At 39.9% G+C, this 141,592-nt stretch overlaps 8 protein-coding genes across 16 annotated transcripts; 3 read left to right on the top strand and 5 right to left on the bottom strand.

The window, feature by feature from the left end:
• Window positions 1-396: 396 nt before the first annotated feature.
• RHOT1 (ras homolog family member T1) lies at window positions 397-26,094 on the bottom strand. Of its 6 annotated transcripts, none has more exons than XM_015645935.2 (21): window positions 25,952-26,094; window positions 22,295-22,353; window positions 20,406-20,487; window positions 19,441-19,484; window positions 18,613-18,666; window positions 18,199-18,251; window positions 17,559-17,667; window positions 16,886-16,987; window positions 15,420-15,518; window positions 14,905-15,013; window positions 14,232-14,352; window positions 13,456-13,540; window positions 12,945-13,090; window positions 12,233-12,333; window positions 11,891-12,021; window positions 11,456-11,539; window positions 10,606-10,725; window positions 10,060-10,259; window positions 8,559-8,681; window positions 3,015-3,158; window positions 397-1,562 (listed from the first exon to the last, which is right to left on the bottom strand). In XM_015645935.2, exons 1-21 carry the CDS (start codon window positions 25,986-25,988, stop codon window positions 1,445-1,447), a joined length of 2,121 nt encoding a protein of 706 aa, XP_015501421.1. In that variant the 5' UTR covers window positions 25,989-26,094; the 3' UTR covers window positions 397-1,444. The 6 variants fall into 6 exon arrangements, with proteins under 6 accessions (XP_015501421.1, XP_015501420.1, XP_015501425.1 ...); XM_015645934.2 differs by having other exon boundaries at window positions 10,060-10,262; XM_015645939.3 differs by having other exon boundaries at window positions 10,060-10,262; window positions 18,056-18,251; window positions 25,952-26,066.
• Window positions 26,095-26,817: 723 nt separating this feature from the next.
• On the bottom strand, window positions 26,818-34,148 carry RNF135 (ring finger protein 135). Its single transcript, XM_015645902.3, has 6 exons — window positions 32,658-34,148; window positions 31,670-31,756; window positions 30,962-31,132; window positions 29,618-29,777; window positions 29,073-29,174; window positions 26,818-28,368 (listed from the first exon to the last, which is right to left on the bottom strand). Exons 1-6 carry the CDS (start codon window positions 32,991-32,993, stop codon window positions 27,803-27,805), a joined length of 1,422 nt encoding a protein of 473 aa, XP_015501388.1. The 5' UTR covers window positions 32,994-34,148; the 3' UTR covers window positions 26,818-27,802.
• Window positions 34,149-34,364: 216 nt separating this feature from the next.
• On the bottom strand, window positions 34,365-41,443 carry ADAP2 (ArfGAP with dual PH domains 2). 3 transcript variants are annotated; one of them, XM_015645903.3, is made up of 10 exons: window positions 41,239-41,434; window positions 40,079-40,209; window positions 39,319-39,410; window positions 39,111-39,196; window positions 38,681-38,790; window positions 37,839-37,985; window positions 37,051-37,134; window positions 36,592-36,654; window positions 35,330-35,407; window positions 34,365-34,724 (listed from the first exon to the last, which is right to left on the bottom strand). In XM_015645903.3, the coding sequence occupies exons 1-10, from the start codon at window positions 41,327-41,329 to the stop codon at window positions 34,515-34,517; spliced, it is 1,092 nt and encodes a 363-aa protein (XP_015501389.1). In that variant the 5' UTR covers window positions 41,330-41,434; the 3' UTR covers window positions 34,365-34,514. The 3 variants fall into 3 exon arrangements, 2 of the variants coding, with proteins under 2 accessions (XP_015501389.1, XP_033374543.1); XM_033518652.1 differs by lacking the exon at window positions 41,239-41,434 and adding an exon at window positions 40,371-40,472; XR_001524482.3 differs by lacking the exon at window positions 34,365-34,724 and having other exon boundaries at window positions 35,809-36,654; window positions 41,239-41,443.
• A 1,178-nt stretch (window positions 41,444-42,621) lies between these two features.
• On the bottom strand, window positions 42,622-57,812 carry ATAD5 (ATPase family AAA domain containing 5). Its single transcript, XM_015645901.3, has 23 exons — window positions 57,655-57,812; window positions 55,048-56,825; window positions 54,641-54,728; window positions 53,786-53,950; window positions 53,466-53,604; window positions 52,911-52,995; window positions 52,260-52,441; window positions 51,684-51,841; window positions 51,253-51,406; window positions 50,737-51,030; window positions 50,467-50,563; window positions 49,880-49,962; window positions 49,645-49,790; window positions 49,362-49,512; window positions 48,734-48,901; window positions 48,434-48,546; window positions 48,256-48,349; window positions 47,971-48,035; window positions 46,924-47,104; window positions 46,083-46,273; window positions 44,954-45,786; window positions 43,696-43,860; window positions 42,622-43,505 (listed from the first exon to the last, which is right to left on the bottom strand). The coding sequence occupies exons 1-23, from the start codon at window positions 57,724-57,726 to the stop codon at window positions 43,427-43,429; spliced, it is 5,481 nt and encodes a 1,826-aa protein (XP_015501387.1). The 5' UTR covers window positions 57,727-57,812; the 3' UTR covers window positions 42,622-43,426.
• Window positions 57,813-58,266: 454 nt separating this feature from the next.
• Window positions 58,267-71,611, top strand: CRLF3 (cytokine receptor like factor 3). Its single transcript, XM_015645762.3, has 8 exons — window positions 58,267-58,448; window positions 60,880-61,087; window positions 62,869-62,956; window positions 63,421-63,598; window positions 64,652-64,874; window positions 65,479-65,611; window positions 68,213-68,325; window positions 68,625-71,611. The coding sequence occupies exons 1-8, from the start codon at window positions 58,314-58,316 to the stop codon at window positions 68,876-68,878; spliced, it is 1,332 nt and encodes a 443-aa protein (XP_015501248.1). The 5' UTR covers window positions 58,267-58,313; the 3' UTR covers window positions 68,879-71,611.
• A 1,880-nt stretch (window positions 71,612-73,491) lies between these two features.
• Window positions 73,492-97,542, bottom strand: SUZ12 (SUZ12 polycomb repressive complex 2 subunit). The gene is made up of 16 exons (XM_015645761.2): window positions 97,099-97,542; window positions 94,273-94,319; window positions 94,115-94,179; window positions 89,324-89,392; window positions 87,738-87,787; window positions 86,421-86,506; window positions 84,829-85,060; window positions 83,953-84,055; window positions 82,553-82,658; window positions 81,601-81,778; window positions 78,665-78,756; window positions 78,065-78,208; window positions 77,210-77,367; window positions 76,727-76,925; window positions 76,150-76,229; window positions 73,492-75,824 (listed from the first exon to the last, which is right to left on the bottom strand). The coding sequence occupies exons 1-16, from the start codon at window positions 97,403-97,405 to the stop codon at window positions 75,479-75,481; spliced, it is 2,262 nt and encodes a 753-aa protein (XP_015501247.1). The 5' UTR covers window positions 97,406-97,542; the 3' UTR covers window positions 73,492-75,478.
• A 9,340-nt stretch (window positions 97,543-106,882) lies between these two features.
• UTP6 (UTP6 small subunit processome component) lies at window positions 106,883-117,277 on the top strand. Its single transcript, XM_015646115.3, has 19 exons — window positions 106,883-107,065; window positions 107,143-107,227; window positions 107,869-107,910; window positions 107,994-108,086; window positions 108,232-108,279; window positions 109,070-109,133; window positions 109,569-109,687; window positions 110,168-110,245; window positions 110,659-110,740; window positions 111,545-111,626; window positions 112,286-112,467; window positions 113,103-113,182; window positions 113,907-113,984; window positions 114,133-114,312; window positions 115,029-115,109; window positions 115,828-115,937; window positions 116,026-116,092; window positions 116,376-116,448; window positions 117,013-117,277. The coding sequence occupies exons 1-19, from the start codon at window positions 106,974-106,976 to the stop codon at window positions 117,168-117,170; spliced, it is 1,794 nt and encodes a 597-aa protein (XP_015501601.1). The 5' UTR covers window positions 106,883-106,973; the 3' UTR covers window positions 117,171-117,277.
• A 1,824-nt stretch (window positions 117,278-119,101) lies between these two features.
• Window positions 119,102-133,918, top strand: COPRS (coordinator of PRMT5 and differentiation stimulator). Of its 2 annotated transcripts, XR_004499755.1 has the most exons (5): window positions 119,102-119,186; window positions 119,505-119,577; window positions 120,150-120,401; window positions 129,903-130,148; window positions 132,145-133,918. XR_004499755.1 is itself a non-coding variant. In XM_015645850.2 (4 exons), the coding sequence occupies exons 1-4, from the start codon at window positions 119,169-119,171 to the stop codon at window positions 122,565-122,567; spliced, it is 513 nt and encodes a 170-aa protein (XP_015501336.1). In that variant the 5' UTR covers window positions 119,102-119,168; the 3' UTR covers window positions 122,568-128,485. The 2 variants fall into 2 exon arrangements, 1 of the variants encoding a protein (XP_015501336.1); XM_015645850.2 differs by lacking the exons at window positions 129,903-130,148; window positions 132,145-133,918 and adding an exon at window positions 122,398-128,485.
• The last annotated feature ends 7,674 nt before the right edge of the window (window positions 133,919-141,592 follow it).

Consider the following 141,592-nt stretch of genomic DNA (forward strand, 5'->3'; position numbering starts at 1 on the left):
CCCGGGACTGAGCTCACAGCTCCCCGGGAACTGCTGGAAACTCCTGGAGACTGTTTAATCAGCACGAAAATACCCATCAATTCACTGCCCACAGAATCTGAAACCCCACTGAACTATTTGGTCTTTTCTCCCACTCTTTTACCCAACAGTAAATATAAAATTCATGGTTGACTATTTGCATTTTAGCTTTAAAGTATCATAGAAGGCACTTTGGCTTCTGATTTAAATCAGAAATAAACTTCTAATGGATGCATGAGAGAAACTACAGTGCTGAGACATGTAACCTCCAAGTTACAATTGTTGCACCGGCAGCAACAATTCACATAAAAGGTGAAGTTCTGTTAAACTCCACCTTTTGGGGCACAGAAAGGTAAAGAAAAGTAAGAAAAACACAGACACAGTACACAGTTATTTTATTGAAATACTTGAAAAGGCCAGCAATGGAAAAATAGGTTTGTCACGAGGAATTTAATGTTTGGTTTACTTGATCGTTAAAAAAGCTGTGTCTATAGCTTTCTAGCCCATTACAGAATGCACTGTGATCCATGCAACTAATATACTACAGTAGAATAGGCACTGTGTACTATTGTAGTTTTCTCTTATACACAGCTTCCAATGAGTATGACTGACAGATGTGAGAAATTAAACTGCAACACTTTCCAAATTATAACAGTTTATAACATACAAAATCTGCTCATCTTGATTCATGAGGGCTGTAAAACACAACATAGTGAAAAATGAAAAACACGGGTTACATACAGTGTATGAAGTTGACCTGGCAGTTTTTAAAGTTTACTTTTTTTTTTCCTTTTAAAAGGAAAACCAGACTCTATATATGTCACTGGTCATGTAAAATACAAAATCATAGGCCAGGACAGCAAAGGTAACTCATTCCTGAAATACATGATTAGAGGGGCAAATTTGTTCATCAGTTAAAAATATGAATGAAAATCACAAATTCTGCCTGGTATAGCTTATAGTCCAAAAAGATGAAGTCACTTCAGATGAAAGTGAAATAAATAAGCAATCCTTGAGGAAATATGATCCTTGAGCTGAGTCTACTCTACTGAAAATGAATTTCACCTATACACTAGAATGTCACCATAGTGAACATCTAAGAACGGTATTTTGAATAGGTTTTTGAGAAGCAATGTCTCACTTGCTTTAATATGTACAAGTTATTTACAACAAATTCCCTTTTGGCCTCACAAGTTAAGCCATTTTAGCTGGCAGTTAAGATGCAATTCCTTTTTTTCCACACATTACACAATACTGTAGTTAGAGCTATAATTTAAAATAATCTTATGCATGAATTACAAATATTAATAAAGTAACTCTGCATATATAAATATTTCTAGCAGAATTTAAAGCATTCAGAATGTACATAAAAGTGGTTATTTATTTATTTATTTATTTGGTAGGGCCAGATGTGCTTCTTCTCAGATCATCGCTGCTTTAGTAGTGCTTTGTACATGGCAAAACCCAAAACTGCAAACACAGTAGCACCAAAACTTGCTCGGAGCCAGAACGTTGAGCTCTTGAGGTCTGCTTGCGTCACATGCCTGAAATTTAACACACATACAGAACCAGGTTAATTCCATGACAGGAACTCCAGACAGCTTGTGCAAAACTACTCTGCTTTTGGAAATTCATCACTACACTTGTCACAGGCAAACAGCTCACAATTCAGCCTTATTAGCATTTAACAGTCATTTTGCTTTTCTTAAAGCTCGGGATTTCATCTTCAGCCCTGACCACATCCAATCTCCCTGAAGCCAGAGCGCTCACACGGCTGAGGAGAAATGCAGAAGCAGATAATGACTCATGGATGTGGGGAGGGCAGGGTGTCTCCTTTCCGAGTACAAGCAAGCATTCAGGAAAATGAAACAAAAATAGCTACAAATAATTAATAACTCATAGTGAGAACAACTCTGTCTAGCAAAATCCTTTTTTTCTTTCTTTCTTTTCTAAATGTTGACTTTATTGTTTCTGCTTTTCCATGAAAAACTTCCCAGTCCTGTTGAATATATACTTTTTCTATCCCCCCAAAAAAGTTTACTGACAAGTAGCAAGTAATATTTTTCCAAAAGCTAGAATCAAACCATTTTTTAATCCCTTTCTTCCCAGCAGTCACAAGAACAGCAACAGAAACAGTCATCCAACACCAAGCTGAAAGCTAAGAGAGAGTGCAAGTGAAACAAGCAGTGATGATGACACCAACAGAAAAAGACAGTATGGAGTGACTGTATGACAGAAAAAGCCACATCTCACATGACAGTAGAGACAGGCAATGACCCAACTCTCCCAAATATTGCAAGAAGTCTGTGAACATGCTCAGTTAAACACCCTCGACAGCAGTCTGAAGTATGACAGCTTACCAGAAAGCAGGAGCTACCATTTAAAACAAGTTATTGTAAATGCCATAATTCAAAGCACAGAAAGTTCCTAAACCATAGTAAAGTTTATTTTTTTGTTTGTTTACTTTAGAGATATAACTCAGAATAGAACTTCACTAGCCTACATATTTTATATTTGTTAATCACCACGGGCTACTCAGTGAAGCTGCAGGAGGGTTAAGTAAAGGAGCACAGAGATCCTAAGCACACATAGGAGTTCATAGAGTGAGAACTGCAGAGCCGTAGCTCACAAGCTGTTTAACAGAGCAGGAATTGCTACTTGCTATCAAAACACACAAAACCAGTTTTGGATATACTTTAGTAGACATTTGCAGGAGCCATATCAGCCAGATAATTAATCAGTGTTCTGCCATACCACATGCTGAAGAACAGGCTCTTTGATGCACACACAGCTGCTCTTTAGTCTAAAAAATCCTGATCTTATGTAAGAATGTCTTGCTGGGTTATAGAACAGACCAAATCCAAGAATTCCTGCAAGCATTAGTTTTTCTACAGCTAGTTTTGACAAAGTCTCTGCAAACTGGATGTCAAGTGGCTTGCTGAGGGATAGAAAGGGAAAATGCAATGGCAAAGTCACCTGGGTTTGGCTGTTGTTACCTGTCTTCAAGCAAACGTGGACCAAGAGATGACTCCATGAAGATGGAATCTTCTACAGAGTGGACGGCGTGCACCTGCTGCATAATCCTGCTCTCCTCGTCTGCTAACAGCATGGCCCCCACCTCAGCTAGGTAGGCTCTTAACCTTTTCACACACATGCACAGTGCAGTTCATTGCATGGCTCAACAACAGCAACCCTCTCAAATCAAAAAAGCTCAGAGAATTTCTGATTTATAGCCACCTAGCCCCTGATTCTTGCGCAGTTGTTAAAAACTTAGTGCTCGGGGAAAACCAGAAACAAATAGAGTTTGTGCTTTTAATAAGCTATGTATGTTTTCATGTAGCTAAATGCCATTGCTTTAAGGACAAAGAAACCTGTTTAAGAAACTGGATTTCTCTTCCCACTCCATCTCCACAGCCTCAACTTCCATGTGTCCCACAGGATCCTGCAATACCCCTGCACCATATATGCACATCAGCTGTAAAACTGATGAGATCTCACTACTGTTGAGAACTCAAAGACTATTTTATCACTACAGTGGTAGTTTGGGGTCATTTCTAAGTAAAAGCTGTAAAATCCTTGTCTTCAGATCTGTAAATTATAAAACTAATCTGTGTATGTAAAATGAATCACTTGTAGGTAATATGATTTTACTTGATTATATTACAAGTTCTCTTGGATAGTACACAGTACCTATTCTACTGCTGGATGAGTATTTGTCTAAGTAACAAGTCTCCAGTTTAATTTGGTAAATTCAAATGCCCAACTATTTTAAAACCCCATCCCCTTAAAAATGCAAATTTAAACAATTGCAAATTAATACTTTTACTTGCTTCATAAAGCACTATCTCTCACATCTAGATTTTCTGATTCCTATCTATAGTTTGCCCTGTTTTGCATATGTCCATATTTAATAGAATGCAAGAAAATTGCTGAGCACGCTTCATCCTTCTAAAAACAATTAACATGTTCTCAGTCATGATTAAATCCTCTTGTAATGTCTAAAGGGAGACTAAATTGGCTTTGATCCCTTTTCTAAGCCTAACAATAGCAGACTCTTTCATTTAAATAAGGAACTAATTCGAGACAGGGACTTGTTCTACAACCTCAAGGAAATCTACTCCAAATGTCTCAGCCTGAAAATCCAATGTTCTAAATGTTAACTGAAATTCAGAACATTATGGATGTCTAACTGCTTTACAACTTCATAAACATCCAATTTTTCTTCTTTCAATGTTCCTTATGCTGTCATAAAATCCATTTTTACAACTTTAATCTCTAATATTGTTTAGGTGCTATTAAAGGAACAACAACAAAAAATCTGAGATAATAAAAAAGGATCAATATTTGTTTCTAGTGCAGGTTCCTTGACATGAAGGTGGCTACAATGCACAAAATCCTTTTTCAATACACACTGAAAAATTCCACCTTTTCAAAAAATAACATTCAAACTTTTTTTCAGCCTAGCTGTGTTTATGAAACTAATTTTCACCAGTGGTAGAAATTTTCACTGCCTTGTTAGAAAGAGAGTAACCCTGAATTAGAAAAAATATTCTCTCCAAGGGTAAAACATCTAAATAGATGGGCACTTTTACACACAGAGAGTAGTCAGGACTCCATAAATTAAGCTATACTTGAAACTCTTGCTTATTGATAATAAGACAGGCTGCTGTGTGTACTTAATCATACAATTAGTTCCACACATACAAAAGTCTAGAAATCTTGCATTTGGCACAAAATTTGGATTTTAATGTACATTTTGGAAATAAATAAAGAAAAAATGGTGGTTTTTTATTCAACCTACTCTTAAGAGTGAGCCAAATATCTTGTCACTTGTTGAATAAGATCTTTGAAATCTGAACAGTTGTTTTTTTTCAAGAGATTTTAACAACTCACAAGAAGTTTTTCACATGCACTTGCTAAGAAGTTAACTGAGCATGCCTGCCATGGCTACACACAGAAAACTGCTGAGTTATGGGTTGATGCTGACACTTTTCCCTAGGTCAGAGCGGAATAATTCCCATGTCTGGGAAGGTTTATCCTTAAATAGAGAAGTTCAAAAACATTCCTATAGTAACTTCCAAAGCATTTTAAAAGCAGACTGCTGAGCCCAACAGGCTGCTCACATGGCTACTCACAGCAGAACTCGAAACAAGTTCATGCAGCAGCCTGCTCTGACAAAGGTTCTTAGCATTAAATATAAGCAAATGAATTCCAAAAGCATCATGTAACCTGCACGAGCTCCTGCAGCTTCCCTTCAAGGCACATGTTTTCCTAGGATGCAAACTAAGTCCAGCAGTTAGAATTTTCCCCCATGCATTAGTCATCCAAAATGCGAAAAGCTCCAAATACATCTTGTTATCCACAGAACCTCAAAATAGATATAAAATGCCAATTCATTACATTCTGTTTAGAAGGAAATCAGGGAACATAGCTTTGCAAATTTCTATGCAGTCTAGGGCATCAAACAGCTTAGAGAAGGAGAAAAATAAATTATCAATTTCTAATGTCCTAATATAATTTTGGGAGTGTCATTGAGCAACGTCCTATTTTGGGGGACACCTAAATGTAGAGATAGATTTCTGCAGTTAGATCTAATGGCAATATACAAGTTTTGAAAAAAAAACCAAAAAACAACTCTGTACACTGCACATAGTGAAAGGTAAATCCTGGATTATACTCTTAGAACTTTACCATTATTACAGGAAAATACTACAAAAATGTATTGTGTTAACTTTAATTTCACAGAAGGAAGGTTGTCACAGAAAGCAAAACCTTACTAATAATTCTTGAAACAACCAGGTTTCATATGAAAGTATAATTTCACTTAAATTCCTCAATGTTTTAAAAACTTTAGAAAGAAAATATCCTCTGAGAAGTCTCCTTGCAGAACAACACAATTCTCATGCATTAGGATCATCATATTTTGAAATGAACTTAGCTGACAGAAAAAAAATACCACTACTATACAAGCAAAAGGCATCATGAATGATTTGAAACCAAGGGGAAAAAAAGTCAAAAATCCAAGCTCATCATTCAAGAAAAGGTTAGAACAACAAAAGCAAAAATCCTGCTTTTGGTAAAACAATGTAGTAAAAAGAGATTAGGTGCCAGCCAGCCAAATATAAGTGAACACCTAAAGGAAAGAAGAAATTAAAACTATAAAAATGCTACAGGATATGAACATGTCTCATACATGCATGTCCAGTGCTTTGAATGCTGTGCTTCCTTCCTCAATGAAACGTGACCCTGGGTAGTTCAAACCAACACAGCAGTCTCCAAGCTGAACTTGCCTTTCTGACAGCCTGTAACTCTCAGGTGAGCCCCTGACGTTTATCCACAGATGAGGAACTGAGTGGGGCATGAACAAGTTTCTCAGTTCAACAGAGGCAATGTTTTTCCTTTAGTTACTACGGTGGGAATATTCAAATAGGATTTTATATTGTGCCTTGGTAACAGTGTTTAGGGGTTACTTAGCAACAAAGGGCACAAGAATGGGTCCAGTGTGAAAAATTTCGTTTACCTGAAAAGCTTCCACAGCCTAAGGGAATAGGAGGGGGATCACGAGAATCAAGTATTTGCCAGAAACCTCCTTTCCCCATCAGTTATCTAACTTTTGCCCAACTATCTGACCTAACAGTAAGTACTTATAAAGGCAAAATAAGAGAACTTATAGAAACTAACTGAATCAGAAAGGCCTTCTTGATCCAAATACTTTCTCTAATCTAATCACACATCATTAAATGAATAGAAATCCATCTCCAGCCTCCTGTGCCTACAATGGCCCCTCTTGTTTAAAGGTATTCCAGCTCTATCACATGTGGTTATGCAGCAGCTCACGTGCTGAATGGTAAATAACCTGCAGCAAGGTGTTTGGTTAGGGAGTTGGTGAGATGAAGTGAGCATGCTGGAAACCTGGAACAAACCCTAGTGACTGAGAGACAAGGGGATTCTAGCAAATCTTTCTTCTTTCTGAAGGGAAGTATTTATGTAGAATTCTCCTCATTTGAATTAGGCAGTAATGGATTCCTATGTTTGTTTCAGTCTCCCTAGTGATAAGGTGTGGAAGCATCCCAAACCTCAAAAAAAGATTTCAGTACCCTGAGATCCTGACAGCACTTCAGAGGAATGAAGTTCAATGTCTAATGCAGGACTCAAAAAAACCCATACAATAGAGAAACAAACCACAACAGCAAATGGAGCAACCCATACCAGTTCCAAAACATGAAGATGTGTTAGAGGTGATTTCAGCCTCAAGAATGAAGAGCTGGAATTTTCTAGTAGTGACTGCTCAGTGAAGTTTTAGAGTGACAACATGCAAAGATTGCTGTTTCAAGGGATTTCTGTCTATGGAATGACTGCTGTAGAAGAGATGCAGCATGAAGAGCCTCACTCATTCAGTCTTATCCTAAGCTACTGAGTTTTTCACCCTTCCTTGAATTCTCACTCTGCAGTTAACACTTGTATCTTGGATAAAAGTGATATTTGACAAGGCAAATACTCAGTCCTATAGGTGGGTGTTATCAGCAGACCTCCTGCATGTGTCATTTGCATTTAAAGCATACAGACACTCTTACGTGGAGCAGCTACATCTGAAATCTTGCAACAAGTAGCAACATCCATGGACCAACAGTATGTCAGGATACTCCAACCATGGCCTTCAAATAAACACATTTACCATCTAAGCCTCCAAGCAAGCCATGGAGCATGGAACCACTGCACTGCAATCGTTGTTTGGTTTGAACTCCCATTTGCTTGGGTGAGATGACAAGTGCTGAGGTTTTAGTAAATCCTGTGTGTCAAAAACTGCCTGCAGTACACACAGGATAAGCTATAGCACTGTTTTCAACGCTGAAAACCAGTTATCTCTCTTTACCAATTGTTTTTCCAAAAGTATCTGGAAATGCAAATGTTTAAGCATTTACTACTTCTTACATGTTGCATTTCATTCTGAGAGGAACTGGATGTTAAAAGATCTGGATTATTTTTTAACACAAAATACCCACTCTTTGTGTAAACCAAGCATAACACACACACACACACACAGAAATTCTATGAACTCCCAAATATCAAATTAGCAACAATAAATATGTAATATGTTACATGATGCTGCTTCAAGTCTAGCTGTGCCTTTATGAAAATATCTGTGTAACTGGGATCTAAAAGGCACTACCTCTAATCAATACTAAACAAACCTGTAATGTCTCAAGTGAGAAACATTACACAGACTTGTAGACACTACTTAATGTCTATTAGCAGTTCCCTAAAAACACAGTCCTAATTCCTGCACAGTATTTCTGCAATCACAAAGTGCCTGAATCAACAACCAAATTGGTAATGTTTCAGAAAAAATGACTGAACTAAGCTCCAAAGAACCCCCAAGTTAAACTGAGTTTGATAATTCTATGACAATTATGGAAGAATTGGCCTATTTAGTGGATATGGAGTGAAAAATCTGCAGTATATAAGGTTACCAATTGCTTTTTCAAAGACACCCTTTATTTTAAAAGCACACCTGGTACCTAGTAAATAAAGTTAAGGACCTGTTAAGAACTGCAGTGAAGAGTTTGTTCTTTACAGATTGCAGCAAGTCTGAGTTGAGGAAGTTCTGACAGATGCAAAATGTACACCTGTTGCAGGCGCACATACAGCGTAACCGGGCATGGCTGCGAAAACACACAGAAGGACAGGAGTTGAAATCTTGCTCATTAAATCAGGTGCACATTAGGACTGTGCCACAACCAAGAGAGAGATTTAGGAATAAAAGGTACATTTGAATGAGTAAGGAGAGGAGGAAAAAAAATACACCGGGAAAGAAAGGGTACGACTACAGCTGTGCAGAATTTAAAGGTTAGAGTTTCTACGTCTTGGACATTTTAGTGTCACCACTGTATACAGATCTTAACAGCAAAACATAAACATCAATGAAAATGTTTGTTGAATTTATAAAAGTTTCCATAAAAGGGAAGCATTTAAAGGCTTCTGAGTACATCTGCACAGCAATAGGTAACACCCCTTTTTCAAAGGAAAGGAAGCCACATTTTCTACCACTTCTAATGCACTCTTTACAGGGTGAGCGTTGCCTCTATTTTTCCCACCCTACCAAACACACATGCTTGAAAACTAAGGGAGAAGCAGGAATATTGATATGACAGACATTTGGTCAGTGCTATACTTCAGTGGTTTCCCAGTATTCCAGTGCTACAAAATGAACACAAGAGAAAAAAAAAACCAAAACAACCCAAAAACAAAACTAAAGCTTTACAGATGTAAATCAGTAAATTCAGTTTCAAATAATTAAAAATACCCTATTATTTTGGGTGAAAGTGACATTAGTTCTATTTATTTTAAAACAAATGTCAGCTGTCATACTAGACTCCATCTGCTGTAATATTTATGTAGTTCATCACCATATTAAAAGCTTCACCCACCAAAAAAAAGAGATGCAAAATGAGTTTAGCAACAGTGAGGTGTAGTGAAGGAGAATCTCAGTTTAAGTGTCTTGTACCTGAAGTCCAAGGATGTTTATAAAAAAATTGTATTAAATTTGTAAGATTTATTAAATTAATGAACTGAAGCACATAGTAATAAACACCCTGAAAACAAAAAGTACTTTAAGCAGTGCATTGGGGAAACCGTTGTGCACGACGGTGCCGTTGCTTGTTATCAGCTGTCAAGTTGAGCTACCAACAAGGATTACAGTAAAACTCACTCTCAAAAATATCAAGGTATGAAAAATGATATACTTTTTGTATCTCCAATACAGACCAAACAGAGCCCTGATTGTTGGAATTTGCATCATGAGCTGGATGAACTAAGGTATTCTTCAAAAACACCTTAGCACCAATTGCTGAGACTGATTTCTGTGTTGGATATATGCCAAGTTCCTCAATTTGCAATAGTTTAAATATTCTATTCAAGCCATTCATGTCTCTCTGTTGCTAAAGCTCAGTGAGGCAGTTCCATCCTGTGGCTAACGATGGCATGCAGTGAGTGGTGCTGTGTGACCATGCACATGGAAAACAGAACAGCTCCAGTACTTACGGATACATTGCCATTGTTGTCAGCTTAACAAAGATATCCTTACTCGGCACATCAGCAGTATTACAAGTAAAGGCTTGGGGTGGAGGCATTTTGTGTTTTTTGCAGAATTCAACAGGAGAAATACTATATTCCTGTCTAACTTCATGCAAGTCGGACTTGGCAGCTACCACTAAACATGGTATTCTGCTGTCCATGAAGTGCTGCTGCAAATTTAAAGAAAAAAAGTGAAAGAAACAGTGTATTACACATTAAACCTGTAACAGGCTGTATTCCACTGGTTGCAGCAGCATTAAGATATATTCATGGCACTGAAGTCAGGCATTTCTTTCTAGAAGCAGAGCAGTTCACATAGAAAAGTAGATGTTTGCTTTGTATGAGTAACAGAACTGCACCACTGCTAAAGTACTCTGATACATAACCACCACTTAGAAATAAAATGTCTTTTAAGCACTAGAACCAGTGTATAGGTCAGGTAACTGATAATGAATATTTGGTCAGTGAGAAGAAATATAAATATAGAGGTTTGTAAATATAAACTCTACAAACCTTAAAAATCCTGGCACAATACTCAAAGGATTTAGGATTACTGACATCATATACCAGGCACACAGCATCGCATATGGTCTCAGCATCAGTTAAAAAGTCTGAGTCACTGACATCGTGTAGCTGGAAAAAAAGATGGTTGCAGAGGGAGAAAAGCTTGTCATTATACAGTTAAAGGAATTCTGTAACTCATCTCATAATTTTTATGGCTTATTTTTATGTATCCTTCAAACTAATGGACTGACAATGGGCAGATTTAATGAAAAAGAACAGTAGGAATTTACCATGTAGCCAGCATATGTGAGTTGTTAACATTACATCTGCAGGCAATCACCACCTCAACAAAAAAAGTGATGGTTACTTTAAAACAAAGTCTTAAACACCCACAGAAATGGGCATTCATCCTACAGAGAAAACCACAGAGCAGGACTGGATCTCAGAAAACAAAGAAAGAGATCTTATTATCATAAAGAAAAACTAGAATGGAACAAGCCTTAAAGAACTGATTTCTCCCACTGAACACTAATTTTAGCTATTCTAATCACTCTATGTGACAGATGCTTCTTACTGAATAGGTAGACTGACTTCTGATCATTTATGACAATGTATTTGATATGCTGCAGTGGGTTCATAAATGGACTAGGTTTTGTACAACTAAGATCAAGGTTTCAAAAATAACAGGTCTGACCAGGTTCAGCTGAATTATCAACAAAAAACCCCAGAAGTTATTTGGGATAACTGGGGGAAATCCATGTTAAGAAGAGAGAATTAAAATGAATTTAGAAGGCTCTGAGTAATTCACTGAATTTTAACATTAACCAGTCTTAGGCAAACAAGAATGAGGCAACCTTACCAGCAAGTATTTTTCCTGTCCATATACATAGACTGTATTAATGGCATAGTAAGATTTGTGTTCTGCACGTATTTGCCTCTGTCTCTGAAAAGGCAGAATTTCATGTTAGACCATAGTAACTTTTCCCTTCAAGTTAGATTTGAACAGCTGGTTTACCCCATTTATTAATTAATTAAAATTATAGTAATCTTTGGTTTATTTGCAAGGAAAGACACAGCTATAATCTATGATGCACATGTCATTATTGCATGCAATAGCCACTGCCAAAATAGAACAAAACCAAAAAACCCCAAACTCCTCCTTAGTAATTCTGTATTTCCTCAAAGAAGTCTGCAAACTGAGTAATAACCCTTAAAGCTCTAAGATAAATCACTTCTGCTCTCTAATCTAAACTCAAGAGCATATATAGGTGAATATAGGCAATATGTTTCTTACTATTAGATTTCTTCCAAGAAGAGCTTGAAGAACTCCACTTTTCCCACAGCCTTTCATTCCAACAACATTACATCGGAAGACATTTCGCTGAGTCTGTTTTTTCTGGAGGTCTATCTTTTTATCCCTTGTCACTTTTGGAAAAACACAAATATTTTTCACAAGATATAAATGCTTGTGAAAACATGAAAATGCACACAAAACAGTCTCTCAAAAATATTAAATCAAAGGTTTCACTTGAGCAGAAAGCAAAAGAAAGTAAATGAAAATAGATGAACCATTAAAAATTTACTCTTTAGCGTATTTCCAAATTTAAATTGCTGTATTGTATCAAATTTTTATTACCTGTAATTGCTGATGCTTGAGATTCTTGTTCTGAAAGTATGGAGTACCCTAAATAACCCAGGTACTCCAGGCAACGCTGCACATCCAGATATGTGGTTAGTCTGGCAGAGGAGACAAAAGAACTTTCAATTGTCACCATCTGGGGTATTAATTACTTATAATACTGAAACAAACCTTATCTCCTATCTCCAGACTGACATGATAGAAACATTCCTGGCACTATGCAGTACTGAAGGACAGAAGACTCTGAGAATAAATGGTGATAATTTCACCAGTCTTACTGGTCACCAAACTCTATGAAGGCAGAACTTGCTGAGGCCTATCAGCCCACACTGTATTTTCTCATCTCCCCAAATAATGTTTTTCTCATTTTCTGTATTTTAAATTTGGAAAAAAAACCACTCATTATCAAGCACCATTTTTCAAACCATCTCTAAGAGGCAGAACAACAGCAATAACATTTCAACAGGGATCAAAGGAATTTCCACATTTTGAAGAGACACTTCTTCACTGTTAGCACTAAATATTGGCCAAATCCTGAACAGGTTATAACAACAGTCTGAAGATCAAGCCACTGGATGGCTAAAAAATCTTGACTGTTTGGATATTTTCAACTATACAACTTCTCTTTCCAACAGCTTTTAGAGGAATCTACAAAGACATGATCATATCCAAAATTCACAACTACTAAAATGTCCCGTATCACACTTACGTCCACTGTGAAAGAAACCCTTGGTATGTGATCCATCCTCTTTCATTTGTACAAACTGTGTTGTTCACATCAGGTCCCCATGGCATGTAAGGGAAAACTTTGAACAAGTCTTTCAGTTCATCAGGAGATAAAGCACAATCTCTATCCTGAAACAAAATATGGTATCAGACATAATATAATTTGTGTCTATTCTAACTGGTATTTTCTTGCTGTACACTTGCAAAATTCAAGAAACTAAGCTTATTTCTTTTTAATCATTGTTCTCTCCTTGCTTTTAAATAAGATTAAATGTATGAGCTAGTTAAAAACAATTTGGTACTACAGCTGTAACTGCCAAGTCTACTTGTAGACAATCATAAGCTGCAGGTCAGCTCTGGCTCCACAGACTGAGCTAACGCCAGTTTCTGAATAAAATTGCATCATGATAAAAACACGTTTTTGTTAGCAAAACTCCTGACAAACCAAGGCTTGTAAATATAAAGACACACACACACTCAAATGAAACGCTTACCAAATCATGTTTATCAAAAATACTTTGAAGAAACAAGTATGCATGATGATTTAGTTCTGTTGTGCAGTCAGGGGGAATTTTTAAGCTGTTTATTGAAAACAAAAACAAATACAAGAAGCATTAATTGTTTATGAAATACAGAATATTAAAACTCAAAATACATACTTTATGAATTGTAACATTTAGTATCTGACCTTGGCACTTAACTTGAATAATTTATCTTCACACAGATCAAAGCACATACTTTTTATTAGGAATTATAAAATGATGAGTGAGTGCCTTTATATTATATAATATATAGCTCTACAGTAATCACATTTTTGTTGGTTTGATTTGTTTTTTGAGGATTGGGTTTTTTTAATAAAAAATTATGCAGTTACATTTTTTAACACAAGCCACATAATTGGTCAATCTCTTAACTTTGTCATTTGGGGCTTTTCAATAGGTCTCAAATGCTATGAAAATACTGACAAGTCTTTTAGAATTTAATGCCACATACAATAAACCACTGCTCAGATTTATGTTCCAGTTTTGTATTTAGAATATCTTCTGCCACCTTTCTTACCAAGAAAGAGAACAGAACATGATCTGGCACAAGGGGATTCTTCCCTCGTGGTGTTCAGTCACATGAAGGTTTTGGCTGGATGGTCATTAAGTAAGGGAGGTACTTGACATAACAATGTGTTAAATTAACACACTGCCATAACCCTCTCCTCCTGCCAAAGCAGGAGCAGCACAGCCTAAACTCAAGTTTAGAAAGCTGAAGTGGTACATACGGAGGGAACAGGTACTCTGGTGTAAGCTCTAAGTCATCATCGTAGCCAAAGCGACGCAAAACAGTCCAAGTTGTCTCATGCCTTCCTCGCTGAATGAAAAGTGTGTGTAGAAAAAGAAAACCTAAAAATCAAAAACAGTGAAATCTTAAGGCCCTGAAGTGCTTTACCTGCCACAAGTGTTTTCAATAGAATCAGTATCAGACTTGGAAACAAAAAAAGTTTGAAATACACATTAGGATTTTAATGGGTAATATCTATCTATAATGGGCATTATCTACACAGACTGAGCATTCAGAAATCATGGTATTTGTAAAATAATCCCCTTGGTTTTCTGTTGTTGTTTGATTTTTCCAGTAGTAGCATTTCAGAGCTACTACTCTAAAAAAACCAATATTTTCAATAGTTTAAAACAAAAAGCTTTAGCCTGGAGGAATCTGGAGAGGGGTCTCATGGAAGACTGCTTTTAGTTTTCCTGTATCAAAACAACTGGGTAGGAGTTTTGTTTGGCACTTCCCAGGGCTCAAAGAACACTGAGATATCACTGTTTAGTATGCTCAGCTCTTGCAGTCTGAAAATCAACATGGAGATCATATTCCAAAAGACCACTTTTTTCAAGTAAGAGTGATTATCAACTGTGTAAAGACACATATTTTAGGAGTTAAATAAGACTCACCTTTTAATGTCAATCCATTATCTGCAACTCCATCACTTAGGTTTTTCCTGACTACATTCTTTACATCTTCCAAAGCCTGAGGTGCCAGTGGTGTATTGAAACAAATTCTCTAACACAAAACCCAAAAGCAGCATGTTAGGACAACTGGCTACTGAGGTGGACAAACAGCATGTCCTGTATGAAATACAGCCTTATACATTCTGATAAGCTAGTTAAGGACAATCCAATTTTTTTAGTGGAAATAAAGGTGTACAAATTGCATTTTATTTTTAAGTACATTGATAGATTTTTTAAATTTTACTCTTGAACTCAAATTTGAACAATGGTAAGAAATAAAAATAATTTCATTTCTGTTTTTACAAATCCATTCTTCTATGCTACACTTAAGACCTAGTATTTAGGCCTGATTCCCTTACAGTTCACCTTCCTATTATTTATTCAAAACCAATCACTTGTTTTTCTAGAATTATACAATTCACCCTTAAGCATGGTGGAAAGATAAGCTAGAGAGGTACCTGAAAGAAGTTGAGTTCTGCATCGTTGAGAGTACCATCATTATCTTGATCAGAAATTCTAAAAATGCGAGTCAATGCTTTAATACAGGCAGGTTTCATCTAAGGAATAAAAGGAAGTTCAGTATCTTTCTAAGCTTGAATATGAAAAGATTACACTGAATGACACCAGGCAGCTCAATCACATGGAAACACACACTAGTCTTCATTTACAGTTTCAGAACAGAAACACTCATTCACAGGTACACATAAGTAAAAAGCAAGAGGAAATAAAAAAAAAAATTAATAAATTCATCTCCATAAATTTAAAGAAATTACACATTAAATGTTTTTCTATTCAATTATTAGAAGAAGCTCAAGCTCTTCACAAGCTGAAGGTTGCACTACTAAATTATTTTAAAAAAATAAAACTCAGTTCTTTAAATTCAGTCTTATTGCCATAGAAAACTAAGAAACAACTAAATATTTTTTCCCCCAAAACATTTTTTGGTGGGAGAAAAAAAAACCCTTAAGATCCCAGTGCTTTGCAAAACTAAACAGGTCTACAACTACAGCCAGCTCGCTTCAAACATCAAATACTGAAAACCTTCACAGGGCTCATTCATCTACCAGGCAAAGCATTGAGCATATGGACTATCTCTAGGACAAAAGAACTGCTAGGATACCTTCCAAGTGAAGGAAAACAGACACTGGTAATTCTCTCCCAACAACTACTGTGATGATGGACTCTTCTCTTCACAGAGGTCACATAGATTGCATAGTGATTGGTTTTGGAAAACCAAAAAGATTTCAGCACAACAATTTTATCACAACATTACTAACTCATATAGATGATTCTGATGGAAGAAATCAAAACAGGGTTATTCTCTGATTCTCTACTTAACAAAGTATTTACAGCTGAAGCAACTTTCCTACTTCCCAATACTAAATGGATAGAATTAGAGATTCTATTTGTATTTGCCCAGGAAATTATTTTTAAAAAAATATTCATAATACACTCAGCTAACCACCTGATACCTAAAAACCAGACTCATCACCTGTTTCTTATCCATTTTGCCAAAGTTTCACAAGATTCTCAGGAAAAAAAATTGTATCAGGCCAAGTCTAGAGTGCTTGCCCTGAAAGAAATGGAGTTCCTGTGAAATGTACATCTAAAGAAGAACTGAAGACATAATTTGGGTCACATTACATTGGCTCAAAGCCATTAGCAAAGCTTCTCGTTTTACCTAGCAGCTCACATGGGCAACAAAAACTGTCTTCACTGCTTTAAACGGAAAGACAGGTCAGGTTCATACATCAGAAAACAACCCCCATGGCTCTGGGATGCAATGCCTGACATTTGGGGGTGAGGTGCTGGTAACAGAACACACTAAAGGATGCAAAATCCACTGAAAAGGAAAGAACAGGAAAGTGATTCATCCCCCCATCCCCCCGCAAATTATTTGCTCTGAGAATCTATGGATAAATACCTCTTTCTCCTCTGGACAATAAAGAGGACCTGTAGGATGTAGAACAGCTTTCTGTGCATAATAAAATAGTTCAGATATATTCTTCAAGTTTTTGGCTGAACACTGAAAGAGAAATCCTCACATTGATGACCCAGTTTCTTGACTATTTGGCAATTTCTTCTGAAATTCAAGTAGGCATCAAATCTTTAAAGACTTAGTCCCCTCCTGTCGGTAAAGGGCTGGTTTGGAAAAAAGACATTCAGCCCCTGTACCCATTCAATTAATTAACAAATGAGGTTTCACTACAATTTGCTGTCATACCAAGAACAGAAATAAAAAAGCTGTATCTCCTTTGGGAAAAGAACCAAAGAGACATATCCACATATCCATATTAAATCAATTTTGAATACTTTGCAGACATCTGTCTGGCTTAATATTAAATTGAAAACCCTTGTTAATAGGAAGTATGCGAGGAGGCTCTAAATATTAGAATTTGACAGTAACATTTCATTATACAATAGTGTTATCTTCCCTAAAGGAAGATAACATATAAATTCACTATTATAATTACTCATGTTTGAAATATTTCGTTTGGAAAAAATAAGAATCCCTTTTTCTACTATAAAGTTGCTATACATGCTTGGGAAGAATGTATTTTTTGTTACTTGCTTTAACTTCAGAAAGTTTTGCATACCTCTACACATGTTTCTATCTCTGTATATTGATTCATAATGGGAAGGATAGTTTCCATACTGCTGTACTCCACTAGATCAGACTTGTTTCCAACTAATATAAGAGGCAGCCTAAAAACAAAGGAATATTAAGAGCTTTAAAGACAGATGGATAAAAATATGTATCTTAATTTAGCATTTTATGTCCCATCAGAAACCACTGTATTATTTTCAAGATGCAATTAAATGCCACTGGAGGCAATGGGCAAAACTAAATGACAGCAGTTTAAATAAAGTTTTGATATACACTTAGACAAAAATGTACTGCTTGTTGATTCCACACATTTAAATACAACAGTAACTAATCAGATTGTTATTACCCAAACCAGAATCAATAGAAAAGCTATACAGATAATAGAAAAGCCAGTTATACCACAGCAAATATAAACACACCTGGTAAAAGCTGCCCATAAAATTCAAAATAAATAACATTGCTGGCACATATAACAGACCTACATACTTCAAATCTCTTGCTGCTTGGACTTCTTATATAAACTTTAAGTTTAGTATTTGATTTTCTTAAACAATTAACATCCTCAACACTGTTCATTGACACCCATCGATGTGCAGCCTAATTCACACTTCTCATCTTTACTTAAGCACCTGCTATCTTTGTCTGTCCTTTCATTGATGAGAGGAATCCATCGACTTGTTACCTAAAGTGGGATTAAAAACAGACATTAAAAATACATATTCAAATTAAATATGACTAAACTGTGCACAAGTTTCACTACAACTGCTACTGCTTCTTTCCCAAAAAGGCACATACTGACCCACAAAGGAGGAAACAAAAATTGGAGCTCATTAATGAGCAACTTTCTCAGACAAGTGAAATGATTGAATACTCGTAGGTTGAAATGGAACAAAAGCAAACCCGTATCTCTTCATTCTCTTAACAGCTGATCTCAAACTCCATCTCAAACATTTGAAATGTCTAATCCAGATTTCAGCTTGACATCAATTACAAGTCAGTGCACAAGTTACATCTCAATAACGGGATAAAAAGTGTTACTATACCTTATCAATAGAATTCTTGTTGTTGACAGCATAGACTATACAAATCACATTTGCCTGTAATGAAAAGAAAGGAAAGGCATGGAATTCCAGTGTTCAGAAACCCCTGAGCAACACAGACAATTAAAAACCATACAAAACAACATCAGAGTAAACTCACTATAGAACTCTGTTCCTGGCTTGTTTAAGCTACTTGGAGCCTGAACAGCAAGGTTAAAACAAAGAACTTATATGGTGAGAAGTGCCCAAAAGCCTGTTTTGCAGTGTGAGAGTCACAGCTTGTGCCTGCAGAGACCTGTGCCATCAGGAAATCCAAACTGAAGAGTCATAATGTGCAGCCTCCACTGAAGCACCAAACTAAATGCCAGAAATGGAACACAACACCATGACAGACTGTGCAGAAAATGTGCAAAGGTGCTCAGAAAGAACTGAAAATAGGAATCAGAAGGGATGACAAAGTCACCAAGAAGCCTGTGCTATTCATAAATGCAATAGTACTGTGTGATAGAAGCAAAATGAATCTTCTCAAGGTAGAATTATTTATACAGAACTGGCTTGCTGATTAAAGGATATTTAGGTTCTGTCCTTTCACTTGGAAGGACAAAGCTCAATTCACCAACACAGTGTCAGTACCTACCTACTTTATTTAAGGTTTCTTAAATAGATACATCTTTCCTATAGCACAGGTCACAAAACAAAATAGAAAATGCCAAGCAAGAAAGGTTTTTTTCCTTCAATTCAAACTGAAGCCCATCTAATGAAGAGAACTTCAAAGGAAAAACTTCTCCTAAACTAGGAAATATTTTCTAGCAAACACTAAAATACACTTACCTGTGATATTTCATGGTAAAGCTGCTCATCACTTTGCTCTGCTTCTGCATTTGATAGAAGAAATTATTAATTGATACTAAAACTTCTACAAACATAATCAAAATAAACTCTGAAACTGAACTACTGTATTTCAAAATGTTCATCAGACAGGTATGTCAAAGCCTTGTTATTTAAACTTCTTTTTGTAAAATATTCTAATGGGTGCTCCTTCCAAAACAGCAATTATATTGGTCCACTAATTCATAAGATAGAAACAGGCTGTTGCACATCAATTTTTTACAGCTATTTTGAAGAGGAATAATTATATTTGTAGACAGGTTCTCTCTGGAACAAGTCATAGTTAGCATCCTTCTACATTTCTCAACAGTCCCTTCCTTCTACAATGCAACCTTTTATATCAGAATATGACATATGTTGATTTTACTACAGTGGTGATGATTTTTATAATGATACCAAGCTTCTGTTAACTGAATCTATGAAAAATGCACTCAATAGAAAGAAAAACTCACTCCACATAAAATTTAAGATCAAGTCCAACAATAACAACAGCAATAAAACACTATTTCTTTTCCCAGGTGGTTAAATACATCAAAGATTCCTCAGCAGTGATGGGAGAGAAGACAGAAAGGTACCTGCTAACATGGCCTGACTCTTGGCTTGCACTGTAAATGGTAGAAGGGTTTTTCTAGCTGTGCAACAGTTGCACAGATTTATGACAGAACATGAACCTTCAGAGTGCATCTAGTTATCTATTCAGTAATAAGATTAAAATACAAAAAAAAACCACAAAAGAGTAAACTGACACAAAATCATGACGTGTCCTAACTCAGAAATTCAGGAAGTTTCTACTTTACACCAAGCTTCTGCCACCTGTAGCTCTGGTCCCAGACCTGTCTGACTGTGACAGGGACTGTTGAGTCAAACAATTCCACAGCAAATCAGTGATGGTACTGAGCAGTCCCTACCTGAATAATCCACTATGTGGGTTGGCACTCTTTCAGGAGTGACATCGGCTGGAATGGTGATTTCTTCAGCTCGGGGTGGAACCTGGGGTTGAAAGGAACAGCAAGAAAGAACCTTTCAAGATAATCCAGATGGTGAAAAAAGTCATATACTATAACACAGCTGCCATTTAGTCAGCTTTAAGCAGAGCAACTAATATTAGTTGTTCAAGTTGTTTAGCTCTTTGAGTATTTTTGGGTTTTTGTTTGGTTTTCTTTTTTTAAAGTACTAAAAGTCACTGCTACCTTCTCATTTTTTACCTGTCTAGTTGCTACATATACTATTCTAGGTCTATATACTATATAACAATGGAACTTCCTGCATGCTTCGCAGAAAAACAATGCTGTTAAGGATACATTCAATGAATACTTCTGTAAAACAAAAACCCACTCTATCCAATATCTAAACAAGCATGACAGACAAAATACAAGTCTCAATTATTACACAATTGTAACCTGACAACGTCTTTGCTTCCGACAGTGCTAAACATTAAATTCAGAAAAACCTGCAAAGCAAAACATGATGGTAAAAAAAGCTAATTCTGAAAAACGCTGTAAACTCTGACAGCCCTTTCTTCAAAAGAACACTAATCAATATTCAGGAACAATCAACATTAACCTGATTTTAATGAGAATCTCCTATCTATTTATTGCCTTTCACCTGTTGACACTGAACTTTCATGATACTTTACTTTTAGCAAAACAAGGGAAAAAGAAAAGTCAATCACCCAAGTATGTCTCCTTGTAAAGCTTCATGCTCTGCTCAGATCTTCCTCAAGAGTGGTTACTGATAACACCCTGTACATTAAACACTTATTTCCAAGCCTGAAGTGCCTGTTAGACTCCATAATGTTGCTCTGATCTTCCTGACTAGCCTGAGGAACTGCGCAGGTCTCTTTCAGCAGCTTTTATAGGATGCAGTGTTTTTACAAAAGTTTTTTCTGTAATTTCAGTGAGATCTTGTGTTATAAATTATGCTTTTTCTCTACATGTGAATATAGATAAATACTCTAGGTTATATTGCAGGAAGAAGCTGAGAAGTAAACAGAGGACTACAACTCACTAAATACAGTGAGAAACTACCTGCCAAAGGAACTGGATCTCCTTTTTACCTGCAAGGTTAGGAACTAAATTCAATTATGTTAACAAAATTCAGTTCTGTTTACAATCCAGTCTTGACTCCTGAACTGTGGTAACCTACTGATTTGCATTAAACCCAGAGCAGAGTAGATTCAAAGAGCAGCACATGATGTCTATTTTAAGACCTGTGATCAGAAGAAATAAACATTCATGTTTATGTGTAAAAAGCTTAACTATTTGCAGCAGCTGTGGTTCTTTATATGCAGCAAAGAAAACTATGTGCTGCTTCTTAAAGGAATAATATATAGAAGTAGTTTCTTCTGCAGTTTTTACTTCAAGAGTCAATAAAACATTCTTCAAAGACAGAAGTAAAGGCAATGTCTTGCTTAGTTACAAAAGATGGCAAAGTTATACCCCCACAAATAATTCATGGTCCAGTCTCTTTCAGCACCTTCCCATTTATGTGTCTCTCATTGAAATATGCTGCCAATACATGGACCAATTGCAGCTCTTTAAAGAGACTACCATTCATCACATATAAAACCACTAGACTAATTAACAATATGAAAAATAAGAAAGACACTTAGATAAAACTTGAATTTCTAATCTTCATGCAGAGATACATTTGAACTTTCCTACCTCACTCTTCCTTAAGTCACTTTTGCCAATTTAAACTTTATTTTGTTTTTAAACATTACTTTAGAGCAGAGTCTATTAAATTATTATATGACAGGATAGAAATAAAACTTAGAAAACAAATAAAAGTGCTCTACCTCTTCTGGGAATTCCTCACTGACAAGAGACATAATTAGTGATGTCTTCCCAACTCTGGCTGCAAAAGCATTAAAAACAGATATTAGATAATTTATTTTGTTAAACTTAACAGTTGTACCCTATCTTAAAATGGGAAGATTTTAAAAACATTTCCCAATTCACCACATAAAAAGTTTTTATGTTGTTTAATCATATTAAATATGGATGATAGCAATTTTCTCATAATTCCTTTATTGCAAAAACTTGGCCTCCATCTCCCACTTCTGCATTTCCTCCAGAAGGGAAGTGAATTCTGCTCTGCCTTACACAGAAGAATTGCCAGTTTTAAACTTAACATAGAACACTGAAACAAACAAATAATCAAAACAAATTAGAAATACTTCAATATAACTTCAGAAATAGAAACAAAGAAAACACACAGAAAAGCATGTAGAAATTAACTGTTTTTATAGAATTCTTGATACGATGATTGCACTTTAGTCCTAAAATACCAAGGATGAGAGATGGACAAGAGCGCAGAAACAAAGTCTCCACTACTTTGACTATTTTTAAAGTTCAAGAGCTTAATCCCTTACATACAAATGAGCTGCCTCCCACTGAAAGTGAAAAATACCCCAAGCCACCAACCCTTCTAAAATCATAGTTTTCTTAATCCAAGATGATAATTTCAGCTTCAGTACCCACCCAACACCATTCAATCAAATAAATGACTTTGTTTACCTCCAAAGTTCAGACTTCTGACAACCCAACTTAGTTGCCTGGTTTTGAGAAGCTCTAGTGTGACCACTCAAAAGCAAGAATTGGTAACCTCTCTCAGGGTTTCACTCTCTCTAAAGCCCTTCATCTGTCAATTTTCTGGTCCTCTGGTAGCCTTGTAAGACTATTACTGCTTTATTTGGTTTTGAGGCATTTCTTAAAAACCAAAATGTTCATATTCAAATATCCTCTGGGAGTGTCTATTTGCAACAGCTCTCAATTCAAGCAAAACTCAAGTTCACCCTGGATGTACCAGCACCTCTGCCAGCAGGAATGTGCTACCAACCAAGGCACTGCTCACCATCAGTCAGAGCCTGGGTCACTGTTCCTACTGAAACCAACAGAAAATGTCACCAGATGGCAGAAGTTGTTCTGCTGATATCACTGCATTTACACTTTTCCATGTAACTGTATAGAATTCTGAATATGGAAGACAAAGAGATGTGATTGTACCACTGGTTGATTTTGTGCAGGAACTGGTGTTACTGATGATCCAGTCGGTGTATATTCAACTTATCTAGGTCTATTTTTGGCACAGTAACATGTTCTGACATCCAGAAATAAAACCTTCTCTTTAACTTACCATGATGAAGAGTAGTTGTAATAAAATTATGAAAAGCAAAGAAAAGCTGTTCTGAGGAGGAAGATTTCTGTTTTCCTTACAGAGAAGAGCTGTAAACTTTTCCCTGGTGGTACTCCCTGCAGTGAACCAGGTTGCAGGTTTCCCAATAGCAATGCAGTTGTGTTTCCATCACAGATACTCAAATGAGCTAAAATCCTAACTTAAACTGCCAGGCATCCTCCTGCATCAACTCCATCTTAATTTTCATCCTGACAGAATTGAAGGAGCTTCAGAAGCTCTCCTATTTCCATATGGAAAAAAGATGAGTACTTTCCTTACAGGTTAGTAAAGTTATTCATTTTAGTGAAAATAGTGATGTGTATTTTGCACCTGACCAAGGCAGTTCTAACTTGAAACAGTGGCAAAACTGGCTTTGCAGATATAGAAACCCATTTCTTTTGTCTAAAAATAGAAAATTTTGTGTTACTGGTGAATAAATGTTCAGTATTTAGAAGTGCTAGAACTTTCTAGAGTTCCTTGAGTTTTATGAAAATCCATAGGTTCTAGTATAGAGATTTGGGTTATTTTGTTCAAATCTAGGTCAACCCTCTCTTTCCCAATCTGTTTATAGTCTTAGAAATAACAGCCTAAACAGTATCAGCTGACTGGAATGAAGGAAAGCAGCACAGCACTTTATGATAGTTAATTTGTCTTTTTTCTCATATATAAGTCTTTTCTATCATGCTGCATAACATGCTGAAATATTCTGAAAATTACTGATTATTAAAAATTGATGTTTGTACCCTGCGTACGAGGACTAAACCAACTTAAACCTAAACTGTGGACAACTGGGGATGAAAAAGGCTGAGTTTTGGAACAGGCTTACAATATAGAATTGTTGGCATATTTCAGATTCTGAACCTGATGGTCTGCTGTTACCATCTAACAAGTTTTATATGGTCTGGACTAACTTGTGGTTTCAGACCAATAAATATACATAACACACACACAAGTCAGGACTGGCACTATAACTGACAAGTTTTACCAATTTGTAAAACAAATTTCTCCCTCCTCCTCACTACAAGTCAAACAAAAGTGTAACACAGAGATCCTCACAATCTCTGATGTGTGCCATTTACTACACATTGCTGTATTTAAGAAACCTGTATCTTTAACATTCCCATTTGGACACACAGTGAACCTTGTAGCCAAAACAAAGTACCTGTTACACCTGTGCTGAAACTGCACAGAGCCAGCCCAGAACACAGCCTTGCAGTGAGGTAAATTGGGCATATATTCTAAAGAGGAATTAAACTGTGTATTCAATGGCACCAATTCCTAAACACAGTCACGCAAAACTAGGCAAATACAATCTTAATGGGTTAGCTCTTTCTGTACAGTGACAGTTCCCTCAAGATTCCTCCCTAGAAAAGTCACAGAGAGCCTTTCTATGCAGTACAGACAGAACCAACCTGCACGATAAAACAACAGCATAAACTGCACTATAAATACATATGGGGCATTCAATCCTCAGGAAATTTTTGTTAGTAGTACCACATTCGTAGTATAACTAGGTAATTTTACTAATAACACTTTGTAATTACTCTGCATTCTTTCCCCTCGAGGAACTTAAGCTCACTTTGCAAACTAACAGAACCTCCTTGCTGCTATTTATACTGATGAGAAGGCTGAGCCTCTGCAAGCCTTGTCAATTATTCTGGTACCTAAGCGTGAATTTCAGGACACAATTTTAGGAACACATGAAAAAATCCAGACCAACAGTAGCTCTGGCATGCACGTATGTGTGTGCTATTTATCCAAGGTCACGCAAAAAGATAAAAGCAAAAAAAGGGATCGGGAGTCCCTGGCCCTAAATCCACAATACCCGACCTATAACCACTAGAAGCACATCAGGCCACTCATTTCCAAAGTAAATGGGAAACATGCAAGTGTGATTTTCACATGGGTACAAAATAAAAAAAAAAAAAAAAAAAAAAAAAAAAAAAAAAAAAAAAAAAAAAAAAAAAAGGAAACTAAAAGTTTAAACAGGCCGTGGCCAAATACGGGGCTAGAATTTCACCCCGGTGTCATCTCCAGGGACGTCCAAGCAGCACAATTCCATCAAGTGCCAGCCGTGCTGGTGCCCAGAGCAGGGAGCGGAGGGGCTCCAGGCCGCGCTCCAAGAGGTCACAGCGAGCCCACCGCAACCTCTGCTCGTCCCGCGGGGCCGGCGCTGCCCCAGGCTCCCCGCCCGGGCCGGGCTGAGCCTCACGGAACCGGGGCGATGTGACAGCCGGCGGCCCGCGCCTTTCCCCGGCCCTCCTGCCTCGGCACTCACGTTCTCCCACCAGCAAGATCCGCACGTCCTTCTTCATGGCCGCGCTCGCTGCCCCCGGCCCGGGGCCGCTCACATCAGGCGGGGCGGCGGCGGCGGCACCGCTGCGGCCTGGGCTGCCCGGGCTCCCCTCACGGAGCGGGGCGGGCGCGCTACGGCGGCTCGCGAGGGACCGGCCGCGAGCGGCGGCTGCGCGGGGCGGCTGCCGCCCCTGAGGGCGCGGGCGGAAGGCGGCGGCTCCTCGGGCTGGCAGTGACCGCTGCGAGCGCTGAGGGACAGCCCGCGGCACTCGGAGCACACCGGGGATCACCGAATCAGTGAAGCTGGGAAAGACCTGAGAGATCATCCCGTCCAACCTATGAGCCAACACCACCGTATCAACCAGACCGTAGCACTGAGTGCCATGTCCAGTCTTTCCTTAAACACCCCCAAGGATGGTGGCTCCAACCGGGGCAGCCCGTTCAAACGTTTCTTCACCTAATCAGGAAATTCTTCCCACTGTTCAAGTAGTGACACAGCGGGGTTCCATCTTCACTGCGTGTTGTTAATGTGTGCTGTTGCCGCGATCCAACCCAAGACAAATTTCTGCCCCTGGGCTACGGCACAATTAGTACGCGGGAAGATGAGAGATGTCCAGTGAGTTCATGCTGTTTCCAGAAGAACCAGCAAAGGACACCTCAATACTAACAGTAGCTTTGGCTATCCCAGGAAAGCTACCCCAGCCTTGGAGATGCTAAAAGACACCCCTGGTATCAAACAAATGAGCATGTGGTCCATCAGCATCCAGAGACAGCAGAGAGTAACTGAAGGTGAGCAGCAGTTCTGTTAATTATTTTAAAAGCCAAGGAGCTCCATTCTACTAAATGAGATAGTTGAATCCCACATGCTTTATTCAGAATAAACTACTTATTTTGTCAATTCTGAAATGTCACAGTCTTCCTGAAAAAGCTTTTGCTTCTTGGGCTGTTTACAGTTTGCTTGCATGAAGCAGTGGATCTCTCAGAAATCAAGCTGTCTGTAAGTTTTGTGGGACCTCAGCTCTGGTCCCTTCACCCCCCCACAGGCAACCGAGGACCTCTTGCTTTGTCTCAGGCTTGCAGCAAGACCAGATGATCTTTCCCATGACAGAGTCCTGTTTGCAGGCCCTTTAAAAGGGCAGTAAAGTGACCACATGATTTATTAGCTGGTATAAACACACCCAATCATCTGCTTCCACAACTATGCCTGTGGTCACACCACCACCAGGACTGACCCTTTGGCCTGGGAAAGATTAAAATATGGTTCCAGGGAGACAGTGTTCTTCTGGAATACATCCCTGAAATGTCAGCTCCTCAAATCCAAAGCCTATTTCTGAGTTAGTGCCTACCCTAAAGGGAAAGATTTTCATACCTAAGATCAGTAACATTCTTGACCTCTGAGTATTCCTTAATCAATCAGATTTGTCTAAAGAAAACTCAGTTGACAGGAAGTAATGTAATAATCTGTTTTCCTGTATTTTTTAATATCAATGTAGGAAAAATTAAGTCCATGAGAAAGGCTTATCCCCAGCATTAGAGCTTCCTTAGCACATTCTTTCCTAGGAATATCCTGAACTACTTAAAGCTGCTAGAGAAACCCACCAGATTCCCACAGGGGTGGTTACTGCCTTCAGCATAGGCTGAAATTGCTTTAGTGAAGTATGGCTAGACCAGAGCACAGTGTGAAGCGGAGAGCAGACAGAAGTATCAGTTGCTGATTCCCAGGAATGCCTGAGTAGTTACATATTTGTTCCATGGTACACTCCTGTGCTAAACACTGAGGCTTTTATAGAAACTCTGCAGTCATTGGCAAAATTGCCCCTGTTCTCAATAGACTTTATCTCCTGTTTGGCTGACTTATAGTTAAAGATCCATTTCTTTCTAGGGTGTACAGCCAGAAAGCAGGGTAGAGAGGATTTGAAGTACTAATTTCAAAGGTGTGCAAAAGTGTTTCTTTGTCAGTGATGGAGTAAAATGACACTTTTGTAGCAGTGTCTTCTACACTTTTGACAGTCTTCTTTTGTAGCTCCAGGAAAACTCCAACCTTCAGTGGTTTGTCCTTGTGTAATAATGTTTCTTGATCCTTATGCCATGCTGACAGCTGTTTTTTAGGACCCAGCCATTCTATGCACCAGGAATGCTCAGTTCTTCCCAATTTGTCCCTTTTACCAATCATTTCGTGAGCAACTCCAACAGCCCATCCATCACTGTCCTTGGTAATTACTTCCCAGTAGTGGCACCCAGTAGAGAAGCCCTGTGAACACATCACTTGGCTGATGGAGAATCTCTTGGGTGATGGTTGATAAGTGGTCAGGTGGCTGGAAACCATCACTCTCCTGTTCTGGGCTGTGAGTGCCAAGCGCTCGTGTACTCTTGTGGGGTCCAAAGTCACATCATCTGCCCCTGCAGGACAGAAAGGAAAATATTCTCACATGCAGGCAACAAAAAGGCAGGTGCATCCCTGCTCCAGAAGAGAAATGAAACCCAATGACATACCATAAACCTGAATCAAAGTTCAAGAATCTCAACCAAGCACTATCAACCACCCTGGACATACTGAAATATTTAGCAGGCACAACTGTGTAAATATCCATGACAGACTCATATGCACCCCAGTGGAAAGGTGAAAGTACCTTGCACCCTACAAGATGGATTTTATTCCTAGCCACAATCTTTTTAAAATAAAAATAGTTCTTACATACTTTATCAGCAAAAACATTTGTTTTCTGTGTTACGCTACAGCTGTAATAGTGTGTTGATTGTAAAAATGTTTCTGTCAAAATGATGAATTCAACTAACAACTAGAGTAATTACAGCTTAACAGCAAAGATCAGTGAGGTGCAGTAACTGCCTGTACACCAGCACAAGCTACCACACAGCTTACATCAAACAGGTTTCTTATCTCCTTTTCATCCTACATCTGCAGTAGGGTACAGTGTTACATTATGTGTCAGCAACTGATCCATTCACGGCAACTCCACTGTGTTTCCATGCTTGAGTAAACAGCCACATCTCCTGCTTATGGTGGCAAGGACAGTTTTCTTCAGCAAATCCATTCGTAGGGTCACCTGGATGTTGTTAAGAGTCCTGCTGGCTTGGATACTTACACTGAGAAAACTGGCTGGAAATGGTTGGTTCAGGACTTTTAGCTGCAGACTCTGGAGATGATGAGCTGACACTTGGCTCCTGGTATGAGTCTGAAGGCTGCACTAAATACAAAAATAGGTGAAGTGTTAAGGTATTTCAGCAAAATGTACACAGAAAGTACATTTTGCACAGAAAGCTTCTAAAGGAAAATAACCTTGAATAAAGCCAGCTACTGGCTCAAGTACAAAACAAGGAGTTGCTTTTTATGATTGTATAAATTACAAAGGACGTGTAGGCAAACATTTTTACCCAAAATTAACAAAACACTCTATGCTGGTGTGGTCAGAAGGGAACTGTCAGAAGAGTAAGATGGGTAAAGAAGTTCGATTGTTCTATGCAGATAAAGCAGTTTCTGTCTTAAAAATTTTTACAGTGTTCTTTATTTTTTTGCTGAGTATTGTGTTTCTTATTTGCACATGCATTTCATAAGCACAAAGTAATTTTTTACTCTATTTGCTAGATCCATTGCCTTTAAGAAAAATATTTCAAAATAAGGGAAACTCACCTGCTGGGAGTTGCTGAGCATAATTCTCCAAGAGTAAAATTTCCAACTTTCTCTTAAGATCTTCTACAGCACTTTTGACAACATTAAGTTTCTCATCAAGTGTAATTTTATTTATTGTTGAAGGTAAGCCTTCATATGTCTGCCCCTCAGATAAGTCACTCTAATAATGACAAAGTATCAAGGGAAAGATGTCAACAACAGCAGTTACTTCACTGCACAGATCAAATATAAAGCCCCAGTGGAAAAAGAGCAGTGATCTCTCCAAGAATCTTATTCTTTGTATCAAAAGTTTTCTTTATAGGACAGTTACCTGAGCAACCCAACATGAAATCTTACAGAAAATAGTGAAGGATATTCTTATTAAAAAATAAAAAGACTGTGTTTTCCCTAAGAAAACTGAAAATGTGAGTAATTTTTCTTTATATATATATATACACAATTTCTGTAAACAGTCATATGAATATACAAAGTTACTCTTTTTAAACTTCCTTCTTCTTCTAGAACTGAAACCAAAAGTTTGAAAATGTAGTGCAAGGAAAGGGTAAACTTAGTTTCCCTAAATTTAGAAATTGTGGAAATCTACATCTGAAGTTCCTCTCTTAGAATGTGAGTGCAGTCTGTAGGAGGAAACAGCCTTTTCGAGGCTGGATTAATCTCCTTTGCAAGTGGATATCTCAAGTAGGCCAGATAACTCTTAAAGTACCCATCTGCCCTCACTGCCTGCAACAGGAGCCTGGATCAGGTGAATTCCAATGTGGGCACCTGTGCCTGGATCCTGGAGGTCCAATTCTGTCTCATGGCACTGCCACATCCAGTGAGCCTCACTCCTAATTCCTGCTGGCTAACTTGCATCACTTGGCACTGTTATTCTCAACATCAAAACAGGCTCTGCACAATCTGAAGTGCTTTAACTGCGTCTTTTGAGGGCCCTTGACATGTTTTCCCCAAGAAAGTTGTTTAAAAATATTTCATAACTCTGTGAGTTCTTTAACTTGCATACCTATGTGTAAATACAAATTCTGGAAAATAAAAAGAACATGAAAGATCTTGACTTTAGAGTTGACTGAGGACTGGATTTCAGCACTGCAGCTCCCATTTCATTCCAGCTCACCAATATCCTTGGAAACAAAGATAGTTCTGAATTGCATTCCCAGCCTGGGCCTCTTATAGTACTTTATTTTCTCTGAATTTCTCACTCCAAACTCTCCCTGCTGACAGCAGTGTCCATGGATTGGCACCATTGTCTCAATGGGACCTCAAAGGTGCTCTGTACATATTCAGCTATCCCAGACATTGAGCTTGAGATTTTCTACTCATATTCTGCCACTTCATTTCATCACTTACAGTTAGGGCTTTGATGTCTGTGAGCTGGCAAATAGTCTCTTCAATTTTCTGCTGAGCAGCTTTTTGCTCTTGTTCAATGACCATCAGTGTGTTTCTCTCCTGTCTTTCAACATATTCCTTCATGCAACAGAAATCTTTAATAATCTGGCTTTTGATCTGAGATGTATATTCCTGAAAGGCAGAAAATATGGAGTTCATTGTATGGTTAGAAAAGATGAATGGAATATGAGAATTTCTGCCCCATCTAATGTGCTCTTTTACTGACCCCTGCAGACCAGAAAATCTTCTTCAAAGGAATAAAATACATTTGATGCTACCCTGTATTACATGCGATGAGATTTGGGGCACGTTAAGTATCATGACTATTTTATGGCCAGTGCACTCTGCTTGAAAACTCAGAAAGTTCAATATTCCCTCTTATGATTTATAATTTTCATCTAAGTGTATCAGAAACATTCAGGCTATTCCTGGGATAAGCAGAAAAATGCAACAATGCACAACTCCAGTGACCTTTGTGCCAGCCAAGACACAAATTAGCGCAGCTGATGCTGTATATTCATCCTCATCAGTATAAACAGAATTGTGACAGAAAAGAAGGAAACAAGATTCCTGCTCTGAACTGGAAGGCAACCCTGCAGTCAATCACATCTCCAGTCCAGAACAGTGGAAACAGAAAGTTACTGTAGGTGATGAATGTACAGAGTGTACCTTTGTTTTACTGAGATCTTTCCTCAACAGGTGGATGGTCTCTGCAGTTACTTCTGCTTGCTTGGAGCTCTCCCATATCTCTTCCTCCTTTAAAGTGACACATTGGACTATTTATCTATATAACCCTCAGAAGAAGCATTACTAGGTTAAGCAGCAGGATAATAAAAACTCCCTACATCACTGACATTAGTTAAGCAATGGACTGGTTGAAGAGGTGCCTGAAATTCTAAGTAGGAATAATCACAATGAAGTCCACATCACCAGTCACCAATTAATTACATGTTCAACTATAACTGTGAGCTTCAATACAGTCTTAGCTTGACTGAAGAACATACATTTGTGCCAAAATAATAAAGGTAAACATATCTTTCTCATCTCGTCCTCTGGGAGTTGTTTTAAGCGGAGACCTAGATCATGAACCTGTCCCATTTTGTGCCATGAAGCTGGGTGGAGCTGTAGCACTGTCTAATAATGTTATTTGTGCTTCCAGCAGTCTCCAATGCAATGCTGATGCAATAAATAACACCCAGCACAAAGAAGTCAGTTATTACTATTGTGCATCAGCTGAATATGTACAGCTATTAGTTCTTCTAATTCAGCTGTGCAGCTCTCAATGTGTCAGACACCACCAGTGAGCCCCAAACACTGTGCTAGCCGAACCCATCAGCTCAATGTGTTTCTGTGCCCTGGGATGGACTGTGATGGAGCCCCGGGACACGCTGGGGATGACGTGGGATGGAAACCCGGGCTGTCCCAAGGGTGCCGCTGGGTGCTGTCCCAGAATGTCGTGGGCAGGAGTCCCTGGGTATCGGGGGATGTCGCCCGGGAATGTCCCGGGGGAGTCGGGGGTATCACCTCGGGATGTCATCCCGGAATGTCCCGGGGTGCCGCAGAGGAGCCCCGGGCTGTCGGGGGGTGAAGCTCCGGGTGTCGGGAGATGGAACTCAGGGATATCGTGGATGGAGACCCGGGCTGCCTCCGGCCGTACCTTCTCCCCAGGCCCCCGCCCTGCCGAGCTCCGGTCGTTGCAGGCAGCAGCTCCATAGCGATCGTGTGTTTCCAATTCTTCCTTCAGCTCCCGCGGGATGAGGCTGAGCAGCGCGGCCAGCTCGCGGTTGGGCCGCAGGTGCCGGAGCTCGAAGGCGCGGCGGCAGAGCGGGCAGGCGGCGCGGGGCCGCCCCGCGCAGTAGAGGAGGATGCAGCCCCGGCAGAAGCTGTGGCCGCAGCCCGTGAGCCGCACCGGCTCCGCGAAGAGCTGCAGGCAGCAGGAGCAATGCAGCTCCAGGACGCGCTGCAGCCGCTCGAGCTCGATGACGGCGGCCATGGCCCGGCCCGGGGCACAGTTTCGATTTCCCCGGGCGCCTCCTCCGATGCCGAGAACGCCCCGGGCCGCGCCGGTTCCGCCCCGCTCTGCTCTGTTCTCTGCTCTTCTCACGTGCCTTGGTCGCAGGATTTGAGTTGCCGGTGGAAATAGACTGTGACGCAGAACTCTCTAGGGCCTGGCCTTGACTTTAACTGACTGTCCAAAAAAGTCCCCGTTATCTGCACTATTTCATTTCCACCCTGAATTTCCCGATTTTGTAACAGTGAGAATTGCTGATACGGGCAGTCTGCTGACCCAGCCGGGAGAGCAATGGCACAGCTCAGCACAGTGCAGACCCTGTCTGATTAAGTCCAGGCTACTGGAATGACCAAACCCTTCTGAGGTCATCCCGAACTACTCAGGTCATCTCAAAATAACAATTTACAAATGAAGACTGACATTGTTCCTTGTACAAGTCAAGAGCTGCTTTCTGTTGATTTCAGGAGCTGCAGGATTAGGCTGTTTAACAGGATTGCTGAAACCACCATTTGAGTTAGAGCAAATGGGATTGTGTGGGGACAGAGCCTGGAACACAGGGAAATTGATGGGAGCATATCAACAAGTAAAACTGCTGCACATTGCTCAGAGCTGGACAATGAGCTGGCTGAGAAAGGCAGAATAATGAGCCAACTCTAACAATTTCTTCGCAGTATTGGGCGAGTGGAGGTGGGGAAAAAGAAGAATTAGTGTCACTAATTCCTGCAAGTATTGGCACTTCTCATTTCTGCAAAAAAAGAACTATTTTTAGTATCTCAAGACCAGCTGGCAATTGTCAGCAGAAGGTGGAAGCCTCACCAGAAACTTGGTCTGCAAGACTTCCTCTTGATTTGCAAACTAAAGCTATCTGTAAAGAAGAATTAAATGTGTGAATGACTTGCTGCTTGGTAGAACCAGATCTCAGACTTTGTCTTGAGGCATGGAAACACTCAGTGCTCTGTGTCAGCCAGTGCAATCTCCATCAGTTCCTGCACACACTGGTATCTGATGAGAAGGCTTCCCTCCAACACTGAACACCGGTGTTCATCCATGGAGTGTTTGCAAGCAAATCACAGAAGAAAATACTTTTAAAACTTGTTTCTGCCTTTAAGTGTTCAGTCTAATCAAGCTCATTAAGCTTCATCTGTTCACTGAGACAGATCAGTATCTGTTCATCCTGTAATCTTGATGTGTTCCCTGGGGCACCATGTGGGATTGTGCTTTGGAAAAAATTCATTGGATGTAGGATTTGCCACTCACATAAAAGCCAAACAGTAGAGACTGTTGAAAGCAAGGAGCTAGGAACATCTGTGTGATTCCATTACAGAAGTGATTCCATTACAGTATTCTCCACAATTTAAACTTGGCTCATTTTTTTTATTGTGCCAGAAATGTAGTGCTGTAAAAAACATTCACCCCACTCCGTTGAAAACAACCCTGTCCCTATGTGGCCAGAAGCTGCAGCCAGGTGGAATGTAGCTGCCTGCCTGCTCCTCCCTGTGGACATCAGGGCTGGGTGATGACTCTATTCAAGGCATCCATCCACTCCCTCTGCTTGCTGTCATTCTCACAGAGAAACACAAACTCTCTCGCTGGCGTGACCAGAGTGATCACTGGTTTTTTCTTCTTCACACAGACCTTCTGGGGCAAGTCATCTCGTACTTCATATCCCTCATCCCTCCTTCCAATGAAAACCTGGCCCTGTGCAAATGCATCCTGAAAAGAAGGAAGCAGAAGACAGCAATTAGCCAGCAGACAGTGGAGCTCCAGCAGACACTGCTCTATCCAGGCATGGAACAGGATCTGTGGACGCAGGGAGAGGAACCAATCACATGGACTTGTGACACCAGCAGGGAACACACAAAAGGGTTATTTTGCACTCACAGGTATTCTCAGGAGGAGAAGGTAGGGGCCCACCCTTACAGAATTGGTTGGTACTTGTTCAGAAGGGGCAGGGAAGGACATTCCCATGGCTAAAGCAGTGCTAGGAAGCAGGACTCTGAGGCTGTCAAGCCCCTGATACTGGAATATTGCTCATCTTGGCTAAGGTTACAGACACAGAGGCACTTGGGCTGGGGCAGAGGGGGCATGAACACCACAGGCAGTAGCAGTTACTTTTAAAAGATCTTCCTCACACCCACTGTACAGGCCATACTTCCTAACCAGTTCAGCTTCAGAGACATATTGTGGCAAGGGAGATGAGCTCTTGAGGCTGGGCCTCCTCCACTCTGGCACAGCCACTGGAAAAGGTGGATGAGAACAGACCCTTCCTCCCCACCTAGTTCATGAAAGGGCTGTGGAACAGAGAACACTCCTCTTACCAGTGGATTTTTAAAGTACATCAGGTTCCTTTCTTGAGAATCCAAGGAGAACCAGCGTACCTTAAAGGCCTCCTTCTGCTGCAAGGAAATGGTAGAAATTCTTTAAAGACCCAAGTCTCAAAGTGGACTTTGGTCTATTCAAATCCAAGGACCACGTAAATGACTTGGAGCTGGAGTTCAGTTTCCTTCATCCCTGCAACTGGGGATGCTGTGTGCAGCCCTCAGCCCTCTTTTTCCCCTGGGCTCAATTGACATGCAATGACAATCCTTTGGGCAGGGAAGTAATCAAATTAACAGGATTAAGGAAGTTGCATGAAATGGACTGAAAGCACTGCAGAGAACAACCCCTGAGCCAGTGGTGATAGGGAAGAGAGTGAACAATCAATTTCAGCAATCTGATCAGGGAGGTTGTCCCTGGAATTTTGGGTGTATAATACTAGTTGGTTTTTTTAAGTACTAATTCCACCAGCTACACTTACCTGACCATTCCTGGCTGACCAGCTCCAGGCTGAACTGAAGAGGCCTCTTCTGGGACTCACCTCAGTTTAAGCAGAATTTAAGCCTCAGGAAAAAAAACCCCACAAAATCTTTCATGCTCTGTGCAAGTACCTGCAGAAGAGGTGCTGGAACGCTGGCACAAGCTGGGCCAAAACCCAGCATAATCAGCATTGCACCACTGAACTTTATAATGGCACTTGGCTCATGGTTCACTCAGAGGCAAGAAGTGGCTGTGTTCAAACAAGACCTCAGATCTTTATCTCCTCTTTCAGCAGTGCCCAAAACCTCATTCTTCTGTTCCAAGAGTACTGGCCCAAACACTTCCCACAATAAAACAAACCAAACTACTGGCTTCACTGCAGAGAAATTTGTTCAAATGACACTTTGCTGCTCTAAGTAGAAGTGACTTAAGTGCAACTGACTCCAAGTGAAACAGAGAAGTAGGGGCAGCACGTCATGTTCTGCTGTAGCAGGAGCTGCAGTTAGCAGATACAGCAATCCATGGGGTGTTGTGTAACAGCACTTTGCACGTCCATTGACAGCTAATTCACCTTGCTTACTCTTTGATGAGTCTTTTCCCCAATCCATTTTTCACACAAAATAAAACATGGTCCCAAATAACATGACAGGCTTGAATAAAATGTCTTTTATCAACCCAGGAAGCAGAGAGTCACTGAGTGAATCTTCTGAGTCAGCATCATTGAACTACCAAATATTCTCGATCTGGAATGGTCCTGTTTGTGTAATGCCACATATGCACTTACTTTTGGTCCTGTTTTCTCCATATATCCTTCTTTGACAAAATTTCTTGTGATCCTGGGTATGAGCTAGGAGAAGACAAACACAAAAAAGTCTGTGTCTGTCCCAACCGAAACCAGGACAGGCTGTCTCATTCAAGATTACATTTCTGTTCTGTTTTTGTCAAAGTTAATCACCATCAATTGTGGCTTTTGGGGTCTGGGATTTTTTTGGCTGCTTGGTAAAGGGAAGACTGAAGTGAGAAGAAACATAACATTTTTGACAGACTACACTGTGTAAGGATCACATGGAGACTTTAAGGCCTTAAATGCTGTTATTCAGTGTGGCCCTCCCTTCTACCTCCTCTGTCCATTCCCTGGACCTAAGTGCTGCTTTTTGAGCACCTGACTCTGTCAGAAGAAGTGAGAAAATGTTCTCCCATGCTGTATTTGGCTAGACTGCTTCAAGCTCTGTTCAGTTCTCACCTCAGGCTCAGGGACATTTGGGAAGGTGGTTCTGAGATAATGGTAACGTGCTGCCCGAATAGCATTGAACCAATCAACAATCTCCTGGGAAAACAGCAAACACAAAGATTAACAAGGAGAATAAGAGCACTGCTTCTCCAAAATACCCTTCTCCTTTCTTGTGACCTCTTTGTGAAGAACTACTTTCTCCCCAAGGGGCAGAGAGAGTCAGTGATTTGTCCCAGACACCTGAAAAACATTGATCCTTGAAAATAATTTAAGAATGCCCCTCCTGGGAGGTCCAAGACATTCTCAACATGGACAGTCACCCAAGTCTGTATACACAAGTTTTTTTCAGTTGATTCAGTTATGGGTTGTTTAAAAACCTCTGTACCTGGAAAGACACAAGAACTCTGTTGAAGGAAGAAACAGAAATCTAACAATATTTACAGAGATACTAAAAGAAATTATTTTAAAATTATCATTATTGGCTTGGAAGTAATGTAGAACAATATTCTGTATGCATGTGAAGAATTTAATGGAATTGTGTAAAACAATGAGGCAGATACCTTACACAGATTTACATCCATGCACCACTTAAGATTATCCAAAGGCTGAGGTTGAATATCTGCCCCAACAGAAAAGGAGCAAGATGCTACAGTTAGGAGTATCGAATTCTGCAACCTCCTATATTCTACAAGTCTTAGTGATGCCAAGTAAAACCAGATCTTGCAGACACAGTAACTCTTCCAAAATACAGATCCAACATCTAAGCAACTTGCTTCCTCCAGAATCTCCATTATATTCACCTTTGCACTTTCATGATAGACGAACAGGTTCCTTGTTTGACCATCTGTGATGTATGTGATCTGCAGCCCATGACTGTGGCCTATTTTCTCCACCTGGAACATTGCATTCAGAGTCTCAACGCTGATAACAGCTTTTGGACCTTTGGACTGTGAAATGAAAAGCATCACTGTATTAAAGTGCTCTCAGGGAATGCACTGCAGGACAGATCAGCTGTAGGAGACCTAGACCACTACTGAATAGAAAGCAGACATCCTAAAATATCTGAATATTGGATATACCTGAAACATAAAGCCTTGATTACATGCAACATAAAACCACTTACAAAGATTCCTTGACCAATGCTGGGTCACTATTAAAAAGGGCTGGGTCTGCATTGCAAGGGATGGGTCTATCTCCAGCCTCCAAGTTAGAGAACAATTAGCTACAGTCTCTCACAGAAAGGAGTTGTGTTGAGGACCCTGCTGCAGGAGCTGATGAGAGGATATTTTGGTAATGTAAGAGGTAACAACTTCCAGCAGATCTCGTCTTAGTCTTGCTATTCAAGTATTGGCTATTCTGCCAGTTGAACAACATTTCCTTTGTTCACTAAGGAATCCATTTCCTTTGTTCACTAAGCAAAAGGAGGCTGCAGGGTTGAGATAAGGGATGAGCAAAAGAACTAAATCCAAAATTGCCCAATATACCACTTAAGTTAACAGGGAAACATGTGGACTCCTCAAAGTACAGGCTGGCTGTAGAACTAGAGATAAAGCTACTTGTGCTGGGTTTTACCCACAAAGAGCAAGGTCTGAGGGTGGGTGTTGACCTGCTACCTATGGTCAGCTCTGGCTGAAGAACTCACTTCTTTGCCATAGTACTTCATCACCCCTTCCTTTGCTGACAGGAGAAACTGCCTCTTCTGGAACTGTCTGCGTCCCTTCCCAAGCTTCCAGAGGCATCCTTCACGGCTGCCTGCAGACCAGACAGATAAGTGTCAGAGAAGGGTGGCATAAGCACAGAACTATTGAGCTAAGGGTGATGTGGCAAGTCTCTTCTCCATCTGAGAATTTTTCCCTCATCATATGAAAAATTCAGTGGAGAAATAGAGAAGAGTAAGATCTGAATACACCCTTACACTTTGTAAGTGCCTTTTCTTAGAAGTTTCTTCTCAAAGCAGTGACTGCACATCCAGCAGTTCAAATGTGACAAGCCCACCTTAGAGATCGCCAAACTGCCAACAGAACATTGTGCTGTTGGCCTTGAGGCTGAGACCTCCCTGACAATCCTTTTACCTGCAGAACAGGGATCTTGGCAGACTTGGGTGTCAAGAAATTCCCCACGCTCATATTTAGCACTAATCCACTGCTGTCTTAAAACCCTGAAAGAGGAAAACATGGATAAAGCTGATCTGTGTCTACTCCAGTTTCACCAGCCAGCCAGGGAGACCTGTAAAGGAAGCAGATTTAAAGGTCTGCAGCAGTGAATACACCATCAACTTACATGCAGTCACGGGACTTGGGGATGTAATAGTAAGGAGGGACCTTTGCCTCATATTTAGCTTTGGCCCAGAGATTCCCATGGTTCTTCATAAACTGAAATACAAAATAAATTGCAGTTACGTGTGCCACTGCAAACCAACACCATGTCATGAACATAAAATGGGACTTGTATCAAAGGGAGCACTTTTTTGCTGAGTTTTGCAGTTACTCTCAGTGTCTATTTATATAAATTTATAAATTCCCTTTGGCATTACAGTTTGCTATTTTTAGGTGGATACACCTTTTTCAGTATTTACAGTTGTGAGCCATGTGTGAAGGAATACAAAACTGTGGTTGTTGATGAAAAGAACAAAAGAAAATTAGGAGAAAATTTGTTTGTGATCTCCCTATTCCTTCATCTTCTCCCAGATGTTAACTGTGATTGTATTATTAACACAATTCAACTGAATTCTGAGAGGCTGAATCAATATTTAAGATTATGTTGCTTTCTTAATTTAACATACTACTGGGAAGTATTTGTGGGTTTCTAAACCACAGTGAAAAGTTACTGTGTATATAAAAATACACACTACAGACAGTTAGGAATATAGTCACCTAACAGTGTAATTTGATTGAGCAGGTCATAAAAAAACCCCTAAAGTTGCCCATGCAGTTAACTTGGCTCTGTGTGTCTCTGTTGCACTGTCCATGGTGGATGGCATAGGAATTGCATGGCAGAGGAGGTTATGAAATGTGGAGAATTACTGCTTTTTCCTCTGTACCTCTATTAAACTGCTCTCCCAGAAGTCAAGCCGAAGGGATTTGACCCTGCTGATTTCAGGAAGATTGCGATGAATCCCGGAGCAATTCAAACAAATGAATATTCCAAGTTTGTAAGAAGCCCACTCTGGATCTAGATAAAAACATAAATAATCAATTAATACACAAGAAAAGGCATAACCACTGGCAAGGGTGAAAACCTGCATCTGATGCCCAGCCCAGGCTTCACACCTGGGCTCGAATCCCACCCCGTTGTTTATGGCTGTCACTTCACTGCGTTCAGAGAAGCAATACCTGCTTTCCCCAGTGAACAATGTAGCTCCTGCGTTTGTACATCCCGCAACTGCCAATTTGCTTCAAAATTAAGGTGACTATGCAGGCAGGTGAGTGGTGATGGAAAAGCCCAGCTAATTATTAGTTCTGCATGAAAAGCTGCTGTCACTGAATTAACAATGGAAGGAAGGTGCCGGCAGTGTGCACTATTGAGAGTACAACCACCTACAGACAGCGAGGACTGTCCGCTGCCCGTGAAGGCTCCTGCTCTTCCCTGCTGCTACATCCCCTGAAGCAACTTTGACAGGTGCATCCCTACAGGCATTGAGTGTTCTAGAAAGACCATTTCCTTGGATTGCACCACCATCCACTTCTCCCTACCACGCTAAACAGAAGCAACTCGACGCCTTCTTCAGCTGCTGCTGGCGCCCGCCCGACCCACCGGAACGGGCACTGGCGCCAGCCCGGCGCGGGGGCGACGCCGGGTTTCCCGTGTTTTCTCTGTCCCAGCCCTTGCGCAGAAATATTCCCCGAGCTGGAAATCCACCCCACGCACCCTCCTCCTCCTGCAGCCTCATGCCCTGTCCACAAATAACCCGGGGAAGCGCCTGGTGCTGAGGTCGTTTCCTGCCCTCGGCTGCGGTTCCCCGGCCCCACGGGGAGAGCCGTGTCCCGGAGCGGGCAGCGCCGCGGGACCGTCCCACAGCCGCCCTGCGGGACACGGGGCGAGGGTCCCCGCACGGACAGAGCGGACACAGCTGCTGACCGGGACGAGCAGCGCCCAGACGGCGCCACAACCCGAGGGGGCGGCCGGTCCCTCGTTACGGCCGCTGTCCGCTGTGAACCGGGTCCTGGGACCGAGGGGCGCTGCCCGGCGGAGCCGCCTTACCTGGGTCCCCGCAGTCAGCGCAGCGATCGTTACCGGTCCCGGCCGCCCTCTGCAGCGCCAGCAGCAGCGCCTTGTTGCGCTCGTAGTCCATCGCCCCCGTGCCCGGCGCGCTGTCCGCGGAAGGCTCAGCCCAGCCGGGAAATGAGGAACCGGAGCGGCCCCGGCGCCCGGGACGCCCCGTCCCCTCCCGTGTCCCCGGGCACCTCCTCCTACAGGCGGTTCGGGCCGCGCTGCTCCCCCGGCCCGGCCCGGCCCGCGCCCCGCGGGCACCCGCCCACCGTCCCCGGCCCGGTCCCCGTCAGCTTTCCCGCAACGACAGCTCATGGCTAAGGAGCCCGTGTCCAGGAGAGCTCCTCCGCACCTCCAGGTTTGTCTGAACCCCACCTCTCTAACAGAGTCACTTTACAAAGCTTGCTGGCTAACAGAACGGCAGTCGCGCCCCAGACATCGACCAAAGCATCGGGACCGCTGGGGCAGGCGAGTCCCGTTCTCCCAGCGCAGCTCTGCCCCACCACGAGTGCTCAGCACAGGCTCTGAGGGAGCTCGGTGACCCCAAACAGTGCCAGAAAAACCCTGCCCACATAATGCAGTGCAGGGACAATAAAGCATTTCAATCCTACTGGAAATGTTCCTCTGCCATGATAAATACCGAAAAAGTCTGTGACTTAATACTCTCATTATCCAAGACGAGAAAAATTTGAGACAAAGATTTTCAAGAAAGTTAATTAATTCCGGGAAATATTAAGAGGTATTCAAATATTTTTCTAGTTTCAGGTTAAGTTTAATTTGCATTGCTAACTTGCATTGCTGTAATGCAGTATAATACACGTGTCTTATGTAGGTCCTCACTGTAATCTACTTAAGATAGATAGTGCCTTTAGAAAGCAGTGAACAGATACACTTTTACTTTATTATTTAAAAAAATTTAAAAATGTGTATTTATTTATTTTTACAAATCATACAGGAGAAGCATAGACCGTTGATACAAAAAATCAAGCCATTAAGATTTTAACAGCCACCACTTTAATTTTTTAATAATTCTGGACTATGAAAAGAGTAAACTATAAAAATTATCTATAATGCAGAAACTTAAAATAATTTACTGGTTCCATAAATAATTCTAATTCCTGAATATCTTTAAAACATGAAACATAAGATGAGATCAGAACTAGCAAATGGCCTTCCTTATTTTTACAGAGATACTGAGGTAAATGGAGCACCACTGCATGGCAGCAGCCTGAATCAGTTTGAGGAACAGGAACAGTCTAACTGCAAAGGAAAGGCAGAAAAGTACATGGTTGAACTAATTCCAGTTTTAAAATTCTTTAAAAAATATGTTTCTGGAGTTTTACCTTTCATGCAACAGAAACATTGAGATTGTAGCAAAGTCTCACAAATTTATTGTCGTATAAAAATGGATTCAATCACAAATAATCAGGCTGAAGTTTTGTCAAATACAAAAAAAGATGCTTAAGAACAGAACACAATATACAAGACTAGAAGTAGTTAAATATTCCTGAACCCAAAGTAATACTGGGATAATGGTTATTTACAAAGTCTTGCCTAAATCTCTTGAGACCATGTTGAGCTACAGTAATAATTTCTCTACTTTTTTAGGAGATTAACATGCAGATCAGACAGCTGTAAACAATGAAAGAAATGTATACAAATATATGTACATTGAGGCATAGTGCTTTGTAATGACTTTGTTCCCTGTGGTCAAAGAGTTGGTTTTAGTCATTTAGACTTCAGAGGACTTGTTGCATCCTCTCTGTGCCACCTTATTTATCACTTTAACTGCAAATTCAGAAACAAACTTACTTGAACAAAATGGTCTCCTCAGAAAACAGCAACTTTGCTGTGGAAGCTGTGACAGTTAGTTGTTACAAATGGGCTTCTTGCTATGTGATCCACAAACTAGAGAGAAAGAGAGCAAGAACAACTCCCCACTGAATAGTCTGTGCATTTAATATTATGAATGCCTTACTGGACAAGCACCAAACAAACCCACATTTCAGCTGTGGAGAGAAGTATAATGACAATAGATATATACATTATTTTAAATACTTATAAAAATTTAATATAGAAATGGCTCTAATATACAATAACGTGGTAATTAAAAAAAAAACCAAACAAACTATGGTGAAGTACCACCATTAGGCACAAATCATTTCTGGTGTTGGAAATTTTAAGGGAAGTCCAAAGACAGACCATTTATAATTTTTCTGGGTATTTCAAGATGAATCCCTTCAAGATAATGCAAGAACCTATTAAAAAAAAAGTAAGAAAGATTGTTAAGGGAACAAAGTTATTTCCAATCATAAGGCAACACTTTTATTATTTTGAGAGACAAATGTCCACCTTCCTTGCCTAGAATTATTTGACAAATTATTTTATTGAAGTCCTTAACTACCTTTTATAATTAAATGTAGCAAGATCTAGGAAAACCCAGCTTACCTTCTTTTAGTCTTCCCTTGCTCTTTAAGCTTCTCAGACCTACAGATACTGCGGAGAGTGGGGAGGTATTCAAGGGTACTGGCTTGCTTATTGCCCAGGCTTAAAGGACTTCTGGAAAATACAGTTTTGATGACAGCCAGCCTCTTCTGTGCTTTTTTGTGAGTGCTAAAACAGAGAATGAAGCTTTATTGTTTCCTGTTCATGAATGTGCAGTGATGATTTTATTTATTTAGGATCAAAGCCACTGGTTTAAAACTCCATTAAATTGATGTCCAGAAATGCATCCCAATAGATCAGATGTTTGCAGCTTCTAATTGTGTGCTGCTTACACAGCATCACAAAGCTGCACTTGGACAGAAACATCAGGGCCAGCAGTTTGTTTGGCCAATGCTCTTGTCTTAATCAGGAGTCTGATCTGGGGACCTCTTCGGTCAGATGCGAGGTTCAGTACAACCACAACTGAAAACATCTGTGGTTTTCAAAAATAAAAAGCATTATGCAACTGTTATTTGCCAGAATATCAGTGTCATGTCCAGTGTATAACCCATGATACAAACCTGGTCACAGGATGCATGCTAAGTTCCATTCTGACATTGCTTCTCTGGGTACTGACTTACAGAAGAAAGGCTCTAAGCCATTTTCCTGTTCAGACCCCTGAATGGGCTTTAAGTGCCTATTGTGCCAATTTTACCTAAGATGACTTGTTTGTGTTAAAAAACAATGTTTCATGCCCACACTTGATAGTATTCATTGGTCTTTTATAATGTATTAAAGGTTATTCTTTGTTAGCATAAGTTACTACAAATAATTTACTTTGGATTTTGTTAGGTCTTCATCAAGCAGCACCTACCAACACACACTGGTTCAGTATGAACTGGCACTGAGTGACCAATTTGCATGTTTGGTACTTGCAGAATCCCATCTGTCTTGAAAAAGCCATTCCTTTAGAGTTCTGTTATTCTTTTGGGGGTGGTGGTGGTGTTTGTACATTTTTAAAGTGACTAGACTTAAGGCCACCATTCTTTAACAACATTAGTCAGGCTGTTCAAGAAAAGTCACTTTTTGCAAATTGACAAGAAGTTAATTTAAGGTTGCAAAAGCACAGTGAACAATATATTGCAGTGTTTTGAGGCACACTGACAACAGTCATAGTGGTATGAATGTGTATACATCAAATCTGAAACAGTCCTACACCTTGTGAAATGCTCTTCTTGACAAATAACTGCATTATGCTCCAGAAATATTAACAAAGTCTTACCTTGGATTAGCTGCCTGACTGAAGGATATGTAATTCCTTGTGTCTGAGACAGGCAGAGTAAGTCCTCTCAGCTGATCACTTTCAGATGTTTTACTGGTACTCAAAAAAGATTCCAAGTTCTGTGAAATATTAACAGAACTTTTGGTGAAGCTGAGTGCTTCAATAGCTGCCTTTATTTCACTACAGCTCTGGGAACTCCACCAATCAGTATTTTCTATACTGAACTCATCACAAAGACCATTTCTGATTTTGGCATTTGTCCAATGAAATTCTTCACTTTCAGAAAACTCCAGTGGTTCCCTGGTGTTAGTGTTTACACAGCAATCCAGGAAGGACATGTTTTCCACAAACTCAGTCAGTGAATTCAGACACTGAAAAACAACTGCAGACCTTTTTTCATTTGCTGAGGTTTTAGTTCTAACTTCTTTTTGTTCTTTATGCACCAACAATTTTGATTCCTTTTTATCAATTTCAGTACATGATTTAGGACTGTCTGATGGCAAAGTTATGAATTCAGCTGAATAGTTCAGCTCAGAATCAAATAAGTCACTATCATCCAATAGCTCAAGCCTTTTCTGAGCCTTTGTCTTTTTAGACCTTTTTCCAGGGCTACTCTTCCCAGAGGAAGAACTCTTTGTAGATCTGTCTTTTGAAGAAACTATAGTAGTCCTTTCAAGCATAGACTTTGAGGCTTCAGACTGGTTTGACCCAACTTGCACTGGTAAGGGAAGAATAAGTTCAAGATTACTGTATACAAAATCCACATGGTTCATCTGGAATTCTGTGAGAAGCTGGATCAATTTATTCCATTCCTCCATGGTTGTGATTTTGTGCTGCAAAATAATAATCATGAAATCTTTATCAATATATTAAAATACATTTTTTTAAAAAATAAAAATGTTATTACAGAAAATCTCACACTCCTTGCTTTGTGCTTATGAGGTGAGGGGCTGTTTTGCTTGCAGGAGACCACCCCAGTTCAGATTGTCCTTAATAACCATTGAATTCTCTAATTTCTACAACAAACCTTTTCAGGGATTTGCTTCTAAGATTATGCTATTCCTGGTGATGCTTACACTCAGTTATCTGGCAATCATTCAAAGTACTATCAAGTCAACTACCAAAATACCTTAAGAAATGTAAACAAATCTTCTGAAGGCAACAGGATGTTCTTAAGGCCAAGCAACGTCTCTACACAGCCTGTATCACATTTTGGAAACTCCTGAAGACGTGCATCATCAGCTTGAGAAAAATCCACCTTGGAATCATTGGACTTTGCAGGATGAATGACACTATCTGCCTTCCTTGTCTCTTCTCCTCCTGCACAGAGATAACAGGCTTTACTTGAAAGGGAACAACTGCACCAATAAACTGATTTTCCACCTCTTTGCCTGAATTCCTGTCACAAAGGATGCTGTAACTGTCACTTCTTGCTGTGGTGCTGAAGGAACAGAGCAGCTGAAATGAGACATCCCCATGGCCACATCACTGCTGTCAGTGTTACCAAGCTGTTCTCCTGCTTCCCAAGTAATCTTTGAAGTAGGTTGTGCCTCACTTGTCTCTCCCTGTTACACCCTCACACCCCTAAACTTTTCCTGAATCCTTTGGGGTCAGGTACTTCAGCACTGCTTCTTCTAGGTGAATTGCCCACAACCCAGATACATGGATAAAGAACTGCAAACTCTGAGGAAAATTACTACTCCTTCCCTTCTTTGCCCAGTTTTGCTACTCAGAACATGAAACGGAGATAGTAAGTACTGTAATGACAGGCAATAAAATCCTCAAAATTTAGCTCCTTATGCATTAATACAAGGCTTTGAGGTAGCTAAAAACAGCAGAACCTCCCCCCTCCCTGCTTTGTAAGCAGTCTTACAAATTACCATTTATTCATACATGTCTAAGAATGCTTCTATTTAGTCAAATTCATATTTAGATGGATATTTTTTTAAGATTAAATGAAATCAACATACCATGAGGTACCAAACACTTCTCTTTCAAGCATCCACCTCCACTTCTAACCCAGAACTGTAAGTACAGAACACTTTGTCTGATATCACAGTTATTTGTGGTGAGGAGAGCAGCCAAGTCTTTCACATCTGTCCGTAGGTTCTCAGCCAGGCACAGAGCTTGGAGGTAGCTCACAGAGTTTATCTAAACAGGAGTTACACACAGACCACTGAAACATCTCCTGCCAATCACACTGCAGGAAGTCATACAAGAGCAAATTATTCTATTTATGCCTGCAATACATTTTGCCTTTTCATACAGAAGATTAGTTTATTAAATTAGATTACAGTTAGATTAAAACCTGTAAGGAAAAGCAAACTACCCAATCTATGTAGCCTATGTCAGAGCATTAAGTTCAGTTTAGAAATTCAGCTGATTAAAAACAAACACGCAAACATATTCTGCTCATGGTCCTGAAGCTACCTACACCTTGCTTCTCATCACCAGTGATCAGCTTTTACTGAATTACATTAATTTTAAAGGTTTTCTGCAATTGCCTGGAAGTTCAACAGGTTTTCAGTTTCCCATTAAGAAATTTCCCCTTCTCAATAATTAAGTCCTTCTGATTCTCATTTAGTTAGGTTTTTCACCTAATACATAGCTGCAAATAAAACTATTTGCTACACAGGACAGTAGTGTTTACATTAAAGGAATAACCCATAATAGTTCTAAAATAACTCCTGTACTTTTTAATTAAATTAATATTTAACGAATATTTATATAACTACCTTCTAAAAACTAAATTGAGTAAGTGATGTTCTTATTTTAATTCTCAGTACCACTAAATTGTTTGGAAAATAAATCTTCCATGCTAGTAAAACAGCTTCTACAAGTAACCATAAATATGTCCTACACATCCTTACATAAACCCCAAAGACATGAGTGTCTCTGATCAAACAATTATGTTACAACAGAAATATATAAACCTACCCCAACATTTAAATTGCAAACTGAAATCAGCTGACAATTATTTGCTTAGGATGTACCTGCATTTCCAGATAAAGACTTACCAAGGAAGGGGTTTTAAAGTTGATTTCTTCAAAATAGCCATCAAACATTAAGCTGAATGTTGGATCTATAAAGAGAGATCAGTGAACTGTCATGACATCATGTTCAAACCTAGTTATTTTCTTAATCCATTAGACCAGCCAATACCTTTACTCAAACACTCAAATCCTTGCTTTACAGTCTCCACTCATGTAATTTTGCATTTAGGAGCAATATTCACCCATGACCATTTACAGCCTTTAATTAAAAGCGTCTCTTCTGTAATTACTGTCATAAGCTCTACTCACCATTGGTGGTAAGAATTACAGGTCTTTTTGCAGTTGCCATGAATGTCTTTATTGCACTTAGAAATCCTACATCTTCATCAAATATTATATCCACCTGCAGAAAACAAACATAGTATCAATACCTTGAGCAGCAGTTACAAGCTGTGAACAGTCCCAATACATCTAATGTGAATTTTACCTCTTCAAAAAGAATGAGAGACGTTGCACTTTTCCTGTTGTGTTCTCCTCCCTCTTCATTAACTGACTTAATTTGAGCATCTTTCTTTACTTCCAGTGAATTCTGAGTATTTCCTGCAGGTGGATGAATAATTGAGCAGGAAGGAGGAATAAAACAATTTAATGCTTTAGGTACTGGCTTCAAAAATCCCCCATGTATCAAATGCTTAAGAGAATCTGTTCTTTTCTCCACACAGCTCCACATACACGGTGTAGCATTTCCATCTCCAAAGGTAATTCATTATTAAAAAAGAATACCTACCCCCATTTTTTTCTCCAGATGTTGCTTCTCCATCTCCTTTACGTTTGGCAGAAATTTTGAAGTAGTTTGCAAGTGTTTTAGGGGGCAAACTTCGTTTTAATCCTGCTCCTTTTGGTGACAGTGGTGGTTTTCTTGGAGAAATAACTTTCTTTGGAGAACACATTTTTTCTGCAAGGTATGTTTTATATTAAACTTCATCTGGAGATATAATGCCAAACTGGTATTTCTTAGACAAATTTAAAGTAAAACCCATTTTTTATCTATGGTAAATGACATGTTTACTGTGCTGATTTTTGCTTGCTTTCCTTTTCTCTTGTTATAGGAAAAGCTTTCTGTTCAACTTTCTATTCAAATGCCACAGCACTTGCTCCACCACTGCAGAAATAATGTAATCAAGAGTCAGTATTTTAATAAAGTCGTTATTTAATTTGGTCTGTAGTTGTGTTAAACAACAGACCAGTTCTTACTATTATGGCCAGGTAAGCTAAATCTGCTATCTTTTTAAAAACAACTGATACCTAAAACTTGTTTTTTGGAATTCAGTCTTTAAGAACCTCCTCCCCTCCATAAAACCCACCCTATAATTCAGACCAAACAAAGAACCCCAGATAAAAACCATGACACTTACTTGGTGACTTGACAGTGCTACAACTGTTAAAAAAGCAAGGCTTGTGTGCATTCACACCTTTTTTATCCACTTGATGAGACTGAGTAGCTTCTTTCAGCTGGGACAGAATCTGTCTCCCACTACGCTGGCAAGAGGCATTGACTTCAAATATCTGCAATGGCATTTAATTTACAAAAAAAAACCAAAAGAAAATTAAATTGTACACATCTTGTATTACAAATGTTTTTGTATCATTAGCTATAAATAAGAAAAAAGCACTGAGGAGAGAAAGGTCTCCACAAACCTTAAACCCAAGCTCCTGAGCACAAGCATACACTGCAGCAGTTTTCCCCACTCCTGGTGGGCCAGTTATCAAAACTGTATTGCAAAGCGTTGTCTCTTCCTCAGTATCAGATTTACTATCTTTAAAGTCAAGGCTGCTTAAAGAATCTGTAGAATTATTAAAAAGAAAAGAAAGGATTACTGTTATTTTTTACCAGCTTTTAACAAAAGAGAAGCTATATTAATTCTATCAGTACCTTCTTGCTCTTTGTTCTCTCTTTCTCTTTTCTGATTTCGTTTTTCTTCCAAATCAGCTCTCTTTTTCCATTCTTTTAACCAACTATAAAAGGAAGGAACAAACAATAATAATTGCTGGTGAATTAAGTGAACCAAATTAAGATGGAGCAGAATATAAAACTAGGGGACATCAACCACTTGTTACCCCATAGGAACTTATGAAGTCCTTTCAAATAAAAGCAAAAAAATGATCAGGATTTAACTGTTTCCTTTTTCATTTTCCATTCTGTTAGCTGATTGGTATAAAAACAAGTCATATGGTGAACTACTTATTCACTCATAATTCAGTGTTGTTTAGTCAGATGGATCTTTAAATTCTTTGTAAGAGCTACACCAGTAACTTAAGCCCACACAGAAAATTTAACTGATAGCACAATGTGTTAGGTGGATTTCAGTGCTGAATTCCTGTCAGAAGCAGACAGTACAGCAAGGTCAGGATCAGGATGCTTGTAGGGAAGTAAAGATAAGTACTGCTCTCTCAGTACTTTATCAGGTAACATGAGGTTTTGACTTATTTTAGGAATGGATCCATGCTCCAACTTCTGACCTGTGTAGCCTTTCAATTTCTTTCTTGTTCCCTACAAGTTCACTGGAATCTTGAGGCTGATATTTTTCTGTCCAGAGCATGTCTTCCTTTTCCAAACCTACAGAAAAAAATATTGTCCCTTTTTAAACAGTTCTTCATGCAACAGAATTGATCAAATCTAGCAGAGAATTAGGACTAGATACGATTTTTTCATCACAGTGGAAAGCTGACATACATCACACATACACCTCCTCAATGCAAAGATTAAAATGAGATGGGAAATGCAGTTACCTGGAAGTGCACTTGGAGCTGATAAACACCCAGTGTCTTCTGTCACACCATCTGGTTTCTGGGTCTTGTCTTTTCCCAAGTGTGGGGCTTGTCCTGTCTCTGCCTGTTTGTCTCCAGATGTGGGAGGAATAAGGTTCCTGGAAACTCTTGACTTCATTTCAGTCTCTGTACCTTCAAGTCGTTTTCTTCTTTTTGATTTGCGGTCTTCTGTTTCCTTCCTTTTCCTCTTTGTTTCCTTCCAGTTGTCAGGAAGTTTCTCTATTACATCAAGACTTGCACTGCCATCTCTATTTTCTAAGAAGAAAAAAATTCCATCCATTTAACATTTCTGGCTATGTCCATTACTACTGTACATTTGATACATATTTGAAGAATTTGGTCCAAATAGCTTAAAATTTGAGGATCAATTTATTTCTAACAACAGTATTCCTTCAGTAACGTATTTTTAAAAATTCCCAGTTGTATTTCAATGCCAGAGAGAGCAAAGGTGGTTTTCTCCCTACATAGATTCCTAACCTTGTGTACTGTTTTCCAAAGCCAACCGTTCTGTTTGCTTTTTCAGGAACCTGGAGTAGTATTTTCTCACTGGAAACTGAGAATTAGAAGCCACAATCTCATCTAGCAAATCCTTCTTGAATGTATCAGGAAAAGCTGGTCGGTGACCTGAAAGCTGGAATACACACACACAGAGAATTACTGAAAATCTTTACACACAATGCTTTGCATAATTTTAATTGGTAGTATCTTGTTAAATTCAGAGATTAACAAAAACTGTTAAGAACTGATGAGAACTGTCTAATAGTAAGATGCAAAATGGGTAACTCATACACAGAGAAATTAAAAATAATTAAACAAATTTCAGGACTGAAACAAATTCAAACAACAGGATTTATTAAAAACATAACTCCAAACAAATATCAGGACAATTTGAATTTTAAAGTACTAACCACAGCTGCAGAACAATTTCCAGTTTGTTTTGAATTCACAGTGGAAAATTCACCAAGTGAGAGAGTGATTTTTGTGATGTTGGTGACTTGAGTACTCAGTTCTCTCAGCTTAGTTAATAGAGGACATGATGGTGATTCCAATTTCCACATTGGAGAACCTACAGAAGAACCCCCACCAAAAACAAAACAAGAGTTAGCTTCTATTCTAGAGAAAATAAATGGGCTGGTCTTCTCTCTTTTGGGAAGTCTTTTGACTTTGTTAGCAGGAAATGGTTTGTGCCCAAATCAATCCAACACAATCTTTATTCTCCAAATTGGAACTTAACAGACCAACCTTTTTGACTAAATATTAAGAATTTTGCATCCTTACCCATGCATGTATAGACTACTTTTGCATCAATTTAATTTGTTAATTTTGTATTCAAGAACATCTCACAGGAAGCTTCTAAGTTTCATTCTCTTACTGAGACACAAAACAAGAGGAAACTCCCACCTATTCCAGTCCTAAGCTGTTCAAATTCTCCAGAAATTATTATGTACATTTAAGCAAAACCCAAAAGCTTAAGCAAATCTTACAGTCATCCTTCTGCTGTACGTGGACAACAGTCTTAAAACAGGAACTTGCAAGAGAGTATGCTTCCATTGCTGCTGCCTTCTTTGCAATCTGCCTTTTCAGTGACTCTGGCAATCCACTCATCAGGAATTCACGTTTTGCTCTGAATGGATCATCATCTTGAGAATTTTCAGATGCATCTTGGCTTTAATGAAAACAGGAAAGAAAAAGAAAGGAAAGAAAGATATAATTAGTAGAACTTCAAGCTATGCAAGGCTGAATTTAATCACATTCTCTTCCAAATGTGTTAAAAACAGTCTGACAGAACTGCTAAAATTAATTTTAATGTAGTTAGGTTGAAATTAATTCTGTGTTAAAAATTTCAATCTAAAATAAATTCTCTTTGGTTTTGTATTTTTATATGCAATTTGGGATTTATTTTTAATCAGCCATCAACTACATTTTCAGACATTTAATATTGTTCTAAAATAGCTGAGGAACTCTCCAAGACACCCCTAAAATTTTGCAAGCAGATTGAAGTATTAATCATATAGAAGTCATGAATATTGATAGCACATTTCAGTAAGTGTATTTAAATCTGTAACACAAGAGAATGCTAAAGTAACCTTGAAATGTGTTTTGATTTTTAAGCATCTGCACTCTTGACAACTGACCTGCTTTCATCAAAGATCACAATTGGTTCACCTGCAGAGTTTTGAGTGTTTTTGCCTAGGCAGGAAGGTGGACATCCCAGTTTCCCTTTAAAAAGATAAAAAACCCATTATTAAATTAGCACTGATACAAGATTCTAACCTTGCTTCTGTATTCACTACCTGTATGTTCCATTAATCATCAGGGAAACTCTTTTTCTTAAGGGAAAGTTGAGTATTTTAACAAAACTCATTATAGCTTTATTTCTAATTATTTCCTCAGTATAGATGCTATTTCCTAACATTATGAAAAAAAAGGAGATGCAGCAAAACATGGTATATGATTGACAATTTTTTAAACAGTTTTCCCTGAATAAAGAAAAAGCAAAATAACATATGTAAAAAATGTCTGCACTATTAATTCATATAAAAAGGAAAGGTATATATTGGAATATTAAACAAGATAAACCACAAGAAAAAATTAATATACTGCAAAGGCAGCTTTATGAAATAAATTTACAATAGTCAATAATATGTTTCTGTAATAAAAAATAAACACATTCAGTAAAACCCAATTACCATTGGAGTTCTTTGCAACCTTCAAGTTTTTAGACTTCTTCCCCAAAACATCATTTAAGCTCCGAAGTTTCTTTTCCTTCACACTCTGCTCCGTTGTAGTGACACAATCCATGCTTGAATCTAGAATTATTACCGATTCCTAGAGGGAAAGCAAATCAAGTAAGAAAGGAAACCGAATTTTTCCTCCTTTATTAACGATACATTGCAGGTATCTACCTTAGTTTGCAAACACTTCTTATAAAGAATCAAGTAAGAATCATCTGTATTGTTTATATCAATCACAAATATATAAAAATTTCCCCCTCAAAGTACAGCCTTACATCATTTTCTTCTAATTTCTTCTTCTCAGCAAGAGCTTGCTGTCGAGATGAGCGCCTCACAGGAGCTGCTGAGTCTTCATTCACTTTTGATCTCTTCTGCTGTATAGCCTTTGCTTTTTCAATCAGCTGCTTTGCTTTGGATATGTTTTTAGAAGTGGAGTTTATCTGTTAACAGAGAACAAAAAATCCTAGATAGTAATTAATAGCACTCTATTCACTAAGTACTGTGCATATAAATATATTTTTTCACTTTCATAGAAGTATGTAATTGTTGCAAAGTTTCATTGGTATCAAAAAGAAAATTAAGTAATTGAAAGGACAAGCACACCAAGATTATATCAACAGCTTTCAAAAGGGAGTGAGAGCCCTGCGAGGAGATCCCAAATTTTTTCATGGAACAAATAAAACATGGGTAGTGACATTCTTAAGCCTCAGCTGTTCTGCCCTGCCCAAACACTATCACAAACCACTGGATCATTTAAGTTAGAAAAGACCTCTGAGATCATCAAATACAAGCTCTGGCCAATCACCACCTTGTCAAATAAAACCACGGCACTAAGTGACATGTCCTGTGGTTTCTATACCCCATTCTGAGAACCTGCAGCACAGAAGCATACTATTTTATGGGATTTTTCTCTTATGAACGGTGGATTTTTACTAATAAAACATGTTTTAAGATCTATGGTATAAGAAAGTATCTCAGATTTCATCATAAATCAGAGTATATTCCCTTTCCATAGGGCAGCTGGGAACTGTCATATTGTATTACACTGATTATTACACGACACTGAATACTCACAATTATACCCATATAGGAAACAACAAAATACTGACACCAATTGTTAAATAAATTACCTTTGTGTTTTTGGAGTGAGACTCTTCATTTTTCATTGCTTCAGCTTTATTTGATTTTGTAGCTGCTTTGATACGTGTAAACCTCATTCTAATTAGAGAAAAAATTATTATGAGATTGTTACTGGTTAATAAAGGGAAACGTTACTCTCAATCTTATTTTCAAAAGACTTTAAAAATACAGTACTGTAAACAGAAGCAACCCTGCAACTGGTGGTTGAGGTTTTTTTGTTGTTTGGTTGGTTTTTTTGATGTCTTCAGTACAAACACAGGTATAGTCAGCTTTGGTTCCTCTCTATTTTTACCCACCATGATTAGTACCCATGCAACGCATGCAAATTATGTTTTATTTTCAAAATACTTGCATACAATTAATGGGCAGAAAGGTAGAATATACTCTAAAAATTTACCTTATTGGGCTGTTTCCATCAAAGGGCACAGTAATCACCTCAGCTCTGTACATGCTGCTTTTCTTGCAGGATTGTCTGCGTGCTTTTGGGGTGGAAGTCTCTAATGGGCAGGCACTTAATTCATTTGCAGAACAGGCACTTCTAGCCCTGGGCTTTTTAGGTGAAATATTTGTTGGTGCTTTGGTTTTCTGCTGCCTTAAACTCCTTCTTAACTCACTCACTTCTGGACTTAAAGAAATTCTAACATCTAAGGTATCTTCCACAGTAACAACACTAGCATCTGAATCGTCTTCGCCAGTACAATTGCTGCTGTTTGAGACATTGGTTTCCTTAGTTTCTGAAGCATTCTTTCTTCTGTTCCCTTTTTTCTGAACCTTCCTAGATCTTCTGGGTTTAGTTTTATTGCTTTTAGGTTTAGAATGTGTATATTTGTCCACATAATCTTCTGATATCCCGCTTTTTAATCCTTTATTTGAAGGAACATCATCAGATTTTTCTTTTTCTTTTGAAGACTTTGCAGTAGCTTGCTTTTGTTTTCCAGGTGCCTTTTTAACTCCACTTTTTGCTACATCTGCTGTTGGTTGTCTAAAAGCTTTCATAAACTGATGCTTTTCTTCCAGAGTACATTTTGGCCTCAGAGAATCTGACCCTGCAGTCTCCAGTACAGCCAACTCCAATTCCTCTTCCTCAATAACGACATTGGATTTTCTTTTCTGAGTCACCTGTTCAGTTTGCTCACTGTCCAAGAGAGCTGGGCTGCTTTCTTTTTCCCCTACATGTCCTTTCTGCTTCAAAAAAATGGAAGCTATTTTCCTAGAGCCTTTTTGCTCCTTATGTGAGGGAGATAATTTGGGGGGAATGGAATGAACTTGTGCAAGGACAGTCACTGTTCTGAGTGGCAGCTGTTGGGATTCCTCACACTTTTCTGGGTCACTAACACTATCACTTCTGTCCACTTTGTTTGCTGTACCAGAAGTGTCTATTGCTGGCTTTGTGTCTTCTTCAACATTATTTTCTCCCTGACTTCTCAAGAAGTCCTCAAATGACACTGTTATAATACAATTATTTACCTGGGATGTCCCATCATCTATATGAACCTCAAAATTGGAATCACCAACAGCAGTATCACACTCTACTACTGTATTTGTCTTCTCTTCAGTTTCTGTTTTACATGTTTCATTCATCTGGTTTTCTGATGAAGAGCTTTCAGACAAATCAAAATTTACTTTGTGCTTCCTTTTCCTTGATTTTCTTATCCTATTTCTTGATCCAATTGTTTCACTATCAAAATTTTTTGCATTTTTTCTGGAGGGGGCAACATTTGGGAAGTTCTCTCTTTGATCATTATCTTCTGTTAATTTTCTTGCACATTTTTTGTCCACTACAGTACAAGAAGGAATAAAGTCATTACTGTATTGTAGCAGTTCTGTAGCTACTGTGCTGTCTTCACTGTTAATTTCTATGTCAAGATCATTCTCAGATTCGTTAATTTCTTTTGGCATATTATTGAAATTAACTTTCTTCCCTTTTCTCTTCCGCTTTAAAAATGGCTTGAAAGATGGTTTATGTTCTTTGTCATCAGCATCCAACAGTGTTTTATTTTCTCCAGCTCCTACTGGGAATGCAGCACTCTCAGTTGCAGATGTCTTTTTAAAATAATCCAAGATGTTGTTGGATTTTGGTGATGACAATGCTTTATCCACTGGTTTTGCTAACGGTGAAAAATACCTTGTGATTGTTTTTACAGAAGCATCTTCCTCTCGCCGCTTCTTGCATGGCTGTAAAAGGTACAACATGAACCTTAGTTTTAAAAAACTTAAGATGACTTATAGAAAACTTTTTCAGAAGACAAAAATTCATGTTAATGTGCTCAGACTGGGCACGCATCAACTATATCTCTGTGCTTTCAAAGGTCATCTAAGTTTGAAATAAAGATTCTGTTCTTTCAGATAAATAAAAGTCCTATTCTGAAACCTTGAGATGGTCAAAACTGAAAGGGACCACAAAGTCTTCAGAACAGCTCTATAGAGATTTCACAACACTGGAAGTCTGAAGGTCTAGATTAATTCAGATGATCGACCTTGAGATGTTCCCAGAGCATTTGTGGAGCATTTGAGAGGGAATTCCAGCTTAAAAAGGTCTGATCCTACCATAAACATCTGCCGTATTTTAGGAAAACAGTGTACCTTTAAGAGTACTTAAGAAAATGAACACAAGAGGATTCTTATCTGGTATAATGATTCAAACGATAAAAGAGCATTTACTTCTACAGCTCCAAGAAAGACTGTGGCTCATAAAGACTTTTATAACTCCTGGTTTACCAGAAACTAGACTCCTCTAAAATCGCACCCTCTGAAGCAGAGAACGTCTCTTCCCAAAGTCTCTCGAAAGCGTTCAGTGACAGCCCGGCCCCCGGGGCTCCGCCGACCGTCAGCGGCGCCTGAGAGCAGGGGCCGGGGGCGGGCGGCCCCTCACAGCACCCCAGGTACACCGGGCGGGCCGTGTCAGGGCAGAACGCCAAAGGGGGCGAACGCCGAAGGGGCGCCCCCCGCCAGCCGCACCCCCTCTCTCCGCCCTCCCAGCGCGACCCCCGTCCCGCGTCCCCACCTGAACGTCACCGTCGTTCCCGGGGAGGAGTGGGGAGGCGGCCGCCGCGGCCACGGCGACCCTGCCCACCATGCCCCGGCTGCTGCGGGCGCGGAGCCCACCCGGATCGCTCGGGGCGGGGGGAGCGCGGAGCCCTCGGCCCCAAGCGGTGCCTCAGGGGCGGGGGGCGCGCGCCGCCGCCATGGCCCCGATGGCGCCGCCTGACGGGCGCGCGCGCCGGGCGGGCGGTAAAAGCGCGCGCGACCAGATTCGGATCCTCCGCGCGGAAGGCGGGGGGGCGGGGCCTCGGGCCTCTCCCACGTGGCCCGCGCGCGCTGCCCAACGGCCGGGCGTTGTTCGGGTCACGTGACGCAGGCGGACCGGCCCGGAGCCGCCCCGCCCCTTCTCCGCCGAGGCCGCGCCTCCTTCCGCTCCCTCTCCCGCCTTCACCGCTCTTAGTCGAGTTTTCGCGCCGCGGCCGTGACGTCACGAGGCTAGCGTGCGCTCTGTCTGCCGCTGACGTCACGCTTCGCTGACGTCACCAGCCGCCGGTCCGTGCCTCGGGGCTGCCTCCCGCTCCCGCCGCGCTTCCCGCCCCGCCCCGCGGATGCGCGGCTCTTCCGGGGGCGAGGTCCGCCCGCCCCGCCCCGCCGCCGCCTCGCTTGCCGCCGCGGCTGCCCATGGAGGCCGCCGCCGAGGCCGAGGCCGAGGTGCGGCTCCTCTTGCAGGAGGCCCGGGAGAGCATCGAGGCGGCGCGGAGCTACCGGCGGGAGCTGCAGCAGCGGCTGCGGGGGCTGCACCAGGCGCGGGAGCAGGTGGGGAAGCGGGACGGGGCTCCCCGGAGCTGCTCCGGGAGGACAGGGGTCAGGTGGGCCCGGTGGCGGTGGCCGGCGCAGGGGACCCCGCTGAGGCGGCGGCGGGTCCCGGCCGCTCCTCTCCCGGGGCCCGGTGTTTGTTCATGGTTCCTGCCGGTAGAGCCGGGATGGGACTCAGGTGTGGGGAGGGTGGAGGACGGGGAGCCCCGGGGGACCGGGTGTGATGAGAGCCCTGGACCGGCCTCGGGGGGTGCCGGAGATGGAGGGCGTGGGAATGGGCAGATGTGTGACGTGTAGGAGGAAAGGGATGCGAGCTGAAGTCTGTTACTGAGCTGAGCCTCATTTTCTGGGACCGTAGGGAACTTTCCCAGGCAGGAATAAATGGTTTAAAGAACTACGTTTTCCAAAGTATCTGGGATGCTAAGTCTGATTTAATAGGGAGCGTTACCCCATCTTCACATCAGATGCCTGCCTGGGCAAGCTGCTCCCTGGTTTGGATGCTGCTGAAGGCTGCTGTCCCCATGCACCACAGTGCCTGGGTCACGTACTCCGTGGGTCAGGCAGGAGGGCTGCCAGCATTCCAGGTTAGCTGGTTTGTCTGTGCTGGAGCAGAGTTCCACTGGGACTGTGACCCACCCACCAGGAGATGCAGGAGGAGATAGGCACGTGTGGGCTGGGAGAGCCACAGTGCAGGGCTGGCTCCTCTGCTCAGGCAGCCTCTCAGCTTAGGAGGGTTTGCAGACTGGAAGTGATGCCTTGCTGTCTTCGATTCAGGTCTGCAAGGGGTAAATAAAAACAAAACCAAACTTAGAGAATGTTTCTGTGGTGACCTGTTAGTTTTTCTGAAGCAGTTCCCGTTAGTGCAGAAACCTGCTGTAAATCTGCTGAGTGAGTGTCCTGGTCGCAGCGCATGTGGGTGATCACTGGATGTTTAATTAGTCAGCATTGAAACCACAGGCTGCTTAAGAAAATGAATTGTTCATGGCTTTCATCCACACCTTGTCATCTCAAAGTGTTGCTTGGCAATTCCAAGTGCAGTGAGAGGCAGCCCATGTGCCTTTGTGCAGTGAGTGTGTAGTTAGCTCACCTTTCTTTTTCCTCTTGGGGGCAATTTCTTTGCTGTGTGCATGTTTCTGTTTTCTCTCTTTCCATGTTCAGGACCACTTGCTGTTTTGTGCACATCCAAGAGTTCCCTGTGTTCCCAAAGTGCTGAATGTGCTACACTGGGGTTCATATAGTGTCAGCTTTATTATTTGAGGTCTGGTTGGCTGATGTGAAAGGAGTGGATCACTTGTGTTGCCTCCTTTTCCTTTGGACCAATGGGACATGATTTTCTGCAAACTTCACACAGCTCTGTGTGTTCAGGGACTTGCATTTCCTCTTTTGCATGGTGAGCAGTATCTAATTCTGGGGCTGAGATGCTGAATTTGTATCTGCCTCTAATGGAGGTAAAGAACTTGGAGAAATGAGTGTTCTGCCTTCCTTTGCCCCACCCCTTCACAAAGCTAAATACTTCCTTTTTTTTTTTTTTCCCCTAAGCATTGAAATTACAAGAAAAGGGAAACAGAGCTGTGTGGCAGCTGCAGAGCTTCATGAATATTTGTTGAAAGGAAATTTATTTTACCTGACCAGAGAACTTCCTGTGTTGGTTGTCTGTACTTCTAAAGATCTAGAAATTACGTTTAAGGCCGTGAGCGTGTTGCAGCATTTCCTTGTGTGCTTGACTTATAAAAGTTGTTTACAGGGAAATGGTTACTTCTTATTTTTGCATCTTTAGCTCAGGGATGTTCAAGTGTGTTTTCTTCCCTAAAAGCCAGATTCAGCAAATATGCAGACATTTTAATGAGTACTTGTAGAACCTTCTGTGGTTGGCTTTTTCTGGAATCAAAACAGACTTGCTGTTCACCCTGTCCTGTCACCAAGGATGGCTGTTTGAACAAAATTGAAAAGAAAGCAGTTTCATGAGGATTTAAAAAATCCAGTGAAATGTTAGGGCTTGCAAAAGTGCTCCTAGATAGTTTTCTAATGATAGGTTTTTGTTTGCAAGAAGGGTCTGTGTATGATGGCAGAGTGGGTTTTGAGTAGGATTACAGCAGTGGGGTTTTTTTGAGCGGCAGCAGGGAGGAGATCTACAGAGCATTTGGATTTTTCTGACAAGAAAAATTCCTTGACTGAAGCACCCATAATCCAAGTTGTATTTTCCTTAGTTAATATGCTCTTCCCTTTATCCAGGCTGGTTTCTTTGCCTCCCAGCTGTATATGTACTAAAAATGACTTCACTAATTTGTTAACTGCCAGTGGTCATTTTTTAAAGCAGACTCCACTCACAGCTTTTCTCCAGCAAATGTGGATGAGATGCTTCAGAAAAATAAAAAGTGTTCATGGCCTTTGCCTTTATCCTGAATCCTTCTTTCCTGTTACCTGAATCCAGATCAAAGATAGTGCAACATTGACCAGAGATGTGCTTGAGCAGCATTTTAGTGATTTGAAAGGGACCCTGAAGAAGCTGCTGGATGAGCGACTGATGTCCCTGCTGCAGGAAGTGGATGTCATAGAGCAAGAGAGCATCAAGCCCCTGGATGAGTGCCAGAAACTGATCGAGCACGGAGTCAGCACAGCCGATGATCTGCTCCGGGAAGGTGAGGCAGAACCTGGTGCTGAGTCTTAGCTCTGCCTTCCAGTGTGGGTCTGTCAAAAGTCTGGAATATTCCCATTATTATCAGTGTGTTTAGCTCATTTTGGGCTTATCTCAAACTAAATGTTAAGAATTAGATAGATGTAGTAAAGATCTGATTGCTATTATCTCTTACAAATCTGTATTTCAACATTTCACTCCAGTCCTAGGGTGTACATATGTCAGTGTAGCCTCTCCTGAAGGGCAGGAAATACCTATTTGAGAATTATTTCACTGTAGAGACATTCACTGCCTCTCCAGGCTAGACAGGAAAGCATGTCAGCCTGCTTTGCAATAAAATACGTTTTGAGTAGCACTATAGCAAAGTGTCTGTTTCGGTGAAGTAAATGATATCTGTCTTGCTGAAGTAGCAGCTGAAATAAGCACATTGTCCTGCTGAGTGTGATTATGTTTGCTGTTGGCGGGGAACACGAGGAATAAAATGGCCACTCTATGGGGAAAATTTCTCTAAAAAGTCTGAACATGAGGCAGACAAAAATGGACATATGGAATATTATTGTAAGGGCCAGACTATACCCTGCTGATGCTAAATACCTCGGCAGAAAGGAATGTCACTCTTGCCTGTTTTCCCCAGGCTGGAGAACCTACTGGGAGCATGTCTGAGCTGTGAGTGTGTTGGCAGTTTCCTTGCATTGTTCTCATGTCTCAACTTTAACTTTCTTTCAGCATGAGCTCAGTTCTGGGAGCTAAAGCACATTGAGCTGTGTCCCAGGGGTGGGAAAGCTCCCAATTCCTCCTCAGCCCTGAGCTTTGTGCTGGCTTGGGAGCTCAATGCCTCCTGCTCACAGGAGCAGCGACAGTGTTTAAGGATTAATTTGTTGGGGTTTTTTTTCTACCACCACAACTTGGGAACAGCTGATATTCACCTTGTTTATATTTTCGGTCTCAGGTCACTGAATCAGGGTGGTGGCAAAAGTTTTTTGTGTGGAATTCTATGGGGTCTCATGAGAAGCTGACTCGCTGCAGTTCCCATCCCCTGGGTGCTGTGGGCAGGACAAGCACATGCTGCAGCTGAGTCAGAAAGGAGTTAAACCTCATGGTTATTAAATCTCCTGCTGCCAATTCTGACGTGTGCTTTCCTTCAGAGATTTGTAATGTGTAATCCTCCACTTGGAAAAGGACTGAGCTTGCTGAAGTTGTAAATTACCCTCAAGTCAGCAGACAGGAGACTGGAGCATACGTCTCTGTAAGATGAAGTGTGGGATGCTTCTTTATATGGCAAGCTTAGGAAAATATTTGTATTTATCTCCACACTTCAGTGCATGGATTATTTCCTTCATTGTGACAACAGTACCATTTTGATTGTAGCAAACAATCAAAACAAGAACAATGACTGAAATTATCTCTTGCTTTGAAGTGCCTGCTTTTTTATTTTCTGATCAGTGAAGGTGCTTTACTTTTTTTCTTCATTTAAAGCTGGTGGAGAAGGGGATTAATAATCCTGATTTTTGGCATCTGACCCCAGTTCTGCTCCTGTCTGAGACCTGAGGCAAACTATTACATCCATTATGGGTGTGTCTACAGGTACCTTTGAGAGCTTCAAAAGTTGCTAGATAGGCTTTATATTGTTACCTGTAATTGTATTTTCTAGCTAAGACTAGCAAAAGTGCTGAGAGTGCTTCACATGTAATTGGTTGTTCATGTCAGAACTGGTTATGCTTTGAAGCAAAGAATGCCTTCTGTGGACATTCTCTCATTAGGAATATTTTTACTGTTTGGTTGCAGGAGAGAGTGCAGTCAATGGAGATGTGGGACAACAGAATGAGAAACTTTGCAACTTTACAAAAAAAGCTCTACATATTCAGCTAGATAGGTAAGACAGCAAGATTCTGAGGTGATCTGAGGCAGTGGCACATTTGCTCTTCTTTGTAGGGGATCTTTTCTCCTTTGAAACAAAAGCTTTCTGCTCCATTTCCTCAAAAGATTAATTTGAGGTGCTGCTGTCCTGTTTGTTTCACAGACTTTGATTGGGGCTGGCACTCACAGAATGGAGGGGGTTTTCACCCTCCATATGTTCTGTGGGAATATAGGCTGTTTATTTGTGAAAGATGAAGCCACTCCCTGTAGAACAGGCTGTGTTTCAGAGTATTTGCTGACAAACAGACAGTCTGGTTAGGGCTGAAGCACAATGTTTTCTGAGTCTTTTAAGTTTGGAGTGCACGTGCCAATTTCTGCAGCTGTTGTCTCTTTGCAAATCTGCACAGATTCAAGTATATGGATGAAACATGAATTTGTAGAAGCTGGCCACTCTCATTACAGCAAACTTTCCTTTCTCAGCTTGCCAGAAGTGCCCTCCTTGGTTGATGTGCCTTGTTTATCTGCCCAACTGGATGACTGCCTCCTTACCATATTGAAAAATCAAATATTCAGACATGGAACTGTGGCATCCCGCCCACCTGTACAGCTGGAGGAATTTGTGGAAAAGCCTGGAGGTATTTTAGTCCGATGGTGTAAGGTAGGTAAAACATCCTGTGCGAAAATCCTTTAGACGTGAGTTTTTTCTAAAAGAACCCAAACAAGCCACTTTTTTTCTGATTTCTCTACTGGTTTTCAAGGACTGGTCGACTCCAGTGTGGAGTTGAAAACTTGAGAAGAGGGGTTTTTTTTGTAATGGTGTCATTTAAAGACAAAGTAGTCCAGTGATGGTGTACCATCTAATCTTGTGTGGTTGGTGCTGGGGTTTATACTTGCAGTGACACTTGCTTTAGCAGACCCAGGATGGACTTGCTCTGTTATGCTTTTACCCCTAAATACATTTGTGTTCCTAGGGAAATGCAGTGGGTCGAAAAAGAAAATATTATTATATTAGCTAGTTCAGTAGCCTTTCTCTTCAACACACAAAAACTATTTTTGAGTAAACCACTGCTGCGGTCTGATGTGGTTTGGTTGCTGTTGGACAGCTCTGTGCTCCTTGGCAGCATCAAATAAACCTTTGTTGTTCTAGCAACAGCCATTTGTTGGCCACCCTTCACTTGTAAAGGATGTGGACTCAGGTTATTAAACTGTAGGCACTGCTGTCAGGGGGGGTCTAATATTCTGTGCTACACAGGAGTTCCCTGAATTTGGTTGTGCCTGGGGGATAATGCAGGGTTTTTTTGAGGGGGTGTGTGTGTAAATATCTTTTGACTCAGATATCAAAGAACTGGAAATTATTCCTTGGAATAGTTTATGAAGGACAACACAAATTTTCCCTTGCTGTTAAAAACTGGCATAGAATTTCTTCTGCAGAGTTTTCAGCTTTTGGCTGAAGGATATTTTTATATCTCTGCTAGAAAGAACAGCCTTCTGTTAAATGTTTCTTCTTCTGTAGATATTTTCTAACTGTAATAAAATAATTTTGATACATTTTTCTGTTGGTTCAGATACTGATGTTACTTTCTAGAAGGCACATTTTCTGCTCTGAAATACCTTGAGTCTGATCACCTGCAGTGCTGTGCTGCCATGTGCCCCTTCAGAGGGGAAGGGAGAAGCAGAGGGGTCCTTTTTGATGCAGTAAATGTTTCTGCAGGTGGACGATGATTTCATACCCCAGGACTACCGGCTGCAGTACCGCAAGAGCACCGCCAGCCACTTTGAGGATGTGTATGTGGGCTCAGAGACAGAGTTCATCGTGCTGCACATCGACCCCAACGTGGATTACCAGTTCCGGGTGTGCGCCCGCGGGGACGGGCGGCAGGAGTGGAGCCCCTGGAGCGTCCCCCAGATCGGCCGCACCACGCTGGTCCCCCATGGTACCATCCTTACCTGCTGTGGGGCTGCAGCTGGCTGGAGCTGCTGCCTGTGTGATGGGGGTGGCTCTGGCTTTGGGGGTGTGTGTGATGTGTGATGAGCTGTCCCTCCATTCTACAATTCATTCTTGGCTTCCTTGGCTGAGGGACACTTGGTGAACCTTTCACAGGTGCCTCACTGCTTCCTTAGCCTCAGGAAACATTATTTTTTCTTCTCCCTCACCACAACATAAGCGTTTTTCATGACCTACAGCTCTTAACAAGCTCTTATCTTGGAGAGAGGAAAACTTTAATTTTCTCTTTGCTTAGAAATTTCTAAGCGCAATGGGTAATGAAGGCTTTCCTTTTCCTACAATAAGACTTGGCAGGGATTGCAGCAAAGAGTGAACTCCTGGTGAACTCTGAGCTGGAAAATACTTTTTGTAATTGTAATTTATTTGAAAAACAAATCTCTCCATAAGAAAAAGGCAAAAACGGCCTCTGTTCTTAACATAGCTTAAGCTACATGAGGTGAATTGAGTAGACATTGGGACTGGCTTGGTTTTGCACAGACAGAATGAAGTTGAGGTTCACAATTTTCTTGCTTTTTTGTTTGTTTCCTTTGAAGAATGGACAGCTGGTCTGGAGGGTTACAGCTTGAGCAGCCGAAGAAACATAGCGCTTCGGAATGATTCTCAGTCGTGTGGTGTCCTCTACTCCAAAGCTCCTACTTATTTCTGTGGGCAAACATTAACATTCAGGCAAGTCTTTTTTTGGGTGCCTGGTGCATCCCCTGTGAGCTGTCACATCTGAATTGTGTGTAAACCTTTTTGAATTTTAGCTCAGCTCCAGTCAGGTAGTGTCTTTGACATCTGACCTTCCTTTAGTTCAGCTTTCTGGCTTTGTAGGAAAGCACCTGATGTTATTGCAGGACCTGGACTTACATAAAAAGAAAGGTGAGTGAACTCCTGGGGGATGGTAAAATATAGCTCATGCTGAGCAGATCTATGGAATGTTGAGGTTGCTGGTATTTTGTAGCAGCTGTTACTGGCTGAAGTCAGTGGAGCTTTGCCTCTAGTTCCTTTTAACCTTGGGCCAGGGTGTGCTTTCCTTCCCAGACTATTCACTGGACCTGAAGACTCTGGACATGACAACGCTGATGTTCTGTGGCATGACAGTCTGGCAGCAATGCATTTAACATTACTGTTAGATATTTATGTGATATATATGTGAGATAATTACTGCTGGTCAGACTGCTTGAAACTGGCATTAGAAGATCCAGAGGGGAAAAGGGATCTTGTGAATTTCAGGCTTTCCATTTGATACAGAACATGATTAAAAAGCTTGGCAGCTTTGCTGCCTGTCATCCTATCCCTGAGATGATGCTGTTTAACAGGGTATGAGGAATGTCCTTGTGGATATGTCAGTTGTGATTACAGACCTCAGAGACTCTAAAGCTTTGTTTCATCTTTTCCCTGGTTAAATAAAACTACTTGCTTTACAGCAGGCAGCCCCCAAAGACAATTAAAGAGGGCTGTTCATGGTACTTTCATGACTTATTCCATGGTGTTTCATTTATCCCTTCCTGGTAACAGATCATGTTAACTTTAGATGGCTGTAGGATGTATTCAGTTGCCCTGTCTGAGATGGATAAAGATCTAAAGCTTTCATTTGAAATCTATTGCTAGATTTAACTTCTCTTGGCTCAGCAATGCCTGTGAAATTAAAGGCAGAACCTTGAGGCTTCCCTTGGTTCTCTCTCAGGCCAGTGCTTTTTATCGTTTTTTTTTATTAGTAGCATATGAAAATGTTTTGCTTCACATTTTGGTTATGGACTTCTCTCCAAGAGGAGATTGTTTCAGAATGGCAGAGCTAGAAAAACCATGTGTCCACAAGAACTATCGTGACACGAATCTTGAGATTGAAAACAACCTCAAAAATTGGTTTTGTTCCTCTTCCAAGGTCCAAGAGTAGCTTCTGGTTTGGAAGTGTGAGAGATTTTCCTGAGCTGGGACATGTACTACTTGGTGCTTGACTTTCTCCAGCTGTTGGAACACAAGTTATTATTCACAAGCAGCTTTGTGTTCTCTGTGTTTAGGGCCCAGGCACAGCTTGTCAGTGAGCAGTGAAGCTGTGATAAACACAGTGCTTTGTATCTACATTTTAAAGATAAACTGTGGCAGTTGTCCTGAGGTGAAGCATTTGGTCAAGCTGTAGGAAAACATCACTGCTCTAGGTCAAGTCTCCTGTTTCCTTGCAGCCTCCAGGGAGCTGCCCTTAGTGAAGGGAACATTTCTCCACAGTGACCTGCTCTTCATGTCTCTAAAGCTTTGTTTGCTGTGGGGGCCACAGTCCTTGTAGCCAGGCTTGTGATTTGGGCTCACCCAGCAGCTGCCCTGTGGTGGCCACAGTGACTTTGTCAGGAGCCCAGCACAGCCCTGCTGACAAGCTGAGGCAGCTCCTGTGCTGCCCCATAGATGGACCTGTCTGTGCTCTGAGGCAAATGGAAACTGGTGGTGGTTGACCAAGTTCTGTGTCTGGGCTGCAGAGACAAGGTTTTGTTGTGAACCAAACTGAATTTGAAATCTCCTTTAGAGTTGCTTTGGGAAAGCATGGTGGATCCCTTCCAAAGTAAAAGCTTCTTGGAGATTCAAATAATAGTTTTCCTTTTGCTTTACAGTGTGAGGCTATTGCTCTCTTAGTGGCATTCCCAGGGGACTGAAAAACCTAATAGAGTGCAAAAGTAAAACATGGTTCCAATTTTATATTTGTTTCTAAAGAGTTAACTCATTATGTGCCAGTCCACTGCCCCCTTTAATTGCTGGTTCTTGAAAGTTTTGCTGAAGTTTTCCTTTGTTTGCCAACAACCATGGATCAGTTTTTTCTCTCAAGCTGCAATGAAAATAACAACTGCTTTTCTTTCTAGAAAAGACCACCTGAATTTCCTGAGTCACTCAGGCTTCTCTGTAAAGTAGGATTTAGCACCTTTGAGTGGTGCAGTACTAGAGAAAGGACTCAAGTCCAGAACAGCCCTTCAGTGTACAAACTGTGCAGCCTCACTCCTCTGCTGGGGCCCAAAGGGAAATGAGTCCCTGGTCACTTGCACAACTCATTTGCATTTTCTTCAGAGCTGTGACAGTGGAGAATTGCATTAAATAACACTGGAATTTTGCAGGAAACAAAGGTCTACTTCATATTTTCTTCAGATTAATAGCTCAGTGGAGCTCTCACAGGAATTTTGGTCATCTCTCCAAAAGTTTGGATGAATTTGTTGAGAGCCCTGGAGCACAGTGCAGGGGTCTGGAGTTCATAGTATGTTTTGATTTAAAGCTTCAGGTTTTGACTTACCTTTTTGCTGTTAGAATTGAGACCGTGGGACAGCCAGACCGCCGGGACAGCCTGGGAGTGTGCGTGGAGCAGCGCAACGGCGACGACTCCCTGCAGCGGGACAAAGCCGTGTGTGTCAGCACAAATGGTGAGTCTGAACCATTTGTTCAATTTGGAATTCCTTCCCAAAACCCACAGCACCTGGCTCTTTAGATCCCTGAATTACATACGAGCAACTTTCATGTATGTGCTGCTTGTGCAGTTAAATCTTTGGTGAGATCACAGATCTCCTCTTCCTGCTTGCACTTATTGCAACCTCTTCCATGTGACAAGAGAAATGCAGCAGGGTTGCTTCCCTATGTGCCTGCAAAAAATAGAGAGATGTGGTCTTGCATATTAGTATGTACAGAAAATGAGAAATATTGTTAGATCTGCTGACTGTTTCAGGGGCAGTATTTGTAAATGGAAAAGAGATGACAAACCAGTTGCCTGCTGTTACTTCTGGCTCGACTGTGACATTTGACATGGAAGTTGTGCAGTTGGGACCCTGCAGCAACGAGGGAGGAAACTTCAAGCTTCGAGTAACCATCAGCTCTAACAACAGAGAAGTGGTCTTTGACTGGGTACTTGATCAGTGCTGTGGCTCTTTGTATTTTGGATGTTCATTTTCATACCCAGGCTGGAAGGTTTTGGTCTTCTAGCAGTGAGTAAAGGGATTTTTTGGTTTTGCTGTAAAGTGTAATGTTAAAAGCTGAGTTTCCAGCTGTTTGACAACAATCTGGTAACAAACCCCTGCCTTTATAGTACTTGAATTCCACTATATTGTACTTTGTACTGGATTCATTTAAATAATAATTGTGAAACATTGGATTTGTTACTCTGAAAAAAGCTAGAAAAAAGCATTTGTGTAGGCAAATTAATTTAAGCAGTCCATCAGACCTTTCCCTTTTTTCCTCTAGACTTGATTTTTGTCAGTATTTCATTGTACTCGTCTCAGGGTACGCGCGTTGTATTAGAATTAACTTTGCTTCAGGCTGCTGCTCTGTGAAGTAAGCATTTTAGGGGTGGTAATGGACCAAAGTTGTATTTATACCACTCAGAGCACAGTATTTAGAGCAGCGAGGTCCTGCTATGCTTCCTTGTACACGATGCTGCCTTAGGAGCCTGAGCGGGCAGCGGGGCTTCCTCCGCGCACGGTACTGTTCATCCCTCCACAGCAGGGACGTCTGAGCCAGCCTGGGGCTCAGAGGGAGCCAGCCTGTTACTGCCTCACTTAAGTGCCTTATTTCCGTACTTCTTGAACTGTTTTCTGTGTTGTCACTTGGAATATGTTTTCTAGGGTAGCTGCATGGTGATGCTTACATTGGCCATGCACGGCTGCCTCAAGCAGACCAACAGCCAGAGCCTCTCTGAATGTCTTCCCTGGTTACAATTTACACACAGCCTATGTCAGAGCAAGTCTCAGTGATTTGGTACCTGAGCTCAACCTGTGGATTGGCAGCTGTGATTCCTCAGAGCCCTCCTAACACAGAGATAACCTTCTCTTACTGTTTGACAGCACAAGTGCTGTTGTGATGTGCAGGAATCCTGGCAATCCCAAATTCTGCCTGGGGACACTGGGCAGTCAGTGCAGGTGGATGACTGCAGCTGCTGCTGGAGCTCCACCTGGAGTAAGGGAGATGGGCTTTGGGTGGGCTTCAGGCAGATTTAATCTGAGGCAGGCAGGCAGAATTGAAGAGATGGTGGTAATTAAGCTGTCTCCTCCATAGAGCAGGATGGGATAAATAATAGTGTGAATTAAATAACTTGGAATTCAGAAGTTACACAAAGTTACACATTTTTCCTCTAAGGAGCAGCTAAGATGGATAAGCTCAGTCTCAGAGCCTATTCCTGGGTCAAAAGATTGCAGTGCTACTGGATTTAAAGAATATTTAAAAGTAACACTCGCTGAGGGGCTTCTTACCTCAAGTTAAATTAAAATGAAATATATTTTATCATGTTAGAATAGCATTATTTTTATAAAGCCTAGACAATCATACTGCCTTTCCTTCAAGTGGCAATGTGCTACATTAGCCCTCTATGCTACCATAATAAGCTTAAAGCATAAAAGCTTATTTTACAATTAATTTAGTCCATACTCACACTATCAGTACAAAAAAGATCGGCCATCCTGCCTGAATTTTTCCCTAAGCAGCTGTAGCAGGGTTACAAGAATTTCAGACAAGAATGGCTGTTGGTATTTATAGCATTTACAAGAATAAAAAATGTGTGGATTTAGATGAAGAACCTGCACAAAGCAGAGTTAGGTTGGAATTGTCTGGAAGACATGAAGTGAGGAAGACTGAACTGCCACAGGTCAGATCATCCACTGTTAGCAACAAAGGGCCTGCAGTACTCTTAGTTTTGAAAGCTTCACTAGTTCAGTTTTAGGGAAAAAGAGAATACTGGCTTATCCTGTGCTTTCAATGTTACTTCAATTCTCCTGTGAAGTGTTTTCAGTACTTTTACAAAAAGATTCAGTAGATGAAAGTGTCAGTCCTGCTCAGAGGGTCAGGCTGCCACTCCAGATAGCAGCTGACTTAAATCTTGCTCCATGTAATAGTGCTGGCAGTTCTACTTACACACTTCAGGTATCAGGTACTAGTTGTAACTTAGTACTTTTACCATATGAAAACTGAAATTGTGAATATCCACACTTCTGAGGTACCAACGGCTCAGGTACCTTTTCATCTGCTTTTGCAGGGGCTGGTCAGACTGTAGATTCTGCAGGATATTTACTTACATATTAGAAAATAAAGCTTAAACCTTGAATTCAGGTACTTCCAGAGGTGGCAATACTGTGTCAGGTTGTTCAGGATATACATAAGAGCAGCTGAAGGTGACTGTGAAGGGCCATGAGAGGCCCCTACTGCTGCCTGGGAGAGCTGGGGAAGGCAAGAGAAGTTTTCCTGCCTTCAGGCTTTAGCTGGGTGTTGAATGAGGGCAGTTTGCCAATGGTTCTTTTGTTGTTATTGTGGTGGTTTTGTTTTTTATTTGAACTTGGCACAAGCCTCGCTGTCCAAATTGCAAATGAGGTACTTTGAGCCACCTCTTGGAGCTGCACCTTGTGAACAGGAGAGGAGTGAGGAGTCTCAGGGCAAGAAACCCGAGCACTAAAGGAACAAAGGATGCAAAGAAGCGGAAGAGGCTTGAACTAAAAGGTGAAAATTCTGTTCTTCCGCAGCAGAGTTCAGCTGGATGGAAAACTTGACACTTCCTGTACAATTTGCACCTCTAGCTCTTGGAGCCCTGCAAGCAACAGAGTGTTAATGGCTTATGAAACCCAATCCTCAAAGTTGTTTTCCTAAGCTAGTACATTCACTTACCTCAACTAAGACTTTGTGTCAATAGAAATTTGAATTTTTTTAAAATAAAAGTTTTATCCCGCAACTGTGTATGGTCTAGAAAATGATTTATTGGGGCATAAAGCTGAGCACCACAGCATTCTAACAATGTAAGAAAATGTTTTCTAGAGCACTGCAGCCATCTTTAAGAGCTTCTCCCCATTTATTTTTCCCATTTATTTTATCTTCTGTCTCTCAGAAGCCCCACACATTTTTTTTCCGGTTTTCCCACCTGTGCATGTACCTTTGGTTCCAAATTTTAACTGACATCTCTTAGAAAAGTATTTTTTCCCTTCTAATAAAATTTGTTATAGAATCTATGAGCTATTTTCCTCAATATTCCATCACAGCTGATTAGACAATTCTATTTTACTGTTCCCATCTCTTACTGTGCGTTCCATGGTGCAACTCTTACACATCTGTAATTTTTGGCCAGCAGAAGGGGTCTTTAATCACCTTCAAATAAAGTTCCTGTTGGACTAACACACAGCTTTACTTCATTCCCTTAGTTCTGCTTTACCTGGAGCCTGTTCCAGTTCTTTGGTCTCTTTTAAAGGAAAAACAGCTTGTGAAACCAGTAAGTGAAGTTGCTGACTTGGCAGCTTTCTCTCATAAATACTCCATTCACATGAGCTTCCTTCATGACAAGATGCCAAATGTTTCTCCTCCACTGCTGCAGCTTTGCTCTCAAATTGAACAGCCTAAAAACTGCAGGTCAGAGTCAGGGAAGGACTTACCTACTCCAGTGCCTTGGTTTTCTTGGATGTGAAACCACAGATTTGTAACAGGGAACGCCTCCACTCGCTGATGATGGCACCAGACTTCTGTGAATGAAGAAATACTTGGAACAACACTGTCAAAGTTGCCTTCACAGAATGCCTTCTGTATTGCCAAAGATAAAGTCATATTTCTGGTTTGGGGAATTGTGTGGTTTGGGAGTTCTGTGTTGTTGATTAGATAAATAATCACAACAGTTAAAATCATGGGTATCTGCTTCATTCTAGACACTGAATCTTTACCCCATCCCTCATAATTCAAGGGCTACATTCAAGACACACTCCAAGCAATGTACACTGAAGGTTAGAAATTCATCTGCCACTTTTGAATACAGTATTTAATACACTGAATTAAATATTCAAATCATATTAGGTTCCAGGTTGGGGTTCACAAACCTATTGTGATCACCAAGTACAAAATACTAAAACCTGCCATGAGCACACTGAAGGCCAGATCAGGAGATTAGAGAGAACACACTGCCCCAACAGCAGCCCAAGGTCCAGTTTGCAGAGCCCAGCTGGCACAGCCTGCATTTCAGGACCTGAATCCTAACATGGAAAAACGTTCTCAGTGACTCCCATTCCAGTCACCACTTGGCCAAGCAATGCAGTTCCTGACTTGTCCCACAGTATTTGGAGCATCCATCCTCTGCAGTCCCAGAGAAATGGGATTTAACTGACACCTATTTAAACTTTACCCCATATAAGCCAAATACTTTGTAAAATGTCTAAAAAATGAACCACTTTCATGTAAAAACGACACAAATCTTAGTTCTGTAACTGACAACACAATAATGTTTCATTTGCACTTCTATAAATGAAAGTTCAGCACAGTAAAGCACTTATACCCATCTCAGGTATTCAAATTCTACCCCAAGCAAGGGGAATCAAAGTTACTATAATCTGGTTAAAACACTGGAAATTATGGAGATACCTTAAGTAGAGCTGTAACAATCTGGCAAAGGAGAACACAAATTTTAAGTCATGCAGAAGAGTTTTGCTGCTTGAGGTCTCTGCACATGGAATGACTGGACACCCATCATGGCAGATTTTGTATCACTGAACTTCATGTACAAAAGCTTATTTCAAACAAAACATTTAATGAAAAACAATGGTTCATTTAAACAGCTGAACTTGTTTTAGGGATTTTTTTTGGGGGGGAGGGTTTTCTTTTGTTTTTACATCTACTGTACCATTCAAATTCTTTTTAACCAACCTACATGGCATCTTTAAAGGTACAAATAGAAAAGGCATCTTTATAAATAGAAAACAAGGGGATTTTTTCAGCTTTTATTATAAATTGACATGACATACAAAGTTTACTGAACAGAAGTAATTTCATTACTATTTTTGGGGGGATCACCAACTTTTTGTGCAAACAATGCTAGCCTTCTTTTAAGCATTAAGAGCATAACTGCTTAAGAAATGACATAAGCAATAATTCTAGAACTACATCTCCCCTAAAATAATCTATTTTTTTACATATGTGCACAGCTTTAGCAAATTAAAGCCAGAGAGAAATGCATGATGTACTATCCAGAGGCATAATTAGAGTTTGCTAAAACTCAAAGAGAGCTGGCAATTCAAGGAATTTGTAATGAAAAGCTGCAGTTTCCCTCTTTCCTATTTTGTACACAAAATCAGTGACTAAGAACTTAATACTGGATGACGAATCACATCCACACCATTAGTTAAATAGTCTCACAGTTAAACACATCTTAAGGACCATCAAAATCAGTATTTACATTTTATAAATTTCTGAAGACACCATTAGAAAGCTTATATACCCCTTCAACAAATAGGGAACTGCATCTCATGGTGATGGAATGAAATAAAAAACAAAAAATACCTGTATTTACAGCAGCATTGTTCCTTTATAAATAAAGAATATGAAAAATGAAATATTTTAAGGATAATAAAAAATTGAGGTGATGTCACTCAACCACAGTGCTTGCTGGAATAAAACCCTTCGGTGCTGATACTGTACCAGTAGTGAAACCACTTTCCATTGGAAAAAATCTGTAAACGTATGCGTAAAATGTGTTAACAGCAGTGCAAAACTGCTCAAATATAGTTTAGTCAGCATCTTAGTATCTGTATTGAATACAATACATCACAGAATACTTACATAAGAAGTGCAACACATTTTCTGGTCCGATTTTACAGTGCATTTTTCCCTCAAGAGTGGCATCTCGAAAGCCAAAGCTAAACCCACGGCCTGGCCTTGCAGTCTGTGCTGAGGCGAGAACTCTGCGGGAAGTTGGCGACGCAGCGCCTGCAGACGGACACGAGGCTCCGGCCTTAGTATGGCACCCCAGGATGGGCAACCCCAGGCACAAGGGGCTGCATCCAAATCCTCTCTGTAGCTGTGTAAATGTGTAATAAAAATATAAAGGAGCTAAATGTTCAAGTTTAAAATGGTACACTGGGCGATCGATACATCAGAATTATCCACGAAACCCAAACTGCTGGTTAAACCTCAAAAAGCCAAGGTGGTACTTCGCTGTGTCTGGAATGTGAAAAGCCAAGATCTTTCCAAACAGGCACAAGACAAAGGAAGTGCTAAGTTTGCCAACTTTGATAATTTTTAGTGTAAAAGAAATTGATTTGTAATTTATGATCAATTGATAAATGATTTCAAATACAAGGATCAAGGTTAAACTGTAAATAGTCAGACGTTATTTTCACAAAAAGCTGGAGAATTTCTAAATAAGAAAAGCAGAAACTGTATCCCAATCCCCTTTCCCTAATGTTTCACAACTTCATGGTAGGAAAAACAGCCAGATACAGATGCAAAAATCTTAATATAAAAACAGTTTTACATATACTTAAATTATGTAAATTCCATAAAGTTCTTAAGACACTAATTACTAAAATTACAAAAAGATTTTTATATTGCTCTTCATGCTCAAACTCTTAGAATATTGTCATTACATCACCAAAACCAATATACATGTAGTACTTGCATAAGTAACTGAATAAAAACCCTGTTTAAACAACATCCTTGTTGAAATCATTTACTTCCATCCAGCAGTGCCTGTTTGGAATCTCTGTATTTCTGTGTGTAATTCTTTATAGAGCTCATGCACCCTAAGAATGTCACTTCAATGCTTGTCCGTTGAATGACAATTGACTTTTGACTTCAGAGCTTCTGTTTCTTGCTCTGTTTCGTGACACCTGAGATGCTTTCCACTTCTGAAATCCTCTCTCTCATGGTATTTTCACTGTATCCATTTGCTGTCCCACTTTGTTCCTCAGAAGATTCCTCGTCCGTTGGGGAAGCCGATTCTCCTTTCTCCAACTTCTGCTGCATTTCTCGGAGCCTGGCCACAGCCTTGTCTATGGACATGATGCTGATGAGGTTAAAGTCATGCATGCTGACCAGGTGGAGCATAAAGTTTCGACACAAGTTTTTCTTAATGATTTTTTGTCCATAATTTTCAACAAACAGCATACAGGCATGATTCATTTGATTGTCAGCAATAAACCTGTCAAATAAGAAAGCCATCAGTATGCAAGCAGAACAATTTAAAAACCCAAAAGATACTCTACAACATGATTTATCAATCTAACTGTATAGAGCAGCTATTACACAGTCCAGTACTTTTTCTTTTCAAAGCCCAAACTCTACTAGGCACAAGAACATCTTTAAAAGCTTAAAACTCTCAAAAGCTTATTACAAATTATCCTTTAATGACCCTTTCCTAAACAACTGAGCCAACTGAATTTTAAGTATTTAGTGAATTGCAATGCAAAATGATAACCAAATCTATATTGTAATTTTTTGTATCAAAACTAAGCACAGAAACATACCCGTGCTTCATAACATGAAGATTCCATAATTTCATCACTTCTTTCTCTCCTTCGTTAACATCAGAAAATTCTTCAATTTGCTGGAGATTGGGAGGAAGGATAGGAAAAGAAACAAACATACCCATCAAAACTGCATATCTGTGGCCAAGTAGTGAGAGCATACCCAAAATTCAATTTACACACAAAAATACATCTAGAAAATTCAGGGTCTGCAGCCAGAAAAGTTAGAAAAATGTCATTTGATGTAGAGACTTTTGATGATAAATTATATCCTTATTATATACAGCCCAAACTGTGTGCTCCTGATTCCAGCATCTCCTCTTTGAAGGAGAAAAGCAGCCACAAAGAAAACTTGTTTGAACACAAGGAGACTGAACTAACTTTGCAAACTGAAGGCATACTTGAAAAAACAAACTTTGATTCCATCAATTTCCATCAACAGTAGTTCAGCAAAATTTCCTGCTCCTAAAATGCAGAATTTTCACAACATGTGCCAGTTGTTCCTTAAAACAACTGCAGACCATCTTCTAAAAACCACAATCCACTTAAAATAACTTTGTACAAACAGAATAATTACAGTAATGGTTTTCTCCCGAAGCCATTCCGGGTCCTTTTCATCCTCACTGTCCACCTCCATCTCCTGGGGGCGGAGGGGCAGGCAGGTGTCGCTGTGGAAGTAGAGCCGGTTGTGCCCGCTGCTGTACGTCCGTTGCTGCTCCACCTCTCCGTCCTCTGACTCCAGGAACTCGGACATGCTCGCTTTCGTGCGCTTTGGCCTGCCAAAGGCAAAGTCACTGCTGTTACCAGCACATCAGAGATGCAAAAACTGAGACCTGTCACCGTTTAACACAAATTATTTTAAGTTCCAGCCTGCAAAAATGTTGGGAGTGGGGAAATCTCTCCCTGGAGGTGTTTAGAAAAGACTGGATGTGGCACTCGGTGCCATGGATTAGCTGATAAGGTGGTGTTAGGCCACAGGTTGGACTTGATGACCTCCAAGTCTTTTCCAGCATAGCTGATTCTGTGACCCACACACAGAGGTTGTTTGGCAGCTCCCTACCTGCAAACCAGGATGTGTGTGATTGGAGTTCTTTTGACGGGCCCGTTGCGGCTGAAGGCGAAGCCGGGCTGGCGATGGATGTCCTGGGGGTTCCCTGCGTAGGAGCCATCGTAGCACTCATTGATGGACACATCTATCCGAGCACCTTTTGGATGATACTGGAGCACAGTTGCAAACACTCAGTAGACAGTAATGACAGTGCATCAAGAGGTTTAAATGAGTCACCTCTAAATTCTGAGTATCTTAAATACCACCTTGTCAATAACCTGATACAGCTGATATAGCTCTAAGTTTCCTTTCACAACACCCAAATAATTTTTAACCTCTAGAAGCAAATTACACTGAAGCTTCCTTGCTCTGTACTATTTTACTGTTTTATACAAAGCCACTCAGAACAAATTATAAAATTAAGAAAAACATCAGCAAAAGATTGCTAAATTTCTAAATCTAAAGATTGCTAAATTTCTATATTTCCTAGAGTTTCAAGATCCTTCCAACCAATATAATTACATTACTTTTTACATCAAAGTACACATTGATGCAAAAGCAGTAGCTACATTTAGAATTCAGCCTCCATTATGGTGAATAATATGATGGTGAATAATAATTCTCTCCATATGAAGAATAATGCTCCAATGGTCAGCATTATTTAATATATATATTTTAAAAAAGAAAGAAAATAAACCCCACAATATTTCTGCTCCATTTAACACACAAACATTCACAGAAAGCAGCTTCTAACATGTAGATACAGCCCTACAACTTACTAAGCTGGAAACAGAATCCCTGCATTTGTAGTATCTGTGACAGACTGTACAGAGCTTCATAGTGCTGAACTGAAAAATGATTACTTACAACATAATTAAAGATAAATCTGCTGTGGCAGAGTTTAAGATGTTTGAGTAAACTATAGAGTTTCCTGCAGTTCAGTGTGCACCAGGGGCAGTGTAAGTCGTCGCGGGCCTCGGTCTGCTGCCTCGTGTTATTGTTGTACAGGAACTGATGCAAACAAAGGAACAGGCAGCTCAGAATTAGCACCAAATGTTTCATTCATTAACTTCCAACCCCCCAAACCAAGTTGGATGTCGTTACAGGAGACCTCAACAGCAATAGTTAAGATCTTGGGAACACTGTATTAGCTCAGTGTACTGAAACACGGGTATTTCAATTTATTTTTTTTTTCCTCACTGGCAACCCACCTGTCCCCCTCCAGAGGTCTAACAAGGAACGTCCTTTGTCTTTCAGAACATCAGATGTGCCCCCAGGAAGATTAGTTTTCTAGAATACTTCCATAAAGAAGAGTCTCTGGAATGGCTTTCAGTCTGTGAATCTGAGACTCTTTAAGGCATCCACTAAAAGAGTGAATGGAAATTTCCACCCAGCTCCCAAGCAAACATTTTAATGCCACACAATATTTAGATTCTGTTTCTTCCCTCTAATGATTATTTCCTATACCTGGTAAAATATTCGCAACTTCTGTCGAGGTTCATTTAAAACATCTCTCTCTTTTCTTGTTTGAAGGTCTGTAGGCAAAGATTCTTTCACAGCTGAAAAAAAACACATGTAGACACGCATTTCTTTGGTGCAGAGGAACAGATAAACACTGTTTCTTACCCAAGTATGGAAGTTCTGAGAAGGGCACTGCTGCTGAAGGAAACAGGTTAATTGAATTTCGTTTGACATAAGAAGCTTCCACCAGCAACAAGGAAGTCTGGATGTTTAGCTTCCTTCACAAAACTACAGGCAAACCCACTTCTAACACAAGATTATCTCCAGTGTTGGAGAATCATTCAGAGAAGTTAAGAAGGTCAGGTAGAAAGCAACATTTTTCTTATTCCATTTAAACAGAGAATTCTTTATGTATAGCTGAAAGCTGGGAAATAAAGACCATCTCTGCTTTCAGATTACTGCATTCAAATGCTTCACTTAAATTCAGTTTAAAGAGTTCCACAAGTCTCTTAAAAGGCAGCAGAAATATAAGTAATCACAAAAAATACTTAACTGAAACTTTAACCCTTGAACACTATTTGTATATGTAATGGCAGTTGCTTTGGCATCTTTTCCATACACTTTAATCTATAAGAGTATTTGATTTCATACAGCTAATGAGAAACCCCACGTAACGAAGCAGGTTTATAAATCTGCCCTCAAGAGAAACCAAATAATGACCCTACTTGCTTCTGAACGGTGATAAAGATAGGAAAACAAGGCTCAGCTCTACTCCCCTAACTTTTAGAAGATGCACTTATTCTGTACTTAGTATTTTAAGAAGAAAGAAGATAAAATTTCCTTGCTGTATGAAAAAGAGAGGCCTGACACTTTAGCCTGCACCACATCAGAGAAATCCCAATTCTGTGGCTTTTCTACCAGTTACTTTCAGAACTTTGTAATCACAGCAAAGTTTAAGCTGCCATACTTAGAAAATCTTTGATGTCTTTATTCCCCTGGTCTGCCTTGGGAAATATGCCAAAGTAAAACGACAACACCAAATTTATGTACCACTGGGAAAGTGGATCTTTATCAGAAGCTCTGATAGAAGTTTTGTACAGTTTTCACTCTCATGATATTCAGACACTGCAAACAGAAGAACCATAAAAAAAAACCCTACAATGCTGCACATTACACTAGGGTATATCTGTGTGTAAGAGTTGGCTGTACTATTTGGGAAGGTTGTAACTTTATCAGTTTACTGGAACATTTAGCTTTTCTGATGGAAGAAAAAATGGGTTCCAGGTTACACTGGTAATGCAGCCTTGCCATGTTCCTATTGACTCTACATTTATTACAGTAAACTACCACACAGCTTCTAGAGTTAGTCAACTCAACTCTCATTTCCTTTACAAGTCTGGGCATAAAACCTACCTAACAAATTACAATACAGATCTCCAAGAAACTAAAATAAAAGGAAGCCTGGTATAAGGAAGTAAAGAGAAAGCAGAACAATTTCTACAGCAAAAGTTCAAGGACCTCCCAGGTTCTGTTGGAATTACTTCATGTTTGTGTGCACTGACAGCCATTCATCCTAATGGAAGAAGCCCAAGTGTCTGCAATCCCTAGCTCAGGTAAAATACTCAATGCAGGAAACAGATATCAGTCCTATTTAAATATTCTTGTACTCTTTCCAAAGAGAAAGATGCCTGTAGGTTGGCTGAGGATGTTAGGGGTCATTCTAGACACTGGCTTCTGCACAGGTAGGGTGAAATTCTTCTTGCTCTGACTTCTTTATCACACTAAAGCTCTAAAATCAGCATAAAGAATCACCACTCTTAGAAAGTCTCACCATTATGTTTCTCAACATTTACTGTAACACAACTGCATAAAAACCATGTTTAGAAAAGTAGTGCTTTTCTCATAATAGTAATCTCCTTGCTGAGATTCACTACTCATCTACAAAGCATCACCAAACTCAGACTGAAATGCCATTTTTGACAAGTTCTCCAAAGCACTATCAACTCCTCACTAGTGGTGCCTCACTGCATGCCCCAGAGACCAAGCCTGGGGACAGAACCACTGCACTCCAGATAATCACTTCTACAACAAGGAGATTCCTTACTCTCAGAGTCCCAATCCAGTTACAAGCTTGGAAATGCTGATTATTCTGAAGTGAACTGGGTACCAATCCAGAATCTAGGTGTGTTCATAGGTGTTGAAACAACAGGTGCAGCCTGTTGCTCTCTGTACAACTTAAGTCTTTCAAATGTCCTTGAGCTCTACCTGCCAACACAAGGTTCTAATTCAAAGTCACAAACTAGTGGGAGTGAGATAAAATAAAGATGGCATCTAGGCCAATTTTCCTTCTAGTTTCTATAGTGAGCCTGAAGCCATACAGGCTGGAATATCCCTCTGGCCAGTCCGGGCCAGCTGTCCCACCTGTGTCTCCTTCCAGCCCCTTGTGTCCCCTGGCCTCTTTGAGGGTGGGGTGGTGTGACAGCTACAAAGTACTTGACTTAGTCTAAACACTGCTTAGCAACAACTAAAACATCAGTGTTATCAACATTATTCTCAACCTAAATGCAAAACACTGCACTAAAGCAGCCACTGAGAAGAAATTTAACTCTATTCCACCTGAAACGAGGGCACCTATAAATCCAGAAACTTACAGAACCATAATTGGAGCGAGTAGGGCAAACTAGACAATCCCAGAAATCCTAATGATGGATTTTCCCCAATGTATTTCACAGCAGGATTTACAAGCATTGTATATAATCACTTCAATATTGTCCTGATATTTAGCTTTTAACCATAAAAAATGTACAAAATATAACAAAGCCACCCACTCAATTTTCCTTTTTTCTGTTGAGAATAACCTGAAGCAGCTGCACCAGTAAGCCCTTGCTTAACACAAGGGTTAAGCAGATGATTATTCAGCAGCAAAACCAAAGTTTGCTTACCTATAGTCTGAGTAGGTTTAACAGAATTGGGCTTGTTTTCTTGAGGGAGGCTTTCAGAATTTCGTGTTGCAAGAGGCTTAGCTATAGGAGCTGTAGACTTATCATTTGTGTCTCCTGTCCAACGAAGAGTAAACTGAAGTGTAGGACCCTGAGAAAATGTTTCAAATGGAGGCAACCTCTGGAGAGTAAGAGAAATGAAAAAAAACCAAAACAGTAGAATAAGTGTCTTCACAAAAACAATCATGAGAAAATATTCACAGAATGTAGACTAATGTAATTTATTTTAATGCAGGTAAAGGCTAATCAGGATAGTGGAGCTTATAACTGTACTTTTACTATATAATTTGGATAATCTCTGCTTTTTTCATAATCATATGATCATGTTGAGACACAAATACTTTGCAACCATCTGGAATCTTCAAGTTCTTCTCTTCAATCACTTACAACTCATACTCTCCCAGGACACATGAGCATGACTATGTAAGTACATACAGTCACTGCATCACTGAGTGTTAATTCACCTCAGTCAACAACTTCTCTCTTCACAGCCCTTCCTCCTACACTGATATATCCTTTTCTTTTCATCATTACATTTTATCAGCATTCTCTTAAGGTATGTACATAGGATCACACCTGTCTGGTTCCTCTTTCTTCCCCTTAAATATTCTGCAGTTTGCTCCTTTTTGGTATGTCCAACTTAGAATACATTTTGATATATCCAACTTACGTTAGAATAGCATTTAAATGGCCTGATTTTCTAGGTCAGGGATTCAGACATCACTGAAAAGAGACAGCTGCCATAATTACAGTAGCTGACATCTGCTTGTATTAATGATCCAGTGTACCCAGGGCTTTCTAAACTGAGAGCTGAATTAAAATGCATGTCCATACATTCCCAAAAATAATTACTTCCTGTGAAGACAGGTCTCTCAGCCACTAAAACAATCCATACCTTCCCATCCAGAATTGTTTCCCATGTTGCTCTTTTCTTGCTAATGGGACACTCTTCCATTTCCTGCATGGCCACTTCATATTCCCCATCCAGAAGTTGTAAGCGTCTGTCAAGACAAAATATGTATTATGTGTAAAAAAGCTCCTTTATTGTTTGTCTATTAAAATGCATTATTTTACAGTAATTAAAACTTCCATGAACCTAAAGGCATATTTTCAAGCAAATTTATTTGGCTAGGTCTAAATCTTAGGCAAACATCATCCATGACAAAGAAAAATATTAAAGACTAAACCAAAAATATATACATTTTTATGCATGATTTGGTTCTGCTGCAAATCAGTCTCATTTATACAAAAGCATGCCTGAGAATGCTCTTGCTCATCATCACTACAAAATCATCTAATGGTTCCTGCTTAGCATATTGAAGTTCTCCAGTGGAATTAAGTAACAGAAAAGAACAAAATACTGTCAAGACTTTCAAGAAGATACAGATTAGAAAAAGACATTTCTTCAAAAAGCAAACTTCTCAAAACCCTATTTGGATAAATAACCATTTTGTCAGATTTAGTTGGAGCTGGTTTAAGCAGATTTTTCTTCAAGCTCCATTTTTATTGATAAAGAAATCATCTAAATATCTACCTACCTGGACCTGCATTTGCCATGGAAAGAGCTCTTATTTTCATGTACTGTATTTTGGCTGGTGGCACTATGACCCTTTGCAGCACAAACAACCAAAATGTCCACCCAGGAAATAATCTGGTCCTTATCTTTTGAACTGGATCTAGAGTGCTCTAAGCTATTGACACATGAGTTCACCCCACTCCACCTTCTTTGAAATACATTAAGTAGTAACATGATAATAAATAATTAAGCTACATGACAAAGTAAGCCTGTTACAATTTTAACTACTTGTTTGATTGTCCTGTAGTAATGGAGAACTGATGTCTTCTGTAGCTGTCAGCAGAATGACACCTCTGACTACATCAGCAACAGTGTGGGTATGGAAAAAATTATGCCTTCTAACAGAATGTAAGCAGTAAGGGTATTTCAGAGACCTTGTCTTTGTTTAACTTTGTAATTATGCTGTCACTCATCTTTAACAGAACCAGAGAAATTACATCTGTCAAAAACTAGCAAGGAACAGACAAACTAATGCAAACTGACAGGACAATATTCAAGTTCACAGATGGGAATCATTTACAGTAATCACTGAATAGGTCTCAGTATAAAATGTGTTATGAAACCTGTAGGTTTTTTTATAAAAACATAACAAGCCTAGTTCTTATTGTAAATAACTAAAATGCAGCCAAAGACAACCTACACTGTAACAAAGAACATATCAAGTTTATTATCAAATTTCTAATGATTAATAGAAGCTATATTTGTTTTTACAATATTACCTGTTTTTATCAAATACAGTCATTTGTGCTACAAATGTCTTTTCTCCATCTTCACGATTTGAAGAGTTTCTTTTTCTTCTAGCTGGAAGATCCTCATTGACATCTGCACATAAGAAATATGGTATTCAATCATTATATAAGCATGGATTCTAAAGATCCAACAGTCTCTATGCACTCACAAATATAACTGGCTATTGATTGTGCCAGATGTGCCATACAATAAAGAAGGACAATAAAAGAGTGCAATAATAAAAGAGCACTTAGCTTAACAGTAATCATATTTTAGATATGTTCTCTCATGTATTTAAAATTTCATTGTATTATTCTGTCAGTATAAAGAATTTGGGATTTGATCTTCCTCCTCTCATGGCCATAAAATAGTAAGAAATAAAGTTTTTCATTCGACATGTACTCTCCAAGGCTGTAACATTTGTATTGTAACATTTCTCAACAGGATTAGGAAAATAGCTTTTGAAAATTTGTTACTGAGGTATTTTTCTACTGGCTTGTCATTTAGTTTTGCTGAAAAACTCTGCTAGAACCCACAGTGAGTCAGTAGTGACCAGTGTTGGTGGAGGAATGACACTCAGTGACCACAGGCTCTTTTGCACTGTTCACCCACTAATGGTGTTGCCTCACACCTTCAGCATCACGTTAAAAACAAGTGGTGTTAAATTTACACAAAACCAGAAGCACAATTTCTAGCTACCAGCTGAATTTCAGCCCCATCTCAAAAGAGACTGCAATCAAATAAAAGCTCAATCACTCAGTTATTACTGGCCCTTGTCACAGTGTGACCCACACTGCTCATCAAGACAACTCCATGCGTGCCCACAAGATAAACCTTGCAAAAGCAGATTTAAAGGCTGAAGTTACCAATGTTTTCATTAGTTTCACCATTGATCAGTCCATTAAATTCTCTCCTTCCTGGGCGAGTGACTCTGAATAACAATGAGTAAGACTTCACCATATGGCTGTTGCTTGGCTCAAACTCATTGCTGGAAACTGCAAGTGATGGGAAGTTGCCTGGTTTTATTTGGCTGAGGTCTGGGTTTAAAGGCACCTGCTTTTTACCTGTAGGAACCTGTCTTATTGGACAACTGACATCCTGCAGCAAAACAAGAAAGATAAGGTTCAGGTTCTTAGACTTTGAAATAAAGACAGTAAGTATTTAAATTGATGTCATTTCTGAACTGTACTTGTTCTGCCAACTTTTGAAAATAAGCCTTATAATAAGCCTTATAACAGATATAAATAAAAAAGTCTGGAACAGCCCCAGATTTTAAATGCAAACCCAGATAGTTGTAGGTGTAAATAAAACTGGCATTCTATAACCCCTTCTGGCAGCAGCCATCTTTCTCTATGTGATTAAAATAACACTAACATGAGGCACTTAAAGAGACTGTAGAACAGTCATTGATACTAACTTGTTTACCTGAAGAAATTAAATTTTTTGTGTATATATATATATTTTTAAGGGTTTCCTATCTTCTTGCAATATTTCAAAGTACACTTTGTGCTATCTGTGAAATAAGGAACCACTTACCTATGATTTATTACATTCAGTTATCTCTCAAAGAGATCATTGAACATTGTGTAGAATTGGGAAAACAAGACAAGATGGCCTAAGTATGAAATTTGCAGCAAAACATTTGTAATAACCATTAGCACCTCCTGATCTCACTACATTTATCCATATTATAACAATTAACAAAATTGGCTAGAAACAGTACTAATTCTTAAAAACCTGTCAAATCAGCCTAGCATCAGGGAAGAACACACAGCTCTGACTGCAAATCTTTCCCTTTCTGGCTAAAACCTAAAGCATTACTGAGCCTCCCATACTCTCATAGTTGGGAAGGTAATTTGCCAGCTGATGTGAAATTAGCACAGCTAAAACTGCAAGCAAATTCAGAGATGCTTTAAAAATAAATATAAAATTGCTTATGATTTATGGTAGCTAAAATGTGCAATAATTGAAATAATCAAAGTAAAAAAACCACAGGTACAGAAAAAGCAAGGAAAGAAACAAGAGTTGGCAGATGACTGAGGAGCTCAAAACAATTACAATTTGTTCCTTTTTACTCCTAAACTCTGAAACACATAGGCTACTTTATGGTTTTGTGATTGCCTGGTTTCCTTAAGCCTCTGCACAACACAACAGAATGAATACTTTAATGATGTGACACACAAAAAAACTGAAGTAAAACCAGAAGTGGATGAAATTCACAATGAGTGGATGTGATTTACAAGCTGAATTCAAACAACCAAGTTGAATGTTTTTAAAAACTCATTTCTCATAAAGCAGCACAAAATCCAATTGAAAACAATTTGAATACATTAGTTCCTAAATTTAAAGGCTAATTTCAACAGAAGAATCACCTTATGGCAGTGTTACTTAAGATATTCCAGAAGCAGGTAAACATTTTGCTTTAATGTATATTAATAATTTGTCAGATCATTTTTACCTTTCGTTTTTTGTGGCAAACTTTTACCAGCAGTACTTCCAGAGTTACAGAATTTTGTTCATTCTCTGAGTTTTGTGATGGCTTATCTAAACAGAAAAGTATTTTAAGTTCTGAAAAAGCAAAGATCTATTCAATGATATAAATCCATCTGTAATTACTTTTAACCACAGGCACCTCCCAGGTACAAAGATCTCTAACCACATTCTTAAGTTTCAACTCTCCCCAAACTTGCTACAAATTCCCACTTGAGAATATGTCCTAATTATTCTCATATTAACCAATTAAGAGATATAACTGATCTCCAAAGTTTAAAAGAGCAAGCCTGTTACTTTTTGTAACAGAAAAAAATGTTATGAGCAGATTTAAGGACAGCTGGAACACACTAATTACATACGAGTCAAATTATTTTTCCCAATTTTTTTCTTTACAGCTTGCAAACCTAAAATTTGGGTTTAAGATCCAAATGCTATGAGATAGGAAAACAAAACAAAATTATGCCACCCCCCTTAGACATTATGCAAGACTAAATAAATGCACAATAGCTGTTAAAGTACTCATGAAAAAAAGTCTTGGAAAATAAGACTTTGTTTCAGAGACTGCACAATAAATTTCCTAGAGCCTGTAATCTTCAAGAATGCTGTTGCCAGTGGTGTGATCAGCAATGGCAACCAAAAAATTAGTAATATAATTTTAATTTATTGGACAAACAGCTTTTGCTCTCAGAGCAATACAACTCTTCATTCTGGTTGAGGAAGTCAATTTTGATATTGAGAGGCAAATCCTTATGTGCTTGAAAGACACCATGCAATGACTTCAAGTCACTGAAATATAATTTACATGATTTTCATACTTGTTGACATGGCCTTTCCTTCACTCCTAGATTTGACTTGAAAAATTTTTCTTACACTTCTATTTTAAAGTAGAGACCACTGAATCTTCTAGCTATTTGAGGGCTGTGGGGTTTTTTAAAGCTACTTCAAACACCAAAGACTACTCCCAGAAAAATCAAATTCTTTGGGAAAGAATCACTTTCCTCAAGGTCTATTTCTGTTTGAATGGATGATGGTTTGAAGTATTTCTCAAAATCACTGTTTTGACTAAAACCCTGAATTCTTATCTTCTTAACATCACAATTACACTACAACATTTCTAAAGTACTACTGAATTACAACTAATGAGATAGGCTGAACAAGTAAATTAAAACCTGCATCCAAACAGCAGAGAGTAAAAACATTCAAATATCCCCCTCAAAGATCTCTACTAATTTCAAAGGTGTTATACAAATTAAAAGTGGAATGGATCAATTGGCAAACATACCATTTTTATGGAAGAACCCAGTAAATGTAAGTTGCAAATGAGCAGACAAGCTAAACAGGAAAAAGAGGGGGAAAAAAGGAAATGTTAGAACAAGTGTTTTTTTCTCACAGCAATCACTTCACTGATGTTCAGTACAGAACTAATGATTCACTCTATCCTTTTAACTCAGAAACTGCTGGGATACAGCAGTTGATGCAGAATGAACACTAGTTTTCTCCTAACAGACTCATTCTCTGTGTACTCTATGACTTGATACATTAAAATAAAAAAAATTTAAGTACTACAGTAGAAGACTATTGCCTGAAGACAGAAGATCTTGCCTCCACAGGCAGGCAAAACACATTTGTTGGACAGTCATCAGCAACAGACTTCACTTTTGCTGGAAATTTTCGAGAATTTCACCCTGAATGGGCTTGGTGTAGATTGAAAGAAAACCTAACCAAGTATTTTAAGCTCAGTAATGAGAATCTTTACATGGGGGAACATGTACCTTTAGAAACAGACAGTCAGTTATATCAAGTCCATATCATTCATACCATATACAATCAAAATAATAATTACATCTGTTTTGTTTCACAGCTTAAACTCTTCTGCTGACTACAGACCCATCTTACTTTAAATTGTAAAATTCAGGGCATATTTCCATTTAAAACAATTATTCATAAATCTAGATTAAAAAGGGCCTGAAAACCACTTAGTACTTCTGAAGTACACATTGAACAGAATAGAATCTGTCCCACTACACCACCAGACACAAATTCGTGCACCTTCACTTCTCAGGCAGATACAGCCTGACACTCCACACTTATTTTTAAACACAAACATTCCCAAGAGCTCTGAAATGATCAACAGAAGTGCCCATCTGCTCAAGCATTCAAAGGAGTTTATCTACACCAACTTGCATCATTCATCTAAGTTACTTTTCCACACTAAAGCACATTTTTGTTCCTTTGGAAAGCACAAAAAACAACACCACACAAATCAATATTTTATGTTGTTTCAACAAATCAACTAATCACAATACATGGAGCAAAATATAATTAAGAAAAATAATATACAGTAAATCTGTAAAACCTCTTAGAACATAATTTATAAGTTTGTTTCAGACTACACTGTATCTAGCTGCCTCTGAAGTAGTCTAATGATTTGCAAACATGGTGGGAAAAGAGCAGGTTAAAAATAACAAGTATACAACAACATAAACTCCAAGTAATAAAACTTCATGATATTTTCCCAAATCCACCTCATGTTTTTACTTTTAATTCCAACACACAGAGATTACTTACTGACACAACTGGCACTTCTAAAAACAAGGCAAATACCTATTTGAGGTTTCTATATACATTTTAAGAGATGCCACAACAAATACTGGAAGTTTATCCCAGTACTGCTTTTCTCCAAGTTAAGTGACCAGCATACATACATACATTTTAAGATTATGGAAGCAACATTTCAAACAGCAACTATTTGCTTCAAGTAATGACTCTTTATCATTTGCACTTTATCAGTCAAAAGGACTTTTGATTCAGCCCATGCATGTACTCATTCGTACCCACACACATAAGAAGTATATAGCAGGATAGTACCTGTGAGATTCTTGTTCTCCCTTCATTTTCTCTACTTTTGATAACATGTCATCTACTTTGAATGTTTTCCTGTGAGGAAAAAGCAAAAAGCATAGTTTTACACATACATATGTACCCACAACTTACAGCAAGAAAATGTATTCAGCCTGAGCTTTGACTTGATTTTCCATTTAAAACTGTCTATATATACCATTTTAGACTCCTCTTCAGAAAAGACCCTTTAGACACATACATACTTTTTTAGATCTAGCATCCTGCCTGTGTTAAAAGGGACACAACTGTTTCTCAAGTAGAATCAAAAATAATACAAGGAATTAAACCCAGACCTTGCAACAGTAATCCTACTGCTAGTAAGAAGTTTAATTTAACAGCAACATATTGAAACCCTTGCAATGAACATGTTTAACCATATTTCAGCTTTGTCAAAGAAAATCTTCCTGTTTTACTGATACTTGTACATACCAGAAATTGACATGTCAGCCCCTCAGTCATTACTATTTTAATCTTGATCATAATAATGAAAAACACTTAAAAACTTATAGGTCAAAAAAGTAAAAAGCCTAATTAAAACCAGAAACCCTTATTTCTCCACACATTTCTATTAAATGGACACAATGCAAAGAGCAATGAATTTGGAAGCTACCTTTGGAGCACACTCACAGGAAATGGGACAATGACAACCAATGACAACAATGTCATACAGAATAATCACTTCAAATATTTCCTCTCTGTAATTCTGACATCAGTCTGTTCATACTCATATGTTCAGCCTGTTCTACCATACATACAATTTCATATTCATTGCTAAATAAAGCTCACTCATGAGCAGAAGTTATTCAACATGTTACAGAACAGTCTTTCATTTTTTCAATAAAGGCAAGTTAACTCTTGGATCTAGATGCCCACAGAATTGCACTTGTCTACAGTGACAATGCAAGAGTGTGAGGGCACCTTTTCTTTACATTTATACCTTAGAAAAACGGAGTGAGAAGGACATAAACAGTTGCCAAACACTGGATTTCTTGCAGAGGGAGCAATGCCATGCTTTGGGGAAGTGGGAAGCATTTGTATACAGAAATACCCTGACTGAAGAAACACTGATGTCACTCTGTCTGCAGTCAGCACATAATGCTCGTGAATGATTGAGTTACACATCTCATGGTGACTAAACAGCAACACTGGGCAACAAAAACTACAGAGCTGCACTCAGATAACAAGGGGAAAAACAATTATGATTTGTGTAGTAAACAATCACTGATTCAAAGCTCTTCTCAGCCCAAGAGTCACACATATGACTGAAGAATGGACTCACCTACACTAAAACACGGGATTGTTAAAATAAACATTGCAGTGGTCAATTTTAAAGCAAGAGGTGCTAAGAACAGAGCAATTTCTTAAAAGTTTCATGTTCTAAGGTAAGTGCTCTGCAGCCACTGTTCTGCAGAACAGCAAGTTTGGAAGGCTTTCTCCAGACTGAGGAATTGCTTAAAACAGATTTAGAGCAAAGTTATGTCATGAGCAGAAGACGAGCCAAAAAACAGCTAAGAGACAAATATGATCCCAGAATGGGGGAAAATTAACCATCTTTCATAAAATATACCAACATCTGACAAAACTTGTACTTAGTATGCGACCATCATTGATCCAAAAAGAACAGTGGCACAACCTTTGCTAAATCCAGACTCAGGTTAGTCAAAACAAGAGAGCCCTCCTAAAAAAAAAGTCTTACAGAGAAACTAAAAATAGAAGTTAACTTGTAAGAAGTTAACTTGTAAGAGCAGAAATTTCTCTAAAATTAATTACTATTTATGTTACCATGTTCCCATGCAAAAAAGACAAAATTAAGTTTTTGCAATAACCATCCCTCACACTCAGGATTTTCAAGACAGCATTTACTTGTGCAACAAGTATGTGCATCTTGTGCATTCCTTTCTCCACCCACTCTTATTCCAGGCAAGAAAAGTAATAATTAGCAAAGTATTAGAAGTCACATAATAGCACGCCATTATTTTGCCAATAAATAATGTAATTATTCCTTTATCCAAATACTGTATGTGAAGCATTTTATTAACAGTTAGTAACTTCTTTCCAACACTATCATTAAGTCTAATAATATACTAACACCTGAAGAGAGACCCAGAGACACAAAGCTCAGTTCAGCTCTCCATCAAGTGTCAGGTGACCAAAGCCCATCACCTCTCCAAAAAGCAGCAACTTCAATAGCTTTTTAGCCCAGGCTGACACATAACCATCAACTATTCCCTATGACCATTTTCCTATGTTCTCATCATTCCAGGTTTTCTAAACACTTTCTCAGTATTAAACAGGTGGAGCAATGTCAGTAGATAATTTCCTGGTAAAAATGCAGTTTTAGTTCCTTATCTCCAAGTGATAAATTTGTCTGGCATTTTTCTCAGACTATCTAGAGCTGGAGGTAAAAGACTTGGAGCCATAGTTACTATTCTTTAAGTAAGGTCTATTAAGTTTGGAGATTAGTTCTTTATATTTTACTTATGATACTGTTTACTGAAATGGAAATCAAAACGATTTTCAGCAATTTACAATGGCAACATTTAGGAGTTCTAGGGGAATAAATTAATGTAGATGTATAGTCCATGTAAGCAGGCTAACAGTTCCAGAAAAGACTTCTATGCAAAGAGAACTCTACTATCATTTTCACTGTACTGAAACCAGAACATCGATTTTGCTATATATGAACCACAGGACAACTTTCTCTAGTCTCAGATATTTCTTCTCTTTTAAAGTCCCTTTTTCACCAAAACAACAAGATCATAGACCTTAATTACTTCTGTTGAATGAAGAATAGTGATTCAGGTCTTGCACATATCTGTAAGTATTTACCAGCACAGATCAGCAAACAAGGATCCTGTTAATCCCCTCAGGAAGTGCAGTTCAGACTCTTTTGCCAAACTCTAAGTCCAAACCACCTTTAAATTACAACTTCTGTGGTTTTAAGTAGGCTGAAAGAGAAGGGCCATAGTACTGATTGAGCATGAAAAGGGCAGAGGGAACCCAGGGGAAACACACTTCACAATTATTTTCTGGCTTTTCCCCTTTTCTACTATGCACATTCACTTCTGTTGCATTATTTTATAAAGAAAACATACTGAAGTGTTTTATTTAATCTTCCTAGACATAATTACAAGCATGATTTCAGTAAGTCAGCATTGTCAGAACTATTGAAAGAAACAGCTGTAATCTGTTATTAGAACACCTCCCAACTAAACTCACAGTTCTAAAACAAAGTGTTAAGGGAACTGGTAAAAATCAGTGTGTTTCAAACAGAAACCAAGAATTACTTGTGCAGCTGAATCAACTGGAATTTGGAACAGTGGATAACAATACACAGGCAAAGAATTGTCAGTTGCTTCCCAGCAAGTACAACAGATATCCAACAAAACACTTTCAGGTAACATACACATTTCAATCAATAATGAATTAATCTAAGTTATAAACAAGAACTTCTAACAATTATAGTTAGAAAAAGCCAAACAAAACTAAACCACGAAAAACAAAACTGCCTGAAAATAATTTCTAAAAATTTTGTTCTGACTCACTTTAAAATGAGTAAAAAATTCATTTTGGTAAATTTTGTAAGAAAAAGTAAGCTGCAACTTCAAGTTTAAAAAAATAAATCTGATCATTATCTGTCCTAAGTATCTGAAGTTGTATGCTATGGATACAGTTTTTAAGAAAAATTTATATTGTGGCATTAAAACTCTTAGCAGGAACATTAAACAATATCCAAGAGATCCAATACTGTCATAAATAGCTCCTTAAATTTAAATAAAAATATGCAAAATTCTAATGATCAACAGATCACACAAATATTACCTCCCTTAGATATAAATACGAAGTTTAAATTAGAATTGTCTGCATAATCACATTTTGTTGCATATTTGTCATACTTAAGTCCCACAGCAACTGTTTCTAAGCAATAAGAACTTTGGTGTTAAAATATTTTAAACTACATGTTCAGGTTACAACCTAAGTCTAAACTGTAACAAAGGATTTTCAGTGAAGGGGAAGTAAGTAACTGGAAGGGCCTCGTGATTCTCCTAATAAATAATGTACACTGCATTGTCCCTCTGCAGTGTTTCTGTGTTTTCAGGTCCACTGACAGGCAGCTGTAGCACTTCACATGACAGGAATGACTATTTTGCAATATCAAAACTGAAGCCCATCTCTCAGGTGTATCCAGTTCAAAGCAACCTCTTAAGTATTTGCTGTTCTTCTAAAATAGTACAAACAGACCTGCTTTATTTTCCAGCTTTTAAAATAACTATAGAAATAATTACCAGATTCTTTCACAACTAATTAACAAAGCTAATAGTTTTATTTAAAACCCAAATACAAAATAGTTTTTCATTTGGGTTTTGGTTTCAAAGACAAGTAGTCATGCTAGTTAAAAATGCAATATTTTGTATGATTATGATTAAGCACCATTGATTACAAGAGCTGAGATGTAATACAGTTTTGTTGTTTTTTTTAAAATAAGTTCTCCAAAATAGAAAACAAACAGGGTAGAATTAGGACTCTGCAGATAGCTCTCCACATTTGAATACTCCCAGTATTCACAGAAGTCACATGGATAATGCTACACATACACTTAACACTGCAAAAAGTCTTTTAGGTCTCAGAGATCAACAGTACACTGAAGTATGCATTTTAAAGTTCCTTGAAAAGAAAAGAGGAGGCCACCCTCCACTGCTTTTTGGACTTCTGCTACATGGTGAACATTTTAGGATTACTTTACAAAAGCAATTTTACCTTTTGATATTTGTTCGGGAGTTTCTGTGGGACATGTAAGTGAGAGTTCTGTGCAAAAATATTGGCTGCAGGGGGGAAAAGAAAATAGAAAATGGTTATGCTTAAATTAAATTTTTCTACAAGTGCAAAGTAAAGGAGTGGTAAAACCAATTACTCACTGCTATTAGATTCCGGGTACGTAGAAATCTGTATATCTGTGTTGGTTCTGAGAAAAAGGAACACGTGTTATCCAATGTAACTTATACCTCCAGAAACACAGTCTTATAATGATAAAAAGTATCTAACTTAGTATAGCAATTACTTTGAAACAGTTATCAAAAAAGCTATTAAGCATCAGGATGTTCAAATAACTCCAAATTATCACATTCAAGGTTATTTCACCAATTCTACAACACAAAGCAACTTCTTGTTTAAGGTGCCACAAATCAGAGGTCACAACTCAACTCTGCTCCTGCTTTCCACAAAATGTGTTTCTTACATGCTTTATATCATTAAAGGACAGAAAAAATATCTCAACATATCACAAGCTATGGTCACATAGGTAAGTTTTCTTCATGAAGTCAATAAACACATCTGCTACAGTACCAGAATAGCACAATAAATTTACACAGTCAGACAATTTGGATTCTGATTGCTTTACACTTCTGGCAAGTACCAAGGTCACTTGCAGCAGGTACTGAAACAAGAACACAGACTGTCAGTTGACTATGATCCATTATGGATCATTCTAAGGTGGACAATTAACATTGTTTTTAGTAAAGCAACTACTGTTTCCAAGTGCAAAAGGAGAGAAGATAATTCAGCTGTTCACAAAATGGACACTAAAGCACAACACCATCTCAAACATGTCTGAGAAACAACGTTCAAAGGATCAAGACTTGCCTACAGACAAGAGGAAGATCTTCAGTTTAGTTTTAACCAGTTAAGTTAAATAAGGACAAGAAGAGTTTTGTCTGAACCCCGTTATTTGTAACAAGAATTCCAAACTAAATGGAAATAAGAACTGAAATAAACTGAAATAAAAGCCAACTTCACTAAGTAACATAAGCAAAAAACTTATAAATGACTTGATAATACACATCAAGTGGAGAGAAAAAAAGAGAATAGACAATGCATTGATGCTCATTCTAAGGCTGGCAACACTGCCTCCATTTCCCACATACAGAAAACAAAGTTCATTTTTAAAGAAATATCAAATTTTCTTTTCATATGACTGCAAAACATTTATTTCATATAGCTGGCAACCTTATTGTGTGGAATTCTGCAATTAGAAGTAGAAAAGGACAACTTTTTATGTCCTTTACCCTTTTTTAAAGATATGATTCAGTCTTATTTCTACAGTCACGAATGTAAGACCCCATGGAACACATAATTAAAGATACGTATTACTGTTAGAGAAGGAAATCTTAAAATGATCACAGTTTTTACTTTTAGAAGTCTGATGGAAGCCAGGAAAAATCTGCTTAATGAAAATTATCAGAATAAAATCTGTATTTTTCAAATCAAGATAAAAGAAATTAAGATATGCACACTTTGCCACAAAGTGAAAATACAGAGTAGCCGCAACTTTGAAAAAGACACCCCAGGTTCTTCAGTCTCAAAAACTCCATGACATAATTATAATTTCTTAATGTTCGGAAAATTAAGTTACATTCACGAGAATGTAACTTAATTCAAAGGCAACGCATTGCTGCTCCAACATTAGTTTTCCCAAGTGGAAAAATTCTAAAACACACTCTTCAACCTGCATAGAGACATATGTCTCACAAGTCTGTATTACTCAGCAAAAGCTTAAAATAAATCTTTTATCTTTTCCTAGCACATGACCTTGAAAAGGGACAAAAACAGTCAGGAAGAATGTGACTCAATACTACATGTGTTAGGATTTTTTTAATCCAGTATTTACTTACTGCAGTTTTACCATGATATTTGCACTACAGGGTTAACATTATGTATATAATATGTATGTATATCTACCCTGTAGCTTCCTCCTGATCCCCACCTGCTCAGCTCTGTGCTTCCCTTGCCTGACACACTGAGCCACGGGCAGAAGAATTTTTTCCACTTCGGGCACTGACACTGAGAAAAGCTCTTAAAACTCGAGTCTGCCACTTGACCCATTTGCAGCACAGTATTTACTGAACACAGAGTGCTGTTAAAAGGACTGAGACTCAAACGGCCACACATTATTCCAGACTACACCAAGAACTCCAACACTGTCACCGTCTACAGCAAGTGTGAGCATTGACAGCACCAATCCCAAAACAGGATCACGTCTTCAAGTAGGGAATTAAAAATTCCCTTCAAATCCTGGCAACTACACAGAAATCTTTTAGCACAACTTAAGTTTACTGCTCCACTGTGCTTTTAAACCAGACTTCCATACACAACTTTCTAGTGACTTCAGGGGGATTTCTCCTATGTGGGACTGATACAGGGGGGATGCCTGGGTCGCAAAGGTCAATTTCCAATACGAAACCTCGACTAAGTGAAAATTAGTGCCAAACAAAGAAAAACCAAGTACAGCGAACTCTTAATCGCGTCCTGTCCCTGAAAGAGACTCAAACGGCAGAGGCCAAAGAGGAAAGGGCCCCTTCGCCTCTCACTGCCCAGAGCCTACAGGGGCTGTCGGAGGACGGAAGGGAAGCAGGCGCCCCGAAAGCCTGATGGGAAGTGCTACTGAGAACCAAGTTCATCGCTGGGCGCGAGCACACACACACACACCCCCTCGCCCTCCGCCCCGCGGGCCCCGGGCGCCTCTCGCCGCCCTCCCGCACACCGGCCCCGCTCCCCGCGCTTCCGCCCGGGCCCCGCCGGCACCCGCCTTCCCCGGGCCCCGCTCCCTCCCTCCATCCCCCGACCGTGTTTACCCCCGGAAGCCCCTGCTCCCCACAGCCCTCCCCTCCTCCTCCCGCCCTTTCCGCGGCGGCCCGGGCCGGTCCCGCCGGGTCGGCCCCCACTTCCTCCGGCGACCCGGTGCTCACTCTCAAAGGCCTGAAGAAAGAGGTCGTGGTCGGCCTGGATCTGCTCCATCTTCGGCTTCTTCACGGGGGGCAGCGCCGCTGCCGCCGCCGCCGCTGCCGAGGAGGCCGAGGAGCCGCCCGAATACCCACTGCCTCCTCCTCCGCCACCGCCGCCGCCGGCGGCACCGCCGGATTTGCCGCCGGGAGCCGCCGCCGCGGCGGAGCCCCCAAACCCGCCGCCTCCTCCGCCGCCACCTCCTCCTCCGGCGGCGCCGCCAGCGGAGCCCGAGCTGGGCCCCGCTCCTCCACCGTGCTTCTGAGGAGCCATGGGGGTGGCCCCGGGCGGGCCCCGGCGGGACAGAGACCGAGCGGGGCGGGCAGGGCCGGCCGGGGCGGGTGCGTGAGGCGGGGGGGGGGACGCGCCGCGCTCCAACTCCGCCAAGTCTCCTCCGCCCCGCTCCCCTCAGCGCCGCGGCCGCCGAGCCCGACCGCCGCCGCGCGCCCGCCCCCCGCGCGCGCCCATTGGCCGCGGGGATGGCGCCGCGCCGCTCCATTGGCCGGCGCCGGTCCCGCCCCCGCATGACGCGCGGATGGTTCTGGAAGCGTTTGGTTGGTCCGCGCGCTCGGCGCGCGCCCCCCCACTCCCCGCCTTTGAACTGAATTCGCGGGAAAGCGCCGCTCGCGCTCCGGCGCGGGGCATGATGGGTACGGGGGGGGCCCCCCGCTGGCCTGAGGGGCTGCTCGCCGAACCCCGCCCTCGCACCCCGCCGGCAGCGCTCCGCCCGAGCCCCCGGGCCGAGCTCGGGCCAGGGCCGCTGTCAGGGCAGCGCCTCGTGTGTGAGGAAACACCGAGTCCAACCGCGTGGGGAAATTCAACAGCGGCTCCGTTTAATCACCTCCTTATCAACAGTGCGGCAGCTCATACACAAAAGGCTTCTGCAGCCGTTCCGTTCTGTTTGCTTTCCTTTGCGAAACTTCTCTGTGGTAATTGTACAGGGTAGGGTAGGAATGGTCAGTGTGTGAAATACAGCCTTGAATTCTGATACCAGATACAGCTGTGGTGCTGGCACCCCACCATCTCCATTTATCTTCTGATTTCTAGCGCTAAGAAAAATGAACTTAGTGATAAATATTAAGAGGAAAACCATGTATCAAAGTCATGCTGTAAATGTGCCTTACATTATCAATAAAGGGAAATTCTAAAGTGATGTCTCATTTATTAACCTTATTATGTTTAAAGACAATATATGTATATGCACCCCAAACATTCAAATAAACAAGTCTTTGTTGACTACTATTTCTCTTTTTTTGCTTTTTCTATTATACCATTTATCTTTCACGTTTGCTCTGGAAAGACCTGTTCTTCCCTTGCTTTTTCCCCCCTCTCCTTCCCTCATTAGGCATTGATGTTTTACCTGTAAGTTTTTCAGTATTTTGCTTCAGTTTTTCTTACATTTTTATAAATTCATTGTTATCACCATTTTACCTACATTATGTTTCTTCCTCCAAACAATACTGTTATATATTTTATCCTGCTTATCATAATTGTCTCTGCTTAGTATTCCAGCTTCTTTATCTTCTATTTCCTACTCAATTTCTCTACAGCCACTTGTTGCTGAGTATTTCACTTCATGCCAGTCTCTCACTCCTGGCAGCAGCAGTGTTTGATGCACTGCACATTTTTGAGGACCTTACATGTAATTTCTTTGCTTATAACACCCGTGACTTCCTGATGTTTGGTGTTTGGCAGGCTGGAGTCAGAGGCTACAGAGCAGCTGTATCCCAAATTATGGGTATGTTTAGGTGATCAAAGGTTGAGCTTGAGGCTGGTGACACCCTGTTACAAGTGACAAAATGTATCAATATGGAAGTATGTGTGAGAAAGGCTCCTCGATGTTGCGTAGCTGCAATTCAGTCTTTGGAAGTTGTTCATTGCCTAATTTATTCCCGTTTCCTCCCAACTGCTTCCAAGCCTCTGTGGCTTCTGGTGGGTCATCATTCTAAATTTGAGAACTGGGAGGAGACAGAGGGCAACCTTCCAAGCAGGAGTAAAAGATAATTCAGCAATTAATCTCTGGCATTGAGTTGGATCTGCTTGTGAACAGAGGAACCAGGGCTGTGACTCCTGCCTTGAGTGAGACAGGACAGTGCAACACCACGGCTGTGTCTGAGCCCTCTGGACATGTAGGACTGGCTGCCAAACAGGAGCGCTTTAGTAGCTTCTGCCTGTTTTCCTTAGTTAGTAAAGAGACTCCTGATTTCTTAACTTGTTTAGATTTGCTGCCCTGGGCTGTTCATATGTCCTTAAGGAGCACAGAGTATACATGAGGTACAGCCCTCAAAAATTCTGAAATGTCATTCCCCATCCCTGGAAGTGTTCAAGGCCAGGCTGGATGGGTCTTGGAGCAGCCTGGACTAGTGAAAGGTGTCCCTACCCATGGCACAAGTTGTAAAGAGATTATCTTTAAGGTCCTTTCCAACCCAAAAACCATTCCACAGAATGATTCTATGATTCATTCTATATTTGGAGCTACACAGAATGGATGGTTAGAAAGAGCACAGGGCACAAAAGAGCAAGTAAAAAAGAGGAAGAAATAATTTATTTTTAGAAAGATGGAAATCATAACAGTTTCTTCAGAAAAAAATGAGCTATGGTATGACACTGTTCTGTCCTTGACCTTCCTGGTAATACAGACCCCTACAGACTTTACAGATGCATTTATCAAAAACCAAAAAGGTAAAATATTTTTCCTGTGTACATATACATCAGATAACAGAAAGTTTGCCATATTTAGCAAATGACACTGAATATGTGTCTTCTAATAAAGTAGTCTAAAAAAGATGCAGTGAAATAGTGTGCCTGCCTGAAACTGACATAAACACATTAAATTAAAACAGTAGAAGGTTATGATACTGTGTCTTTTTGCCATAAAGATAAAAAGTACCCTAACAGAATGGAGTGGGGAAAAAAGGCAGTTTAATAAGTTTAAGATGATAAATAGAAGAACCAATAAATTGCAAACCAGGAGTGCTGTTGGAACAAAACCCTGAAAAGAAAGCAGAAGTAGGTGGCAGATGTGCTTTCATGCCATCTCAGATTTTCAGTCTTGAGGTGGTCAACCAATTCTTGTTTTCACATCATGTTAGTGGGATTTGCATTTGATGTCCAAAAGATCAGATTTGTTTCTTGCAGATTGAATATCCTACATACGCTACTTGTAAATGTCTTTCCTATGGCTTTTTGCAGTCTGTGTATGCCCAGCATTCCTGTCATCTTTAGTGGATGAACTGCAGTGATTTTTGCCCCCTCAGATATATATCTGTAAAAGAACATGTGTGTTTTATAACACTTTATGGATTGTTTCATAGTTACATGATTTTATTGCTTGCCTGTAATACCCCTATGATCACACTACTTAACTTTCCAGCTTCCAGTCCTCCAAATTACTGTGTCACAAGAACATTCACAAAATTTTTTATTATTTTTTTTTCAGTAGTAGAAATAAATACTTGTGTATTTATAACTCAGTTAAATGAAGGTTCTGTTGGTATATTTATACTGCTTTCCTCACATCTTTAAACATAGATCTGTCTATAAAGATTGTTAGTAGCTAACTAAATACTACTACACATCAGTTTATCTTCTGGGAAATTAATATTACATGTAACTTTGGAACAAAAGAGTGCTTATGAGCTACATATATAAACTTTTGGTCAGTCTTTGTTAAGGATGGGTTCCAGATTTGGGCCATCATGAAAGCCAGGGTCAGTATTTATTAGGGAGCATCAGTGGGTTCAAGGGCATCTGGTATGGAAAAGGCTTTATTTACTCCACTTACATGGTTAAATCCAAACCTTTCTTCTTCTTGTTTCCATGCATTCAGGTTCTCCTTCTCACACCCTGTCCCCAAACCCAGGTTTTCCATGAGAGAAGTGAGGATGCAGAAATGGTCCAGAACCAAAAGACAAACACCTAGTGTGTAGACTGGAAGATCCCATCTGTGTCACTGTACTCCAAAACCAGACCCATTTCAGTGTCACCCCTTTCTTTCATTTACACAAATAAACTTCACTAGGTGCTGAGTTAACTTGACCTGCAATAGCTATTAATTTTTTCAGTTCATATTCTTTATTTTCAGTCTGATTTGATGTAGAACAACTGTAATTAGCCATGGAACTTGTTAGATAAGCTACTCTTCCCCACCTACTTGGAAAACAAATATCAACACCCACAAAGTGTTTTCCCAGACTCTTGTAAACAGAGGCTACATAATATTGCACCTGGAGAAAGGGAGCAATTCCAACTTTCTGGGTAACAGGGTGAGAGCAGTTTCAGCTCTCTGGGTAACAGCACAGGAGCAGGTGGAGCACTCAGTGTATTTGGGATCACAGGCTTGTACTGCTGCTGGGGTGGAAGCTCTCAGTTTCAGTCTTTTTTTTCTGCACATTAGTGTACAGTGCTGCCATGCTTTAATAAGTAGTGAGAGCAAAGAGAAAATAAACTTTGCTGTAAGGGAAGCACTGTGGAGCATGGCAAAAGGAAAGAGTCAGGATCCCACACAGCAACCCAAGTGTAGCCATGAATGCTATGCGTGTGAGAGATCCACAGAGCAGCCACTTGTGATTCTCATTCACGTGTTTTGCTGGGGACTGCTTTTGTACAGAGCTGCTCAAATGTATTCCAGGAGCGCAGCACTCAAGGAACTTGGCCCTCAGGGAATCTTAATGCACCCACAATGCACAGCTTTCAGCCAGCAGGTTGCTCGTGTGCCTTGAGTTATTGCAGGGAGTGAAAAGTGAATTCTCAGGATGTTTTTACACCAGGGAGTCACCTGCCTTCTGCTTTTGCATGGTGAACAATCAGTGATAATTAGTTTATTTGAGTTCTCTTAGTGATGTTTTACTGTATTTTTCTACAATGAGTTTTTTTTTCTTGATTTTCAGTTGATTATTTATTTTTGCTTGGTGGCTTTTTAGCAGTAGTGTTTGTCACTACAATTGAGACAGTGGACTAAAATACTGGTTTCAAAAGCATTGTGAAAAGCCTGGGCCCAATAGGTTGATTTGCTCTAGAAAGGTAGGACATATTTAAGATGATTAAACTGTAAAACCAGAAGTATACTAACTAAACAGAAAAAATCCTTGCCAAATCTTGAAATTTGAATACTTAATACATGGAAATGAATGAGGAATAATTCTAGTTCATGCTGTAATTTCAGAAATATGTAGTACACAAAACTATCAAAAAATGATTCTAAGTGAACTTTCAGGATTTGTGTTCTCTTAATTGAGTCCCGGAAACTGTGAAAGATACGGCAACTGAAACACTTCAGATGCAAACTTAATGATTAAACTCAGAAATGCAGAGATCAAAGAGAAACTGCTGGGAAGATCTGAGAATTAAGTCAGTTACAGATGTAAATAGAAGTTTCTGAACAAAAGGTCTGTTGACAGTGCAAGAATGAAATCTTCAATCACTCAAAAAGAAAAATATTGGAGGATCAAAGAACACGTCAATAGACAGTAAAATAAAACCTCAACTGAATTAGTTAGCTAATTAATTTCAGCTTTAAGTAAGAGAGAAGTTTTAACAGGGATCAAGTCTTTCTTTTGTGACTAAACCAAGTACAGATTAATAAAGTGAGAATTTAGAATTTAATCACCATCAGTTACTTAAAGGATAAGATCAGGGCAGAAGCTGTGTTCTCAGTGTTTACCAGTTAGCACAGATACACAAAATTCACACACAGGAAGACTTATTTAAATGTTTCATAGGAGAGTTATCTGGGGTTTCATATGCCAGAGATTGCTTCACAAGGCTTTTACAAGAGTGTTTTTTGTTTTTGGAATGCTGCTTGGGAGGATATGATTCTGCACACTATAATCTGAATTATCTATACTCCAGAAGTAGTTTTACTGGTTGTTGTCATGACTGTGGTCAAAGTACTTTTACCACGCCAAAACCATCTCTGTGGAGGGATGTGAGAAACAGAGTAGGAGGCAAATTGTAATCAATCCTAATTCCAGTTTTTGGAAGGAGAAATAAATATTTATGTGGTATGGTTTATGCTTTTTGTTATACCTGTACAATTGATGCTGGCACCAACATGCTTGCATTTAAAAGATACGAGGCTTTGCTCTGAGGAAGTTCTTCTTTCCTGAAATTGCTACTTATGACAGGTCACCCAAGGCCATGCCACAATTTCACCTATCCTTCAAAACTTAAGACAGGTTAGTGAGGTAAATTAAGCTTTTCATGACTCTGCTCTCCAGACCGCTGGCAACAGACAAGAAATCAATTAAAGATAATTAAGCAATATATTTTGTGGAGTTGACATTTTGGGAGTATGTAGGGGAGATGACTGATATAGTTTCAAATGTGACTGGCATTCCTTTGGGTTATGAATTGGAACTAGGACATGATGACTGACTAGTTGTAACTTCCCTGCTGTATTTAGATAGAATGTCAGCTACTCACCAACCAGCCAAATGACAAAATCAAATTAAAAGGCACACTCAGAGCCACTACTGTGCAAGCCCCTGGACACCCTGAATAAGCAGATGGATCTTATACTGAGTGCCAGATCCGAATTGGCAAGGAAACAATTCCAGAGGCATCAGTCCCCTTCACTGGAAATTCCCTGTGTATAGATGTTCAGATCTTGGGGCAAAACAGAATGCCTCAAGAAGACTAGGAGAAAAATCTGATTCATAAAAATTCAAGTTCAGGGCCAATGCAGAGAAGAAAGTAAAAGTTTTGCCTTTTAAAAGAGATTATATGTAAAGTATCAGATAATTGTTCTGTTAAGACATTAAATAAAAATATTTATATTTGTTGGTTTTGGATTTTTTTATCACTTAGAGCTGAAAAAAGAGAGGAGTGAGTGAATGAAATTCCAGGAGGGATTCAGATCTAAAGTCACAGGGTCAGTGCCAGCAAGCTGCAAGAGTAGAGCAATGCATTGACAAAGACAAGCATTTTTCTATCAGAATGGAAAAAATAACATCTGTCTGGGACATGTACCAGAATTAATGCTGGTATGGAACAGTCCAACTGACCAACTGCAAAGTCTTAAATCTAAATTTTTGGATGCTCAGAGTGGAATGGCAGTGATGAAACTACTATTTAATCCGATTGACTGCTGGTTTTGGCAGGGGTGAAACCAAATCATCATGTAGATTATTTTAATTATAAAATAAAGGAAATTAATGTAGTCCAAAGTTTGGGTTAGTCTATTTTTGAGAGTAAATTCCAAACTGTTTAATTAACAGATGTGCTCATATATTTTTAAATCAAAGTCCCACATGCTCTGTAAATGTTTTGAGGGCTTTGTTAAAAATATATCCTGAAGGGATGAACCACTGGCTCAGCTGAAGTCACTGGAAGCTTCCCAATTCTTTTCATGAGGTCATAACACCTCTCTCATTGTTTAAAAGACATTTTCATAAAGTACATGTTAATTGTAAAATACTGTACATCTGAGGGCATCTTCTAAAAAGCTATAATTGTTTCTGCACTCAGGTAGTAAAATAGCAGAAATAAAAAAGATAGATATAAATCAATTTGTAATTTAAATATTTGTCTTATGCACATTATTAAATGTTTTAATATAGGCAACACTTAAAGGAAAACCATTGTGATTATTCCTAATATCCACTGCTTGCAGACACAATCTATAAATATTAAGCTGTGACAACTTGCCAGAACTTCTCTGCAAGGACCTCCTGATGGAGTTTTTCTAAAGAGACTTCATAAAAGCATTAAACTGTGGGACCCTACAGTTGCCAGCTGCAGCAGTTGTTTCTCCAGTTTTCCCAATAAGATTTGTTGAAACTCTCTGTATTGCAACGTCTTTATTGGTAATGGATCCCTCCTTAATTTGCACTGATGCATTTGGAATGTCAGCTTCCAAAACAAGGCACATGGGAGGCATTTAAAGTAGATTTTATGAAAGGGAAATGAACAAAGAGCATGTCAGGTTCCATTTTGATTTGCATGACAAATCCAGCATGCAGTGTTCTGGTGGGTTGGGCTGGGCTTGCCTGCCACTCATGGCGTTTGTCACTTTGGTATGAGCACTTTTGACAGTCCGTTATGTTAATTGTTCTAAGGATTGTTTTGCTGGGGGAAGAAAAGGAAAGGAATTTTTATTTTTGTATTTGTTCCATCTACAGGAAAGGAGGGATATCTGAGGGAACAAAAAATGTTTTCAATTGGGTTTTGATCTATTTTTTTGGTAAATAATACTGTGAGGTCATTAACAAAGTTCAGTATTTTAAATCTTATTGTTACTCACTCTGTGGTTTCGAGTGGGAAGTACTAGGCCCCTAAACTAGAAACTCGGGGAATCTATTGTTTTGGTGCACACCATTCTTTGATCCTTTGAGACTCACAGTGATGGGTCCTGCAGAGTGGTTTGTGCTGTGCCTATGTGCTTCTATGGGATGATATTGTGGTGCTTTGACAAGTGCTAGCAAGAAATTTAATGCCCTCTGAGGCTTGTTGGACACCCATTGTTATCAGTGTGTGGGGAACTCTCAGACCTGTTGGTAGATGTGTGCACAGGACTGAATTCTCCTGGAGGCACATTGAAGGTGGAGGTTGCTGTGGCCCCTGAGGGTACACACACTTGTCCACCATCTGCATTAAAACAGTCACAAAAGGTTTGGTGAGTTTCAAAGTTCCTGACTGACTTCAGGTGGCAGAACACTGTAGGTTGATCACAGAACAGTTATTTTCAGACTGACAGAACAATCAAACAAAGTTTCAGAAGACTGTTGTTTATGTTGGTGTCTCTCTTTTGCAGTTACTGCTGATTTTCAGCCAAAGAAGAGCTGAATGGTTGAAGAGATAGGAGAGCAAGAAGACAGAATTTTCCACAGGTTTCTGGGTAATGGCTGGCATTTACCTTTTCAATTCGTAACTGTTGCCCTGAAAACTAAGCCTTCTGATCTTGTTTTCATAGTTTCCCAGGAAAGTAACTGTAAACATAAATATTTACACATTCCTTCTAAGAAACGTCTCTGATGGACATTTCACATGACCAGTGTGATTGGGAAGGTGGTAATTTAGTTACCAATCCCTGGTCATTGTCAAGAATCTATAAATACCGAAGTCAGAAAATAAAGTTACTTCTTTTCCTGTCATACCATTGAGACATGTCTGTGTGAATCATTCTGTGTCCTTTAGCGACACATAACTCCTACACAGCATGTAGTGTTCTCATTTACATGTTGGGATCTACATGCACCATGACAGGTTAGCTCCAAGTACAGAATGCTTTTTAGTATGAAATCATGCACTCAAATGCAAAAATACTCAGATGAAGTGAAACAATCCAGTAGTAATTCCAATCACACTCTTGCTCAGCACTTCAGTGTGCTAATGTTACTTTTGATGCCCAGTGCCATCCTCCTTAAGGTCTATTTTAGTGCTGCCTAGGCCACCAACTTCTGAACGCAGTACCAGTCTGTAGCACTTGGTCTTGTGACTGGATGGTGCCTCTCCATTTCCTGGTAGCTTTCCTGTTTGGTTACTTCTTGGAAAATCATGTCACTGTTTCCTGTCAGAGAGGAAAGTTGCTAAACCTCTCCTACAAAGAATTAGTTTAGTTTCTTTTTAATTGGTCCCAAAATAGAAAAAAGCCACCACAAATCCAAGTCACAGAAGGTGAAAAAAACTTTTCCAGAGGTCATTTCCAACCCGACCGAGTCTGTGGAGGCTCCGCGGTTCTGGTCCCTCCAGCCGGGCAGGGGGCGCCAGAGCGGCGCAGCGGCTGCGGAAGCGGCGCGGGCAGCGGCCGGAAGCGGCGGCGGCCGTGCTGTGTGGTACCGGGCCGTGCCGTGTGGTACCGGCTTGTCTTGTGCCGTGCCGGACACACCGCGGCCCCGCGGCCATGGCAGAGCGCATCGAGCAGCGGCTGGAGGATCGCATCCCGGAGCTCGAGCAGTTGGAGCGGGTCGGGCTCTTCACACGCAAAGAGATCCGGTGAGCGGGGCCGGGGCCGGGTGAGCGCACGTGGTGCGGCCGGGAGCGCTGCGGGCGCTGATCTCCCGTTCCCGCAGAGCTGTCCTGAGGAAAGCCACGGCTCTGGAGTACAAAATCCAGCGGAGAGCGCTGCGGAAGGAGGATTTCATTAATTACATCCAGGTAGGCTTCACCGAGCGGCAGAGCGGGGCGGCTCTCGGTGCAGACCCCGCTCAGTTAGACCCGGGTAGTTTTGTAGTGACCCACGTTGGAAACAGGTCAGAAAACGGAGACCCCTCCTCACCTGGTCCTTGGTGTTCACCTGTGAGCGGTTGTTTGCACCAGAGTGTGAAGTGTAGCCAGGAGTTGATGCCCGAGTTTGGGGTCAGGCTTCTCTCGCGTTGTGACCTCTTCCTGTAGTTTTCTGTCTCTCCGGAGATGTAGAGCCCCCAGTTCCCCGACGTGCTGTGCAAACCGTACTTAAGGGGAATTAATAAGTTCAGTATTAGGAAAAAGTTCCTGAAAGGGTGGCCGGGGACTGAACAGGCTCCACAGGGAATGGTCATAATCAGGAGCCTGACAGAGCTCAAGGAGTGTTTGGAAAGTGCTTTAAGGCACAGGGTGGGAATTGTTGGGCTGTGCTATGCAGGGCCAGGAATCAGAAATGTAGTAGTGACCCAGCCAAAAATTACTGCTTATTTTTTCCTGACTGTAATGTTTATTGTCCACCTGATAATTTATAACAAACTTGATGTAGTTTTTTCTTGCCTTGATATTATGTGCCTCCACATTTGTTTTTGAATGTTTTTTTCTTCCCATTCTAGTATGAAGTTAATCTGCTGGAACTGATCAAGAAAAGAAGAGCAGTAAGTTTGTCAGTTGTTAAGAGTGCAAAATACTTTATGCCAAATTTTCTATTGCAATAAAATGTGTAAGTTTTTCCTCCTAGCGCATTGGATATTCGTTTAAGAAGGATGAAATTGAATACTCTATTCTGCATAGAGTCCACAGCCTGTTCAACCGAGCTACAGGGAAATGGAAAGTAAGTTTATTTGTACTGAGATTCGGAATTCTTTTTTTTTCTGCGTGACAGGTCATTGTACCAAGGGTGTGATGTTTGCTTGTCAGTGTACAAGCAATTTTGTACATTGTGAGGTTGATTCTTTTCTTCTTTTGATTTCCAACAGGATGATGTCCAGCTTTGGCTTTCTCATGTTGCGTTTTGCAAGCAGTGGGTGAGTTTTCAAATCCTGATCTTACCCAGGTTGAGACTGGTACTTATTCAGCCATCTGAAACTTGATTTAAAGATAGGGGTACAAATTTTAGCGTTATGTGCTGTAATACTGAAATAATTTTGATAGTATTGTTGGAGCTGCCTGGGATTTTCACTGATGTGTATAAGAGTTTGAGTGAGAATGAATTAGTATGAAATTTGATGCTTGCAGGGGCAAAGGTGTCTGACTGCATTAAATCTGGAGTACCAGTTGGTTTGTGAGAACCATAATATTGGTTATACCTTCTCTGGAGTGAGTGATTAACTTGTCTGTGAACTGTGATTTTCTTCCAAATATTTATTGTAGTGTTTGTGCTGAAAAGTCTAATTCTGTCAGTTTTGTACTTGATAAACTTACCCGTGCAAGGCTTCACATTATTACCAGAATTCAATTGTTGTCATTTCTGTACTGAAGAAGGTGACTTTCCATGGTGGTGAAGGTGGCCAAAGTAAAATACAGTCTCCATCTCAGAAGAGGGCAGTGAAACCATGGGTTTGGGACTTGGGCAGCATTTGTGTTGGCTGTGTGGTTCAGAAAATTTGAGTTAGCTATACTACTCTAATGTGGTGACTTTTAAATGCTGATCACTGCTGAGTAAATATGAGACACTTTCTACTGTAGATAAAGTAGCAGAGAAGCATCTTTTTCAGAGCAATTTTACTACAGCTTGTAATCTTTCCTACTGAAACTTTGGTGCTGGGGGTTCAATTCAGTAGCAGAGTGGGTGAAACAAAACTGCTTCTTTTACAGAATGCAAAACATCAACTCAGTAAGGTGTTTTCTACCATGTTGGCCATTCATTCCGATAAACCAGGTAAATAACACAATGGTGAGTGCTGCATAAATGCCTCAGCATAGATTGTATGGTGTTGGTTTAAATTCTTGTAGATCTCAGTTCAAACTGTTGGGCTACAGTTCTTCTTACTCTCTGTTCTTTGCCTTGTTGCTGCCTCAGAGAGAAGGGCTCTGACAGAATTTGTGCTGAGCAGTCATAAATAGATGTGAAGTAGGTCAGAATGACCAATTCCCAGGTAGACTTTGGATTTGGTAGATGCAGGAGCAAGAGGTGTCAAGTGCTCATGACTGCATTTTGGCTTTTGAAGACATCATTAGATCTGTAGCTAAACCGGATTAAACTTCCTAATATGCCTGTCTGCTTTACAGTTTTACGTGGGAGATAATCAGTCTTATTCTGGTGCTGAACTCATGTTGTGAGGTTAAATAAATTTATTTGTGTCACCTGTTGCAGCACTGTGGATTATGGCAGCAAAGTGGGAAATGGAGACACGACTGTCATCAGAAAGTGCCAGGCACTTATTCCTTCGTGCTTTGCGCTTCCATCCAGAGTGCCCCAAGCTTTATCAAGAAGTGAGTTCCTGTTTTTCTTCTATGACTATTTACTTAATCAGAGCAAATCAGTTTGGCATATTTCTCAAATCTGTCTGAGATAACTGGAAAAACTTGTTTTTCCATCAGCAGGAAAATGTCAAAAGTATTAAGCATCCCCAAAATTCCTTTCTAAGGTACTCTTAAGCTCTGCTAGGATGTAGTTGTCAGGCTCAGTCTGGCATCCCCAGTCTTTATTGAGGAACTTGTTTTTCTTGGGGGCAAGTTAAGATTTAAAGAATGACTAAAAAATTATCGTTGCTACCTGTTGGAAATTTCTGGGCAAATACACAGGACAGGTAGTGAGTGGTAGGTACACAAACCTTCAAAAACCAAGGCTCTAAGACATGTGTGGGATGTGGTGAAGTCCTTATTTGTATCCTCAGAGCTTGTTTTACTCTGTAGACTTAGATTTTTATGATTTATCCCCACAGTAATTTCATTTTGTTGTCACTCTTGCAGTATTTCAGAATGGAGCTTATGAATGCTGAGAAACAGAGGAAGGAGAAGAAGGAATTTGAACAAGCAAAGATGGACCTGGTAGGTCAGCTAAATTGAAGAGATATTGTCTGTGTGTTACATGTTGAAATTCACAGTTTTGGATTAGTGGTTTATTTGACAATGGCTTAGAGAAAGATTTTGTTCATGTCCCAAAATTGTGTGGAGCTTTTCAAGTACTTTCTGATGCTGAGCTCTAATACTTCATACATTACTTTTTTCCTTTGCATTTGTAGAATCTATTATTACATTCCCCAGTCTGAAAATTAACAGTCATTTCTGGAAAGTAATAGTCAAACTTCCTACCTCATTTCTTTGTAGTTGACTTGTGTGAATTACATAAAAATTGCATGAAGAAAAACATTAATATCTTCTGATTTTTTTTTTTTCCTACTTGCAAAAATGTTAGCTGAGAAAGGACAATAATTTCTTCAATTATATGGTTGATATTTCAGGGGGAATTCAATTACTCTGAAGAAATTCTCAATGGGGAAATGGCTCGCATAGTCTACAGGGACGCTTCTCAGAAAATTAAAGGTGAATGAACATTTCTTGTACTTACTCATTAAGAAAATTGTAACCTTTAGCCCAGTGCTGGGTTACAGCCTCAAAATTTGACTATTTAAAAAAGAAAACCAAAAGACACTACAGAATTACATAACCTTTTTTACTTTGCTGAACATTTGATCACAGCTAATCAGCTGCTACTAGTGGCAAAAAAGTAAGAATTCAGACTAATAATAAACCAGGCTAAACTATTTTAAATTAAGCAGGCTTGGTAAAAATCAGCCATTTTATTGAGAGAATTGGGTAAAATAACTGCAAACTAGTAGCAGATATCTTTGAGAACTTTGAGAATGATAGATGGGGATATTTTGGAAGACTGGAAAAAATACAATCATGAACATTGAAAATTAGTGGGGAAAAAGAATGTTAGAGGAAATTTCAGAAAGAGTTGGCTTAATTTAATTTTCTGGAGAAATACTGGGAAAAATAGGCATACAAATGATTTGTAAGCATCTAAAAATAGGTGAGTAATGGCTTATGGGGGTTAACAATGATCTGATTATGTCAAGTCATGTCTTTTCAAAGGTAAGTTGTGGAGATACAGGATGGACATAATTCATGGATATCTATTTTGTGCAGCTTTGGAGAGATCTGTCCTGGGTGTGGAGCATTTTGTGTTTTCATGACAGAGTCATGTAAGGGAGTAGAGGAGCTGCTGGTTAAATTTGCATGTGGAAAAAAGATACAGAAACACAAAGTGCAATTGATGTAATATGTTGAGGAATCCTTCAGTAAATACTCTACTTGATAGTTTAATCTTCTCTTGAAATGTAGGTGTTGAATTCCAGCTGGCTGTGCTCTCTATTGCAAAGCTCTTTGATTTTACCCAAGACTTGCAAAAAGAAATCATTGAAAGGTGAGTTGTAGCTTTGTGTTTTATTTTTATTTTATTTTGGTTTGGTTTTTAAGAAACGTTCTTTAACTTAGAGTAGATTGACAGGACTTTCAGAACTAAAGGGTGTTCCTCTAGGGAAATGGTGTTTAGGGCTTATGTGAAGTCCTTTAAGAAAAACAAAAGCATGATCTTCAGAAGAGGATACTTTTATCTAACTTCAGAAAGAGCTTTAAAAAACTCCTAAGAAAATTTAGGTAAAATACAGTTGTCACTGAATAATTACTGCACTTAGTTTCCTTAAATTCATTGCAGGAGCTGTGGATTTTCCTAGTATTCTTTGGTGGGGTTTTGATCTTTTGTTTCTCCAGTTGTTCCTCTCAAAAGAGAGATCTCTCTTGACAGCTTCCTGTCTGTTTTGTGTTATTTCTGGAGAATATTCATATTAAATAATATTTTAAAAAGGTAATATTTTGTCTTTCTCTTGTGGAAAGGAAAAAATATTTTTCTGGCATTTGATTACTTAGCCATGTTATTGTTATTATTATTATCATCATCATCGTTATTATAATTATTACTATTAGTTACTTAACTACATTTCTATAGCAATATAATAACCCTCTTAAACATACCTGCAGGTGAGGAATGGTGGCTGTGGGCTGATACAAGCATGTTGTGTTTAGTTTGCAGGCCAGATATGCTGATGATCCCCTGACATGGGACTACATGGCCCGCCGGGAGCTGGAGCTGGGGTCCCCACAGCCCACAGAACACACCACAAAACAGAAGAAAGTCTCAGAAATGGCCCAGAAAGAGGAACGGTGCTGTGCAGTCTTTGATGAAGCTGTGAGAGCAGTCCCAACAGGTGAAATGTTCTGCCTGCATTTTAACATTCATTTCTGGTACTTGAGCAGCCTGCAAGAGCCTTGAAGAAGGTGATGGCAGGCTCTACTATACCTAAGAGAAGGCAAGCAGTTCTTAGATGCTGCCTCTTGGGATCTATTTTATGTGTTAATTGGGTTATTTTCCAATGTATTTATGTTCTTGGAGGAGCTGCTTAACTGACAGTGTGAGTCTTTTGCTGGTCAGCTGTGAGTAAGCAATGGTTTCAAGTTGCCAGAGGAGTGGGTATCCAGCCTCTGGTGTTGTTCTTACTTGTAAAGAAGGTTGTCAAGGGACTGTTTGTGGAGTGGTCTCAACCTTGCTGCTGTACGGCCTTTAAAGCCACAGAATAGTTTGGGTTGGAAGGGAGCTTTAAAAGTCTCAGGTGAGCTAAGAACTTGATGCTCTTTTCAAAAAGTTACTGCCTGCAGTTTGGATTGGGGAGCCATTTTAAAGTGTAATGTTATAAATCTAGGGCCTCTCTTGTAATACAGCATATTAAAACAAAGTTGGCGTTAACACTTTGTATCACTTGTATCTTTGTATTTCTTAAAGACAAATATTTGTGCTTATTCTTGTGATTCTGTAAAGTGTGATATTATGCCTTTGCTCCTACAGAGGACATGTGGAAATGCTACATCACTTTTTGCTTAGAGAGGTACAACAGAAAAACCAACAGTGAACAATTAAAGCAAAAGGTAAAAGCTTAGTAGGAAATACTACTAAGAAATCATCCCTCTTTTTATTGACCTTTGTAATACCTCAGATAAGAAACAAATCTATTTTTACATTTTATCAAAAATACTTACCTATGGCCATCATTAAAAATAACTTAATCTCCATCTGGAAGGATCACTTTTTAATGCCAGGCTCACAGATGGCCTGCCTGGACATCATTAGCCTGGGCATAAACCAGCCTTGTCAATAAAAAGTACAGTGACCTCTTTGGATAAAAGCTAAGATTGCAGACTTGTTAATCATGGAATGGTTTGAGTTGAAGGGGTTGTTTAAATTCACTGACAGGTCCTTCAAACCTGTGTTTGTTCAAAGAAGATGAATTAAAATTACTTCTGAAAATAAGTCTGAGCAAAGTTTGGTGCTGGCATTTGGGTAATTTAATTATGCATCTCTGCTTAGGTATGACTCAGTAAATTAATTAATTATCCTGTGCAACTTGGTTCACTAGTATTACACTAAAAGAACAATGCAGTGTTGTTCTTTTCTCCTTAAGGAAGAGAAGTAAATACTCTTGATTCCACTTGGAATGTTTGCAGATACCTACAGCATTAAACACATAATCTCTAATTAGATATTCACTGACATGATATACACACAATTCAGTGGGGTTCTTGGAATGCTGGAATCATTCCAAGTATATATAGGAATAATGCTTGTTTGCTTTTTTTTCTTTGTTGGTTCTAGAGACTGGAGAGGACACTGAGTGTGTTTAGCAAAGCCCATGAGTCCAATTTGCTGTCAGAAGCTCTCTACAAGCAGTGGGTAAGTGGGAACTACACAGAAGAAATACATGCTGAGGTTTTCCTGCATTATTTGTGTGCCTGTCTTTGCCATTTTGAGTAGGCACAAAGATGAACAATATTGGTTCAAAGCCCTGCTTTTTAACAAAGCTACATCTTCTGGGTTTTAGCTTCAGCTCTTACTGGACTCCAGCCTCTCTGAGAAGGCTGTGGAGGTGGCAGAAGCTGCAACCAGGCTCTTCAGCCAGTCCGTGGAAACGTGGCAGATGAGGCTGCAGGTGCTGATCCAGCTCAAGAGGGATGATGTGACCCAGTGTTTTGAAGAAGCCATTAAACATCTGAAATCTAAGGTCTGTTGTGCTGGGGTTTTGTTTTGTTGGGTGTTTCTGTTTGTTTTTTTCCATTGTTGTTTTGGTTTTTTGTGTGTTTTTTTTTTTATTTGTTGTTGTTTTTGTTTTGTTTACAAGGCATTTAAAGTCCCTAACCATTTTTAAGGTCAGAAATAAGAACCTGACATTTCACATGCAAATTGCATTCCTGAGTATTAGGGAATTGTCAGTTCATTTAAAATTCACATGTTTAAAGTTTGAATGCTTACAGGTGACATTTTACATACTCTCCTATCAGCGAGCTTTTATTTATATCTTAATGGAAAAATGTGTTTCCAAGGCCTGTGTGGTATTTCAAGCTTTGAATTAGCTTTTTGCTCTCCTGCTCTGTTCCATTTCAAACCCTGGGTAGTGAGTGAGGAAACAGGAAGGTTTCTTTCCTTTTTCTTCTTGGAAGTCACCTCTGTGTACTGCAGTGCTCAGTGATGCAGAACTTCAGAACTTGGTTCTCATCCCTGGCAACACATCTGTCCAGCTAAGGATGATTTATCTTGTAAGTAAGGGAGGAAATGAGAAATTATTTCAGTGTGCAGTTCCAAGTTGTCTTTCCAAGAGCTGTGTCCAGAGGGTATTTTTTATGGCAGGTAATACAGATCCTGATGGCTGTGTTGCTGTCTGTTTCTCTTAAGTCAGAGTCATTGTATTTCAGCCATCTGATGTGTTTGCTGACCTTGTAGGGCACCTTGCCATTGTGGACCCTCTGGGTGGAATGGAGTGAGGGTATAAACAGCAAGGAAGACACTGAAGCTCTCTTCCAGGTACTTGGCTAATCAAAATCTACTTTTATGGCTGTGTCAATAAAATAGAACAATGTGTGTGAATGGAACATGCAACAAATGCTTTTTACTCAAGTTCCTTCTTGGATGTGTTGATATAAAAGAATTTCAAGCAAAAGTGTGTGCATTAACGAAACCAGTTGGACATAGACTTACAGGCATAAATATTCCCATGTTCTAAGGCATATGAATGTTTGTAAACACAACCAGTGATGGACTCCTGCTTTTTGGTCTAGAATATTTGCTCTGTTTTCAGATACTTATCTGCATGGAAAAGAGAGTTTTTCCAGTCTGTGTGAAAACATCAGTCTTTTTACAGAATAGTTAAGATTTGAATGAGCTTTAATCTCACTTTGAATTTCCTCAGTAGTAGAGGGCAAAACATTTTCTCTTTGCCTGGTATGTTGGGTTGTGGTTTTTTCCCTCCCATTTGGAACATAAAATTCAGGTATTTCAGGTGGAAGCTTGAATTTAGCTGTTTGTAGAGTATTGTGAAGCCCTCTGCTTGAAGGGGTTTATGGAAATGCCAGTTCCAGCTATATGGAATACTGGAGGGGAAATGTATTTTAGACTTAGGAGATCTCCTTTGTGTCAGATGCCTAATTAGGGAGAAGCACTAATTGGGCTTTTTTATTTTAGGTTATATGATAAGTTTATTTTTTGTTTATTTTGGGTTTTTTTTTCCCTTTTAAACTTGCAGAGATCCTTATGTGCCACAACGCCTGCTGAATCTGTGACTATGAAAGAAAAGTATCTTGACTGGACTTACAGAAATTGTGGTTATAAGAAAGTTAAAAGACTCTTTACCAGGTAAAAAAACCCAAAAAACCTTCAGACCTGATTATTCTAGGATATATGTTAAAAGTCCTTAAGTCTAAAGTCACTTATTTTATTTCAGCCTGTGTGAAAATCGTCCATTTTCACTTGACTTCTTCAGGAAGATGATCCAAATAGAAAAGGAGCAAGTAAGTTCTTGACTAGTCAATTAATGCTTTTTATTTGTAAAATACAGTTCTAAATTGGGATTTAAATAGGAAGCAGAGTAGTGGTGGTAGTCTGTGATCAGTTCATGTTTGTCCTCTGCAGTTGATTCACAGGATGTGAATACAAACCCAAGTTCCATGGCAACTAATCTTCAGCAGTGTGTGCGTGTAATTGCCATGACTCTCTTCCTTTGTCAGAATCTAATCATGCTGCAGATTCACTTCTTTACAAAATAAATGGCCTTTTAATACCTTCCTTTCTTAGGAATCCTGCAAAATGCTTCATCTGAGAGAATACTATGAACGTGCCTTGAGGGAGTTTGGTTCAACAAATACTGGTAAGGGGGATTCTGTGTTTTATTATTCATTCATTCGTTCACTGCTGCCTCTTTTATTTCCATCCATTTCAAAAGGTACCTGTTTGTTCTGCCCTTGTGCTTGCTGTCATGCAGAGTGGAGCTTATTTCTTCTGTGCCATCAAGTGTAGGACACTGCAGGGACCCTCCACTGTCAGCCCAGGGTCATTGGCATTGGGATGGCTTCAGCAGAATAGGAGCAAATCAGGTTCAGACACTGGCTGGCATAAGAGATATGTATCACTTAATTTGGATTTATGAACAGTATGGAGTTACATGTTTATAATCAAGATTTCTGCAATATTCCTTTTATGAAAGTATGCAGCTCAATTATTGTTGCATTATTTCTGAAGACATCACTATTCCACCTGGGATAGAACCCAGGGTTTTACTCCTCAAGGTGCTGGAAGACTGTAGTTTCACAAAGTAAACCCTACTGCATTAATATCAAAGACACTTAGAAAAATAGTTTCTAGTTAGGCTTGGTATGTTTGTTAAGCAATATCTAGTCAAAATCTAACCAGATCTTTCATTTTTCTTTTAAAGACCTGTGGCTGGATTATGTCAAGGAAGAGCTAAGTCATCCCCAAGGCAAACCAGAAAACTCTGGAAGCATTCACTGGCGAGCTATGAAGATGTTGCAGGGAGACCTGGTGGAAGATTTTGTTTCTAAATACACTTTATTGCAAACTGGACATTTATGAAAAACTATACATAGTTATAATATGACTGTGCATTTTTTAACTTCTTTGTACAAAGGTAGTATGTTCATGGATTTTATTAAAATTTACCTTCTTTATGTGACAAAAAAGAATAATCTCTCTTGCAGTCATTTCTAGTGTTGATTCTGTCCGGGGCAGGTTGAAGTGCACAGTCAGAGGAAGTAAACCTCTGAGGGTGTTTTCATCAAGGCTTCTGGGAGCAAACTCTTGATTGTGCTTAAACATTCAGATAATTCTAGTGCATCTGGAAAGATAATATTACAGCACCTAAATGCAAAAAAAACCCAAACCCAACCCCGTGGAAACTACACCTGTAGGTGATCTTTTTATCTTGTGAAGCTGAATCATGAAAAGTGAATTTCATTAGGTAATCAGTAAAAATACAGTATTTATTGCTTCCTAGTCTTGAAATAATCTGTAATCCTCATGACAAAAAGAGAAACAGCCTCTGCAGCTTCCTTGCATTGGTGTTTGCATCCTGAGAGTGATGAGGGGTAGAGGGGAGCTGAGATCTGTTAGCAATGTCCTTGAGGTGAGAGTGGAAAGCTCTGATCTACACTTTTTCTGTCCACCATGCCTGAAAGACAGGTAATGTGTTTTGAAAGGGTGCTGTCCTTGGCTGTTTACAGAGCCACAAAACTGAGAAATCAACATAAATGCTATCCTTGGACCAGTGGAGAAATGTAGGGAAAGTTCAAGACTCTGCAGCAGGTGTTCCTTTGTGCAATGTCCCAGTGATTGAAGGGCGACATAATGACAATACAGGGAAATATTTATTGACTTTGCACTCAAGTAGAAATTGCAGCTCCTCTCAAACAATGAATTCCAGTAACTTAACTAGCTGGGAATAAAGTTTGGAGCAGCAGTCTGGTAAGATTCCTCCTTCTGTGACCAGATCTGAAGTACATCCTGCTTTCATGTTTTCCAAGCTTTTAGCCATGCCATCTGCTTTATCCCTATTAGTTCCCTGCCATCTCATTGTCTGACATTGAGACTTCCGTACTGATAATCACACCCTCCCTGCACCTTACGCTGTCGCTGCTTCTGAACCACTTCTTGCTTCATCAGTTGCACAACTAAAAGTTTTCAAGTGCAAAGTTTGGAGATTTTAAAGTCCAATAAAGCTGGAAACACCATCATTTCAGAAAGTGGGCCATTCTTCCCAGGGATACACATTCCCTACAAGTACATGTGCTTGACACCTGCCCAGCTGTTCAGCCAAGGTGCTTCCTCTCTCTCCATGTTCTGAGCATGCTGCTACCACGAGGCCGGAAGGAAATTGTTATCTTTCGGCAAGGGGAAAACCCAACACAGCCATGACTGGTATTAATACTTCATTCACAACTTCAGGAGTGAAAAGGTGCTTCCTCAGAGCTCTTATGCCCGTGTTTGTCCAGGATGCAGTCTCAATTACACAGTGTTGTTGGGTCATGGCTGCACTCGATGATCTCGGAGGTCTTTCCCGCCGAATTGCGTCTGTGACTCCGAAGCTGTGCACGGTGGGCTCCGCCGGCCGGGCGCTCTGACACGGAGGCTGGAGAGGGAGCAGTCCCACTGTCCCTCTCACCCGGTGTCCCACCCTGGCCCTCGGGCCCGCCCGGCTGTCGCTGCTCAGGGGCGCCGAGGGCCGGGCAGGGCCGGGCGGTCCCTGGTGCCCTTCAGGCCGGGCGGTGGGCTCGGCTCCGAAGGTTCGGGGATCCCGGGGCGCGCGGGGCGGGCAGCGGAGGCGGCGGGGCCGCCGTGAGGGCTTGCCCGGAGTCCGCGCCCTGCCCTTGGCCACCGGCTGCGGCCCTTGCGGGCCCCGGCTTCCCGCACCCACGGCCGGCTCCTCCTTGTTCCACTGCAAGTGTGGGGAGAACTCGCAGTCCGCTCCCCAGTGCGCCCCTCAAGAGCAGCTGAGGATTTTCTGCTCTCCGTCCATCTTGGTCCAGCCCCTCAGTGCTGTTGGAGGATCCCCTTCGGCGTGTGGGCTCCCACCGAATGGTTAATTCAGTGTTAGTACGTTTTCCACTCCTTGTGTCTTCATTACCGCTGATTTTTTCACAGTGTGCTGCCGTTCCCAAAGGGGCACGGTTTGGGTCGGGGTTGTGGGGGTGAGTGAGGGGATGGGCTGTTCTGTGTGGGCTAATGCTAGGGGTGACCGATGGCAGCAGCACAATTAGCTGTACCTCTGGAGACTCTGAAGTGAAAGCCTGTTTGTTATTAAACCTCTGATTCATCAAGGGAGCAAATAGAGACACCTGGGAACACTGAAATGTGGTAGCAGTTTTGTGAGCAATCAGAGGTACTACTGCATTCTTTAAAACTGCCTTGTAGGTGATGGCTGCTGCCTCTGAGGAGAAACTGCTTCCAAGTAAGGCAGAAATTGTGGTCTGGAAGCCCAGAAAAGGTAGGACAAAAAAAAGCAGGTCGCAAATATTAAAACTTGTGCACTACTTGAGAAATATGCTTAAAGCCTTTTGGTGATGCATAGGAAATGCCTCTTTAGTTACTGCAGTAAATTATTTCCATGTAGGTATTTTTGTATGCCTAGGTACATGAGTAATTAATCAATATGACTTTTTTTTTTTTTTTTTTTTTAAACCAGAACCATATTTTTGTGGGTTTTTTGTTGCTTTTTTTCTTTTAAATACCTACAGGTGAATGTGGTGAAACAAGACTGCTGGGTCCTCTGATGTAGTTTACAGAGTTATTTTCCAACTAGTCTGTGGAAAGTCCTCGTTTGGATTATGTTCTGGTGCTGTGGTGCAAGGCTGTGTCCACTCATTCCGAGCACCTGAAATGTGAAGCAGCTCTATAGTGATATTACATATATAGGAGACTGTGGATATTACATTAAGATTAGTAATCACAAAGTGTATTTGTGTACCTCTCTGGATTACTGTGTGCTGAGCACTTAATTGTTCTTGTTTTCTTGTTTAATTTCTGAATGTATCTGTTGGTGCTTTCTACTGGTTTTAGAATGTTTGCAGCAGAATATTCCAAATGTTCCTGATGGCAAGTCTGAGGAGAGTGAATCTGCTTCTACCTCTCCCACTGAAGGTGATGTTAGTGGCTCTACTGATGAGGGCTGGTACAATATATATGCTGACCTGGATGTGTGGGATAATGAAGTTTCTAGTATACCTGAGTCTTCAGGGCAGCAAGATGCATCTGAGCATGAGGTGGAAGACTGGGATAGAGAACTGGAAGAGTTCTCACGTGGTCCTTATGGTGAGTACACATTTGCTCGTGCTTCATCAGAGTTTTGGATAGCTGGAGGTAGGTGCTTTGCAGAAGAATGTGTTTAAGTAACTCCATGTTCTATTTTGGGAAGCAATTTCTTGTTGTGTTGACCCTCCTGGTCAATTTTGTTGTCAAATACAGGATTTAGAGGTGGTGGTGTGGAGTTCGCATGAAATTCTTGCTTGAGCAATTGAATTCTTAGGAAGTGGCATGGTAAGGAGGAGAATTCCTTGTTTATGTAGAGTTTCTCTGGTGAAGCAAGTTTTTTGTGGTGTATCTTTGTTATTCTGAAGCAGAAGAGAAAGGTACATGGTGTGCAGGAATTAACTTTGTTATCTCAAAATTCTTAAAGAAAATTTAGGGCTTTTCATTATAATGTCTCTCTAGAGCATAGAGTTCTTTGGATCAGTGTTCAGTCTCTGAGTATGGTTTGTTGCTTTTACTGTAGTGTTTGGTGAGTTTTTGTGGGGGTTTTTTTTGTTTGTTTGGGTTTTTTGTTTTTTTTGTTGAACTTTGATTTTGTAGAAGCTTGATCCTCCTAAGTGGTTGTGCACGTGATCAGTCCCATGGACAAAAGTGGCAATGAATAGAAGGAGTTCCACTCACACTTTTAGAGTTGAGTTATTCCTCCAGTTTGTAACTTGTTCTTATGGTGATTCACCATGTTACAGAGTCTCATCTTTCCATTGGCCACGCAGGCTCTTAGCATAGAAGGGTGGATGGAGTTTAGCTAGGAGTAATTGCTAACCTGGTGTGTCTTTGTTGTTGCAGAATAGTACTGTTTCCATTTTCTTCTCATTAATGTGTATCTTTTTGTACTTAATACAGTTTTCTTTGCTTAGGAAATATGAATTCTCTGTTTATTTTAATCCCATAATTAAAATAAACTTTTGTATTTAAATTCCATTGTTTGATAATGGAAGAAAGCGAGAAAGTTTTTGCAGTCATTCTCTAAAATCATTCTGATTTTAACATGGGAATACAGTATTGGTTTTTCACACTGGGTAATCTGAGAAAAAGACTGTTGCCTTTTTGGAGGCTTTCCCTCTTCCATTCTGAGCTTTCATTTTAATCTCTTATATGTTCAAATTTATGGAATGTTTTGAATTTTGTACTGGAACTGCCCCTCTTTTCCCCCTCTATTTAACTTGCTCATCCCACCTGTAGCTCTTTAAATCCTCACAAGCTAAGGCAGCTGTGATTATTGGATTCAGGTCCTACTGAAGGATACTGAGTACAAGGGTCTGAATTGTTAATTGCTACAAATACAAAAATGTGCTTAATTAGTCATTTTATGTCTTTTTAAGTGTCTTAAATTCTTGCTGTGATGGTTTGTTTGGCAGTGCTGCAGCAAGGCTGACACATGGGAGATTGTGTTGGGTCCTCTGCTCCTCCATGCTCTGGGCTTTTTCTTTGCTCAGTGTCTGCTGGCTAGAAATCTTTATGCTTCTGTTAAAACACTTTGTCCTATTTTTGTGCTAGATTGGCTAAATACAGGCCCATTAAGCTTAATTCTAGCCTAGTGGAAAGGTTGTTCAGAGCCAGCTTTTGCATGACCTCACCCTCTCGTTCTGTCCAGTGACCCAGATCTTAAAGGGTTTGGAGGACTCCTGATTGGGATGGTGTTATGAAATGAGTAGGAAGTAGGAAGGCAAATAAAAGTAATACTTTCATGAGCCTTTTATTCCTAGGGAAAACGTGAAAAAACTGCATGCCTTGTAAGAACTAGTGCCAGACATTCTGAGTTCCAGGTGTATCACTGAGCTTTCTAGAAAACTGTCTTGTCTGTGTGGCATGAATCTTCCTTCAAATGAAGACATTGCCAAATTCAGTTTTCTGTTTGCCTTTTTTTAAGGTCTGATTCATAAGTGCTGGCAGATAAAATTGAAGTAATGAACTGGAAGGTGCCATAGACCTCCATAATAACCTGCTACACTATTCCACTACTTTCCTGAGTATTTTATCTTTATTTTATCTTCTTTAGATGCTGACGATCTCTCCTGTGGAAGCTTTGAGGAAAATAATCTTTCCAGCTCGTATGTATGGAAGGAGGATTGGTTTTACAACCCAGGCTGTCACCATGCGCCTTGCTTTATTTTTCCACCACGAGTTAGAACAGTTGAGAAGGGCCAGTTTGATGATGCTGATGAATGAGGTTGAGCCTGGTCAGAAATAAGTTTGGCTTCTGTGTTGGATTATGTTCTTCAGCGACTGTGCTGTGTCAAGTCCCTTGGCTTTTTTGCAGAGTTGGGCCTGAGGCCAGAAATGCATCACCATCTCCAGGGTTTTCCTTTGATTGTTTCTGAGCTGTTTATAAACTGCCCATCCTTGCCCAGGAGACAAGAGTGCAAATGCTGGGTGTAAGGAGTCAGTGCATTTCTGGAGGATTTGTTTGTATTATATAGAGCTATATTGCTAATTAATTGTTTGAGGAGAAGTGTTTAATTTCTAAACTTCAGCTTGTTTGCCAGGCTTCTGTCAGTTTTGACATGCTGATCCCTATGTTTTTGTGTAACTTTTAGTTTTCTTTCCTTTTCATTTGATGCTATCTGATTGGTTTGGATAACTTTAAAAACTGTCCCTCCTTTAAGCTTGTCTGTTATATTTCCATATGGTTCTAATGTTCATTTGTGATTCTTGTACTGGTGTTTAACAAAATCAGCTGTGGTGAGTAGAGAAGAAGTTGTTTTGTGTTTATTTTTGTGTATTTCAGCAGCAAGGAATTACAAATACAGGATACACATTTTGCAAATACATGTGTTGATATATAAGGGGGCCTTCTCCATCCAGTAGGAATGCTGGGTGTGTAAGGCTGCCTCCCAACAAAGATTTCTCCACATCAGACCTTTTTGTGTATGGGCATATTACCCTAGAGTCCCACAGTTCTCTTTATTATATTCTCATGCAACATCAGATGTGTAATGACAAAGAAAATATCTGTGCTTCTATGTATATTGCAGTATATAATCTCAGTGTTCTGCAGACAGTAGCGAATTAAGGTTCCTGATGCTGTTCTGCTGTTTGTGTTGTGGCAAATGAGATGGGAACACAAAATTGCCTCCACAGAGACCCTAAGAGAAGAGGAGGAGCTAGAACCATATCCTTCTCACCTTTGCTCTGGAGTTAAAGGAAGTGTTCTCAAATGAAGTATGTAAGTGGATTGAGTTGCTGGTCATCTGAGTAACAACAGCCTTCAATGTGCTCATGTTTCATTAATCACTTTCATCTCAAAAACATTTTCGTGTTGTGTTTAGAACTGACTGAACTGGAGCACAGTATGATGGCGTTTATTTTGGTTTCTTTTTTTTAAATCATCTAGTGTCTGAGACCAAAATAATTAATTCACTAGTTTAGAAGGAAGAACTGAATGACACAGTGATATTTCCTTAATATTTTCCTAGAGAGCACAGGAAGACAAGAGCTTTTATTTTTTTTTTTTTGGTACCTTTCAATTCCTGGCTATGTTTTGGTGTTGAGCAGTCAAAGCAGAGTAGAAGCATAGTGTTGAGGCTGCAAAAAAGGGGGCCTGGTCTTTTATTCCCATATGATGGAGGGATCTAGGGATTAATATTTCCATCAAAACTTCCTCAGTTACACCAATAACTGGCTCATAATCTCAAGTGAAAAGGTTAATTTGCAATTATAAATGCAGTATTCATAAAGATAAATTGAGTGCAGATTACTGTTGAAGTAACAATACACTAGTAAATTGTAAAAATTCCTTTGAAAACTTCCCGGTTCTTTTGTGAGCCTGCTTATCCTGTGCAAGCCTGGCTGTGCATGACAAGGCCCAGGGCTTCCCTGCAGAGGGCAGCAGAAAATTGTGTGCCCTGCTCGGTGTGTGCTCAGCAGTGTGAGCTCCCCGAGCTGGATTCCTAACGCTGATAGCAATTTAGATCAGAGTTCTGCATAGCCCTGTTGTTCCCCAGTGAGGCTGATTCATGGCCCTGATTAGTTTCTCTTTTTTTTTTTATTTCACTCTGAAGTTATACTTACTGGACTGAAAAATTTCTCCCATGGCTGAGTGAAGAACATCACTTGACTTCAGGCATAATATAATTTTTTTTTATTATGCTTGTGGGAGATATCCCACCGTATTCAATAAAGATTAAACTAATAGTGTGGAAGCAAACCCATCTTTTGTAGAATTTTTTTATAAGGATAACCGAAAAGTCTTTATAACACTGATTAGGATGATTTTTCTTCCTTTACAGTTCCAAAATTCCATAATTCCTGAATCTTGAAGCTATTTTCCATGCACTTAATAAATCAAGGTGTTTTTTTTACCCTCTACCTTTAACAGCAATTAGTCTTGTCTGTCTCAAAGATCTTATTATTTGAGGAGAAATTGTACTGAATGGCTGCCTTGCTAAACTGTTTGTATTTCAAAAGACTGTAAACTTTAAACACTTGTTTTCAGTTTCTGTTTAAGGTTAAAACTGACACCACCCTCTCCAGCTTTGGAAGACCAGGGCTTTGCAGCAGAGGTGTGCTGCTCTCTTCAGGGATATGTTGGCAAATGCAACTTTGTTCAACTTGGCCCTGCTTGTTAGGACAGGGGCTTGATGTAAAGCTTGATCTGAACACTCTCAAACTTCAGGAGGATTAGAAAACCAGATGCAGGCTTCTCAGAAAGCATCTGCCTGGAAGGATTTGAAACCAAGCTTACAGATTCCAGTGTTTCTGCACTGCAGAGTGTTTCAAATTCCACTCTGAGTCTTGCACCAAGCCTGTTTTGTGTTGACACAAGCGTGTCATTCTAGGCAGGAATACTTGCAATTAAAAACAACATAAGGTAACACATGAGCCAACAGTTTACACTAACAGTCAACCCTTCAGCCTGCTCAAATTATTAGAGGGAACAGAGTGCCTGTCACAGGACCAATATCATAAATCTTGGATGAACACAAAAAACATTGGCAGTACATCAGTTGGAAAACTTAGGGTTGCTCTGTTAAATGTTAAACTGAGACCCTGCTGCAGGTAAATAGGTTTGCTGGGTTTATATTGTGGGGGTGGCATAATATGGTGGCTCATAAGAACAAGGTGCCACTTTGAAGTTTCCCTTGCTTTTCTTCTCATTGCTTCACTTTGTAGGTGAAGATAATGACACCAGCCAGTAAAATACTTCAGATTTGCTGAGCAAGAGGGTTTGTCTAAATACTGAGGTGCTAAGGAATGAAAACAAGAGTTTTACATTTTCTTTGAATAGCCAGCAAATAAATGAAAGCTTGTTTTGGGTGCATCTGTTGTTTCCTTTGAGACCTACAGGGAATGATTTGCAAGAGGAAATAATTGTAGGAAATGTGTTCATATTTCCTGTTGATAAGGTAGAGCACTTAATTCATACATCAGATTGAGATAGTGTTTCTTGCTTTTATATAACCACAAAATCCAGCCTATCTCAGTGTCTTTTAGAGACACTGCCGCTTCACTTGTTGTTTTATCCTATCTTTTAACTGGTCTGCTTTCACTTTTAAACTGAGAAAACTCCTCCACTGTTGGGGTGACTATGTGAATAATTTCACAGACTATAGGAAAAATGCTGATGGCAGCAGCTCATCCTGACCATCTGTTGCTTCCAAGGACACCAGTGTAAATCCCTTTGTAACAAAGGTCGTTTTGTGAAGCTGGGTAAGCCTCTGTAGGCATGGGGAAGGAACTTGTGATACTTTACCCTCTGTGGTTCTGAGTTGCAAACAGAGACACCGGAAGCTTGGGTATTAGAGGATAAATTAGTGGTGGAGTTGTTAGTCCTGGAGTACCAGCTGCTCATAGGACAGCTTCCTAGCTTGGCAGGAGGAACTGGAATCTACTAAAAAAATAAGCAAAGCACACAATCCCAATAATTTGGTTTAGTGATGAAACCACTTTAAAATAGTTTGAGTAGATCTTCAGCTGATACAAACTTTGGCAACTCATTACCCTGGCAGAACCTCTGTCCCTGTACATGCCCCTGTGTAATGCCTGTGTCATTTCTTATTGAAAGCTCATGTTCAGTGAGCTCATTACTGCTGTATTCTTAATATAGTGGGCTTTCTTTATGTTACTTTTCACTCTGTTGACCTTTACAGAGCAAAACCTGTTAATATGGCTCAATGGCTACATTTATTTCTAAGCAGGTTGTATCAGGGAGGGTTATTTTCCAAGTTGATGATAGCTAGTTTCAGGACATGTAGATGAAATCAGCCTAGGAAAGTTAACTTCCGTGATTCAGCAATTCTTGATTCTTTGGCCTGAATTCTTTTAATCAAATGTTTTCTGATCTTCCTGCAACTTCTGTCTTTAAGACCTAGAAACTCTCTTCATTGTATGATGCAGGAATTTAAGAGTGAGTTGTACACATAAATCATATGTATTTGTGAGCCTGAGATCTTACTTTATTGTTTTATTTTCCTCAAAGGGAAATAGTGCTCAGTCCTCTTTGAGCTGTTGGTCCTTAGTAAGATTTACATGGAGTAACACATTTTCTGTGACATCTGGGGTAGCAGAGGATGCCAAGTTCTCATTGTGCTGCTTTGCAATTTTAATCAGTGTAGCTACTGTGGACTCCTATTCCAACATTAAACAAGTTGTTTAGTATTTCTACATCTACCTCAGGAACTACTCCAAAACATTCCTGTTCTCACTGAGGAGTTCCTTCCTTTGCTTAACACATTCTGGAAAACGTAAAAATTATTTTACCTCAGCTAAAGTAATATAATTTCACTTCTAATCTTCATCTAGACACCAGAGTAAACATATGCCACATTGTAATATAGTTCTGGCTGGCTACAGTTGGTTGGGAATTGTGTAACTCCCTTGTTACATGCTCAGATATTCCTGGGGAAGTAAATAGATGTGATGGTGAGATTAAACAGGACCTATACCCACAGCAGACAGTACAACCTCCTACTATGCAACTGGAAATCCAGATAGCAAGGAAAGTCTTCTAGCTGAGCAGGTCTTCACAATGTTTATGACAATAGTATGGTAGAATTAGAATAGCAAGGTCAAAGGTAAAACCGATAGTTTCACCAGAAGCATGGGCAACACATCAAAATAATTTGGTACAGGAATCTCAGTTGCTGCATTCTCCATAGAGAACACGTAAGGGAAGTTTGCAGATTCTGTTTCAACTGTAGTTAACTCCTTAAATCAAAAACTGAAGCAGGACAAGTAATCTGACATGAATGCACCAAGGTGGAGTCTGCAAATAGCCACATGCTGAGTCAGCAATCACCATTGTATTGTCTACTGTCCCTACTGGATTTGCTGGATTACCAGACCTCCCTTTGTTCTCAGCGTTATTTTTATCAGTACTTTCGGTTACATGTTCTTCAAACAGGTCATTATTTTCCAGGTCTGAAACACCTTTTACCTTCTGTTTTGTTTAGTTGTAGCTTATCTGAATCATTCAGGTTTGATTGGGTCTCCATCTCTGCAGCTTGCCAGATGTCTGATCTTTTTAGTGGGATTGGTCAGACAGTATCAAGACAGATGAATATTTCTCAGGCTGAGACTGCCTGTCTGCTAGATAAGAACTACATTTAGTTCTATTATCTGCACTTGTGTTAGTAAGTGGATTAGGTTTAATTTGGTCCTTTGGAGAGAAGCGGGTGAGCTGTTCTTCAGACAGATCTGGGATTTTGTTTAAGGACAGGCTTTGTGATGTGGTCTGTAAAGTGCCTTGTAGCCCTGTAGGAATACTTTGTGTGGCTGGTTCCTGACAGCAATTTGGAACGCTAACTTTAATGATTGTGCTTCTAATTATGTACAGAAGTAAATTCTCAGATGAAAGAATGGGGAGTTTCATCATGTGTCCCATTAAGTCCAGCAGGGTTTCTGTTGTGCAGGGGAGTGGCTGCCTAAAACTGGCACCTGATAGCTGCAGCAAGGGGAAGGGTTTCTTAAGAAGGGTTTCTTACGCTGCACAAGGCATCTTCCATTCCCCCACAGTGTGCAACTCTGATTAAAAGATGTCTTGGCTTCTTAAATGAGCCATATCTTTGTCATGTGTTACATTACTGTCATGTATCTTTTATGTCATTTTTCTCCCCCCAACAAGGGGGGTAGATTTGGGCATTTGGCCAGCATGTGGCTGGTGAGATTTAGAGGTCTGGGGAAATTGGTAACACTCAGCCTTTGTGATTGCCAAACAGAAGGGCAAAGTTCAGTGTCCTGCTAATGGACTTAACAATCATGTTCCATGGTTGAGACTCCAGGTATTTGGAAAATGGCCTCTTTTGCTCTATATCCTCTCAACTTTGGGCTAGTTATTCCCATTCAGCTTACCTAGGTATTGATATTGCTAAGGCTTTAATGCCAGCTTCCACCATAATTCAGTCCTCCAGGCTTGGCAATAGGATTTCTCTGGTGTCAGGGCTTGTCTCTGTGGTTTTTGTTTCACTTTCTGCTTGAATTTTCCATTTTTGAAGGATTCTTTCATTTATTTTTACACAATTTTGTATCTTTTGTTTGCTTCTGTCTGGGGTTAAATTTAGTTTTTGTTTCTGCCTGTAGTACATAGACCCAGCAAGTGGTGCCAGGTAGAGGAAAGAAGAGTGTCCTCTGTTATGGCAGCATCCACCTTGTGTAACAACTTGAGGACTGTATCAGCAGCAAGTGTGGGAGGAGGCTGAAATGAGGAAAATATGGGAGAACACAGAGGGTGCAGTAACTGTGCTCATTTGTACAATGGGAGTGTGCTTCAAGTTTCACTTGATTGCTTCCTCTTTAATTGAAGCCTTGCCTAATTGAGCTGAGAGCTTTCCCTTCTCTAGTTCAGAGTACTGTGTACTGAGTTCCCTTCTCTGTGTTCAGAGTACTCTTAAAAAAATACACAGTACTTTTTTAAAGAGGAAAATTTTTTCCTCTTTATTTGCTGTTTTACCTTAGACATTACACTGATGTGAGAGGAATATTTATTTTTAGTGCTTCTTCCCGTGATTAATCCATGCAGGTTCTGCTTGATGGTTCAATGCCATTTTAATGATGTAGGCAACAGCTGTTTTCTCCATGTCTTATCAAATATCCTCCATGTTCTAACATAATGACAAAGAAGTTTCTTTATTGGCTAGTCTGAATTTCCACCCAAGGGATTTCATTGCATCATTTCATGGGACTGCAATCTAGGAATAGGTACTTGTGGCTGGATAGGTAGATTCTGCTTTAAACAAATAAGTATTTTTTAAGATTTAATATCCATTTTGTATGGATTCTGTCATTACACTTAGAATGGCAAGCAGGGCTAATATTTTTAACAGCTCAGTAGTTTTAACTGTTGTCTTGTTGCTTTGGTAAAATAATGAGTATACCAATCTGCTTTGCCATCAGATGCTGTAGGGATGATTTAATTAGACTAATCACTTCCATTAACTGTGTTTTAATGCTTCTGTTTACAGATTCTTATTTTGGGATTTTTTTTTTCCTACATATTTTCTCTCATCCTTTTTTGTTGCCTGTTTGTTATCACAAAATTGATGCCATAACAATTGTCTACTTTTACAGGTCTCTCAGTGTTATTATCTGACAAAATGTGGTACCTGCAGTACTGGCAATGGTGTCCTCTCATCTCCATGGTTCCTCCCAAAGCAGGATAGCCTGAACTAGAACTCAGCTAGAAAACTGGGACAAAATCCTGTGAATTACAGCGGTGTTGGCATATCTTGAGAGACCAGAACTGTGATGATGCCACATATCCCAAATTTCTTCTGCTTTCATGTTTTCTGTGCTGATTTTTAAGATCTGTCAGAGGTACGGTTTTCAGTGGAATCTGTCATGTTTAAGAGTTATCATAATTGTCTTGAAAAAGTTCTGGATTTGTAAACTAGTTGCTTGCTTTCAAGCTTTTTACAGTCAGCAGTATACAACAGAGTTGTATAGTTTATTCTTAGGCCTGGAAACTTATTCTACTACCTAAGTGCTTAATCAAATTCACTTATAGTACATAGCATGTTTTCCTTGCTTAGCAGTGAATTTAAGAAAGCCTTTTACAGGTGTATCTCATTCTGATATAACATTCTACCATAGCTCAGTACCATGTTTATTCATAAACTTTCTGTCCATAGAATTGCATACTTTTCAAGTAACTTGGATATTGAACAGGATTTGGAAGACAAAGTATTTCAGCTACTCTTAACAACTTAAGAGTTAGACAGCACAGAACATTGTCTGCTGCGTCTTGTAAAAAATGGAACATTTTCAAACAATTTTTTTTATAATTCAAACATTTTTTTATAAACCAATTCACTTGGTTTATAAAAAAATGGAGTTCTCAAGGACAATGACAGCAGAAGTAGAAACCATGTAGCTATTTTTTTTGTCAAGGCTGATACAAAAATTATATTTGGAAGAGAACCATGTTGTAAAGCACCTGAGAGGGCCACTGCTAGTAAATGTGAATAACTTCATATATTGAAAAGCATGAATCTGCTGGAAAAAAATGGTTTGAATTCCAGTCTCCAATTTGACAAATTAAATATCTATTAAAATGTATATTGAAAATTCCAGTGTTGCTATGGTTAACACAGCTTCCTTGGTTCTAGGACTGCAGTGCATTTCACTTCAAATAAGAATTCCTTTCCCTCTTCTTCTTGAAGTATAATCAAATAGAACTTTCAGAAGTGTTTTTAATTTGCATGCATTAATTGGTGCAACTTGTTGCCACAAAGAATCAAACCCCCAGAAATATAGCTGTTACCAAAACATATACTTCTATTTCACAGCCTCTTTGAATTCATTCTTATAAAATTGTGTTCTTTGGTTCTGAACTGTAGAGCAGAAGTGACCATCCTTTGGCTAGGAGGACACTGGGACTCACATCAACCCACTGAGTGTGGGTAAAACTCTATCAGATGCTCTTTTGTTGGGTGTCCTCTGTGTTTAATATGAGTGGTTGATGCCCAGTTGTTCTTCAGATTAGTTTTGTAATTTTGAATACTTCTGCTGTAACTACTCCTTTGAGTAGTAAATGAGAAAGGTTAAGGAGGAATGACTTTTATGGCCAAGCTCTGCTATTATTGTTCCATTAAGGCTCATTTCCTCTGAAGCTGCAGGTGCTGCCACCATGTCATTGTGGCCAATTCATGAGTTTTTGGAAAATACAACATGTTACTTGTAATGTAGAGAGATGATCATAAGCCTCATGGTGAGAGCCTATTAGACAATAACTGTGCAGCTTTCCTAGCGGAACTCAGTAAATGATATTATTAAATAATATTAGCAAGGTTGTAAAAAGAATACAGTGTGAAGTAGAGGAAATAAAATCAAGGCATTTTTGCTCTGTTGTCCTGGAATCTGCCCCACACCAACAGCACATCTGCCCAGCAAAGTTCAAAGATCAAGTGCTTCTGACATTGCTTACTTCTGTCAGGGATTGTTCTCTTTTTCTGGAGCACAAAGGAGCCTGTGTTGAGGCATTTCCCATCGTGCTCTCTATGCTTATTATGTAAAGTCGACTCACTTCTTGTGGCCGTACATTTTCTGCATATTATCAAACTTTTTTATCCCATGTGGAGCTTCTGCTTATGGTTTTAACATGTACATTTGTGTCTGTAAATAAGTAATGGAGAAGAACTGTGTGCTGAATTAAGTCTGCTTGCTTTAGAGCTGCAAGACTTGTCCCTCAGGAAAACAATCATGTCAGGAGACATGAAAGCATTCAGTTGTTTGCTGTGAGCATGCACATCTGACCAAGCTATGGCATTCCTGGTCACACTATTCCCCATTCTGTTCCTTGCTGTCCTCTCAGGTGTGGCTGATCCAGCTGGAGGAGAGTGCAGTGATGGCCTTTCACCCTGCTGCATCCACAGAGGAGAAGGAGGAGGAGAGTGTGAGTCTCTAATGTAGTACTCATGGCCTGATTCATCCTTGACTTGAGCAGGCTCTAGGAGTGCCTAAAGTGAAGGTGAAAACCAGGAGATGAAGTAACACCAAATGTGACTGCTGGTGTAGCTCTGACATGTACATAAAATCTCCTTATATCAAACTACTTGGTTATTTCAGGGTGGTAACTGTACCAATCTTCCTGAGGTTTATGAGTAAGATACCTGTTTTAGGTCTTTGCTTGCCTTAGGTCCATCTGCTCTGTAAGAGTTGGAGTTGTGTGCTTTTCAGTTGGAGTAAGAAAAAACACATACAATTTTGTACACAGAGAAGAAAGGGATTAAATTTTGAAATTACCTCAGTAGCCATATCCCCTTTTTCATATTAAATGAATAGGGAACTGCTTATTTAAATTCTACAAACAGCTTTGAAAATAGCCAAACACCCTCACAGGTCTGCAACATGTACTCTAGATAGATTGTTGCGAAAACAAAATGATTCCCATAATGTGCACCCTTACAAGTACATACTTGGGTCCATTCAGGGCATATTTCTGAAAGAGCTTTTTCACCAAAACCAGTGTGTTTGAGAGTTCAATTTTCTGGCACTTTTGAATCTGCTCCCTGAACGCATTCTGAGGCTTGGAAACATCATGTGGTTTGTATAAATAAAAACACCAAATTGCCTGGGGTGCATCTGTGGCCCTTGCTGTGCAGGCTGGCTGTTTCTCTGCCATCAGCCCGACATTTCCAATCAAATTTTTAATGGACTCCTGGGGCTCCCCCAGTTTCTGTTCAAGCAGAATCTGGCACCAGTCTCCCCAAGTCCATAGCAATGAAAAGCTTTATTTTAGCTTTCGATTGTACAGAAATTTAGTGACAGTAGGAAAGAAATAAACTGGTTGGATGAGTGCCAGAATAGCAGGAAAGAGCTGTCTTTAGAAAAAAATCATAACCTGCATTTTATTTTGTCAAATTAGGAATCACAAAGTATAGGGCAACCATAGATCAGACTTCTCTGTAATCTTTCCCAGATTTTGACAGATTGACAATTTTAATTAAGAGTGCTTTGTTTAATTCATTTTGTCTTTACACCTGAGAGTGTTCACAGGCCTGTGCAGGTTTGGACTACAATTCTGCTCTTTTTTTTTTTAAAATATAATTGTTGGTCATTAAAAGAAATTGAGGCAAATGTTATGAAGGCTTTTAATTTTCATTCCTGTTCAGGAAATTCCCAGATCCCCTCTTATGCTTGCATAAGTTATTTTAAACAGTTTCTTGTATTTCAAAACTTCTTGTTGTAAAGGAAGTGTGAACCATAAAACCATAACAGTTGCCACTTTGTGGTAATCATAGGCACCTCAGTTCTCAGTAAAGGAAGCCTTTGTGTTTGTTTCTCAGATTTGTAACAGCAACTTTTGTAACTGGTAAAGGCTGAAGTCCTGTGATCTGTATGGAACAGATGTTGGGATTTTATATCAGAAGGATATCAATTAATTTCCTCTCTATCCTTCTGGGAATTACAATTATTATTCCTCCATACAGTAGGTGGAGACAAAGACCTCATGAATTTTATCGTGTCTCTGCACACTTATTTTATTAGTTATGCATGGGCTCTCCTGATTTTTGATTTATTAAATTCCTTTATAAAAATAACAGCTATCATACAATTTTGTTCTAAAGGTTGTTAATTTATGTTCACATTAATTCTGTAATTATTTTGCTGGCTATTGTTGATATATTGGCTTTCAAATATGAGGGGTGATTTGGAGATTGATCTGTGAAACCCTTCTGTTCAAGTTCAGATCTGTCTTAGGCCCAAAATTTCAGAGGTCAAAGCACACCCAGGAGAGACTTCAAGTTTGAACGTATCTTGAAATTCCCAGTGGTGTGGGAGTTGGAGTTCTGTGCAGACTGGAAGATTGAGGTGTGGTCTGCCTCTGTTTATACGGTGAATTTATATGTGTGTGTATGTTTATATAAATCCAGTGCCTGTTTGCAGGTGGGTGTTTGTGTTTACAGCATGTGTGGCTACACACAGAATATGGTCTTGGCATCCTGCCTCTGCCTCCATTTACCCGAAAATTTACAATGTAATTTGGAGTCATGAGAACAAATGGGGTGTAATACATAAAGTAGGAGAGATGGTTTTATTCACTTTTCAGAGAGAAAATGGAGTTGACCAGTTTCTCAGATCCATTGGTTGATTATTTCAAGTCATCTGTAGATACATTTTTATTTTAATCTTCTCTTTAATATAATTTACACAAGGCTGTTGATGGTCTATAACAGAGGAAGTGTCTGCCATATACATCATGCTGTGTGTACTGAAGTTAACTGAAGTGGTCATGCCAGAGAAGGATTTCCAATAGTATGACAGTTCAGGATAGGTTTCCCATTATTTTTGATGTCAAGCAGGTTGCCTTAGGAGAAAAGGTTTTATCAAATCTGTTTCTCATGCTTAGCTAAGACTACAATATGACAAAGCCCTGTGATTTCAGCAGGTCATGGTAGGACTTCCTCTTTCATTCATCTCAGGCTGGTCTGATCAAAGTTTCTGTGGTTCTTAAAACAGAGTTCACCTAGTGAGGTGTTTATGTGACAACATTGATTCAATAATGAGAAGTGGAGTTTTATCCAGTAAGGAGGAGAGAAGAAGAGTTAAAGAGGAGCCCACATGTTGGGTAAGATCAGATACTTGAGCTCAGAAGACATTTAAGCAAACCTTTAAGGAGGGATTTTTTTGCTGCCTCAAAAAATTGGAGAGTGGTTGTTGTCAAGTACCTCTGTTCCTTGTCCACCTGTGAGGGGAGAAGGTTTGTCTTCTGGAAAGGAATGCCTGGGATTAAGTTTAAACGGGAGAATGAGTCGTTGTCTGTTCACTTCCTCATTATGCCAAGTAGCTTTGCGGGGGCGGGGGGGGACAATTAATTTCACTGGAATCCTGACAAAATCTCCCTCATATGGAAGAGCTGTGTACCTTTGATTTTTCACTCGTGGGCAGTATATGCTACAGAAAATCCAAATGGAGGTTATTATTAAATATAGTTCAAATGAAGAGGCAAGGAGCTGAGCAGTTTTCTAAAATTAAGACAACACACGGTTTGGGGGTAACTGATAAAGATGTGCAGAGTCAGTGCCTAGCACAGTATCATATCTGTTCTGGTAAGGTGGTGTTTTGCAGGGCATCTCTTTGAATAAATCAAAATATCCTCCTGTAAACATCAGTGGAAAGCTGAAAATGACATACAGGTGGGTGTGTGGATCTTGCCTCTAGTGATGCACAGAGCCTATCTTTCCAGTGTCATTCAAGTATAGACAGAAAGTCTAAACATCCTAACATTGCTTTAACTCTCAAGGACATTCAGCTCTTCAAATCCAACATGGTATTTTCTGGTGTTGACCTACTGAGCTAATTAGAAGGATTGAACAGAAATCCTAACTTGGACTATAGATGATGGTAGTGAGGGAATGTGCAGTCAGTGTTACTGCTTGGTACAAGAGTTACTTTTATTGGTCTCAGAGTTCTGGTTCATCAGAGTTTCTTCTATGCTACTTTACTCTAAGAGTGTGATTTAATTTAAAATGTCTGTATCTATATAATAAACTCATTAGATCATTAACAGGCATAGCCTATTCTATTTCTGAGATTTGTAGCACTATTCACTTTAAATCCAGTGCAATGCATCTTCAGTTAGGAATGCTGCCAGGCCTGAGGACTCTGGAGGAACCATGCTTCTGATGTGTCTATCTGAACTTTGCTAGGCTGAGGAAATAAGATTTTGAGGAGCCCAGAGCCAGATGGGGATGGTCAAACTTAAGGGCTCATTCTCTGGCTGTATCTATCTGCATCTTCTCTTTGAGCACCAGATGCTAATAAAAGATGTGCTCTCTAAGTGAGCTTGTGTAGGAGTGCCCAGGTCTGTGCTCCTCTGGGCTGGGGCAGTGCAGGGGATGTTCCAGGGAGGGGGATGTCTGTAGCTTTTGGACTGACCATGTGAGACCACAGCTTCCTCCCCTCCTCTGAGTACTCCATTGTTTGCTGAGGTTTCCCTTCTGTCTGAACAGAAATCACAATTAAGGAAATAACATTTGTAGAATTTAAATTACATTCTTTTCTATGTGTTGTTAGATATTCCACACAAAAAATGTAGAAATGGATCATTATAAATGCCATCCAATTTACTGGTTTTCTGTATATGAATTTCCCTCATTTTCCTCTACAAATGCTTGTACATAATTAATACATGGTATTATTCATATTCTCTGTCAATAGCAAGGATAATTGATGAGGAAGAAAAAACCCAGCAAGCAAGTCTGTTTGGTTATCTCCACACTTGTTTAAAAATGCCCTTGGAAGTGGAAGGATAATGAATGTTGTGCTGTCTGTTAGTTTGATTTTTAAGGTGATGACATGTGGATAATCTCTGGTGGGCTTGAAAAATGAAGCTGCCATAGCTGCAGACTTTCAGTGCAAATGGTTTGGGCAGAGCGGTACGAAGAGCTCTAAACACAGAGGTAAGACACTGGCATGGACAGAGCTTTTCATTCCAAGGTGTAGTTTAATGTTTGTTTTGGCTTTGCTGTTCCTGTTGGCTTACCTCTATAGGATGCAGACTGCTCTGTGAAAGGAAGAATGAAGTGTCAAAAGTGGCTGGAGGGAGACTTTGAAAGTTATTGAATTTGTGAGCCAGTAAGTGGGCAAATGCAGTGTTAACTTGGAAGGAAGTAAATTTCATTTAAGCATGTTATTTTGTTCACAGAGGGCCAAATCCTGAGAGATACTAAGGATTAAGTGTTTTTGATAAAATGCTCTTTTGTAGATTCAACTTCAAGTTGGGTTTTCCTCTCCAGATATGCATAAGATTTGGCTCTGTCTGTGATAACTAGTTTTGCTCAAATTATTTATCAAACTGCTTTGTGATGTCTGACTCAAATGCACGTAACATTTGCCTAAAAAAATGTGTTTGGGGAATGAAAGACTTTGCTTGAGGTCTCTGCTATTAAATCTTTGCTGAGGGGCAGGGAGAGGCTGTGAGTTTTTTGGCGAAGTTAATAAAATGTGTGGATTAGTGAAGTGCTGATTAGTGAGGTTCTATTGTCGACAGAAACATTCCTGCCTTAGCTGACACCCAGATGGAAAGCTGCCCGCCTCAATTGCGGAAAATGGTTTATGTTGCTGCTTTACTGGAGTATGTTGCTGAGGTTGCAGCAGAGTGAATCTTACTGATGTCTTGAAGTGTAATTAACTCTGTTGTTCGATGTAAATATTTGAATACTGCTCATTCGGTCTCTACAGGGCCCTGTTTAAAACTATTTTTGCCAAAGAGCTCAAAGGCCAGTAGGAATGTGTGTGCATTAATAAACTTCTCTTTGTCCTGGACTTGATCCAGAGCTTATAGAGGGCACATAGGATGAGATCTTCCCATCTCATGTATTTACAGTAGAGCTCAGAGTGCTTGATCAAGGCTTCATTGTGCTGTCATTGTGGCCAGGGTTTAGTTTAGATATGAAACTGTGGGACGTGGACACAACAGTCCAAGGGACTCAGGGTACTGGAAGGGCTGGGGAAGAAAAAAAGAATAGAATTCATGAGAAAAATAGTGAACTCTGTTATCCTTTTATGTTACATAAAAATGATAGCTTTTTTAAGGTGTAGAGCTTCCATTTTTGGTCCCAAGCATTAGCTTAAATGCTCAGAATGATGCTTAAAAGTTCAAAACAATACTCTCAGGAAAATGAAGTTATATTTTCTTGCAATCATTATATTTTTGGGGAGAAAAAAAATGCATTCTGCAAAAAGTTTTGTCAGTTTTTTAAAAATAAAATCCTTATTTCTGAGATCTAAAATATTTCTTTCAAAAACAGAGTGTCCTTCCTTAGTGAAATGTCAAATTGCTTCTGAGATATTACATGTTATGTTCTGTGCCTGGACTCCCCAGAATGCCTGTTTTTGTGCTGTTTCTTATTTCTGAAGACTCTGGTCCTGTAAGCTTAAGCAAGAAAACCCATGGCAGGATAAGAATGCAGCCATTCAGCAGCAGATGCTCAGCTTCCATGGGCCTAGTCTACATCTCCCTTTAGATCCACAGTGTTTCCAAATGAAAACATCTCTTCTGCCAAAGGGGATTTTTTTGTTTGTTGGCATTTTAAATTTTCACCAGAAATGCCTTTCTGTTTATCTCTTATGAGCTGTGCTTCTGAGCAGCTCTCCTCAGTTTCTGCAACAGTGAGGATGAGCAGGATTCTGCAGTAATTGCACAGCAGGGGAAGCAGCATTGCTCAAACAGTGCTGGAAAATGAGGATCAAATTTCATTTAATTCCTGCCTTGCTCTGGTGATGTTCTTGGTAATTCCATTATCCTGTGTTAATTTCTACCCTGCTGTAAAATATGCTATAATAGTGACACTTACCTCCTATGGATGTTACCCATTTTATTATTTTCTGTACTTTGAGATCCTTGAATCTTAAATCACTGATTGTTCCTGTTAATGGGATTGTCCAGCTTGGCCTTCAGATCACTGTTGAAACTGCAGACAAAGATAAGCAGCACTTTGGAGATGTTGCTTTGAAATTGCTTATGAATTAACTTTTTGTTCTCTGAAGATGTAAATAAACACCAGGATCAAAGAGGAGTGTTGGAGAGATGGCAATGCTTTTGGTGTAGCTCCTGGTCCTGAATCCCTGGCTTTTTCTGAAGTGACATCCATAGGAAATTGTTGCCTCAGCCTGGCTCCTGCTGTCTGTGTGGATGGTGTTCACCATGAAGATGTGATTTTTTTTTTTTCTTTATTGCCCTGCAGAAGTCAAGGGAGCAGAACAGGCTGGGAAAGCTGGCAGGAGCTGCAGCAGAGCAGCAGTGCAGCTGCACTTCCTCTCCAGGGAATGCACTGTTCAGGTGTTGGTCAGTGCTGCACCTGCCTCGGAGCTTGTGTGGGTAGCTACTGAAGAGTAGCTGCATGGAAATTTCCCACTCAAAGCATATTAAAAAAAAAAGGCCAGAAATGGGAAAAGATGGCAGAGGGAGTCTTTGTTAGAATGGTGGCTATTTGGTGCAGTAGCAAACATCTCTGCTATCTCATTTTAAGGTGGATCCCAGGTATACCACGTGCTCTTGAGTTGCATAACAACACACCTCAACTCATTAATGTTTTGTTTTTTTAAGCTATGCTCCTTTCCACATAACACCTCTGGTGTGAGATAACTTTCTGCCAGAATGTTGAGGACAGATTTATTGAAGACTTGAAGACTGAGGCCTTAAACACGCACTTGGGGTGGTGCCTGTTTTCTTTAATTCTGTTTGTTTGGAGATGATGGGTGTGGGGGTAGATTTGAGTTTGGATTTTATTTTGTTTGATTTTTTTTTTTTTAAAAGTAAGATCTCCAAAATAGCAGTAGATGCATTCTCCTAAAACCAAAATAAAATAATAAACAGAGGTACTTTCCAGGATTAGAACTTGAGCTGGCATAAATTATTAATAAATTAATAAAACAACAAATTAATAAGTAATACTTATTAATAAGTATGGATCTTAATTTTGAATAGAAATGCATCATTGCTTTTAGCATGTGTATCATACCTTGCTGCTTAGGGAATTGTAGGCAGAGAACTGAAGCACAGGGAAACAAGGTAATCTTTGTGAAGTTTATTTTATGTCTCATTTCACAACATTCACAGCAAAGTAGATATCAACCAAAAATATTTTGCATATTAGGACAGAACAGTCCGTCTGCCTTTCTTCCAACACAGCCTTCACTCTACTGCTCTTGGCCTTCTCCTCATCTTGTACATAATTATCTTTCAAAGCCTACAAAATGCAAGAATTTACCTGGTGCTTTCAGTGATACATGTTCCTTGTGATATTGGTGTAAATGGGTTAGGTTTTTCATATCATTATTTTCTGTCAGCTTCCTGTGCCTCATGTCTGTTTCCAGCTTTAGGGGAGGGAGCAATCACAGCTGCCTTTAGGTAATCTGGCTGGGAGGTGCTATGTGATTGAGGAAGGCAGCTTCTGGCAAAGCTGGGGCTGTGGCAGCTGGCCAAGGTCATTTCTTAATGCAGTGCTGCTTTTAAATTTAAAATTCCTCCTGCTCTGGTGGCTGTATGAGCACCAGGCTGACCCTGGAGGAAGCAGCCAGAACTCAGCAATGCTGGGGGAAGGCCTGGAGTGCTGGCACACGCTGGGGACACCTTGAGCCGTTCACTGCACTCTTGACTCTTATTCCAATCTTCTTTTCTTTGCTGTTTTTATCTCTATTATGTGACCTGCAAACATTTGGAATTGATACACTCATATAGTCTTTATAGAGAACCTTTCCTGTGACTGAAACTTGGGGACTAATTCATTGCCATGGAAGGAGAAATAATACTGAAGTTGTGTAGGGAGTGGTGCAGTGGGTGGGTGGTGGTGAACTGTTCAGCTCCAAATATTGCCCCTTTCATCCCTGCCTGATATGGGGTAACACAAAACCCAAAATTGCCTTAATCCATCAAGAGCTGTACTCTTGAGCACAGTGGTCACTTTTTTGACAGTGGAAATCTGTCCATTTTCTGCCCAGTCTGCGCATTTTCTACTGAAAATGAAATAACACAAAGACATTGGTGAATGTGTGCAGCTGCAGAGGTGGGATCTGCACATCACTGTCTGAGGAGCTCAGGGGAAAGCTATTTGGTACTGAGTGTTGCTTTTCTATGGGCTAATAAAATAGGGTATTCAGGACTCTCTGCAACTTGCAGTGTGATTTGATTCTGAATTGCATGGAAGTCCGTCTGTACCACACCAGCAATCTGCCAGGATATTAAAGTAAATTTAAATTTAATGTATTTTTAAGCTTCTTTGCTCAGCTAAATGATGCAAAGGGCCTGTTTTGAATTTTCAGCTCTTACGAAGTGGTAATTTTTCCTTTTCTTATGAAATTGCATTTTCTGAATCTGCATGAAAAATGGCAGAGATGGTGCACACAGATCAGCTTGTGCTGGCAAACTATTTTTCCTCTCAAATAACATTTTCTAGTCTACTTCTGCAAGGATGTGAATCTTTTTTCAATCTTACTGGTCTGACAGCAGCTTCATCAGTGTTAAGTCTTAATCTGTGTTTTTGGCTGGTGAAAACTTGTTCCTTGCTTTGATTAAGGGAGTGTTGCCATTTTCTCTTTGACATGCACTTACTATCATGTCAAGAAAATGGAAACCCACTGATGTCTCTGCCCTGTGGTTAAGGGCTCTGCAGTTATGATTCACCCATTCATAAGCAGAGAACTCAGGGAGGTCGTGGAGCCTCGCGAGCTCCTGGCATCCTGCTTGTTCTCAAGTGTGCTCTGACCCAGCTGGTGGTGGTGCAGAGCTGATGGGTCTTATCCTCTGTGATGAATTT

Source organism: Parus major, chromosome 18 (assembly GCF_001522545.3).
Source record: "Parus major isolate Abel chromosome 18, Parus_major1.1, whole genome shotgun sequence".
Classification (NCBI taxonomy): Eukaryota; Metazoa; Chordata; class Aves; order Passeriformes; family Paridae; genus Parus; species Parus major.

Coding starts and splice junctions, on each gene's coding strand:
- RHOT1 (XM_015645934.2), bottom strand. CDS start 25,988: ATGAAGAAGGACGTGCGGATCTTGCTGGTGGGAGAAC. Junction 22,354..25,951: donor GATCTTGCTGGTGGGAGAAC/GTGAGTGCCGAG, acceptor ATGCTTTTGCAG/CCAGAGTTGGGAAGACATCA. Junction 14,353..14,904: donor TAATGGATTGACATTAAAAG/GTGAGTCTTATT, acceptor TTTGATTTTTAG/GTTTTCTTTTTCTACACACA.
- RNF135 (XM_015645902.3), bottom strand. CDS start 32,993: ATGGCCGCCGTCATCGAGCTCGAGCGGCTGCAGCGCGTCCTGGAGCTG. Junction 31,757..32,657: donor GGCGGGGGCCTGGGGAGAAG/GTACGGCCGGAG, acceptor GTCACTTTAAAG/GAGGAAGAGATATGGGAGAG. Junction 28,369..29,072: donor TTCCAGCCAGTTTTCTCAGT/GTAAGTATCCAA, acceptor TCTGTCCTGCAG/GGGCAGATGATGTGACTTTG.
- ADAP2 (XM_015645903.3), bottom strand. CDS start 41,329: ATGGACTACGAGCGCAACAAGGCGCTGCTGCTGGCGCTGCAGAGGGCG. Junction 40,210..41,238: donor CGCTGACTGCGGGGACCCAG/GTAAGGCGGCTC, acceptor GTTTTTATCTAG/ATCCAGAGTGGGCTTCTTAC. Junction 35,408..36,591: donor TGGAGAAAACAGGACCAAAA/GTAAGTGCATAT, acceptor ATTTCCTTGCAG/CAGAAGGAGGCCTTTAAGGT.
- ATAD5 (XM_015645901.3), bottom strand. CDS start 57,726: ATGGTGGGCAGGGTCGCCGTGGCCGCGGCGGCCGCCTCCCCACTCCTC. Junction 56,826..57,654: donor GGAACGACGGTGACGTTCAG/GTGGGGACGCGG, acceptor TACCTTTTACAG/CCATGCAAGAAGCGGCGAGA. Junction 51,407..51,683: donor GAAATTGTTCTGCAGCTGTG/GTTAGTACTTTA, acceptor TGTGTATTCCAG/CTTTCAGGTCACCGACCAGC.
- CRLF3 (XM_015645762.3), top strand. CDS start 58,314: ATGGAGGCCGCCGCCGAGGCCGAGGCCGAGGTGCGGCTCCTCTTGCAG. Junction 58,449..60,879: donor TGCACCAGGCGCGGGAGCAG/GTGGGGAAGCGG, acceptor ACCTGAATCCAG/ATCAAAGATAGTGCAACATT. Junction 61,088..62,868: donor CGATGATCTGCTCCGGGAAG/GTGAGGCAGAAC, acceptor GTTTGGTTGCAG/GAGAGAGTGCAGTCAATGGA.
- SUZ12 (XM_015645761.2), bottom strand. CDS start 97,405: ATGGCTCCTCAGAAGCACGGTGGAGGAGCGGGGCCCAGCTCGGGCTCC. Junction 86,507..87,737: donor TGGGTTCTTCCATAAAAATG/GTATGTTTGCCA, acceptor TTTTCTGTTTAG/ATAAGCCATCACAAAACTCA. Junction 78,757..81,600: donor TAAACCTACTCAGACTATAG/GTAAGCAAACTT, acceptor GTTTTTTTTCAG/CTGTGAAAGAATCTTTGCCT.
- UTP6 (XM_015646115.3), top strand. CDS start 106,974: ATGGCAGAGCGCATCGAGCAGCGGCTGGAGGATCGCATCCCGGAGCTC. Junction 114,313..115,028: donor TTAAACATCTGAAATCTAAG/GTCTGTTGTGCT, acceptor CTGACCTTGTAG/GGCACCTTGCCATTGTGGAC. Junction 116,449..117,012: donor GTTTGGTTCAACAAATACTG/GTAAGGGGGATT, acceptor TTTCTTTTAAAG/ACCTGTGGCTGGATTATGTC.
- COPRS (XM_015645850.2), top strand. Junction 119,578..120,149: donor GGTCTGGAAGCCCAGAAAAG/GTAGGACAAAAA, acceptor TACTGGTTTTAG/AATGTTTGCAGCAGAATATT. Junction 120,402..122,397: donor GTTCTCACGTGGTCCTTATG/GTGAGTACACAT, acceptor TATCTTCTTTAG/ATGCTGACGATCTCTCCTGT.